The following is a 144,179-nucleotide window of genomic DNA, read 5'->3' as shown; positions in this document are numbered from 1 at the left end:
GGCCCCCCTCACGACTCCAGGGCCCTGATGCGCCTCGGGCAGTCCCCGGGCGGCGAGGCGCCCCTCGGCCCCCCACCCCCCGCCTGAGCCCCCCGGCCCCTCTCACCCGAGCCGGCGTCAGCAGGATCTCAGCGGCCGCGGGGGGCGCCGGGGCCGAGGCCGAGGCCGAAGCCTTGTCGGCCTTGTCGCCCTTGATGCCGGCAACGGCGGGCTGGAAGCTAATCTTCACCATGGCTGCGCCGGGCCGTGCGTCCGCCCTGCAGCCTCTGCCTGTGCAGCCTCTCTCTGTGCAACCGCCGCTCCGCGCTCTGCAGGCACCGGAAGTTTGGATCCCGTTCGCTTCTCTTTCTCTAACCCCACCCTCAGCCCTCCCCGCCCCCGCCCCCTACAGGACAGCCTTGGCGTCGGCCGCGCCTGCGCCCCCTTGCCGCCCGCGAGGCGCAGTGACCCCTGCCGGGCGCGCTGCTCCGACCTGGGGATGTCTGAGGTTTCCTCAACCGTTCACTCCCTCCCTCCCTGCCTCCCTCTCTCCATCCATTCATCCATCCATCCATCCATCCATCCAGGCATAGACTCAGCCCCCTTCGCAGCCTTATCCCTTCCAGCTCTCTGTCCAAGACCAGCATCTCTAGAACACAGTCTTTATTAAAACAGTGTTTGCCAGGCCAATGCAGCTTTGAGACAAGTTCCCCACCCCCCTACCCCACTTCATACTCTCAAACGCGGGAGCCTCCACCGTACCTGCTCCCACAGCTCCCTCCACTGACCTGCCCTGGGCCCTGGGGGGAGGCTTCAGGGCCAGGCGCCTAACTGCTTGCCTTCATTCTGCATCCTGCATCCATCCACACCTCCTTCATTCTTTATCATCCATTTTCCTCCATCCTTCGTTCCTGCAGAACCTTCCTGATGACCCCTGGGGGTTCGTGCTGAGGATGCTGGGAGCAGAGAAATGAAGGTAGCCCCTGCTCTTTGACTCCTTGTGTTAGCTGTGGCCTCAGTTACTGAGTAATGGGCCCCTGTTGCCCGTTTCTCACCTATCTAGGAAGATTTTGGCCAAAGTCATGGGAAGATCCAGAGGGCAAGTGTCTGGAGGCTTGGGTTCCAGTTAAGACTTTGCTCCCGCAGAACGTGGGTATTAGGGAGGAACAGGGTCTTCTGTTGCTGGGGCATCTCGTGGCACTAAAGCCCTGGATTAAATCCCCTATTCCAGGCTGGACTTCAGAGAACGCCCAACAAACCACACAGCCATGGGCTGAACATCAGCTTTGGTTCTGCAGTGGGGCTGCCTGGGGAAGGCAGGGGAGTCTGAGAGTTTGCTGAGGGCAGTCAGCAGTCCTCCACTGACCCCTCCTACCTGTCAGGTCTTGGTTGGCTGCCTTGAGCCCTGGGTCCCCATCCCAGACCCCACACCCTGGCTCAGATCTTGGATGAACTATCAGCCCTGAGGACAGGAAGGAGAAGGTCTAAATGACGCTAAGGCCACCAGCGTCGGGAGCTAGGAGAGGGAATGGGGAGGTGGAGCACGATGCCTTGGAGGAGGTGAAGAGGCATTTGGTTGGGATGAGAGCCACAGAGGAAGGTGCTGTGGACTGTTGTTAATCAGCTCTGAGACCTCCTGGGTGAATCTTGGTGTTGGGAGAAGATAAGCTCCAAGCCCTTGGTTAGATTCCCACCCAGTGCCCCCCAACACTCATTCTTCCACTCAGAAAGTGTTTTCCAAGCGCCCCTGAATGCCAAGCATTGTGTTAAGCCCTGTGGCAGAAGATAGAAAGGCCCAAGACACAACCCAGCAAGCAAGGACCTGATCACGTTAACCTTCCATCTGCCAAATGCTTTCACAGTGTCTTCAGGTCTCATTGTCATCACAGCCCCTGTGACCTATACATTGCCTTCATGTTAGTGATGGAAATGAGGAAGACTAAACCCGGGGTCACAGAGCCAGTAGAGGGCAGATCTCTGTTGGGCAAGACAGGAGCATGTGGCTGATGCATCCGTGTCCCTGAGGTTGGCCCACATGAACCCCGTCTTCTCTGAACTCTCTGGCCTGGGGTAAGTCCCTCTACCCTGTGCGCCCTCAGTGCTGTGTGCACCCCCCCTTGTACCTCTCCTTATCTTTGACCATGGGCCCCTCGCCAGCCAAGTGCCTGGCAGGCATCCTACTGCAGTGATTCCTAAATTTTTTGGTCCCAGGACCTCAAAGAGCTTTTGTTTATGTGGGTTTCTCTATCAACATTTACTATATTATAAATAAAACTCAGAAAAGTTTAAAACACAAGAATACTCGTATTCAATTATCCATCAAAGGAATGTCATCATATGTTGTGCAGCCTCTGGAAAATTCTGCTGTACACTAATGAATGAATGAGATTGAAAAAGGTAAATAATGTCTTAGTATTATTGCAAAAATAGTTTTGACCTTGCAAACCCTCTGGATGGGTCTTGGGGACAATTGGCATCTTTGGATCGCACTTGCAGAACTGTTGCTCTGGTAGATGCTGAAGAATCCATATTTCAGGGATTCTAAGACACACGGGTTTTCATGTCTTGGATCTCTGAAATCAAGATGTCTTTTATGATGATAATTGGCAGTGATTTTCCTTTCTTAATGTACCTAAAGCAACGGGATGTCTAACTATAGACAGAGTCTTAGAGCTGATGGAGTGCACTAGAACTGGTCCATAACCCAAGGGGCTCCCAGAGGCAGCATGAAGTTAATCGTCACACACTGCGTTTTATGGGTTTAGGTAAGAAGGATGGTAGGCTGAGCTTGTGCAGGGGAAGTGTAGCCAAGACTCCATGGAAGACACTAGACTTAGGAGGGACCTGGAAAGACAGGGTATGGACAGGTGTCAGGGAAGTGAGAGGCATACAGAGTAGGGGAAGAGAGTGAGCCTGGGTTGGGAGACCTCACCCAGCCACTGTAATCCACTTTGTCCTTCTGTCCTTTCATCCCACCTGGCAGAGCTCCTCCTGCCCCCCTCCCTGGTTCCAGGGTCAGCTTAGGGGCCGCTGAGTTCTGTTGGGGAAAGTGACACCATCACGCCCTTTGGAACCACCATGCTACCTTCTCTTCCTGGCACTCGGTGCTGCTGAACAGTCACACCGCACTCCCTATGAACGGTGCCCCGTGAACCTCTGCAAAGGATGGGTGTGGCTTCATTGTCAAGGTGAGGACCCTGACCAGCAGCACCAGCAGCACCTGGGAACTTGTTAAAAAGGCAAATTCTCTTATTCAGAAACTCTGGGAATGGTCTGTGTTTTAACAAGCCCTCAGTCATTCTCAGACTCAAGTTTGAAAACTACCACTCTTGTCAACGCGGTTCACACTCCTTCAGCCTCCTCCTGCCTTCTCCAGACTTCCCCCTCCTCAGCAGCTGAACTGGCCTCTTTCTTCACAGAGAATCTGGAGGCCATCCTGTGAGAACACCCTCATAGCCAGCCCGCAGATGCATCCACCCACCAGCAGCTACCTCCTCTGGCTGCTGTGCCCCATCCGGGCCCTTCAGGTTGAAGGAGGCGTCTGTCTGCCTTTGCCTTTCTCTCAGGCCCATCCCACTTTCTAGGAAAGGATTCCACCCCTCTCATCATCTCAGATACCTTAAGGCATAGGTCATCCGCCACCCCCTAACCCACCACTGCCCTACTCCAGCTTCCCTCTCCCTTCCTTCCTGTCAGCTCTGAAATATGCTTGTATTAACCTTAAAAGAAAACAAAACACCTCTTTTGGCTCATGTCTCCTCTACTTGGCACCCTATTTCTCTCATTTTTTCTTAGCCAAACTTCTTGAAAATTCTGTCTCCATTTCTTCATCACCCTCCACTCTTCTTCTAGCCCAATCTGGTTTCTATCCCCACACCTCTGCCTGCCTGAAATGTCTCAGCGGAGCTCTTCTCAGCCCTCGTGTTACTTGGGATGCCTTTGAGCTGCTCAGCCACGCCCTCCCATGTGACTTCGCGCCGTCCCCAGCAAGCCAAGTAGAGCAGCAGAGATTGGCCCCCGTGGGGAGGGGTCCTGGAATCAACTCCTGCAACAGTTCATTGTAAAACTAAAACCCCAAATGTGAACTTTTACGTGTGTTTACCTCTTTCTCCAAATTGAGTGCTTGAGTGCTGTTCTTAAAAGATATCTAGTTTATTACATTGTAAAGCACTGGTTATTTAAGACATTTATAACTAAGCCCTAGAGGGTCAGTGAGCAGCTTCCTGAAAATGCAATGGCTTTAGACAAGGGTGTACCCACCACCCTTGGAGTTCTTCCTGAAGAGAGGGGCGCTCCAGCAAGCATCCTGAGTAAGAGCTTGGGTGGGTCTGAGATTCTGATCTTCTGACAACCAGAAGCACCTCTCCTTCTGCCCCACTCAATACTCTCTCTTTTCTACTGAGGCGCTAGTTGGGAACTGGGTTGGAAGTGATTTTTTCAAAAATTTAGGTAAAAATTAAAAACAATCTTGACGAAGATATACATCTACGTAAGCAACACCCCAATCAAAGTATAGAACATTTCCCTAATCCCAGAAAGGTTCCTCCAGGTCCTTTCCAGCAAACCCCCACCCTCCTCCTTGTATTGGCAACCATTGTTCTGATTTCCATTACTGTAGATTAAGAAATTAAGTTTTGTCTGTTCTTGAACTTCGTATAAATAAAACTATAATATGTACTCTTTTGTGTCTGGTTATTTCATTCATCATAATGTTTATGAGATTTATCCACAAGATTTTGTTCTTTTTTATTACTGGCTAATATTCCATTTTGTTAATATACTGTAATTTGTCTATCCATTCTCCTGGTTATGGACATCTGGGTTGTTTTCAGTTTGAGGCTAGAATAAATAAAGCTGCTGCGAACATTCCTGTACCCAGCATTTTTTTGTTGATATGTGTTTTGATTTTTCCTGAGTAAATAGCATCATGGACGGCAAGGTGGGAATGGTGCACCACAGCAGATAGGCATATTTTATCACAGGACATTGTTTAGAATGCACCAGCACATGGTGATAATATAAAGTGGACCAATTTTAAGTTGGTTTTTTGTTTTTAAATTCTCCACAGACATTGCACGCCCCTCGCCACCACTCCTCTCACCCTCTCCCCTGACTTGGTACGCCTCTGCCTAGAAGTGGAATAGTACCATTTTACGCTCCCACCAGCAATGTATGAGATTCCAGTTGCTCCACACCCTCACTAACACTGGTGCTGTTAGTCATTCTGATTTTAGCCATTCTAGTTGATATAACACTTATATCTTATTATGGTTTAATTTGCATTTTTCCAATGACTAATGATATTGAGCAACTTTTTATATGATATTAGCCATTTGTGTATCTTCTTTTGTGAAGTGTCTGTTCAATCCTTTTGGTCATTTTAAAATTAAGAATCCTTTTTTGTTTTTAATTTTATCTTTTTCCTTTTTCTCCCATAGCCACCCGGTACATAGTTGTATATCTTAGTTGTGGGTCCTTCTAGTTGTGGCATGTGGGATGCCGCCTCAGCATGGCTTGATGAGCGGTGCCATGTCCGTGCCCAGGATTTGAACTGGTGAAACCCTGGGCCACCGAAGTGGAGTGTGCGAATTTAACCACTCGGCCATGGGGCCGACCCCCAAAGAATCTTCTTGTTATTGATTTGTAGAAGTTCATTGTATGGTCTGAATACACTTTCTTTGTAATATATGTTTATTTAATTGTATAGTCTCAATGCATATTCTTTGTAATATATATTTATTGTGAATATTTCCTTCCAGACTGTGGCTGGTCTTTTCATTTTCTTAACTTTGTCTTTTGATGAGCAGAAGTTTATAATTTTGATGAAGTTCAATGTGCCAAATTTTAATTTTATGGCTAGTGCTTTTAGTGTCCTGTCTAAAGAATCTCTGTCCATCCTGAAATTGTCAAGATATTCCAGCATGTTTTCTTCTAGAAGTTTTGTGGTTTTACACTTTACATATAGGTCTGTGATCCACTGTTAATTGATTTTTGTGTATGGTGTGAGGTAGGAGTTGAGGTTAATTTCATTTCTCTATGGCTATCTAGATGTTCCAGCATCATTTATTTAAGAAACTCCTTTTCCCATTGAATTGCTTTGACATCTTTGTCAAAAAGCAGTTGAATATTTATATTTGGTTTATTTCTGGACCCAGTTCTGTTTCATTCATCTATTTTTTCTATCCTTATGCCAATTCCACACTATCTCAATTGCTATAGATTTCTAGTAAGTCTTGAAATCAGGTAGTGTGAATTGTCTTCCTTCTTTTTCAAGATTATTCTGGCCCTTCCAGATCCTTTGACTATCCATATAACCTTTAAAATTAGCATGTCAATTTCTACAAAACAAAACCTGTTGGATATTCATTGGGTTTGAGCTGAATGTATAGATCAATTTGGGGGAAACTGATGTCAACACAATATGGGATTCAAATCCATGAACATGGTATATCTCTCCATTTATTTAGGTCCTCTTTAATTTGTCTCACCAATGTTTTGTAGATTTCAAGGTAGAGGTCTTGCGTATCTTTTGATAGATTTATGCTAAGTATTTGGTATTTTTTGATGCTATTACACTTATTGTTTATGTCATTTTCCAATTCTTTACTGGTAGTATATCCACATACACTTGATTTTGGAAAATTGACCTTGTATTCTACAACTTTAACATAATCATTCATTAGTCAGAGTATTTTTTTAATAGATTCTTTGGGTTTTCTAATACATATTTATGTGATCTGAGAACAAGGACAGTTTTACATATTGTGCTCAATCTTTATGCCTTTTATTTCTTTTTCTTGGCTTACTGGTTAGGGCTCCCATACAGTGTTGAATAGAAGTGGTGGGATAGACATCCTCACCTTGTTTCTGATCTCAGTGGGAAAGTGTTCCAATATTTCACCATGAATGTAATTTAGTTGTAGGTTTTCTGTAGATGCTCTTCGTATTAGCTTCCCAGGGATCACATAACCAAATACCACAAACTGGGTGGCTTAAAACAAGAAATTTATTATCTCACAGTTGAGGAAGCTAGAAGTGCAAAATCAAGGTTTTAGCAGGATTGTGCTCCCTCTGACACTTGCAGGGGAGAATGCTTCCTTGCCACTTCTGGAGTTTGTTGGCAATCCTTGGCATTCCTTGACTTATAAATGCACCACTCCAGTCTTTGCCTCCGTCATCACATGGCTTTCTTCTGCCTGTGTCTCTGTTTTCACATGTTCCTCTTCTTATAAGGACATCAGTCATATTGGATGAGGGCCCACCCTATTGACCTCATCTTAACTTGATTACACCTGAAAAGACCCTATTTCCAAGTATAGTCACATTCACAGGTACTGGGTATTAGAATTTCAACACATCTTTTCAGAGGGCACAGTTCAACCCACAACACCCTTAATCAGAATGAGAAAGTTCTCTTTTATTCCTAGTTTGCTGAGAGTTTTAATCGTGAGTGGTATTACATTTGGTCAAATACATTTTCTTCGTCTGTTGAAGTGACCATATGGATTTCCTCTTTTATTATGTTAACGTAGTGAATTGCATTAATTGAGTTTTGAATGTTAAAAGAGCCTTGCATTCCTGTGATAAACTTCACTTAGTGGTAATGTATGTTCTTTTTATTGCTGGAGTCAATTCCTTGGTATTTTTTAAAGTTTTTTTTTTTGCATCTGTGTTCATGAGGGCTATCAATCTTTAATTTTATTTTCTTATGAAGCCAATTTTTGCTATTAGGGTTATGGTGACTTCATAAAATGAGTTGGGGAGTCTTCCAGCCCCCCTCCTGTTTTTCTGAGAAGGTTTGAGTGAGATTGGTATTATGTTTTCCTTAAAATACTTGATAGAATTCACTGATGAAGCCATGTAGACCTGGAGTTTTTATTACGGGTAAGCTTTCAATTATGAATTCAATTTCTTTAACAAAAGGAGGGCTACTCAGATTTTGTTATTTCTTCTTATGTCAGTTTTAGTAAGTTGTGTCTTTCAAAGGATTTACCCATGCCATCTAAATTGTCAAGGTGGTGACATTTTAAGCGGAGAGGTCAGTGTGGAAGGTCAGGGCTCTCAGCACACCAGAAGAGAGAACCCTAAACCAAGGTCTTTGCCTGGACCTTTCCAGCTCACTATGGAGAGTATACAGATAAAGCTAGCCTGGGGACCCTTATGCTGTCTGTGAAGGAAGAACAGGTGAAACATCCTTGGGAGTTTATTGACCACCAGAAAATTCTCAAAAGGGAGCAATCATGTGCACATAAGTTCGGTTTAAAGTTGTAAAGGTTTGGACCAAAAATAAATAAATAAATAAATTTCAATCTAGGAAGATCACTGGTTCTTGAAGTACAGTTTGGGGACCCCTGGGCATCCCCAAGACTCCTTCTGAGAGTCTGGAATTCAAAGCTATTTTTATAATAATACTAAGGTATGATTTGCCTTTTCCAATCTCATTCTCTCGTGAGAGTACAGTGGAGTTATTGAGAAGCTACATGACACGTGAAATCATAACAGATCGGAAGCAGAAGCAGATGGGAGAAAACACTTCTATTAAACTAGATATTAAAGATATTTGCAAAAATGGCTCCACTGTGTCTATGAGTTTTTTGTTTGTTTTGGAAAATATAGTTTTTAAAAATAGAAATGTTATATATGTTAATATAATAGGTTTATTATTGTTATTTTTATATGAATTAATAAATAAACATTCCGTATATTTCTTATTTTTAATTTCCAATATGTTAAATACCATTAAATGTATATCCCACATAAAAAGATCTTTAGGCTCTTTGATGTTTTTAAGAATTTAAAGGATTCCTGAGTCCAAAACATTGAGAACTTCTGATTTAGACAGTTTTTTGGGGGGGAAGACATTTTATTGAAATGTAACAAAAATACAGAAATATTCTTAAATTATAAGTGTGTAGCTCAGTGAACATTCACAAAATGAGCACACACATGTAACTAGCACCCAGATCAGGAAATAGAACGTTAATATTCCCCTCCTGTCGCTGCTTCAGACCCAAGAGCAGCCACGATCCTCATTTCCTGCACAGCAAGGAGCTTTCCCCGTATTTAAGATTTTATATACATGAATCTCACAAAATGTGCTCCTTTCTGTCTCTCTTCTGTAACTCAACGTTATGACTGTAAGAGTCGTCCGTGCTGTGAGTACTGGTGGCTGGCTCGCTCTCACGATTGTGTGGTGTTCTACTGTGCCCACCGTTTCTTTATCCATTCCATTGTTGATAGACACTTGGGTTGTTTCCTGTTTAAGGCTGCTACAAACAGTGGTGGTATGAACATTCTTGCACATTCCTCAGTGAATGTGTGTCCCCACCACTGTTGGGTACATCCCTGGGAACTGTCGTTTTTTGATGTGTCTTTTTCACGTCACAGACAGGAAGGTGAGTCTTTCCCAGCAGCAGGAATGTTCCATTCAGGGACCACCCTGGGTAAGGTGTGCCTGACAGGATGAGGAACAAAGGTCTTCCTGATCAGCTCAGAATCTTCTGCCAGCCCTGTCCTTGATCATCTTGCCACACTGGAGAGGGGGAGAAGCTTGTTTGAGGAGGCCCCTGAGCTAGGTAATGGCGGCGATGGAGAGTCAACATTAAGGGGTGTGTCTCCAGACTCCAATTACTATATCGCCTCTCTCCAAAGAAACACTTTCCGCCAAAATGTTTTAACAGCACAAATCCAGCTCTGTGGGTCATACCTAAGACCATGTGGGTACCGGGGCTGCAGGAAGAGCAGACGGGCCTTCTACGACTCCGCTACAAAGGCCACCTGCAGACCATCACGCCCCCCAGTCTCTTAGGCACATACCACCAACAATATAATGAGCAAGACAGTTCCTTCACAAGAGCAACTACAAACGTAACATTCCCAGAAAAAAATTTTATGACCTATGTAAAGGAAGGCACGGCATTTTACTGAGGGCATAAAGCTTAAGTGAATGGAGAGACCCACCATATTCTTGAATGGGAAGATTATGAAAATGTCAATTCTCCTCCAAATTAAAGCAAATCCAATCAAAATCCTAATAGGTTTTTGCAGACAAGTAGATGTAGGGGAGGAGACATTTCCTATCCCCAAATGTGGGTCCCTCTGGCCAGAGAACGAATTAAATTCACATGAGACAGAATAGCAAGAGAAAATTAAACAAAGCTTTATGAGGAACCATGGCCCGGGGCCTTTCTTCCTAAAGGAAGAAAGGGCACCGAAGAAGTGGGGTGCACATAGTGGTTATATACCCCCAAACAGGGTGTTTCACATGTGATTGAAATGTCCCTCCCACAATAGTCACAAGACTGCCCTGTCGGCACAGCGCTTGATGGACACAGCAGGCAGTGGTCTGCTGTCTCAGAGGGCGTAGCAGGAGGTAAGTCTATTGTCTGGAGCTGGGCGGTCACAGGTGAGCGCAGCAATCAGTTCCTTCCCTAAGGAAAGATGCTTAATCCTTAAAGAAATGCCAAAGTTGGGAGGGGGAGGGAAGTCAGTTACAGGAGGTTACCAGAGAAGCACAATAAAATGCAGATTTAAGTCCTTGCCTTTGGTATTGATTAAGAGTTTCTAGAGAGAAGGTCATCGCCTTTCTTCTTCCTGGTACAGAGAGGGAGGCACCTTTACAGAGAGAGATTTACCTTACAAACGTAAATGTGTCCTAACAAAGGGCAAGTTCCATTCCTCAGAGCCTCCTTCCCTGTCCCAGTTTATCAAAAGCAATCAGCCTCAAATAATCCTGATGCCAAGGAGACATATCTTGGGGTGGCCAACCTCAGGTCCCCACATAGAGATACCATTCTAAAATTTGCCTTGAAAAGCCAAGGCATTGCAGTTGCCAAGAAGTTTACAAGAGAAAAGTAATGATGACTAAAGATTTCAACATAACAGAAATAACAGTGCTAGAAGAAAATACTGGTGACTATTAAGTTTGATGTGGAGACTTTCTAAGCACACAAGCAAGAAATCATGATGGAAAATTTGATACATTTACATATGCGAAAATACTGTGAATGAAATAAAGAGGCAGATGTCAAACTGGAAAAATTCTAGTGACTTCTGATGGATGCAAGGAAGGCTAGAAATGCAGTCTTTTTTAAGTAGCTCAGTTAAATGAGTTTCTATCATCAAAGAAGAAAAAGAGAGTGGATATTGGGAATCAGCAATCCTGCCATAAAAACACATAATTTAAAAAATAAGAATTCATAATTTCGAAAAGAGAATGGCTTAAAATTGACACCAAGAACCTAGAGAGGGAAAACAAACTTGAAGAAAACAGAAGAGAGGAAATTAATTAATGAGAAAATGGAAACATGGAAGAATTGATAATTATCTACTTTTTCTCTCTTTTTTTGGAATGTCTTTGTTTTCCCCAGCTTTATTGAGGTGTAATTGACAAATAAAAAATTGTATATATTTAAAGTGTACAACGTGATGATTTGATATATGTATACACCGTGAAATGATTAGCACAATCAAGTTAATTGACACATCCACCACCTCACAAGGTTACCATTTTTTGTGTGTGATGAGAACACTGAAGATCTCTTCTCTTTGCAAATTGCACGTATATCATACAGTATTATTAACTATAGTCACCATGCTGTGCACTGGATCCCCAGAACTTACCCATCTTATAACTGGATCTTTGTACCTTTGACCAACATTTCCCCGTTTCCCCCACCCCCTCACCCCCTGGTAACTGCTGTTCTACTTTCTGTTTCCATGAGTTTGGCTATTTTTGATTCCACGTATAAATGAGATCGTACAGTATTTGTCTTTCTCTGCCTTGTTTATTTCACCGAGCGTGATGTCCTCCAGGCTCATGCATGTTGTCGCAAATGGCAGAATTTTCTTCTTTTTTTCGTAGCTGAATAATATTCCATTGTGTATACATCACATATCATAATCCTCTATAATCAAGGACTGAAAAAGGTTTGCAAGGAATTATCTCAAAAAATGGTTTTGACCACTTACCTGGATAGATCTTCCAAACTAAAGGAACAGCTAATTCTACCGATGCTTCAATCAATTGTGGGCATAGACTATATATTCTGACATGCAAATCTGACAAATAAAAGAGAGAAGCATGATTTTAGTTATGAATAGAGATACAAAAATTCAACAGCACATCAGAAGAGCAGTGAAGTGCCATCAAGCAGAACTTCTCTGAGGAATAAAGACACAGATTCCATGTTTTAAAATCTATTTAGGGAGAAATTGCTTGTAAAATAATGCTTAAAAGTAATAGCTATTCAAACTTGAAAAATGTAGAAAAGCATAAAGAAAATGAAACAACTATTATGACAAAACCCACAATGACCACTGTTAATATTTTGTTATTTTTCCTCCAATATTCTTTACTCTATAAATGAGTATATGTGTGTGTGCTGTGGTTTTATAACAAAACTGGAACATTGTGTGTGTGTTTGTGTGTGCGCGTGTGTGTGTGTATCTTCTCAACTGGGGGCGATTTTGATCTTCAGGGAACGTTTGACAATGTTTGTCACAACCTCGGGGGGAGTAGGTGCTCCTGGCTCTAGTGGGAGAAGCCAGAGATGGGGCTGAATATCCTATAATGCACAGGACAGTCCTCACAGCAAAGAATTACCCAGTCTAAAATGCCAATAGTGTCAAAGTTGAGAAACTGATTAATATCCTATTTTTTTTTCTCTTTAAGATAATTTCAGCATTTTCTCATATGGTAGGCATGCAGAATATCTCCCAAGATATCCATAACCCTCATCTCTGGAACTTGTGAATTTGTCACCTTACATGGTGAAAGGAACTTTACGGAAGTAATTAAAGTTATGAACCTTAAAATAGGGAAATTATTCTGTGTTATCTCCGTGGTCCCAATCTAATCACATGAGCTGGTCAATGCAGAGAACTGTCTCTGGCTAGAGTGAGGGAGATGTGGCAGAAGCAGAACTCAGAGGGATTTGAAGCACGAGAAGACGTTGCTGGTTTGAAGATGGGGGAGGGGACAACGTGACAAGCATTGCAGATGCCCTTGAAGTGCTCCTAGCAAGAAAACGGAGACCTCAGTCCTACAACCACACAGAACTGAACTCCGCCAACAACCCGAATGAGCCTAGAAGCTCGTTCCCCGACGTCTCCAGATAAGGAGTCCAGGCTGGCTGTCACCTTGCTTTTGACCTTGTGAGACCAGGAGCAAAGGAGACAGCAGAGCCCACTTGTACTGCCAGCCTACAGAGCTTGGAGATAAGGAATTTCTGTTGCCACTACATTGATGATAACACATTACAGCAGAAATGTAAAGTGGATACATCTGGCACCATTAAAAATGGTCTCACATTTATGAACATCTTTGTGTGTAAATCTTTGTCTCCATCTCATAGGCTTTTTAATAAATATCACCCAGTTCCTCTCTGGAAATTTTTTTTCAATTTATCACGAGTGGTATTTGAGAGAAATGGCTACAACACGCCCTTACCAGCATTTGATGAAATCGTTGAAAACATGTCCTTTAATTTAATAAGCAAAAATGTATACCTCGATATTATAATATTTGGTCAATTTCTTCATTCAATAATTTTAAAGTGTCAGATATTTGCTAACTATGCATTCTTTTCAAAGAACTGCCTCTTGGATTTATCAATTCCATTTTTTTTCTGTTTTCGAATTGCTTTATTTCTGCCTTTCAAAAATTAGTTTCCTTCTCTTTTCTTCATGTTTGTTCTGTGCTTCCTTTCCCAACTTTTTTTTTTCATTACTAGTGAAGAGGAACTTTTTTTTCTCATAGTCCTGATGCCTCTGTCTACAAATTGGGGAAAATATTATCCATTTCATAGGTAATAATGACTAAATGATAATATTAGGCTTAAATGAGATAATAAACAGCACAGAATCTGGAGGTATCATAACTCCACCTTTTACTTCTGGTTGGTCGGATGCTTCCAGTGTTTGCATTTTTATAAACAACGCTGCAGTGGACATCCTCAGGGCTCTTCACAAAAGGCATTAAGTTCACACCCACCAGCTCCGCTGTTACTGCCGCTTCCTTCCCACAGCCTCCCCAGAAGGGAGGGAGATTTTTCTTTTCCCTTTAAATCTTTTTTAAAAAAGAGTAATACTGTTTTATCTGCATTTTTATGAATACTGTTCAGAAAACGAAAGTAGCATCAACAGGAATACAGATTTCAAATACATTTTGAAGCAAGTTGTTTTTACCCAATCAGCTTACATCAGATTCTTGATTTTTCACAAACATTTTTATTTAAAGTGGAAATACTTTGTTTTTCTGAAGATTGATGAAAATAATAAAAAGAAGAAGTTTTCACGTATTGAGGTATATGGTGAAGCCGTTCCAGTTTAACTCTGATTTGGCCTAAACCTTGTTTTTCCCAGGCCAGCCTGACTTATGGCCTACCCAGCATGCATTGAACATCTGCTTCAAACATTATCCTAAAGCAAAGAATGCACTCTTTAAAGATAGAGGTGAATGTCTCCCTTTCTTTGACGCCAATACCAGTACTTCTTTGAAGAGAAGCTTTTCTTCCCAGAAAACCAGGGTCAAGTAGACCTGCTGTGTACATACTAAACTGCAACAAAATATCCTGTGACTTTGGGGGAAAAAATTGCATTCCTGTCATGCTTGTCGTGTCTGTTCTGGAATGGTATATAGCCATGCTGTAAACCACGCCTCTCCTAGTGCTTTCTTCCCTGGGGGAGATAGCACTTCTGGGCTAGTCCTCAGCTTGGCTCAGACAAATATCACCTTATCTTTCTCATCTATAGATCGATTATTGATTATTTGTGTCAACAGGATGAATTAAATATATGCATAGTGTAGAAATTTCAGACAATATAGAAAGTCACCCATATTAGTTGGGGCTGCCATAAAAATGGACCACACACAATGTTATAAGCCAATATAACCTCAATAAAATTTTTAAAAAAAGAAAAAAGAAAATGTGGTGTGTGTATATATATATATATATATATATATATACACACACACACACATACATACAGTGGAATACTGTTCAGCCCTAAAAAAGGAGGAAAATTTTGCAATATGTGACAATGTGGATGGACCTTGAGGACATTATGCTAAATGAAATCAACCAGATACAGAAAAAAAAATGTACCACAAACTGAGTGGTTCAAACAACAGAAATTTTTTGTCTCCTAGTTTTAGAGGCTAGAAGTCAGAGATCAAGGTGTTGGCAGGGTTGCTTCCTTCCGAGGGTTCTGAGGAAGAATCTGTTCCAGCCTTTCCCCCAGCTTCTCTGGTCTGCTGGCCATCTTTGGTGCTCCTTGGTGTGTAGAAGCATCACTCCATGTCTGGCTTCATCTTCACACGGAGTTCTCCCTGTGTGGGTCTGTGTCCAAATTCCCCCTTCCAGAAGGACACCCACCATCCTGGATTAGGGCCCACCCTAAAGACCTCGTCTTAACCAATTACATCTGCAATGACTCTAGTTCCAAAGAAAGTTCCATTCTGAGGTGCTGGGGGTTAGGACTTCAGCATCGGAATTTGGGGAGGGGGCACAGTTCAACCCAAACATCAGCTTTGTCCATCACCACCCTTTCCTAGGATAAGTGCTGTTATCAATATCAACGTGCAATTGGCATGTATTCCCATGCCTATGTACACTCACAAAGTTTATTTTGCAAAAAAATGGGGTGATACAGTTTTCTAATCTCCTTTTTTCCCTTAACAAAATGTTCTGAACACCCTTCCATGTCATCAAATACAGATTATATTTTAATGAGTGTATAGAATTCTATTCTCTGATGCACCTTATTTTAGTGATTGAAGAATATTTATTGATTGAAGAAAATGACAAATTTTTGCTCTTCCGAGCAAAGCAGCCATGAAAACACTCACATGCAGTGCGCTTCCCAGCTTGCTATTTTTCTAAGATAAATTGCTGCCGGTGGGTCTGCCGGTTCAAATGGTCTGCATCTTGCAAAATATTTTGACACACGTTGACAACCTGCCCTTCAGGAAAGATGTGCCTCTTTACACTGCGGCCCTTAAAGCCTTTTCTCTCCCACACCTGCTCCTCCCCAGCCTTCCACACTTCGGCGAGGACAACTCCATTACAGCAGCGGAGGCCAAATCTTGAAGGCATTCTTGTTGCCAGTTTTTGTCTCACACCCCGCACTGAATCTATCAGCAGGTTCGCTGGGCTCTGCCTCCAAAGTCTGTCCATAGCGGATGGCTTCTCCCACTTTGGTTCACACCATCCTCTCACCTGGACCATCTCAGCGGGACCTTCGCAGGCTCCGCCCCCACCGCCCGCCCCGCCAAGTCTGTTCTCCCTGCAGCCGCCAGAGGGCGCCCTTTAAAACGTAAACCACACCGCGAGCTGCCTGTGCTCTCACTTCCCGGTTCCTTCAGCGTAAACCCCACAGTCCTGGCCAGGGGGCTCCAGACCCCGCTCCATCAGGCCCTTCCTGGGTCCGTCCTTTCCCAGTTTTTCTTTTCGAGTGTTTATCTTCAGGAAAAACAGAGAAGACCCCTTTGTATATTAAGAGTGTTAGCTCTGTCCGTCAGAAGTCACTTGGTTTTTTTTCCTTTCCATTTTGACTCTTGCCTTTTTATTGCATTCATGGACTGTTTTGATATATAAATCCATCAAATTTTCCATTATGTCTTTGTCTTTCCCTGTACACTTAGAAAGACTCTCTCCTCTTTAAATTCATATTTTCTTCTAGCATTGTTATATATATAGAACAACAAAATCCTCAGTCTTTATTTTTTTTTAAACTTCATGACAACTATAATGCATAGACTTTTCAAGACAAATTTTAGAATGATTTTTCTACTTGTTTGCAAGAACCTATTGGGATTTTTATTGGATTTGCTTTCATTTGGGGGAGAGCCGACATGCCTACCCAGGAATTTGGTTTGTCTCTCCATTACCTGAAGCTTTATGGCCCCCGGTAGTTTTTCTTTACATCGCTCATAAAATGGATTCCTAGGAATTCTCTACTTGTGGTTGCTATTGGGAAGGGCATATTTTTGCGACCAGCCTTCTTTCTGGGGAAACCATCGCAGGCCCGGCCCCTCTTCCTGCAGTGGGGGGACCTGGAGGGAGCGAAAGGCATGTTTGCGGCCGGAGAACTTGGAGGCGGCGGGGGTCCTCCTCTGGGAGCCCCGCGGTGGCCACGCTGGGGGTCCGCCCACCCCCGGCCTCAGCCGCGCCTCCCCCGCCGGCTCGGGGCGACTCGATGGCGCCCCCTGGTGGCCACCTCTGGGGTCGCGCACCTGCTAGTTTTCAATTCCACCTTCACACCGCCTCCCTCCAGTTTCCTTTCCTGCTAGACGTTTGAGTCAGCCCCCGTGAAGGAAGGCAAAGGATTCTCAGCACTATAGATTCAGCAAAGTACAGTTTGGAAGATGAATATGAGTTAATCTAACGCCAAATCGACTCTCAGAAATGTAGCAGCTGTTTATTCATTCGCTCGACACCTGCTGATGGAGGGGATCTTAAAGGGCCAGGCTGTGGGGGTTCGCAGGTGAACCAAGACAGCCCAGGGCCCCACTGTTCTCTTGCATCTTATGTTCTGGTGAAAGGAGACAAACAAGAGTCAAGTAAATGAATGTGATTATTTCCATAAGTGTTAAGTGCTTTGAAGAAAATAAAACAGTGATGTGACAGGAATGGAGGGCACGGTGAGGGTGGCCAGCATTGGCTAAGGCCGGGGTGGGCTTCTCTGGGGAGATGCCATTGAAGGGCAGAGCTGGACGAGGAGGATTCGGCGCCCGAGGACAGTGTGCTAGGGGACTCTCCATCAGGAAAACAGTGGAATATGTGCATCCTTGTTGCCTTGTCCGTTCTGTCACATGCATATTTCACGATGCACTTATGTTCCACCCACCAGGCAAGAGTGAAGTTCCCATTTGTCCGCGGCGAGGAGGGGTCTGTAGTCCAGCAATTTGTCCCTGTTTAGGGAATTCGGATGTCGGCAGCTGTGGCCTGGGTGTGGCAGGCATTTCTCTCCAGACCTTGAGCTGTCTTTCGGGCTGTGCTTAAGGACATTTTTTCTGCCGTCATTATTGTTGCCAATACAGAACAGCAAGTCTAGAGATGAATAACCCACACCGCTAGGCGTTAAATCATGCCCCCGCTCGTATGTTGGAGTCCTGACCTCCATCCCTCAGAATAGAACTGGAGGTGGAGAGAGGGCCTTTAAAGATGTAATTAAGTTAAAATGAGGTCGTTAAGGTGGGCCCTAATCCAGTACAATTGGTGTCTCTATCAGGAGAGGAAATTGGGACACAGACATGGACGGAGAGAAGAGCGTGGAAGGACACAGGGAGAAGATGGCTGTGCACAAGCCCAGGAGAGAGGCCGCAGAAGAAACCAGCCCTGCCGACTTGATCTTGGACTTCTAGCCTCCAGAATTACGAGAAAATAGATTTCTGTTGTTTCAGCGAGCCTGTCTGGGATATTTATTATGGCAGCCCTAGCAAACTAGTACACTTAGATTAATGTTATCTTCAGAATGAAGTAAAAAAGAATTGAAATATAACTGTTGACATAAATGACTTCCTGGAAGAAATAATTTGTAAGTATGGGCTGAGAAGGTCTGGGAGCCCCTTACTGCGGTCGGGGCCTTGAGATTGTAATGTGACAAAACCTGGGAAAGCTGAGACCAGACTAATTCCAGGAACAAATGTGTTAACAGGAAGGAGGCGGAACAGGAGCTCAAAGGGCAGGGACTGGTGGCTTTCCGAAACTGGTTCATTCAGCCAAGGATGACTAGACGTCACCTATGTGCTAGGGGATGGAAGAGAATTAAGCCCAAGGAAGGGACTCACGAAGTTAGGAGCAAACTGGACGACAGAGAGAGACTGTGGTGAACCGGGGAGAGGTCTTCAGGTTTTCCTGTAATCTGCTGAGAGAGTCTCTCACGTCATCCCTGCCATGACCCGCCCTCCCGTCCTGTCCGATGCTCACCAAGCAACCTTCCGCTTTCTAATTCAGCTTCCCAAGTCCCCTGACCTGGGAAAGAGGTGTCCAGCACCTGCCCCCAGTTTGATTTCTTGAGCACCTACTTCGTGCCAGGCACTGAGACACATAGTGAGGGTGGATTATATTCTGGGATATGGAGAGAAGTGGGTCGATTCCAGATCTGTTTGGAAGTAGAGTCAGAAGAATTTGGAGAGGGATGGGGTGCGTGGGGAGGTGGGAAGAGAGCTCTCAAGGATGACTCCCAGGTTTAGGGGCTATGGAGCACGATGGATGGTGGTGAAATGAGAAGACTAGAGATTTCTTAGTCGTATTGGGTTTGAGGTGCTCTTTAAGCATCCGGGAGACATCAAACTACTGTTTGATATGTGATTCTGGGAGGAGGTTGGGCTGGAGATGTAAATGTGGGATTCAGCAGCCTCTAGATGGAATTTGAAGTCATGGGACCTGATGTGGTCACCTAGGAATATCCCACAGTTGGAGAAGCCAATGGGCCAGGATAAATTGTGATACGTTAGGCTTTAATTTTCATTTATATAAAAATATTTTCCTATTTCCCTTGTGATTTCTTCGTTGATACATGGATTCTTGTGAAGAGTGTTCTTTAATTTCCAAGTATTTGGAGATTTGAGAAAGACCTTTATGTAATTGATTTCTAATTTATTTCCACTGTACTCAGAGAACATAATAGATATATTTTCAATCCTTTTCCTTTCAGATTTGTTGAAACTTGTGTTTTGGCCCAGCAGGTCGTCGATCTTGACAAACATTCCATCTGAACTTGAAAAAAATGTGTATTTTGCAGTTTGTGGCTTATAGTTCTATAAATGTCAATTATAGCTGGTTGATTGATAATGTTCAAATCTCCTATATCCTGACTTTTAAAAAAATTAACTATTTTTTAGAACAGTTTTAGGTTTACAGAAAGATTACAAATATAGTACAGAGAACTCCCATATGCCCCACACCCAATTTCTCTTTATCATTAACTATGTTATCTTTATTATATATATTTTTATTATGTATATAATTACATATATTCTATATATTACTATTATATATATTCATTACATTATTATTAATGTCATATGTTTGTATGGTATTTTAATGAAGCAATATTGATACATTGTTATTAACTAAAGTTCATACTTACTCAGATTCCCTTGATTTTTACTTAATGTGCTTTTTCTGTTCCCAGATCTCACCCAGGATCCCACACAACATTTAGTTGTCACGTTCCCTGAGGTTCCTCTTGACTGTGACAGTTTCTCAAACTTTCCTTGTTTTGATGATCTTCACAGTTTTGAGATATTTTCTAGAACGTCCCTCTAAGGAGATTTGTCTGATGTTTTCCTCATGATTAGATTGGCATTATAGGTTTTGGGGAGACCACAGAGGTAAAGGGCCATTTCATCACGTCTTATCAAAGGTGCATATATCAATATGACTTATCTGTGTTGGTGTTGACCTGACCACCTGGCTGAGGTAATATTGGTCAGTTTAACTGGGCGTACTGTGTTTTATCTGGCAATCCTCTCTAGTGATCCTCTTGGCCTCTGCCGTAGGTCTCTTTAACATCAGGGACGTAAAGATACTCTTCCAAATATTGAAGAATTCTTCCTCAACAATTTTTGTCTGATGTATGAATGTTCCTTCCTTAAGTTGTCAACGTTTCTTTCAGCCAACAGAGCTCTCAGCCCATTATCATGAGCTTTTCCTCTCATGGGAAGGAAGCTATAAGCTGGCTTCAGTAACAGCCCATGATTCTTTCGATTTTTCTGATGGGATTTTGGCTTGTCAGCCATAGGTTTCCAGCACAGCTGATCTCGCCATCTGCTTCGGAAAGATTCTCCTGTACCGTTACGGAGCAGATTCTCTCTAGACCGGATATTTGATGAACATTCATTTATTTTTCTTGCTGTAATTCAGGAAGAATTGGAAATTTCTGCTGGTGGCACTGCTTGTCTCTCTCTGTGTTTTTCTAACTTCAGCGAAGTTTTCTCCGTTTGAAGACTTTAAATATGAGGAGCTCGATGATTTCATCTTCTTCAGCTAATTTGGTGGACATTCGATTTCTTTTAACGTGTTTTAAAAGAACGCTTTAATTGAGTGGCATTGATTGGTTTCTTCAAAAGTTGTTTTGAGGGGCCAGGCTAGTGGCGGGCATAGTGGTTAAGTTCCCGCACTCTGCTCCGGTAGCATGGGATTCACAGGTTCCGATCCCAGGTGTGGACCTACACAGCGCTTGTCAAGCCATGCTGTGGTGGCATCCCACATACAAAATAGAGGAAGACTTGCACAGATGTTAGCTCCAGGCCAATATTTCTCAAGCAAAAAGAGGAAGATTGGCAACAGATGTTAGCTCAGGGACAATGTTCCTCAGCAAAAAAAATAGAAAGTCATTTTGATTCATCTTCTAGGAAGTCTCTGTTTTCTCGTGTGTTCATACCAAACTTCAAGCTCCCGCCATCCATGTTTTCTTTTTCAGGAACACCATCCAGTTACACTTCTTTAGCCAGTGGCCATCCAGAAGCTTCATCTGGTTTTCCTCGGAGTTCTCTCACATTTCATTTCATTTAATATGTTTACTCTCCCTTTCTCTTCTTTGGCTTCTTGTGAAAGCAGCTTTGTGCATCCCTGACACATCATTTTCATGCAGAGCATCTTTTCGTATTGTCTAAAGCTATTCTTTTGTTCTTCCGATGTATTTTGAAGGCTGTTTTGGTTGTAGGTATTTGATATTGGATACATTTTGATGAATCTTCTTTTTTTCCCCTTCTTCTTCTCCCCAAAGCCCCTTCCAGTACGTAGTTGTATATTCTAGTTGTAGGTCCTTCTACTTCTGCTATGTGGGACGCCGCCGCAGCATGGCTTCATGAGCCACGCTAGGTCTGTGCCCAGGTCTGAACCAGCAAAACCCTGGGCCACAGAAGCGGAGCACAGGAACTTAACCACCGGGCCACAGGGCCAGCCCCGATTACTAGCTTTATACAGTAGTAAGTCTTGAGGTCAAGTAGTGTCAGTCCTCCAACTTCATTCTTCTCCTTCAATGTTGTGTTGGCTATTCTGAGTCTTTTCCCTCTTCATAAAAACTTAAGAATGTTACAATGATTGGGATTGTATTGAATCTACAGATCCAGTTGGGAAGAACTGACATCTTGACATAGAGCAGGAACAGATGTAGCTGCCCGTTTCTTCTTCTTCTTCTTCTTCTCCTTCTCCTTCTCCTTCTTCTCCTTCTTCATCATTCTCTTCCTCTTCCTCTCCTTCTCCTCCTGCTTCTTCTTCCTCATAAATCTGTTGAGGTGTAATTGATATACAAAAGCTGTGCATATTCAATATATACAATTTGATGAGTTTAGACCCATTTCTTCTTTTGTTTTTGTGGCTGACTTTACCTCAACCAGCCACTAAGCAATAGGATACATGTGAAAAAAATCCCCTGTCTGGTGGGACTCCAACTAGTGTGGACACTTCACCCTTGGCAGGACTGAGACCATTTTTCCTGATAGAGCTTGGTTTTGACCATGACAGAGTTTTCATGAAAGAGTAACTCAACGTCCACATCAAAGCTGCACGTATTGACGCACCAAGTCATCCCTCCTACACCTTGTCCAAAGGTTACAAGGTTTAATTCTTGCCCTGGCAGAAGAGCTGCAACAAGAGCTCCAGAATCTCAGCCAACTGGACCCTTGGCTCTCCAACTTCTCTTTTTCCACCTCTGAGTTGCTGGCCCTCCTTGGGAACTTCTCCTGACCCCTCGCCTGGGCTGGGCAGCTGCAGCAAAGTGCAGGAGGTGTACAGAGGACGCTGTCCTTGTGCAGCAAAGCTACTGCCTTTACTGGCTTTTGTCTTTATGTTCTATCGATTAGTGAGAAAAACATGTTTCAATGACCTTTTGCCACCTAACAAACCAGCCCCAAACTTCATGGCTTAAACAAGAACTTATTATTCCCCACGATTCTGTAGGTCTGTGGGGCAGCTCTGTTTGTTGAGGTGTCAGCTGGTACCACTTGTACAGCTGCAAACATCTGGAAGTTCAGCCTGTTCTGGCCTCACTTACGTATCTGGGGCCTTGGCACTGGCTGTCGGCTAGGCTGTGTCAGTTCCCCTCCATGTGGGTTCCTTGTCTCCGTGTGGCCTTTCAATATTCAGTAGTCTAGTCCAAGGTGTTTTACATGGCAGCTGGCTTCCAAGAGAGTGAAAGAGAATCCTCCACGCCTCTTAAGGGCTAAGGGCTGGAACTGGCACAGCATCCGTGCTGCTACGTTCTGTTAGTCAAAGCAAGTCACAAGAGCAGTCTGAATTTAAGGAGAAGAGAAATGACTCCATCACTTGTTGGAAGGTGTGGCATATAGTTGGAGGATGGAGGAAATGGTGGTGGCCATCGTTGGAGGCAATCTACCACCAGAGTGTTGACTATCCAGCCATGATTGTGGATTTCTCTCCATTTAGTTCTGCCAATTTTTTTTTGTGTGTATTTTGCAACTCTGTTATTAGGTACAGACACACATAGGATTGTGATGTTTTCTTGACGAATGGACCTATTTGTCGCTAAGAAATATTCTTTATCTCTGGTAATACTTCTTGCCTGAAAGTCTACTTTATTGGTATTAATATAGTTAGATCAGCTTTCTTGTAATCAGTGTTTGCAGGGGATTTTTTTCTCCATCTTTTTACTTTTAACTTCTCTGTATCTTTATATTTAAAGGTCATCTGTTGTAAAGAGCATATAGTGGAGTTTTGCTTTTCTATGCAGTCTTACAATGTATTTAATGTAAGTATTGATATGATTGAGTTTATGTCCATTATCTTTTTATTTGTTTTCTATTTATCCTATCTGTTCTTTGCTCCTGGTTCCTCTTTTTCTGTCTTCTTTTGAATTAATGAAGTATGTTATATTACAGTCCTGCACCACATAAAGATGTTTCAGTCAACGATGGACCGCATATGCGATGGTGATCCCATAAGATTAGTGCCGTATAGGCTAGGTGTGTAGAAGGCTCTACCATCTATTTTGTGTAAGTGCACTCTATGATGTTCGCACAATGATGAAATCACCTAACAACGCACTTCTCAGAACAGACCCCTGTCGTTAAGTGACACATGGCTATATTCCATTTTATCTCCTCTATTGACTTTACATCTCTACATCTTCATTTTGTTTTAGTTGATCATTTTTTTTAGTGGTTGTTTCAGAGGTTACATAAAGCATGTATTCTTAACTTATCACAGTCTATTTTTAGTTAATATTAGACCACTCTGTATAACACAAGAAACTTACAACCATATAATTACTTCTTTTTTGCCTTTGATCTATCGGTGTCATATATCTTGCTTCTAAATAAGTCATACACCCCACAATAGAATATTACTTTTGCTTTAAAAAGTCAACTGTCTTTTAAAGAAATTAGGAAAGTGATAAAATAGTCTTTTATGTTTACTCACATATTTGGGTTTCTGGCACTCTTCATTCCTTCTCATTAGATCTGAGTTTCCATCTGGTATCATTTTTCTTCAGCCTAACGAGCTCCCTTTAGCATTTCTTGTACGGCGTGTCTGCAGGCTATGAAATCTCTCAGCTATAATTTAACTGGAAATGTCTCTATTTCACCTTCATTAAAATTTTTTTGGTATGATAGAAACGGAAGTGTTCTTTATTTCCATATTACGATGATATTTTACCATTCCTCTGTGCTCGGAAAAGTGCATTATTAATAGTGACTTTATTCCTCAATGGATTATATTTAGACAATAGAAAAAAACAGAGACAATTTTTATGCTAAAGTGTTTCCAAGTTTTCAGGCAAATGAATAGAAGTGAAATATTCTGTCAAATATCTTTTTTTGGGCGTTAAATGTACCACTTTTCTTCAATTCAATGATTTTTGGTAAGTTTGTAGAATTGAGCAACCATCCTCATAATCCAGTGCTAAAACATTTCATCATCTTGAAATGTTCCCTCACGCCCATTTGCAATCAATCCTTGCTCCCAACCTCACCCCTAACCAACTACCGATCTCTTTCTGTCTCATAATCTTGGGGTATTTCATGTAAATGAAATCATATAATAGGTAGTCTTTTGTGTCAGGATCCTTTCAATCAGCGTAACATTTTGCAGGTTCATCCATGTGGTAGCCTGTATCCGTAGTTCTTTCCTTTCACTGCTGAATAGTGTGCCATTGATGGCTCTATCATGTTTTATTTATACATTCATTAGTTGTTGGACATTTGGATTGTTTCAAGGTTTTTATTATTATGAATAACGCTGCTAAGAACATTCAGGTCCATGGCATCGTGTGGGTACATGTTTTCATTTTTCTTGGGAAGATTCCTTCAAGTGGAATTGCTAAGTGATATGCTGAGTTTATGTTAACTGTTTGCCTGGTGTATCTTTCTCCCTCCTTTTACTTCCAACCTATTTGACTCTTTGAATCTAACATTTGTCTCTTGTAGATAGAATCTAGCTGGATCTTGCTTTTTAACCCAGTCAGACAATGGCTGCCTTTTGATTGGGGTGTTTAGACCATTCACATTTAATGTAATTATTAATATGTTTAGATTTATATTTGCCATTTTGCTATTTGTTTTCTACTTGTTTTGTGCTATTATTGTCATAGATAGAAAATCTATCTATCATCTATCTATCTACCTATCTACCTACCTATCTACCTATCAATCGATAATCTAACAAACACAACACTACAGTGTCATACTTATTGCCTTATACAAACATGTCTTTTAGAAATTTAGAGAAGAAATAAGAGAAAAATATATTTATCTGTTATATAAACCTACATATTTTCCATTTCTAATACTCTTTACTTCTTCCTATGGATTTAAGTTAGCTTCTGGTGTCATTTCCTTTCACTCTAAGGGACTTCAGTATTTCTTTTAAGGCAGGTCTGCTAGCAATAGAGTCTCCCAGTCTTCATTTATCTGAAAATGTCTTTATTTCACCTTCCTTTTTGAAGGATCATTTTGCTGGGTACAGACTTCTTGATTGACAGTTCTTTTTTCAGCACTCTAAATGTGTCATTCCATTGCCTCTGGCTTTCGTCCTTGTAGATGAAAGAAGTCAGCCATGAATTGTATTGTGGTTCCCCTTACTGGTGAGTTGTGTTTCTCTTGCTGCTTTAAAAATTTTCTCCTTTTGGTTTCAATATAGTTGAGGCCTTACTATGTGGATCTCTTTGTGTTTATCTTGCTTGGGGTTCATTGAGTTTCTTGGATTTGTGGAACAATGTTGTTGCTATGCAACCATGTTGAGTGTAAGCCCTTTCCTTCATCTGGTGCAGAGGTGATCTTTCCAGTTCCTCCTAGAACAGGATGAGATTTGACTGGGCTGCAGTTTTAATTCAATTGTGTTCTCCATGCCTTTTTGCTCTTATCATTTGAACCAGGAATTGGTTGACTTTGATTTCAGATATTTTTGATTCACATTTGGATTCAACTCTGGAGAAGCCCAAGAATCCAGTCACCACAAAATATTTGGGATTATGCTGTTTCCCTCTACTTACCATCTTCCACCCTACTGCTGTTTTCTTGGCAAGACCCAGAGGAGGAAATTTCTGGGCAAGTGATCTGGTCTTGTGTTTGGGGCTCTTCCAGACTCCAATCTGTCCTGCAAACTCACTCTGTTTCCCAAGATCTGGCTGACTTTCCCATATCCTTGCAAAGTCTCTCCATCTGTGGTACCATTGCTCTTTCCAAGACCAAGCATCACCTCCAGGTTATGGAAGCTGCCTCAGCTTCCTGTTCACCTACAAAAGCCTCAGTTCTCTCAGGAAGTGAGTTCATCAGGGCTTCCCTGTGTCCACCACTTTTTGCTAGCTTCATAGAAACATATTATTTCAATTTTGTTTGGTTGGGTTTTTTTTCTTCTTACCACAGGAATGAAGTCTTTTGTGACCTTCTACATCCTGGTTGGAGCAGAGGTCAAATCTGGATTTTCACTCAGCTGTAGTGAATGTTTGAATGAATGCTCTCAACCATGCTGTTTTCCTGTCTTTTCAGTCCTGACCTCATAGGACTGTTGTGAGGATTACATGAGCAGAAGCACATACACCCTCAGTCAGTGCTCAACAATCAATATCTACAACAGTGATTCCAAAGCCTGGTGGTCTTGGGTAGGACAGGTGCCTGACGTTTCTAGCAGAGCAAATGCCAATGTGGTGCATTTGCTTTTATCCAGCACATAGGGGAGATGAATCAAAGGAAGGCAGTATTCTGAAGGACATTGCAAAAAATAGGACACTTAATGGTCTTTCCAAGCAAGCATCTATTGAGGACCTACTGTGTGTTGGGCACACTCCTAGGTCCTCACAAACATTGGCTTGTTTCATCCTTGTAGAAAGTCTAAGAGGAGGGTCTTACTCTCTCCCTCCTATACAGAGGTGAGGAGACAAAGGAGAGAGGAAATGCACATCCTGCAATTTCACTTCACTTAAACTCCTGTATGAACTTGACATTTTGTGTTATACATTTTCAAAATACAGTAATATTTAAACTGACAGATCCTTTCACAGAGACAGTTATTAAAACTTTGTCCTTCACAACTGCAGGTCTGGTGTTATGGACTGTAGGTTTGTGTGCCCCTAAAAATTCATATCTTGAAGTCCTAACCCTCAAGGTGATGGTGTTAGGAAGTGGGGTTTTTGGGAGGTGATCAGGTCATGAAGGTGGAGCCCTCCTGATGGGATTCATGTCCTTATAGAAGAGACCCCAGAGAGCTCCTTGCCCTCTTTCCACCATGTGGGGACACAGTGAGAAGGTGGTTGTCTGCAACTTGGAAGAGGGCTCTCACCGGAACCTGTCCGTGCTGCCCCTGGATCGCGGACTCTCAGCCGCCAGAACTGTGAGAAATAAATGCCTCTTGTTTATAAGCCCCAAGTCTGTGGTATTTTGTTACAGCTGCCCAAAGGGACTAAGATATCTGGATCAAAGTCCAACACGTTGCATGCGGAGTGAAGGATGTTCAGTTACACCAGCCTCTGTGACCTTCCCATCGATGATGGAGAAGTCACCTGGCGGGTGTCCATGGGGAACAGCCCACTCATCCAGATCCACCCCCCTACCCTACCTATGGTGGCCTGTTGAACTCCCTCCTACAGGGGTCTCAGGGACCCTTTCCTTAGGGGTGGTGTTTGAACGCATGTGACAGGAACCCCGTGCAGTGGCTTGATCAAACAATGGTGTCTTCTCACTTTACAAACATTCCAGGGCAGGGGGACTGTGGGTTCAGGGCCTGGGACACGTTGGGGAGGCACCGAGGCTCTAGGACCCTTTCACCACCGTCGCCATCCTTAGATCCTGGCTGCTGTGCTGTGGGTTAGTCTGTGGGGTGGAAAGAGCAAGGTGAGCCTCAGTAATGGATCCCCCCTGCCATGTTGCTTCTGGGTTGATGCATTCAGGGGATGCAGCCCAGCCTTGTGCCCAGTGTGGATGCTACAGTTTGCACAGTGATGTCCCCACCCCTCCCTAGGATGCCATCCTCACTCAGCAACTTGCTCCTGCAGAAGTGCCTCCCGTGCTTCCCTGGGCTCAGTTAGGGCCCTCAGCCGTGATGTCCCCTCTGCACTGCACCCAAACAGGCTGGTGAGGAAGGAGGCAGAACCAGGCCTGCAGGGGTCATGGCCAAGCCTGGAGGAAGCCATGTTCCTGTCTCAAGTCTCGTCCGCCTGCATTTAATGCAGGACACAGAGATGACTGCTACCCTACCAGGCACGGCAGCTTCCACCAGCCAGCCCCAGAGGCAGCCTGTGACTGTCCTCCTTGCATGCTCAGTCCTTCTGGGCAGGGACAGGCCATGTGCTGCAGGCCTTCTTGGGAGTTCTGATGGCAAAGTGGGTGCTCACCTGTCCTCACCACCAGAGCGTGGGCCATCTTTAAGGCTTGCATTCACAGCCTGCTCCAACACAGCCCTGACTGCTGGAAAACTGTCAAATTAAATAGACAAACCTGGAAATGAGTCCAATGTGAACGGCGCCCCCGGAAGTGTGCAGCTGTGGCCGCCCTGCTGGGATGTAGCACTCAGCCGAGCCTTGAGTAAGGGTTGTCTTACTCAAGGACATGAAAGTGAGTGATACCTGATTCCTGATCTTGAGAAGCTTATGGTCTGGGGGAGAGCGGGGCAGACGCACACAGATAAACAGTGATACCACAGGCGAGGGATGGACAACAAACTGTGGGAGCCCAGCATCACTCTTCAGCCAGGCCCAGACCATGCCCTCTTCTGGGTGGCCATACAGACCCACCTCTGGGTGCTGGGTCCAGGGGTCTAGGAAGGTAGAATATTCCAGTTCTAACATGTGAGGAGGGTACCAGACAAACAGCCTCTCCTCCTGGGCATTTAATGTAAACAGTTGATCAGAGTGGGCAGCATGCTGAGACCCCCTTTGCTACTGTTCACTGGGCCTCGATGATCTGCTCTAGACAACTTCGGAGGAAGGCAGGCAGTTAGAAGAGGGTATAGAGTATCAGATTAAAGAAAAGAGATGGTGCCTGCCGAGTCCACTTCTGACTCTGCTACCTATTACTGTGTGGCATTGGCCGAGTGGCTTAACCTCTCTGTGCCTCTGTTTCCTCATCTGTAAAATCAGGACGATAGAGGACCTATCCATCTGAGTGTCATGAAGATTAAGTGAGTTAGCCCTTGTACAGTGCTTGGTGATCACTCAGTCAATATTAATGAGGATTGCTGGCAATTAACGACGAACCTTGAAAGAATGGGGATCTGTTGACAAGGATGCTTTAGGAAGACTTAGACGGATTTCTTAGATGAACAAGGAGAAGGTTAGCAAATTACCTACCAGTTACTACAAAATTTAAACTAAATCGGTACTTATTCTGTATTGCATCATCACACAGTTGAATTTGTTTGTTTCCTAAGAAGCGAAAAGAGCGTTCTCATAATTTTAGAAGCCTTGTTATAATCGTTCCAAGGACGTCTGGCTTGCAACCTTGAGACTAAAGCGTTTCGAGGCAGAACGAACAGGATGTGCAGTCGATTGGATGGGGAGACGGCGGGAGACAACGTAAGGAGCGGAGGATGACGCTGCATGGTTGGCTTAAGACTCCAGAGCCCTGAGCCCGGGGGGCCCTGGCGGGTGGGCCTGCGTGGGTTCCGGTCCGGACCTCGTGCATCCGGGCTTGCTGTGGGACAGCACGTGCCGTGGTCGCTGCGCAGTCGGAGAGCGGACTCTGCAGCTGTGCGCGCTGCCCGGACCCCCACACCCTGCAAAAGCTCGCGGCCTTTCGCCTTGTATTCAGCAACACGTGCTGGGCGTGTGTCTCCCCCTCCCTCCAGGCAGTTTTTTGATCACTTATTTTGTTTCCACCATTTTATTATGAAACATTTCAAGCGTACAGAAAATGGAAAGACTTTTACAGGGGAGAACGATAGAATGGGAGAGAAGAGACAAATCTATGTAGAAAAATTCCAAATAACAACATAGGTAGGTACTCGCTCTCAAGGAGGCGGAGCCTATCCCACCCCGTGACTCCTTGAGGGTCGGCTGCACAGAGCGACTCCCTCCTGAGAGGACAGAATTGGAAGAGGGAAATGAAACAGCAGCTTTACAGTGGAGGAACCTGCCAAGTCGACCTCAGCCAGGTGCCCAATGTCCACAGCAACAGGGATCAGTTGCCAAGATAGTGTTTGTCCTTGATAGGATGCGGTGACAATGGCATCCTATTATCTGTATGGTCTTCCTCCCTCAGACCCACAATCTCGTTCTAATCATGAGAGAAACACCAACCCCGGCTGCGGGAGCTTCTACAACACGCCTGACCAGAACTCCTCAAAACCGTCCTCCTCAACAGGGGAAGTCTGAGACCCCACAGCCAAGGGGCGCCAAGGAGGCGTGATGACGAAATGTCACGGGGGATCCCAAATGGGATCCTGGAGCAGAAAAAGGGCGTGAGGGGAAAGATGAGGAGATCTGAATAAAGTGTGGACATTAGTTGACAGTAATGCATATTGGCCTATTAACCGTGACAAATGTACAGTACTAATTTACGACGTTAATAACAGAAGAAACTGGCTGGGGGCGTGTATATGGGAACTCTGAAATTCCGTAAATCTAAAACTCTTCTAAAAAATAAAGTTTCTTAAAAAAAAACCAAAATAATCCTATATCCACCACCTAAATTCTACCCTTCACACTTTACTCTTTATCACAAATTTATCTATCCCTCTGTCTCTTGTTTTATAATCTCTCCTGACCACTCCCTCCCTTTGGCTCAGGGAGCCCAGGTAGCCCGCACTCAGCACCCAGGGTGTCCGGGTCCTTCCATTTTTGTCCCGCTGGCTTTGCTCTTGAAACGTCCCAGTCCCGAGGCCCAGCTGCAGCTAAAATCGAGGAGCTCTCCTGCCCCCTAGTGGACCTTTTTTTTTTTTTTTTTTTTTAAATTAAAGAGTTGTCTGCTGTCCAAGCTGGAGGCTGGGAGGTCTCTGAGCTCAGGACGTGACCGGAGCCCCTTCTCCGCTGATCCCCATCCCACTTCTCACGGAGACCTCGACGCTTCCTAACTCTGGCCCCAAATCCCAACTGTGCAATCACTTTGTAGGGTTATACTATACTTCTCAAAAAAGTCTCTTTTGGAAGGGGGCAGAACCTGAGGGCGTTGGGCGTGTTCCAGTGTTGCTAACCTTTTTGGTGACCATCAGGAACAGTTTTGGAGCAGTGGGCGTGGCCTGCTGAGATGCCTGTGAAGGATGCGTCTGGAAGCTCCAGCTGACCTCAGGGGTCTGGGGCCTCAGGCGGCGGCAGCTGTGGTCACCAGCGGCCTTGTTGTGCGGGCCACACGGCACCTAGTGTCAGGCTTTGACACACACGCCGCGGCACCGTCTCTCCTACCCAGCGAGGCGAGAGGGACAGAAGGGTGCTTCCCGGAGGGCGGGCGGCACTGCTCCGCCGTCCCGCGGCCTCCTGCTCTCAGGGAGGCCCCGCGTGTGGCTGAGCCAGGTGTGGCCGGTCACGCGTCTGCGCCAGAAGAAACATGACAGGCGCGTCTTAGTTTGGGTCTCCCCGGAAGCAGAGCCTGGGGCCAGGGTTCGAACGCTGGTCTTTCATTCGGGACTTCATCCCAGGAAGCCCTGGTACAGAGTGGGACGTGAGCGGGGGGAGGGGAGGAATCCGATAAGTGATTGTCATCGAACCATTCGTGGGGTGGCTTCGGAGCTCAGTCGTGCTGGGGAGCGCCTATCCCAGCCGAGGGGCCGGGACGCGGGGGCGAGGATGCTTCTGGGGCATTGACGCGCTTCCGGAGCGGCTTCAGGAGAGCAGAAGGGGGGGCAAGGGGCCGGGTGGGGCACTGCCGGGTCCTCTTAGCGTCGGCACCCACCCCACCCCACCCCACCCCACCCCCGTCCTCCGCAGCGGAGGGGCGCGCGGAGGGGCGCACGGCGGGACAGCCCGACGCTGCAGGGAGCACAGGAGCGGCGGAGACGCAGCGGAGCAGGGGGCGCTGTTTGCCCAAGGCGGCGGGTTAGGGGTGGGGGCCGCCGTGACGGGACCCTCGCTGCGTTCCCCACACGGGTGACTCTGTAAGGGAGAGACACCCAAGGCCTCCAGAGTGTGCAGGGAGGGCGTGGGCAGCGCACCGCGGAGGGCGGAGGGCGCAGGGCACCAGCCGAGGGGCAGCCCTGTCTGGAAGCTTCCACGGCCGACCACCGCGCAGCAGCGCCCGGACCTCCACCCACGGAGGACCCAGCTGCCGGCCACCGCGGCGGGGCCACGTTACTGCCCCGGAACACCAAGTGTTTAGGCGGTAAAAATTTATTAGCAAGGAACGGGCATTCTGATGAGCTAAGCTCATCTTGTGGAGGATGTTGAAAAACATAAATTCCCCGCAAACCTCTGGCGTCTGTCTTCCTGAAGTGCCACCTGGAGAAGCCCATTCCACCAAGCGCGGAGCACGTCAGCCGCTCGGAGACCTGGGTCGCCGCCCTCGGAGGCCTCGACCCCGGGGACGCGCCGGGCACTTGCCCTCCGGTGCGTGTGCTCCGTCGTCCAGCCGCGGCGGGGGTGGGCACGGATGCCCCTGGCTCTCGGCGGACCCCCCGGGTGAGCAAGCGTTAGCAAGGCCTGGGAGGCCCCGTGGGCAGCCTCATCCGGACGCCGCGCACGCTGTGAAGCGCAGGCCGCGTGCACCATCGGCGCTGCCCGGCCAGGGGACCTCCGGGAGGCGGAGTCCCTGCGAGGAGGATCAGGGCTTTGTCCCTGTCAACTGTCTGGGGTGCTCAGTGCCGGGCGGAGGAACCCCGCTTGTGGGGACTGAGATGCTGGCGGCCCCCTCCCGGCACAGGTGAAGGGGGTGCTCAGACTGCCCGAGGGCGTCTTTTGCTGGGGTCGGTTTCGGGGAGCCACCAGAGGCTTTGACGTTGCAGTGTGGGGAGTCCTACCTTGTCCTTCGCACCTTCTGGAAACCAGACGGTCAGCGGGTTGGCAGGCTCTGAAGGATGCGGTGAGGACACGGAAGTGGCCGCGGAGAACAGCCCTGGCAGACCCAGGAGGAGCTGAGGGGCTGGCGCCCCGTTCCTCTGAGGGGCACTCTTGGCGAATTCTCAGGTGGGAGTGCTCACTGCCTCCGAGTGCTCCGCCCTCCAGAACCAGCCGTCGAACGCTGCCGCCCTCCACGGGCTGTCGCAGCCATCACCCCGTCTCAGCCTTCGAGCAGCCCTAGACTCAAAGTTTCGGGAGTTTCTGGCGGAGGGAGGGGACACCCACTGGTGACCGGGAGGAAGCGGAAGTTGTACTAAAGCATGAATCTGGGCCTCAGTGTGGCCGCTGCTTCCTGTCTGATGTGACTACTGTGTTCACCCTCAGAGGGGCAGTCACGAGTTCTGACCTTAGGGGCCCCGTCCTCTCTGGAGAACCACAACACACAAGCGGACTGAACTACCTAGAAGAGATGATAACAAGATGTTTATTCTTCAGACCAACATTCAGATGAAGCGTTTTTTGGCAAGAGCATGTCCCTTGCCATCACCCCAGAGAACGGAGATCCCATTTACCGACAAGGATTAAAATAAAAATCGACGTCAGGGTTTGTACTACGTGTTCCAAGATGGCCTGCAGGACAGACCTTCTCTGGATGCGGTTTAACATGGTGCTTCCAAATTCTTTCACCTTCATCATAATTTCATTCTAGTAACTGACAAATACTCCTGCCAAGTGCTTAGTTTATCTTAGACTGTTGATAATAAAGGGTCAAAGAACCAAAGAGAAAGGACGTACTCCCCAAATGTTACGGCCTAAAAAGTGATGCTGTTAAAAGGCATACTACTACTTAGCTGTGAAACAAGGCAGGGTGAGGGAGCTATGAGTCCCACAAGCTAAGTGAAAATTGCACGGTTTTTTTTTGGTGAGGAAGATTGGCCCTGAGCTAACATCTGTTGCCAATCTGCCTCTTTTTTTCCTCCCCAAAGCCCCAGCAGATAGTTGTACATACTAGTTGTAGGTCATTCTAGTTCTGCTATGTGGGATACCACCACAGCATGGTTTGATGAGCGATGTGTAGGTCCACGCCCAGGATCCAAACCAGCAAACTCTGGGCCGCCAAAGCAGAGGGAAATTGCACTTTTGACACCAAGAAAAAAACTCTGAACAGGAAAAAAGACTTAAGAGAGGCATGTATGTTAACTGTCTCCAGTTACAGTTTGTGACAAAATTTGTGCTGGTGTATCTCCTGATGGCGCTGTTCATAGTGACAGAAATGCAACTAGCCATAAGACGTCATAAAAATGGACCATGCTGTTTCTCCAAAGTTTTATTTTAATTTAAATTACAGGGCCAGCCAGATATTCTGATAAGAAATTTACTTTTCCTCGGGAGAAAGGAAATGCTTTCATGGCATTGTTAACAAGTGTATACATCTCATCTTTTTTTTTTTTTTAAGGGTTAAAAATCACATTGAGTAACTGACTTATGTAAAATTAAACCTTTATAACACAAAAAGAAACCACTTCCAGTATAATAGTTTTGGTAATATGAATATATTAAATGATCATAACTTCAAATGCAACTTTTCAACTTTGAATGTTTTCACATTTTTGTTTAAAAACAAAGTAACCAAAAAAAAGTCTTAACTTTCTCCAGATTCCAATGCGCTAGTAACACACCGATGTTTTCTTTGACACGCTGCACCCCTGAGTGTTCCCCACACAAAGGCCTCTAGTGCTGATGGCACTGCCAGCATGGAAGCTGTTCTGTTGTTTCAAGTTCTAAGACCCAGCTTGGCACGGAAACCTCTCTTCCGCTCGGTGTAACTGATGTGCTCACACCACATCCAGATCACAGCGCTAGACGGCAAGACCCAGAGCGTTTCATCACGGCCACGTCTGCCTTCCTAAACACTGGATGTTTGCATTTCAAAGGAGCTTGGATCACTTTCCCTACTTCCAATAGAAAAACATGAATTATTTTACTCAGATTTTGGTAAAGACAGCCTCAGGAAAACCAATTATAATGTAGACTGTCATCTTAATTAAAGAGAATGAAATACATCTAGATGTTTGGGAGCTATTTTCTAACTGGTGTTCCTAGAAGGAGGTCTTAAAACCTGCTGAAACCTTACTTGGGAGTCTCGTTTTGCTGGCTGATGCATAATTCAGTTAGTAAGAGAGGCTAGCAAAGGATAATTATATAAATTTCTTAATCAGCTACAGCCATGCTGAACTCGAACTGGCAAACTTGGATTTGTAAGTTGTTAGTTGTGATCTTCGCATCACTAAGATGAACAGACACCATTCTAAGAACTTGACACATAGATTCTAGGAGACGTTGTTCTGCTGTGGTCACAGTAACAAAAGAGTGGTGCAAAATCAGTTACTTTATAAATACTGATAATTTGCAGCATTATGGAACAGGACATTAAAAAAAATAAATTTCCCCATAGGACACCTATGACTAGAAACTCTTCTTTTCCTAAGAGAAGCCAAAGTTTTAATTATTCAGTCTCACAACTATTGTACTGGGTTACTTACTCTAAGAAAGAAAAGGTGCTCTACAGAGGTTCCCACACACACAAAGAATCAGCATTAATTTAGCATAATCGGTATCATCCATAGAGCTGGCGAACTCCTGACTCATTTTAAAGGAATAAGGCCAATATTACGCAGGAGAGTGTAGCTGATTGATTTCCAGGTCTGTATCTTAGCCTATTGATGGCACCCCAGCAGATAACTGAATACAAAGGATTGGTTTACTTTTTTTTCTTTTAATGCTGTGATACTTAAACGTTAAATCAGCATTTTCATGTGATCTGAAGTATTTCAATTACATATGAGCATTCATTTTTTGCAAAAACTCAATATTAGGTAATAGTTACATACTAATACAATAACATTCCTCTGCTGTACAAATTAAATCATTTAAAAGAAATGAGCACTCTAAGAATTATATACAAAAGAAACCTGTAAGCATCGTTGAAATGAAATGCGAAGTGTTGCTGCTAGCTCTACTGTTTTAAAATACCTTCAAAAAGTAAAATTAACAAATACCCTTTGACATATCCAGGTTTACAAGTTTCAAGAAAATCAAATGTCAAAAAATTCTAGAAAGCCGTGAAAAGCATATATACATTTTCCTTATGACCTTATGAAGCTTCACACTTTTGAGAAGTTGCTAAGTTTCAGTATCGATTTATTCGCATGTCAACTTTATCCGCCCCAAAAGCTCACATCTTGGATACAGTTCCCCTCGGATTTCAAACAAAGCTCTGCACAATCTTCCTTTAGTGAAGGCAACCATCTTACCAAGGATCTTCGCTCAGACCTTTAACAGAGATAAACGCAAACACGTGGGTGTCATCTGACAACACCAAGGCCCTCCTTCCCTAAACCACTGCCATCCTTGCGTTTGCCTTCATGAACCCAGCCGTGCTCAGAACTCCTACGGCCAACGGAGTCTTTGAATTCTGAAATGACACAAAGATCAAGAGAAAGTCCACGTGTGCTCTAGTGTGCAAGAAAGCAGCAGCTACGTTCTCCAACTTGGACTAAAATAAACAAAAAAGGTAAAATGAAAAACCGTTCACTTAACAGCAGATTAGCAGTAATGTTCCTCATGAATCGATAAGAGTGCCTGATGCTGAATAGCTAACAGCAAATGCTGAATTTGGATTTAATATTTTAGATGTTTATTGGAAATTAGGCTTCTTGCTGAGCTGGTCTCTTCAAATCCCTGATCTGTTTAACTAAATAGGTCTTCTCATCGTTAAACTGTTCGTCCTCGGTCCTGTCATTCTGAAACTTGCTGAGGAACTCTATGAGTTTGGTCTGGTTCTTGAGGAGGATGTCGAGGATGGGCTGCGTCTTGTTGGGATTGGCCACAAACACCTGCGCGGAGAGAAATCAACATCAGTCACAGGGAAGACCGACACCAAGCCACGTGCGCTGCAGCGAGCAGGGCATGCGCAGTGCACAATCCGTGCCCCCGGGCCTGTGGTGAGGCCAGGACAATTACTCCAGAGGTTTTTGCTTTAGAAGACCTTATTTTACAATTTGGAAAAAAAAAAAAAAAGAATTGCATATTTTAGCACAAAGAGGATTGACACATTCATTCATGCTCTGAAACTTAGTAGTCAGTATTATACGTACATATAGACTTTGATTTTAGGATAAAAATGGGCAGAAATTATTTCTGGGCGCAGAAGGTCAGAATGCATTTTAAGAATAAAAACCTCCATGGAAAGCATTAAGAAATGAATTACCCTTTACTTTGTGATTAATAATCTTCCACACCAAAGATAAATAACACTCCTCTATAAACAAACGTTTCTTGTTCCCAAATCCAAGTGGTACACACTGTTTCTGGGTCTATTTTTCTGTTTAAATGTTGTACCACACAAATATGAAAATTAACTGAACTGTATCACTTAGATTACCAAAATGAGGCTAGTAATATTTCAGTAATTTGTAAATGAAATGAGACTAACAACTCCAGAGGGAAATACTGTCTATGATTTTAGTACTATACCTTAAAAACATGAAAGGCCTCAAACTGGATGTTACGACTTTTGTCTCGCAGAAGGTTCATCATTAATTTGAGGTTCTCAGGTTTACTGATGTATTTTGTCATAATTGTGAAGTTGTGTCTGTCTAATAGTAGTTCACCGAGAAGCTGAGAAGACATTTAAACAATTACTCTTAAACTATCATTAAGATTTGAAGTAAAAACCAAGATTTACAAAATAATTCATTTCATAATTATCATTATTAAGCACAGAATACTGGTAGGCACTCAAAAGACAGGTGGACTAAACTGAATTATGACCTAAAGACTACTGAGTGCCCACTCTCTGCCACTTGAACACCCACCTTCCCTTTGGGGTTTAAGCCGATGGTGAGTCGGCACTGCTCTCTGAAGAGGACATTCAAAGCACACCTGGCCCAGAATCTGAGACTGTCAGAGCCTACTTTTGGTGTGTGTGTGAGGAAGATTCACCCTGAGCTAACATCTGAGCCAATCTTCCTCCACTCTGTGTGTGGGATGCCTCCACAGCATGGCTGATGAGTGGACTAGGTCCATGCCCAGGATCTGAACCTGGGCCACCGAAGCTGAGCGTGTGGAACTATAACCACACAGCCACAGGGCCAGCCCCTGTCAGAGCCTACTCTTAACATATGCATTTATGTTATCTCACTAAAAAGAAACTATCCAAGAAAATAGTCAGAAGAGAAGTTATTGATAATTCTTGTTTAACTAACTACAAACTTTAGCTTAAGTAAAAAGTGTTAATATTTTTTTGATTTATCTGAACTTCACAGGACAAAGGGTTTCATGTCCAAAGTTTTCTATACACTTACCCCTGAACATGCCAAACTTATCATTTTATTATATTTGATTCAGAAAGGTTTATAAAAACAAATACTTTTCTGTTCCTTCTTAAGCAAAGTATCCTGAAGATACTCCAAGTTTTTCTTAGTGACTCCTCCTCGTTAATGATGTTAATTAAAAAAAATGTCTGTGCCTTCAGGGCTTACTGAGTTCTACAAGAGCTGATTATGCCATATCAGCCCTTAATTTTTAAACCGCCACTGCTTGTTCTAGATTTCTCTTTTTCTGAAACCAGCAGTCCCCTCTTCCTGTTGCCAGTGTGCCAGCTTCGAGTGGAGGTTGAGCATGTAGGCGGTGTAACATGCAGCGGGGAGGAGCCAGGCTGTGGTCCTTGTGAACGGAGGCAGCAGCACAGCGGGGCAGAGCCTGGCCTGGCACCCCCTGCCGGTCTTTGAATGCTGGCTCTCCACTCCTTGTGAGCTATGTAACCTTGAGCACATTACTGAACTTCTCTGTGCTTCAGGTTCATCGTCCGTACAATGGGAGTGTATAAACAGTACCTACCTCTCATGAGAGTGTAGTGAGAAGTGAAGCGTGAATCATGTGAAGCAGGTTAGACCTGAGTCTAGAGAGAGGCCCGGAGTGGGCTCTAAGGGAAGGGAAATGTGCACACAGAGCTACTTTGCCATCGTTTAATTGCTTCTGCTAATTCCCTTCTGGGTTCCTGGCTATGTTCCAGATCCCTGAACTTTCCAGATAACTCATCTCTAGGTAAGTAACATGTCATCAAACTAAATAAAAAACAACCGGGTGTGCAGGAAAACAAATCTATTCTAGCTAGGGTTTATAAAGAATTTATAGGAAGAACTCAAAAGCAGAGAGGCTTCACAGCAATCAGAATCACAAAATCTGTAACTTTCAAGGTAAGGACCGACCAGCATTTACTCTGTTGAAGCCTCGAAAGTTAGTATTAAGTATGTGAAGTTTTATGGGTTTATTTGTGTTCATTTTCTGTCACAGAAACCAAAGAAATACTGAAAACGGCTCATTTCAATTTGGTTGTCTGGAGGAGGACGACCGATAATTCTTTACATTTCTTTTGACATAAAAATAAAAAATTGGAAGTCTTGCACAGGGAATACAAATTTGTCAGTAAAATAAATATAGGAATAAATAAATGCCCACACAGCTGCGGAAAAGAAAGTACTAACTAAAATCCATTTTAAAGCACCACGGGGCCTCCCAGCCGCTCCGTGTGCTCCCCAGGTGTTAGGAGCTACAGGGAGCGGCGTAAGTGGGCGACGTGCTCATGCCCCCCACCAAGGTCTCACACATGGCCGCCTCAAGGTTCCTTCTCAGGCTGGTGATTCTGAAGTGGCAGAAAGGTCTCGAAAGCCTTTCTCCTTATCTAAACAGCCCAAGCATTCAGAATATGGTCAAAGTCTACTGATTTGCCAATAAAAAAACATTTTCTCCCCTGTGAGGCTGTCCTAGCCCTGGAAGCTACTATTGCAGGCAATCCCGTCTGGCCTCCTTGGCCTTAGAAGACAATGACTCCTCCCAGCTGCTCTGTGTGACTGCTGGGGAGCGCCGGACGTCTTGGCCCTTGGATAAAAGAAGATCCTGGCATATGTCTACTTCACTTTGAGGATCACAGGGGAGCCTACACTATATTACACTGACGTACCGAGAGAAAAAATTCCTTAAACAGCTGCCAGAAGGATTGCATCCACCCCCGAAACTGAAAAGATTGCTCTTATCAGCCATTAGACTCACCAGCGGTCATCTAGCCAGAAGACCTGGAGATGGGGAATAGATTAAGGATCCCCGACACTGGACTGGGGGTGGCTGGGAGGCTAGGCCCAAGCAATAGCAATGAGTGGAAAGCACCCCAACCTCACTGGACTATTTCAGTAATGACGCATTTCCGGTTGTGGCTATTATTAGCCCCGACTGTGGGAGTTACAGCTTTAAGAGGAAAGAAGGAAGTAACTGGCCAGAAGGAAAGGATTCTTTTGGAAATTCAGATGGTAGAGAGTGTTCTTATCAAAGGACACAAGTTAACAGATGCTGCTGATGTCCTTTAGTCAATTTCCATAGAAAGATAAGGTCTTCTAGGGTGATGGCCCCAGGTAGGAGGGAAGTAGGAATGGAGTCTTGATCCAAATGGATTCAGACACCTCTGAGGGGAAGAACTCTGGGCAGAATAGAATTTAAAGTGGACCTGGCAAAAAATATAAATGGAATTATGATTTTTTTTCAAAATCCTTTCTGATTCCATCTATAATTCCCGTCAGGACCACTTACTGACACAATGAGGGGTACGCATTGATTAACTAAGAATTTTCTAGAGGAGGAGTCAGCATACTTTCTGTAAAGGGATAGAGAGTAAATATTTTAGACTTGGCAGGCCATACTGTCTCTAGGGCAACCATTCAAATCTGCTGTTGTGGCCTGAAACTGCCATAGATAATACATAAATAAATGAATATGTCTGTGTTCCAATAACACTTTATATATACAGAAAAAAAAACCAAACCCTTTATGTATAAAAATAGGCAGTGGGCTAGATTTGGCCCATGGGCTGTAGTTTGCCAACCACTATTCTAGAGTCTTAAGTCTTAAATTTAAGTTTCCAATGGAACTGTCCATATCCTCTTGTGATACGAAGCAACCGAACCCGTCTATGGTCCCCAGTTTCATCACCCGCACCCATCTCCCACCCACCTCCCCACGGCAAGCCTGTGCCATTCAGGCAGCATCTGGGGAGTGCACAACTGCACTGCCTTTATCTAGTTGATAGGATTCTAAGTTTAAAAATACACTTCAAAATCTAAAACACTGCACTGCTGAGAGAGAAAGTCCTCTTCAAAATGCTGTGTCCCCCATTTTGGTAACTCTAACTTACAAAGAGGTGGGTAGTGGCCCTGTGGACCACTGCTGAACCCTGTTCCTTTCCAGAGAAATCTTGACCACGGACAAATGTATTCTCCCCCAAAGGTCTAAGAACCATACCAGCATATCTCCCTTTCCCCAAACCCAAAATTCAAACATAGGGTGAAGAGAAATAAACCACATAAAATAAACGATCCATCATACCTTGAGTGACTGCCTTTTTGTCACATAATTTTCCGAATGAAGCAACTTCTCATATTCACTGAAGAACTAAGAGATAAGAAAACATGTTAGGATTATTTTTTTTTAAAGATTGGTAGATCACATCATAAAGGCTGAGTACAAACTTCTAACATTGCAAAGTCCAACCGGTGCCCAAGCTCACCTCCTCCCGTCTGTTTCACGCCTTCCGCCGGTCTGTTTCACGCCTTCCTCCGATGTGCTCAGAGACCCCCAGGGGGATGCACGCTGACTACCTCCATGAAGACGGCTCCTGGGACCAATCCCCTCCCAGGGCTAGCCAGGCCCACAGAGAGCTTAAATCTGCTCCTCTTCCATTACCCAAACTCCATATGCACAAACTATCACTCCCCTCCCCTCACTGTTTTCTCACTGAGTCAGCTCTCATTTCTTGGTGTTAAATGAAAAAATTCGTATTTACAGACAAGAACTAAACTAGTCCAAAACACAACCACAAAGAGAAAAGTTACCTGCTCTTTCAATGCATCAAGCAAGGAGAGAAAGTAATTAAAATAGAACAGAGGCGAAATTCAGCGCTGTGTTAAATAGGTAGATGCCCTAGAGAAGGTACGACTTGGGTTCAAACTTGAGTAATGGGAGGAATACCATTTAGAAATGGGGAGGAGAAAAGAAATTCTTTGGGGATAAAAAGGGAAGAACACACAAATGAAGACCTGGAGAATGCAAAATGCTACCGATGTAAGAACTGACAAGGCGCACTAGATGTATGAAACGGTGCTCACCGCCAAGAACCCTGTCACTGGGATTTAAGGGGTAGAAGAAGCTGGATTACAGCAGTGAAGCAGGAAATGGAAATGAGGACGCACAGAGGCCAAGGTCACACTTTCGAGAAGTTAGGAGAGAAGGCTGGTTAGCTTTAAGATTTACATATATAAATACAGATAGACATATATACGTTTTGTTTTAACTTTGAACAGGTTTTTGGAGTTCCCAAAGTTTGCAGTACTAGTATGATTCTGTTGGCTGTCAGTGCTTTACTGAGGCTTTCCTTGGTCGTGGTTGGTGGTAAGGAAGCCTGCTCTGCAGTCTGACATGCTAAAACTCGTAGTGCCTATGCTTTATGATGGGTCCTTATCAGGCCAGCAATCATCTGTGGTTAGAGGAGGCTATGGCTCACAGGCCAAATTCAGCCTGTTGTGTGTTTTTTATAAATAAAGTTCTACTGGAACACAGTCATGCTCATTCATTTATTGTAAACAAATTCCTTTATGAATTTTATGAAGTTTACGGCTGCTTTCGCAGTACAACAGACAGGAGAACTGACAGAGACCACACGGCCCACAAAGCGTTAAATACTTACTTTCTGGCCCTTTGTGGAAAAGGTTTTCTGACCCTTGGTTTAGAGCTAACCCAGCACTGCCTGTGCATTATTCCTTTTGCTCACCTCTAGGCAGAGGTGGGATGGCCATCTATTTAGTATGCAAGCAAGTTAGACTTCTCTCTTTTCAGAGAAGACTTTTAACCCTACCCTCTCCTCAAATGATCATCAAACTGATGAGCAAAACAATTGGATCTGTCTTTAACCAGTAACAGAATATGTACACCCCAAGTTCTTGACAGAAAATGCAAGTTAACATTTTCTGCTCCATAAGTCTTAGTTGTAAGAAATTCTTCTCACGGAGAACTGCCCAAAGAGTATGTCCATAACATTCCTCCAGATGGGTCAGATCCTGTCCTTGACTTAGGAATAAGGATTAGGACAGAGGATGGGCACTGTTTGGGCTCCTCAAGGATTTGCTCTCAGGGAACTGCAATAGTTGAGCATTTGACTGATGGCAGAGTCACCTTGAGGACTGTGTCCACTATGTGACACCGTGATTTAATTCCCCTCTAAGAGTGCCAGTGGGACAAATTTGTTTCAGGTCCCAGGACTAGAAAAGGTGGTTTCCTTTGAGTAACGGGCATCTATTTGGCTTTACAGATACTGCAATCTTTTAATGTATACATTTCTGTTAGTTGCCTCACACGAATTTTTCTAAAATCCTATTAATCAATGTTATCCATTAATAACATGCAGGAAAATATTTTATGGCAAAATTAAACTGATGTCACTGCAGTAAATTTCTTAGAAATTTAGTTTGTATCTTTGGTAGACTTTAAATTAAGGTACTGGTATGTTAGAAAAATTTGAGACCATGTGTTAATAAAAATAATACAGCTAAGTTTACTAGATGCTTACTGTCCCAGGCCCTGGGTCATGCACTTGACACACACATTCTTATTTAATCCTCAAAACAACCCTGGAGTAAGGTACGATCATGAGCCTTCTTTTAGGGCTGAAGATCCTGAAGGCACAGAGGGTGAATGAGAGCAGCTGCCCAAGGTCTGGCAGCACACGGTGTAGGACGTGAAGCCAGACTCCAGGCAGTCTTGTGCCCAAGCCCATGTGTTTTAACTACTATAGAAAGGCACCAACAAGATGACCGTGCTGTCATTTTAAACCAACAAACACATTCACATCCAAACGCACACGGGCAGAAATAACAATAAATGGCCAGCGAGGTTGAAATTCACTTGAGGCTTTTCTGAGGGACTCACTACGCACTCAGCAGTGCGTTACAGTGCTACCGGGAGGGGAGATGGGAAAAAGGAACGCAAAGGAAGCAGAAAGCAGAGGTTTTCACTTTCATTAAGATGTTTATAAGACTGAATCTTATAATTTAGTTGAAGAGCAAAGCAAACAATGAAGTATTAACATCTAGGATTTCAAAAATTCAAATCACTAGTAGAAGAATGAAAACCTAAGCCAAATCTTGTGGGAGAAATAGAAATTTTAAGTGGATTGTTCTTATCAAATCTTCTCTAACAGCACCTCTGAGATCTTGGAAAACGTGTAAGTTAAACTAGCATGGCATTAGGACTTTGCTCATGGGCATCATGGAGAGCAGAGCCGGCACATGGTGGAAGAGAACATCTGACACTGGCCTGCAGGTTGCTTGAGGGTCCAGGGCAATCAGGTTATCAGAGCACTCAGAATCAGTTACAAACCTCTGGGCCTTCTATTACCAGGAAGTCTGACATCCACTCAAGCTGGAAGGCCCTTACTGCTGGGCTAGTCCAATGTCCTCATTTTACAAATAAGGACAGACTTCTGAGTCCTCCAGCGGTAATGGCCTTGGTTGTGGCCAGAAGGAGTCGGCAGGAGAGCTGGGGCAGAACTGGGTCCTGCCTCCTCTAGGCTAGCGCTCTTCTCATCCTATCGGCTGCTGCCTCCCTTTCTCGCTATTTGTAAGCAGCAGGAATGTGAACAACTGACGGAAAGGAAGGGAGAGTTAGGAAGTCAGATAATAATTTTCCTTTTATCTTAACTGTATATTATCATTCAGCAGCAAAGTGCTTTATTTTCCTCTCCTAAAGCAAGAACAGATGCAAAGGGCAGTGTGTCAATCAAAGAAAAAAGTCTGCTTCTGACCAAGGAACACTCTATATAGCTCATTTCAGTACAGCAATGACTTTAGCACCATCTTAAAACATTACACATGCAAAAAGATATTCTGGCACAAAATCTAATTTAAATCTTTCATTTCTGGTAACAAAAATTACAATTTTCTATTTCAGAATAATATTTCATGTACTTACTCTATCATAATGCTGTTCCAAAAATTCTGCACTGAGCAATTTATGTCTTGTAAGTAAATCCTAAAAAAAGAAAAATATATTTTTATAGTTGTTTTGCATTCAGGTTCTTTTAGAAAAGAGAATCCTAAAACATTCCACGCCATTTTACCTGATAAAAACTGATGTTAAAAATGACTATACTTAAAAACATTTGAACATGAATCATATTAAAAATGTTGATTCTATATCAGAATAAATACAATCAATAACTTAAAATTGTGATTTAATGATTATGATTAGTCCCATGTCTACAGTTCTTAGAAGGAAAAATTTAAAAAAACAACATACAAGGCAAGGGAAATACCAACTCAAACAAAGGGAATAAAGAATTGAAGTGAAATAAAAGTAAACAGCTGTGGTAAAATGTCAAATAGAGTACTGCTCCTGGTGGGGAAAGAGGAAATTTCCTTTATTAGAAAATGTATTGGAGGTTCCATTTTCTTCCTCCTAAATTCAACTACAGTTTCATATCTAATGCAATCTTTTACAGACATAGAATGTTTTTTAAAAGCCCCATCATATTATAAACATTAACTTCTAAGTAAGCAGAATAATGCTGCAAAAATGTAGAATCAAAAATCAGTATGCCCTAGAGTCCAATTCTGCATAACTATGAAACAGAGCTTATGCCTCACCCCATGGATTTTCCTGGAAGAACTCAAGGATCATTCATTCAGAAAATATCTACCATGTGCCAGGTAAAGTTCTAGGTGCTGGGGTTACAAACAAAAAAGATGTGGTCCCTGCCTTTGAGGATCTGGAAGTTAGCAATGGACCAGCCTTGGTCTCACCAGGTGGGAATGAGAACGCGGACATGTGACAGCAGGAATGGCCAGTCAATATCTGGTGAATTAATGAGTAGCACTTTAGAGCTGCCTACTGGACAGGTTGATGCCAATAATCTCCTTCCTCTGAAGCAACTTTTCCTGACTTGTTTTCTTAAGGTTTATATGTGAAAGTTACCCAGGGTATGGTGAACTGGTGTTTCCTGCAGTGTGTCCGAGGGTTATACTGGTCCTGAGAAGTGCTCTAAGAAATGTCCTATGGTCAAACAGACGTAGAGAGCGCTACAGCTCTGGTTCCCTCATGGGGATCCCTGAAGTCTCGAGAGATTCTGCAGGGAGCTCTTCTGTTGCCTACTTTGTTAACATCCTGCCTGGAAAGGCCTTCTCTGCACAGACTTTGCCCTCAGCCCAGTTACCTACTACCTTCAGACCTCGACTCAAGTATCACTTCGTAGGGATCCCTCCTGACAGGTCACTGGCATGAAAGCATGATCACAGTTGTGACTTCACATCTGTGGGATTATCTGATTAATGTGTCTCTCATGCCAGACTGTAAATTCTATAAATACAAGGGTTATGTCTATTTTTACTAATCTTTGAATCTCCAGCACCTATGCAGTGCCCAGCACATAGTAAGAGCATAGTCTTATTAAATAAATGAATGAACCAACACAATCAGGGAACATGTTTGGGAAAACATCACATTAAGCAGTCCTCAAAGCATGCTTTTAAAATGGCTTCTAACTCCACCCCAAAGACTTACAGGTGTTCAAACTGCTGGGCAGGGTATGTCGTATGTCCAGGAAAGACTTGCCCAACTATTTCCCAATCTCCCTTGGGGATTAAACAGGCAAAATCAGAAATCTGGAGTCTATTTTGAGTATCCTCAAGAATGTGGAAAGAAGTGCCATGAAGCTTCTCTATATGGGGAAGGAGGAGATGGCAAGGATAGGAGATTTATATTATCTTAGTATATTGGTCCACAGGGTCAGATGTAAGGGAGAGAGAAACTTGAGAACTTTAAGGGAACATAGTAAACGTGTGTGTTAAGGAGAACTCCCCTCCTTCTAACACGCAGTGCAGTCTGTTTATGGCGGTCTCCCAGCGTAGGAGCCTCAAGGGCAGGGCTTGTCTATGGTCACTGCCGAACCTCAGCACCTAAAGAACAGTGCCCGACACAGGGCAGGCTCCTAGAGACTTGCGGAAAGAACCGAATGAACTAATGAATAAGCAGATTAAGGGATTTGTGTGTTAGGATCCATGTGAGACTAAGTATCTCTTATACTTTTTTTGTGGCTAAATCACTCTTGAGGCCAATATGAGGAAGGACAGCGAAAGGAACCCAGTGCGGCACTCACCACTCTGTCATAATCTGACGGAAGAGAGTGCCAAAGGAGGGTGTCTCAGAGACACTGGCTCTCAACTGGGGTTGGATTCTTAGGAATAGGCAGGTAGAAAGTATTGCTCCAAAAAGCAAAGGTCCTAACCACGTTGTGCAACAGAATTTTACTGAAGGTTTGAGTAAGGTGACTATTTACTCTGAATGATATCTCAAGTAGGAGCAAGAGGCTCCTAGTTTGGCAACACAGGAAAAGGAAAGCCTCCAACATCTCCCCATCTATGGGAGATCCTATTTGTTATCATCTAGTTTAAAGAGACCAGGACACTCAGGAAACCACTGCCAATCTAGGAATCAAATCTTAATGGCCCTGGGGTAGGAGAGATTGAAAAGAGGTGCTCTGACGAGGCTCCAGTGCATGAGAGGATGGAAGTCGTTTGTTAAGAAGGGCCATGCCAGGGCCTGGAGGGAGAATAAAACATTGGTAGGAAACGAACAATTGTGGAGAGCCAGCACCAAGAAAAAGGCTGACACTAAGCTGGGAAAAAGGGAGGTGCGGACTTGGGCAGAGCCTCAATCTACTGAGAGATAAGAAGGAACTTTACTCCAGGGACTAGAGCCAGGAGCTTTGGAGAGCTCAAACCACGGTGTGGGGGACAGAAACCAAAAGAATGGAAGATGAAAGAAAAAGGTCATGCAGTAGCCTCTGGTCAGCCACCTGCAAAGGATACAGGGTGCATGTGGTCCCAGACCAGCAGAGCTGTTAGTCCGCCAGAGGCAGGGAGAAGAACAGGACTCCTGATTTCCCGCCTGTCTAAAGTCCAGTACACCCAGGCCCTGGCATAACTTGGAGAAAGGCCAGGGATCATCTCCCAAGTCCAGCAGATTGAGCAGCCAACTTTTAGGGTGGGCTGAATTAAAAAAGATTCCTAAAAATTACGAGAGTTTGAGCCCAAAACATCACGTGATAAGATAGTCCTGGAATCCCTGAAGAAATGCTGCTAATCCAGAAGGCTTCCTTTCACATAGCCTTGGCAAGCTGATTGGCCTAATTTTCCACTTGATGCTTGACTATGTCCAAGGACAAGAAACTCAATTCTTCTAACCGTGTGGTTCACCTTCGGAGCTCTTAGACTTAGAAAGTCCTTCCTGTGCTAGAGTCAAATCCTATCCCCAGGTTATTTCCAGAAGCTGTCAGAGCTGACAGAAATAGGTTTCATCCATTTTCTACAGGACCCCACTTCAAATCCAAGTAGTGCTCTCATGGCAAGTCCCTACCGAGTCTTCTCTTCTCCAGGCTAAATACGTCCAGTCCCTTTAACCACTCCTCGAATGACAGGTTCTGAGTCCCCCTCACCATCTACTGTCTTCTGAAAGTCATCTATTTGTCTATGTGCCTCTTAAAGGGTAGCGCCTAGAATGGAACACATTTATGTGTTGTTACCTGATAAGCTTATAGTGGGGTGAGACCATCAACAGCTCCTTAGGTCACACACTATGTGGTCACATGTAGCCTTGTGGCAGCATCATCATACTGTTTAATTTTACTGGATGTATTCAGAATTTTGTTTACTCAGAGTGGGCTCTGTAGTCAGACTGTCTGGGTTCAAACTCTGGATTCCCCATCTACTGTCTGACTTCACTCAACATTTCTAGGCTTCAGTGTCCTTATCTGTAAAGGAGATAATATCAGTACCTCCTTCATAGGGTTGTTTGAGTATCATAAGAAGTTACCTACATTTCAGTAATTATTACATTTAGTGTTAACTGTTATTATTGTGCTTTATTCCTCCCCCACATTTATACAGTTGGGTCCTCTCAAGTGGAAGACCTCAGTTATCTGCAATTTCATCCTGTTATATTCTGGCCTCTCTGGATCTTTATGAAGCCTTATTGTAGGACCACTGCTATCTGCTATCTTTCCCTTCGTGGCTATCACCTACCCATTTGATAAGTATGCCTTGTCACCCTTCATCTAAGTCATTAATAAAAATGTTCAACTGGACTGAGTGGAGGCAAAGCCCAGTGGATATCCACTGGAAATTTCTCTCAGGGTGATGGCAATCTATTTTGAAGCACTTTATGCATTCAATTAGTTGTGAATCACTATGCTGAAAATTCATCTAGCTCCTCATCGTTTCATTGTTTCCATGAAATAGATCTGTACAATTATCCAACATCTGGCATACCCTCATTGTCACAAACAAATCATTCTAACAGCTACCATTTACTGCACACATACTGTGAGTGGCACAATAACCCTAACATACTAGTATTATTACCCACATTTCAGCTGGTGAAGAGTCAAGTCAAATCAGCAGCAGAGCTGGGCAGCGAACCCCGGCGGCCACGCCGCTGAGCCTCTGACCCACTGGCAGCTAAGAGATGAATGTGACTGAACTTACTCGTAGTGAATCCATGCTGGCTGTGGGTACACGGTTTCCTTTCCAAAGTGCTCAGAAATCATCTCTTTAGAAATACTTTCTAGAACCTTACTCAGGGATAACATCAAGCTCCAAGCTCCACCAGCCTCTCTGGGGAATCTACCTTCTTTTACTCTGGAAAATTGGAAATATATTTGTTGGCCTTCTGATGCCCCTGCCATCTCTGTAATTCCTCAAAAAAAACCCAAAAAAACAAACCCAAAAAACCACACACACAAAAAACCTCACTAACAAAAGTTTCGCTACTGACGTAACTGTCTCAGTACCCATTCATTTGAGCTATGAATCTTGACACATTTAGAGCAAGTAGTTTTCATTTCCTTTTAAGACTCAGCACCTGTTCCAGGGGCTTTAAACTCAGGGTTAGGGATGAGCTGCATCTGTTTCAGGTTTTGTGCACAGGGTGCATTTGCTGGTCACGTTCTCAGAGGAAAGCACGAACCGTGGATCTGGTCTCCTTTCCCATTATGAAATATTCTCTGCAAAGAGGACACCAGCAAACCAGGAGGGGCAGCTGTCTGCGCCTCCTGGTCAGCGCCTTCAGCGCGAGGCTGTGAGACGGCTCCTGGCCATCTGTCCCCTGCGCAGTGGAGCTTCCTCTAGGGAGGGTGAGGAGGTGGCTCCGGTCTGTTTGCAAGGTCTGGGCCTCTCCATACATTATCTTCGTTTGGGCCTCTCTCTTATTTCTTGGAGAGCTCTCTGTTCAGGGGCCTCTTTAGCTCCCCTCTTTCTATGTGATCAGAAGCGGCTGAGATACAGAAGCTAAGCCAGCTTCTCAATGCTCTCTCTTCTAGAGCTCATCCTTAGAATCCTATGTTGCTTTTTAAAGTTTCCTTGCTTTAGGTGGAGACAACTTGCCTGGCTCTGCCCAGCCTTTCCCTATCTGGCTACCATGACCCGACAGGGCTGCTTAACCCAGTGACGCCATCATTATCGTTTTCTCCTGGGTGAGAAATTAATTCAGACAAGTAACCCTACTGAGAGAAATTATCAGCAAGGCCAGTGAAGACTGTCAGATTCTGCAAGTCACATTTCTGGCATGTAGTTAGCACATCTCTCTCACCTCTTTGTCCTGCCATCTGTGCCAGGAGCACGCCATCCATGTCCTCCACTGGCTGGGCGGTCGGTGCACTGTCCCACACACTGCTGCTCCTCTCCTCGTCCCTTACCCTCCTGCTCCCAGAGTGCTGCCACTCTCAGGCCCACAGCTTTCTTCCACATGGTGCACTACACTTCCCTTCATTACAGGTCTGCTACTTCTGAGTGGGGCACACCCGTCCCCTAGGTCCTGTCCCACCAAGTGCAGTGATACCCAAGACTTCATATTTACCACTACGTTATAATCTCAAACTCATTTCATTGTGCTTTGTACATGAATACAAGTATCTGAGTTCTCACCTAAGGCTTCGGACATCTTCTTTAATGGTTTCAGGAAAATAAATCCCTGGGCACCTCTCCCACCATTACTACTTTATTCTCACTTAATGTGAAACCCTAATGGCTAGGTCCCCCAGGCTTTCATCCTATTTTAAGGGTGTTCATTTGCTCGGAGGGACACATTTTACCCAGAGACAATGGCATGTACTCATTATCTCAGGAGCTCTTTATAATCATAAAACTGAACCCTCACCAGAAAATTTGCCACTTCTCACTGTAATGGTGTTTACCGTTTCTGAACACAGTAGTCTGCAGGTTAGCATACTAACTCTGATTATTTTAAAATAGCAGTTCTAAATATTCACTTAGAAGGTCAGACATTTTATAAGGGAATGCAACATATAAAGGCTTACTCTCATTGTGAAAAACACTAATAGAGATTATTGCTTTATTTGTATACCTTAAGCAGCACAGAACCTTGCAATTCAAAACACAAATGTGCATGTTGTACAGTGGTAACACAACATACGTGTATTTAATTTATACAAATACACAACAGGGAGATAAAGTGGACAGAGATGGGAGGACACATAATGCTTTGACTAGTGCAGATGATTCTGCCCCGACCTCTCACCCTGCCCCACCTATGAGATGGGAGAGGTAAGTCCATTGTTCCCCAGGGATGTCCACAATGTGGAAACCTCTGTCCTAAATGTGGTCCGAGTACTTAAAGATATATGTATTCCAAATTATTGTGGTCCTAACAAGAAGCCAACTACTTCATCTGGTGCTTAACCAAAGAAACTGCAGTATGTTCCAACATAGGAGAAAAACCCGGTTGTCAGATTTACTGTATATCTATATATTGTACTTGATGGGTAACCAAAGAGAAAAGTGTATTTTTGACCACACAGGACTTTCGTTTTTTAGACAAATGTTAGAATCTAACTTCTCCACCCTGTTTAAGCTGTGACTCTTCCACACATACCTAAATCACTCACACACATATAAAATATATCTTCTCTTCCCGCTAGAGGGCAGCCGTGTATAGTCAAGGAGGGTAGAGGTGGTTTAGGAAAAACAACACACCTGTTAGTTTGACTTACAAGTATATTCACAAGTCTGTAGTTTTTATGTTACCTTGAATGTGGCAAATGCATCTGAAGCTATGTCAAATGTTGACATTTCCACATATCTGAAGAAATCATAAAACTGTTCTGACCACAAAATGATTTTTGCAAGTGGTTCATGTCTGATGCATTCTCTTAACATTATTCCACAATTTAGAGCTATTTCTGGAGATTCATATCTGCAAAAAGAAAAAACAAATACAACTGCTCTTTTAAAACTCCAACACTGAACAGTTCAAATGTTTAGAACAGGAAGTTTCAGGCATGTCCTAAGTGACCAGGGCAGGTTACAAAAGGTGTCTCTCTCACAGTAGAATCTGTGCTCAGGGGGACCACTCTAGAGGACACACACACACACACAGACACACACACACACAGACACACACACAGACACACACACAGACACACACACAGACACACACACACACACACACACGTTGATGACTGCTTGAACCCAAAGAAAGATAACAGCCACGAGGATGAGCGTGTGAACATTAGTTCATTATTTAAGCTAAAAGATTTCAAGAGAAGTATTTAGGGTCACACCTCCAAATAGGGGTTAGTTTTACATGTGGTGCTTTCAACACTTCAGAAAAACCAGAAGCTGAATCAAAAAACAAGACGAAACAAAATAGTTTCTCAAATTCGTAGTATCTAAATAAGTCTATCAAAAACACAGCGTTTATATTTTTTTGTTTCAATTCAATACTCCAAATTAGTACTTTCAAGACTCTTGGCAACACATAAACCCTATCAAGTTGAAAGGCTGGCCTTGGGGGCTTCCCAAGTGTCTTGTCAAGGAAAGCCCTAGGGGTTCTCCCGGGAGCACCGGGGACTCCTGAGCATCAGCTCTCCACACAGCCTTCCTCTGCACTCATCTCGGCATCTCTCACCTCTCCCTTCCCTGTGAGCAAAAAGAAAACCTCGTTTCTCCTCAGCCATATTCCCTTCTGATATGCACCAACCTCTCAGGGTGGACTCTGCCATTCTGCTCAAACACATCACTCTTTTCCTCCACTGCCTTTCAAGCTGCATGCACTGCTTTAATGTCTTTGCCACTCTCAGTCTCCTGCAATCAAATTCCATTTCCCAACATTCTACTAGCAAAGACCTTCTCTTGGCTAAAAGGTCTCTTCTCCTAACACAAATTCTACTACTTAGTGTCCCGAGAGTGCTGATCTTTGCATCTCTCTTTAAAAGAAGAAAAAATTCTCCCAGTTCTCCTTTCTACCCCTCAGACTGTGCCTAGTTCTTTCAGGGCTGAGGTCTTTCCTCCGTTGCCTCCGGCCTGCAAGTGACTGCCCACAGCATCTCCTGGTTCCCACCATGAGTCCTAAATTTCCCTCACTCATGTCTACTCCTGAACTATGTTAGACATCTTCTGTGGCCTCCGGACAACTTCAGGTAAAGATCTACCATAAACTCTCTGTGTCTAAAATCAAATCTCATCTCCCCCTGCAAACTAGACCCACCCCCCCACCTTCTGCTTCCTTGTTTCTATGATTTGGCATCACTATTTTGTTAAAGATACACAACTCTAAAACAGGTCTAAGAGAACTTTCTTTGATAACGGAAATGTTCTATGTCTGTGCTGGCCATTACGGTAGCTACTAGCCACATGTGGCTACTGAGTACTTGAAATTTGGGAAGTATGACTGAGAGACTGAATTTTAAATGTTATTTAATTTGAAATTAAATAATTACATGTGGTTAGTAGGTACTGTATTGGACAGCGCAGTTCTAAACCTCCCACCTCTTTATCTACTTCCAATCTTCCCATCTTCAGTCTCGCTAGTCCTTGGTAATAGTTCTTTGAAACACCTTAATTTCCTTTCCTTTTATCCATTCCCACTGCTGGATGAACTCACACCTAGAGAACTGCAAGTGTCCCCTAACCTGCATCTTTGTTCAGGCTCTGTCTTAACAAATCTACCCAACACACAAGTGTATCAACAGCATTTCTAGTTTAGGAGCTTAAAACGATTTCTTCTTGCTAATCGAATAAAGACAAACTGCTGGGCTTCGTGTCCAGGCCCTCATCAGCTCTGCCCCTCTGCACAGCACCATCTCCCACTCTGCCATACAACACTCCCATATCTCCTTATTGTTGCCAATCACTGTGCTCATTCCTGTCCTGTACCTACTCTCTTTTTTCTGCCTATGCAAACTCTAAACCATCTGGAACTTCCATCCTAAGTCCATCTCTGTTAGCAAGCCTTGCCTTACGAAGCCCATATGTACCCCCTGAAATCCTGCAGTACTAACTGCTACCTAGTGGAATTACCCTTTTGTGGTACCTACGCTCATCACAGATCCTCAACAAGATCAAAACGGCATTCCTTTGTATCACCTATGGTCTGGCAGCTAGAATGCTGACTGGCTGTTAGATGACCAAAACCTCTGTTCACAAAACGCCTCATGATACAATTCATTTTTGCTGATCTTTAATAGGCAGAGACTAGGAAGACAAGGATAAGACAGTTTGGTACAACAAGTTGGGCAGGTTTTGATGGCAGTTTGTCAAGTTTGTCTTAAATGATTAAACCATAAACCAATAAGTACAGGGCAAACAGTTACGCTGTACAACCTGTTAGCACTAGAGTGGAGAGCACATTAACATTTAAATTGCCAGTGAAAAAATGTCTGCTTCCTGATGCAGTCTAACACTAGCAACAAGATTATTTCCAAATGCATACTAATATTGGCAGCATAACTCCCCCAAATGTCTAACATCAAAGTACTTATAGCCTGAGCAGATAGGCACATAGTATGAAAGGAGTCTAAACTAATTAATCAACAAAATACAAAAATTTTAAAAGGTAGTTCACGGGGCTCCTTGAAGAATGGCTGTTGCCAGTTTTGAGGCAGGAACCCATACAAAATGAGGAAGGGACATCTTGTACCAGAGAGGAAGGAAGCTGTCAAAGATGGATGGGGTCTTGCCAACTGGTCATAGGAGCCATCCTGAAGGAGCTCCCAATGGCCCAAATGGGGCAGGCAATTTGGAAATAAAAATTTGGACAAAACGACCGCAATGGATTGAGACACATCAAATATTTTTTAAAACCCCAAAACTTGAGTTCATAATGATGCTTACACAATAACACTCACTGCTCTTCTAAGGAATTGACTAGGGCACCACCTAATTATACTAAAAAATGATAAAGTGAAAGAATCAAGCATTTATTCTGTCTTTCCCAGACAGACTGTATTTTGGGATAACGAAGTCTTTGATAAGGAAAGAAACATACTGAATATACTGAGATGGAATAACAGAACTAGGAACTCTCCATTTGAATCCAAGGGATGATCCTCAATGGATACTAAACCATGAGGTGAAGGGTCGATGGAGAACTTCATGATGGACAGATTAGACCGACAACACCTGTGTCCACTGATCAATCCAAACGTTATCAGAAGAAAGACAACCAGTGTTGCCCAATAGGAAGTACACAGTACCATCCATGAAGAATTCCTGCCACCCAAACGGAATCTGAATCTAATCAAACCTCTAGACTTCATCACTAATTTAAAAGAACAGAGGATAGAGGCACACATCACGTGTAAAACAAGAGGGATACAAATCCAAAGTATGTGATTCTTTCTACAAAACAAATGACCTAGTTGCTTCAACAAATAAATGGAATTGTATTAAAAAAAAAAAGATACGGCAGGAACTATTACAGATTGAAAGAGAGTTAAGAGTCCTATTAACCAAATTCAGTTTGTGGATCTTGCTTGGAACTGATTTAAACAAACTAACTGAAAAACGGCATTTTTGGTGAAAATCAAGGAAATCTGAACATATGTGAATTATCTATAGATAACGTTAGGTTTGTAAATGGTATTGTGATTACATTAAAAATCCTTTATGTATTATGTATTGAAGCGATGTTATATGTGAGGAGGGAAAAAAGGAGGCAAGGAATGGATGAAACGACGACAGAATGCTCACCTCTGCTAACTCTAGGGAGGGGTAGGAAAGGGTTTGTGTATTATTCCCTCCAGTTTTACATACATTTTCCACAATAAAGGCTAAAAAGAGTGGGAGAGAGCGGTTCTGTTGGATCCCAACATCAAATGTGTTCTCCATGCTTCTCCTCCTAGCTGAGGTTCTGCTCTGGCCAGATCAGAATAGAGCTTTAAATTGCTTCTTTCAATTGTATCTCAAAAGTCTTACTTTACATGACATTTAACAACGTTCTTATCATACCCCTGGCTACTCTAAAGTGAAAACACAGAGTTAACTAATTTATGAATATTAATAACCACTGCTTTCTATGGAAAAGGGAAATACTGGCTTTAAAAATACACAAAGGCATCTGGAAGCTGCTCTAAGAACGCCAAAATTTCAGACTACTCACTACATGTTTACATACACACTCTGGATTGATACAACAAAAAATCAGATGCCAAAAATTCTGTATGGCAACATCTGAAGAAGCAACATAGATAGTTAGAAATAGAAAGAAGGAAATAGAATGCTGGCATCCAACACACGCACTGACTCACGCTTTGTCTAAACAAGTCTGAACTTGGGGGAAGTGTTAAACCACAGAGATATGAATCAGAGTGAGGCAAGCTATAAAGCCAGGGGCAGGAGAGCGAGCTGATTCACGCCAACAGTCATGCCAGTAAAATGCTCGCCCGCCAATTTAAAAGAACCCCACCAATGCTGGGACAAACAGATGCTCACCATACCCAGAGGCGGCAAAGACTCTGGTGTGAAACGAGAGGAGGTCACCTTGCCAGTCAGGGAGGCTCAGTGATAAGGGAGGAGAAGATTTGTTTTTTCACTTTTTAGACTTATTTGGTTTTTTTCCCCAAACTGACAGACTACCCAAACATAAGTGCCTGCTTAGTCCAACAGTAATTCCAGGAAGATGCACTGTGAATTACTAAATTAAGTGGGTTAGTGAGTAGACACACACAGGTAAAAAGCAAAGTGTTGTACTTCATAAACGTGGACTTTGTTAACTGAAGCTACAGAGCATCCAGGCTCCGTTTACTAGGCAGCTTTCACTGCCTTACAGTGTGCATCTTGTCCAAAGAAGACAGTTTTAAATACATGATTTAACTGCTAATCCATACAGTTAAACCTTCTAAACCCTAGAAAACAGAAATAAGACCACAAAGCACTTACTTTTTTCTTTAGTCATCTGTGATTTGAGAATTTAAAGGCTCACAATTCACCTACCTTTGAACTCCCATGGGCATTTTCAAATTCAATTTAGCTCACAGGTTGAATTTTAAGGAGGGAAATGTGTTCAAGATCTACGGAAATATTAGCTGACTAAACTAGAGAAAATGCTTTCCCACAGTCACCATCCTGTTTTTGCTCAAGACCATTTTTCCTTTTTATTTTTTTAACTGAAAATATAAAGTTTAGTACATCGTACATACCCTTTCAATAACATGAACAAAATATTCTGTTGGGTGCAGATGTATTCAACAGTAGGAGTTCTTGTACCAATTTGTCTTCTGAGAATATTGTTGAAAATTTGAGCCACGTCTTTTTTGCCCTATTAGGAATACAATCATTAAAATATTTACCTGACTAAATATCAAAATTCCCATCCACCCTCCCAAATAAACTTAAATCAAGGCATTGCATATTTCTAATTATGAATGAATATTTGACTTTAAAATGTTCAGACATCACATTTTCTTACTTTATTTATTCATTTATAATTGCAAATTCTAAGTTTTAATAGTATACTATTTTTAACATGAATAATGCATTGATGAAGTGAAATCCTACTACATATAATTTCCACTATTTCTAACTCTGAAAATCATGCTGACTCAGACATGAACAACAAATCCTTGCTATATGCTTATGATATTCAGGGATTTCATTCCCACCCAAATGAAACAAGCAGCTTCAAACAGGATGCTGTATTGTAAACAACATGTATACTTTCCTTCTACAGTGTTGGAAGGAAAAGAAACTGTACTCTTCTAGGAATATAAAAATGAAGGAATTCTGTAAGAAGCTGAGCTTTAACGGCACTACAGTAGACATACCCTCCTATTAACTAGGTCTATTCAGGAAAGACTTTGTATAGATTAATACTGAAGATACCAAATATCACATGATGCAGCGGCTTAGAGATCAGAACTTAATTATACCACTGCACTCCACTAAACAAAACAGCTGGACATCACTGTCAGACAGTGAACCTTACAATCAGAAAGTTGCACAAGAAATTAACAAATGGAGAACTGCACCCCAAGGGATGTTTCAGAATGGCTACTTGTTACAAGGCTGACAAGCCTGCAGCAGAATGAGTAAAACACTCGCTTTCCAGCAACAGAGATCATCCTGGGGACCAGGTTAGGTCAGGAGCAGTATGGCAACCTCCAAGAACAAGTCTCAAGGGCATACACTTCTTTTAATTTATGTCTTTAAAGTCCCAAGTGAATATTCAATTCAGTGTCCAGGCTGGGGAGTGGGATGGGTGGACAAAGGAGAAAGAACTAGATGTTTCAGTACATTCCCAACTTTGCAGAGGAAATAAAAATTGCTATTGTTGGAATTTGATACACTATTAAAAATACATGAAATCAGCTATATAAATGGAAATACCAGTTCTGTCTGGATCTATCTAGGATAGAAATAAATTTTAGTTCTCTTTTATTATCAATATTATATTCAAGTAACATATGAACCACACCCTCCCATCCCTCTCCAAAATTGAACCTGGCTATAAGTCTGTTATTTTGTCCTGTGGTTTCTCAAGCACCTGCACAGACATCCACTCACTCAGGATGATAAACACTGGGGCTTAAAAGAAAGCACACCCATGACAAAGAGTCAAAGAGGAGACCGCTCATGACCATGCCAGAGCCCTTCATTATTAGACACACTTCTCAGACTAGTTTATTCAGTCTGGTATCAATAACCATTACTTTCACTGTTCAATTCACTAAATCTCCAACATGGCATGATCTGACTGTATAAGCTTGGCCAATAATCTCAAATACCTACCAAGGTCAGGCAGGAGATGCAAATGGGTAATGCAGGCCCTGAGACAGAAAAGCAAGCTGTGCCATCTGCAGCACACCCTTGTGGGACGCCCTGCATCATGGGGTAGCTGCTACTCTGCTCCAGCTCAGGGGCCACAGAGGACTACAGGCCCAATGTTGCCAGAGTCGAATTTTTCAAGAGAAGCCAGAAATTCAAAATTTTGTATAAAATCTCCCACTACTTAAATGTTATCCTAATTTAAACATTTAAAAGCAGTGCCAAGCAAACAAAATACATATGACCTCTGCTATAATGAGTTCTCAACGGGTAAAAAAAAAAAACAAGACATAACTGGACGTTCTCTAAGATCTCATCTACCTTGAAAATTCTAACATTCTATGGTCTTTTTTAGATTGTTTATTCCTTGAGAGCCAAGGAGGAGTGAATTCTGTAAAACAGTAACTATTCATTAAATACAACCTAAATGAAAGGGCACAATGAATACCTAAGAAACTTCATACACAATGCAGTGAAACAGGGGGAAGAAAACCTGGCCTGAGCCTGAGACACCTCTGAGTCTCTGCCCTGGCTCCACCAACTAGGCATGCAGCCTGGACAGGCTTACAGGTCAGTAACCCCTGAGCCAAGCCGGGCAGGAATCTTAAGATGTTTCAAAGAAGAGAACACACGGAAAAAGACTATGAATAAGGCACTGTTTTCGAAAAACAAGAAATTCATTTCTTACCTCAAAGTCAATGAGCTGTAAGTCAGCTACCAGGGTGCTAAGGAGCCCACTGTTATAGAGTTCTTGAGCGAGTTGTGCCACTGCTTCTGTCTGTGGTTCTTTTTCATTTGTGCCATACAGAATTTCCTTCATGGCAACCAGATTTTTGGAAACTTCTTCTGTAGCCTGATTTTGGGGGAGAGGAGAAAAACAACTCATTTTAACAAACAAATATAACATACCTATATTTGTTAAACACTTTATCTAGCAGGGGTGTGTTCTCATGGGGATGGACATAACGTGCTCAACATGGAAGGCCAGCAAGTGTACAACATGTACACTTGAACACTGAAAACAATGTTATTATGGTAGAAACAGAACAGGGAGCAAAGGTTCAATTCCTCCTCAGGTGGGAGGGAAACAACATGGCAGAGGTACCTGAGTTGACCTTAAGAATGGAGAGACACTGATAAGCAAGTAGCAGGGAAAAGGAGATTCAGGGAAAAGGAATGGCTTGAGCGGGATATACAGGAGAGGAAGAAGCATAGGGTCTGTGAGAGAAAAGGTATGGAGGGAATGAGGAAGTGATAGCAGAAAATGAAGCTGAAAGAGGCTTTGAATGTAAAGCTAAAATGTTAGCAACAAATAAAAAGTCACTCAAGAGCTTCTGCTTCCGGCCAAGATGGAGGAACAGGGGCCAGATTTACCTTCCCCCATGAAAAAGACTAAAAATCAGGAGGAAATACATGAAACAATGAATTTTAAACTTTGAAATTCAGGCAGCACAGAAGAGTGATCTCTGAGAGAAGGGAAACGAATGACGTGAACCCCACAATTGCCCTAGCTTCCTGCCCGGAGAGAATTTCCAGGCCACATCACAGGGAGAGGAAAGCCAGGCAGAAGAGGTGGTCTCCATGAGTTGAGGAGACAGAGCTAGAGCTGGGAAGCTGCAGAGGCCAAGGAGACTAAATTCACAGGGCAGAGTACCAGAGAGGAGACAGCTGCACTAAAGAGAGTGTTAGGGATCTGCAAAGACTCACTTCACTTCTTTAGCTGAGAACCGATAAGTACATGCATGTGAGTGTGAGAAAAGAACCCAAGGCCAGGAACAGAACCACAGAGCTCACACAAGGCTGGAAATACTTCTTGTTCCCATCTACCTTATGGAAGACCTCCTAGTCACAGGGCATCAACAGAGCACTCAAAGGTTTTTGTCTCAGTTGTTATACAAAATTAGCCTTAGACTAAACTCTGCTTTGGTCTTGCCTAACAAAGTTTAAAAGCAAGCCTGGAAAGGATCAAAACTGGAAATCACGATCAATAACAAGGAAAAAAACCAATCAACAGAAAAAGCCCTGCAAATGACACAGATAAAAAAATTATTAAACAAGGGCATTAAAAGTTATTATCACTATAGTCAGTACGTTCAGGAAAAAAATGAGCATGTTAAGTAAAGGTATGGAAGATATAAAAAAAGACTCATAAATCAAAAACTCAGAAACAAAAACTACGTCTAAAACAATAATTACATCTGATGGGATTAACAGCAGATTAGACACCGCAGAAAAAATGGTCAGTAAACATGAAGACAGAGCATTAAAAAGTATCCAAAATAAAACACAGAGAGAGGGGAAAAAGACAGCATAGCAGTGAGTGACAGGATGGCTGCACTCAGACTAGTGTGTGTGACTGCAGGACCCGCAGGAGGAGAAAGGCAGACAAAGCACTGAAGACACAGTGGCTGCAAATTTGACAAAAAGTATAATCCTATGGATCCAAGAAGTTCAAAAAGTCCTAACCACAAGAAACAAGAAGAAAACTACACCAAGGCATGAAAGAATCAAATTGCTTAAATTCAATGAAGAGAAAATTTTAAAAGCAACCAGAGGGAAAAAACATTACAGACAAAGAATCTGTACATACACTATGAGGATAAATATAAAATATTTTTCCCGCTATTATTTTAAAAAATGTTTTTAAAAGATAATTGGCTGCTTAAAGCATAAACAAAAGTATATTCTGGGGTTATGACACATGTAGAACAAAAATATGTGGTAACAATAGCTCAAAGAGAGGTAATGGAGTACAACGTTGTAAGGTTCTTATCTGTGAAGCAGTACAATATCTCTTGAAGACAGACTGCGGTACATTAAAGGTATATACTCTGAGTCCTAAAGGAACCACTAAAATTCAAAACAAAGAGTTATAGCTAATTAACCAACAAAGGAGAATATTAAGTAGAATATTAAGGCTATGTGAAAAATATCAAGGCTATAAAAAGCTATACAAACACAAGTATTTATGATCAGAAATATACTTCAAGGAGATTACTTAGCAGATTCATAGGACATCAGCATTTAATGGTACCTAAAGAATCATCTAATCCACAGTTCTCCCTTTCACAAGCTTCTAACCTTCTCACCAAATGATCACATTGCTTCGCCTTAAATATTTCCAGTGTCCAGTCATGCAGTACTAGCAGATCTCAGAATCAGACAGCGGTTAGAAAATTTCATAACGAGACAAACAGTGCTTCACCATAGTGTCTGCTGGTCCTGGGTCTGCACTGCAGATCAGGCAGTATCCTAACTTCTCTTCCACATAAAGCTCCTCTTTCAAGGCAGCTTGCTTGTCTTCCCTAAATAGCCTTTTCCAGAAAACCTCCACTCAGCTTCTTGAACTATCCTCCTAAAAAGATAGGGCTAATGTTCCAACACTATGCAGAATGGAACAGCGCAGAAGACACTAGACCACCACTTTCCTACAAATGTTGCAAATTTTAATGTAGTCCAAGGCCACCTTTAAGGATTTTTGCAATTATAGCACATCATTCATTCAAAGCCAGATCTTTGAATGACACTGCAAGGAGAGCTTTACCTCGTCTCACTATTTAATTTAACCTCATTAGCAGCCTATCATTCAACACTGTGGAGGTACTTCTGGATTCTGAAGGACATCCAATACACCAGCTACTGCCCTCATATTTGTATTATTTGAAAATCTGATAGGTACGCCTCCCAAGGCCTGAATCATTAACCAAAATGCTGAAAGGAAATAACTATGAATGGAGCCTATCATGCTTTACTCGTCATGCTCTTTCAGTAATGATCTGCTAATCATCTTTGGGCATGGCTGCTCAGCCACTTACGTATGCACCTATTTCCAAATCATATGCAAAAGACTTCTGGTTAAATAATTTGATAAAATAAGAATATACTACTTCTTTCGCATTACCTGAAGATAAGAAAATGAAATAAAGTTAATTTGGTCTGACCTTTTTACTAAGCCTATGCTGATTTCTACTGACTACTACTTTCTTTTCTAAATGCTTATAGATCATCTTCCTAATAATCCCATTAGGAAACCTTAATCACTATCAATGTTAAGCAGAATCTCTTTTCCTTTTCCAGTCTGCTCTTACTCCCCTATTCTGTGAATGCCTCAGATTTCTGATGGCAGTTTGTCATCCCACAAAGAAATTCTAAGTATCTCAGAACGTACTTAATTTTTATTCTTAATTAATTATTATTCTTAAGATGATTCTGACAGGGAAGAATCTGACATTTGGGAAGTTTTCTGTGTGTGTCACCCGTTGCTTTATACCAGCAACCCTAAGTCGTCAGCCTCAGCCCCTTTTGCTTCTCTGGCTCGATCAAAGTTTTGAGGCCCTTAGCAACCCTTCAGATGCCACCGTTCCTACTCTTCTTTGAAATCACGACATGATTTTAAATCCGAATTCAGACCATAATCCATGCTCTCTTCTGACAGCAAAAGATGAATAAGAAGGAGGCGGTGATAGCTAAAGGTATGGGGTCTCTTTTTGAGGTGATGAAAGGTTCTAAAATCGACTGTGGCTATGGTTGCACATCATCTGTGAATAAACTAAAACTCAGCAAATTGTACACTTTAAAAGGGTGGACTGTATGATATGTGAGTTATAGCTCAATAAAACTGTTTAAAGGGGCTGGCCCTGTGGCCGAATGGTTGAGTTCGTGTGCTCCACTGCAAGCGGCCCAGTGTTTCGTCAGTTCGAATCCTGGGCTCAGACATGGCACTGCTCATCAAGCCACGCTGAGGCGGCGTCCCACATGCCACAACTAGAAGGACCCACAACTAAGAATATACAACCATGTACCGGGGCGCTTTGGGGAGAAAAAGGAAAAAATAAAATCTTTAAAAAAAAAAAATGTTTAAAAAAAAACAAGGAGGAGACAAGCAAGGAAATGGACAGTGTGGTACTTCTGAGATGAAAGGGAACCTGGATTCACAGGTAAAGCCTTCCTCTTTCAGAAGATGATGCTGTCACCTACATTACAGGCGGGGAGGAGACACTGATGGAATTCTTTCATCTGTTAACCATACTCTCCTGCGTTCTCAGGAACTTACCATCTGTTAGCTCATCTCCTTCCCATATAGTCAACTCCCCTCACACTTGTTTCCCCCTTCAATCAGTTTTAATATGATCAAGACTCCCATTCACAAAATCAAATCAGCTCTCCCTGGACTCTACAACCCCCTCCTAGCTACTGCCCACCCATAATTAAACCTCTCAAAAGATCCACTTCTGTTTGCTCTTCATTCTTCAGCACAATCCCATGTACTTTACAGCTCTTAGCCAGTCACCAATGAGCTGCCTGCCAGTGAATACAATTTTCAGTCTTCATCACACGTGAGCTTTTGGCAGCATCTGATTACACCCCCTTTAACCGCTCTTCCCTTGTCCTCTGTGACTCGCTGCCAGCCTCATGTTTTCCTTCCTGTCTCCCTGGTTGCTCCCTCTGTCTCCTTTTCGGCTCATCCTCCTTGCTTAGGCCATTTAAATATTGAGAATTCCTCAAGGCAGGGTACAAGGTCCCCTTCTTCTCTATCATCTCTCCCTAAGTGATCTCATCAACACCCACAGCTTTAATTAACACCTAAATGCAGATGCCTCACAGATTCCTATCTCTAATCCAGTTCTCTTACTAGTACACTCAGCAGCCTACTGGAAATGTCTCCACTTAGATGTCTCAAGGCACCTGAAACCTAATGCATCTAAGACAGAACTTGGGATCCTGCCCCATGTCTGCTATTCTGCCCTTGTTCCCTATTTCAGGGGATGATTCTACTACTGATGCTCTTACACGTGTCAGAAACTTAGGAGTCATCCTCACCTCTTCCCTCCATCTCACCCCACCCCAATATCTAATTCATCACCCAGTCTCTCAAATCTATCCACGTATCCCTCCCCACGCTCTAAATCACCACCCAAGACAGAATCCCCAGAACTCTTGCTTGGACTACTACATAGCCCACTGACTGGTTTCCTTGAATCTCCTACAGTCCATTCTTCACCTCACAGGGTCCTTGCACAAGTGGTTTCCTACGCCTGGAATGCTCTTTGTGCCCACACTCTGCCCCACCTCCTGGCCAACTCCCACTCTTCTTTCATTGCTGTGCTCAGTGATCACTTCCTCAGAGAAGTCTTTCTGGGTAAATTCTATCATACCTTCTCCTACTACCATGTACTTCTTCTGAGTGTTTCTCACAGTTGTATATAATTCTGCTTTTCCTTGTAATTTGTAACTCATGTCTGTTTCCTTCTGCTCCATTAGAAGCCCAGTGCCTGCAGGTACTCCACACATGGTTGATGAATGGTTGAACATCAGCGCACTTGATCACTGGGATACAAAAGCCAGACCAAAACTGGATGTAGGGAAATGCGTGAAACCATAAAGTCAAGGAATCCCTAAAACTGTAGTGCAGGGACCTGAAGGAAGAACGCCCTGCAACACTTCACAAGAAACAAGAAAGTGAAGGGGATCTACCTGACAGTTACAATAGTGAGCAAGGAATCTAACTCCCTGCGGCCTCACAGAGAAGAGTCTGGAAGAGCACCCCGCAAATGAGCACAGGCTGCCATGGGGAGGGGCACTGGCTCTAGTTCAGATTTGCATGAATTTTTATGACTCACATTTTACTTATTTTTTTTAAAAGAGCAAAATAATAAACAGAATGAGATAAATAGATCCAAGTGTTCACTATGTTGGTACTAATTGATTTATCTTCTTATTTCTGATTCCGTTTTACCTTTCTACTCCTCCCCACAAGACACTCCCCCTAAATTTTTAAGATTTATTTCTAATAAATAATTAACTATATAGGTTTACATATGTAAGTAGGTCTACCAACCGTATCTTGAAAAACAGTGCCACAAACAAAGCCAGATAAAAGGCTAACGCCTGGATTGGGGCTTAACAGATAAAAGGTTGTCTTCAGCTATTCAGATGTAGAGAACGGCACTGGGGATAAGAGACTTCAAACCTGGGCATTCCCATGGTTAGTTACCATTTACATAGGATAATCAGCAGCATGATATAAAGAAAAGCTAAAATTCATCAACTTTATTATTTATTAGCAATCCTGATGAGAGGTTAAGTTCGTATTTCAATTGATGACTTTTAATTTCATGCATATTTCAACTATTTGTTTGATTTCTGTTCCCCATTACATGGACAATTACAAGTCAATTAAACAAAAGCTTTTATTTTATTTTATTTTATTTTTTTGAGGAAGATTAGCCCCGAACTAACTACTGCCAGTCTTCCTCTTTTTTGCTGAGGAAACCTGGCCCTGAGCTAACATCTGTGCCCATCTTCCTCTACCTTTTTCTTTTTTTTTTTTAACATGTGGGACGCCTACCACAGCATGGCATGCCAAGTGATGCCATGTCTACACCTGGGATTCGAACCAGCAAAACCCGGGCCGCCGAGAAGCAGAACGTGTGAACTTAACCACTGCGCCACCGGGCCGGCCCCTAAACAAAAGCTTTTAAAGAAAAAAAAAAGAAATATGTTCAAATATTACTAAAAGATGATCAGAAGAGCTTACGAAGTCAAGTATTTCACCAGAAAAGGCAATGCAAGTATTTATTGAATGAAGATGTCACACAGAAAAATAAACTCGGCCATTCTTGTTTAGATTTGACTTGGTTCCATTTATCAGCCTTCACATTAGTGACCATGCCCAGTTCCTCATTTCTGGCCTGCCTGCATATGTCAGTATGTTCTCTGCCTCTCTGACCACATCCTCCTTATCTGCCACCTCCCTGTCTGTCCCCTCACACCTCCTGAGTAAGGTATTCACACATATAGCTCCTCCTAACGCTGTACCCTTTTCAAGTTGCTGAGATCATCATGTCACCTAATCCACTGGGCTCCCTAATGACCATGTCACCTATCCTGCGAAAGACTGCATGTGTGAGTGCTGCCCATGCTTGAAGCTCCAGGTCTCCTGCTCCCCTAACAATGTTGGATGTCCTTTACTGAAAACTTCCTCTACTTCAGCTCCCAGGGTTCTGAGCACTATAGAAAAAGTGAGGGAACCTGTGCACTGGTGCACGCTTGGTGCACGCAAAACTCATGCTGTTCAACTGCCTTCAATCCAGTCAGAAACATTCCTTCAAACTGGGTTGATCTCCAACCAGTAACTACTAGCAGCAAATATTTCAAAACTGCTCTACTTCCCTCAAAAGCCTTTAGTCTCTCTCTTTCTCTGCTCCACATCTGAGCACCTGGCTTCACTCCTTTCATACTGAGATAAGACTTTCTAATGAAAATATCCTCAACTTCTCAATCCACCTTGATGCATTTCTGCCATCCTCCTCTGTGTCAACCCTGGAGGCACACCAGAATCACTTGGGGGACTTAAAAGGAAGATGCCCACTCTCCCAAGAGATTTGCAAATGAAAAAAGGAAAAATAGTAGTTTCACATGCAGACACCACCCTAACCATGTGATCAAAGTGAACAGTAATGACACTATTGACCCCATGTGCCTCCTGACAGGACACACTGCAAAGGTCACAACATTACTTCAGTGGTTTTCTCACCAAAAAGGAATGCAAAAAAACCCTGCATTGAATCACGAGGAAATATCAGCCAAACACAAATTAAGGGACAGTCTACAAAATAAATGGCCAGTACTTTTCAAAAGTGTCAAGGTCATGAAAGTCAAAAACAGGCTGAGAAATTATTCTAGATTAAAGCGGACTAAGGAAATGTTACGACTAAATGCAATGTGTGATCCTGAATTGGATCCTGGTCCAGAAAAAGGACATTAATGGGACAACTGATGAGATCTGAAAAAGGTCTGTGGATTAGTTAACAGTATTATCATCAATGTTAGTTTCCTGATTTTGATCACTGTACTGTGGTTATGTGAAATGTCAACATTTGGAAAAGCTGGGTGAAGGGTACTCTCTTTGAACCATTTTATGAGTCTAAAAAGTTCATCATTTCTCCTTACGTTGCTTTTGCCTCACAGGTAAGAGGCATTCCTCCTTAGTTCCAAGATTGATGGCTCTACGTATGTGTGCTGGAGAAAGGGCCCCAAGCAAGAAGAAGGCTGGCCCGCCTCAAGTCCCCTGTGCAATTTTGCCAGGCATGTGGCCTCATGGAAGCTTGCTAGGCCAGATACTGCTGAGATCCATTCCATTTCTTAGGATCTCAGACTCCAAATAGAGGTCTCCCAATTCTTTCTTGTCCCGTCATCTACTCTCACTCTCTCACCCTGGACATCTTTGTCTCTGCTCAGGCGACCCTGAAAGCCTGGATACTTACACTCTTCCTCTCTGCTCTGGAGCCCGCGCATCCGTGAACCCTTCCCTCAGTCCCGCGCTCTCCTCCTCTATGCCACAGATGTTGTTACCTTGTCTCAGCCCCTGGCCTGGTAGTGTGTTATCTTCTCATCTGTCTCTCTCATTTCCCTCAGTGTACTCAAGGGCTTTGGAAAGGGCTCACTTACCTTCTTCATACTCCCCCCACCCCTTACCTACGACAGTGATTTACACAGTCTGACTTCATGATTTTGTTAACTGACTGAATTGTCTAGGACGCTTCGTCAGTTGAACACGGTGTTCTGAGACACACATGCTATACTCGTGTGGCCAGTGCGCCTCATATTACGTTTCATGGGCACAGACTGCTTTACTAACAGTAGCCAACTGTGTTATAAATACATGGTCCTGAAGAGAGGCATGTGAGCGAACAGCCCCCTCACAACAGCCCACTCACTTGACTGGAAAGTGATGTGGGTCGTACCTCACTCACTCACTCTCCGCTGACTTGTCTAGCTGAGAGGCACAGAATTTTAAGTTCTTAGTTGTCGTCTTGCGGCTTCTGAGAGTGTTTTATTCTGTGTGATTCTACTAAACAGCCATACACAGTGGGAGTTAGGGGCCACCTGGCAGAGCAGAGTCACAGAAGAAAGAGTCTGGGGCTTGGCAGAGCTTCTCAGAGTCAAGGCTCTGAGTTGAGAAGTGCTGTCCCTAACTGCCAGGGGGGCGAGGCATATTAATCCTGCGCCATGTGTGCCTGAAGTGCTCACAGCCCTTGTCACCCACTCCACCTCTGGACCCAACAAAGCTCAACTACTCAGTAGATCCCAAAGCAGCCTCATGGCAGGAAGTGAAAGGTGACAAGGTGGCTACTCCAAGATGGAGGTACAAGGTTCTATCTGGTGGGGTACAAGTCTGGGTCGGCCCTCTCCCTCACCCCCCAATTTTTAATAGACAGTTTACTAGTTAAGCCCAACCTTAATATATAAAGCACACATAAAGATAAACAGAGCAGGAGCAAAATGGCTAACGTATTGAAATGGCTAATTCACAAATTAAAAGGTAAATAACCTTAAAAAAGGTATTCTACTTCATAATAATAATAATAAATTTAAAACAATAAAATATTTTTTCCCTCCTATCACAGGCAAAGACTTCTAGAAGACACACTGGTGGTAGAAAAACAAACTGGTACAATTTTATTGTAGGGCAATTTGGCAAGATGTATCAAAAAGCTTTAAAAGGTGCAATTCCTCTGAATCACCCATTACACTTCTAGGTCTTGAGCCAGGGATATAAAGGCAACATTTCTTAACCCAGTCAATCTAGAAGAGACAGACCAATTCTGGGGAAGAGAAAATGAATTTTGAGTTGAAATGTTAAGTCTGAAGTGATGCCGCAGATGGAATCCCAGCATCTTAGTGTTGAAGGAGATGTCAGAGGTCATCTAAATCAGTGGTTTTTAAATGCTTTTGGAGCCAGTGATATCCTTAGTCCTGCCTGCCACCACTTATCAAAATAAAAACTTACGTAGAACCCCAAAATACAAATTAGGATAAAGTAAAACTAAAAAAGTGGATGAATGGAGAAAGAGCACCTGAAACCAGGGCCTACCTGCTTCTCCAGAGCACGCTTTGCACATATGCGGAACACTGAGTTCACAAGTAAACAAACACACACATAAAACACACACTTGCCCTGCTCCTCTCCCCATTTCTAAACAAAATAAGAATCCCTGCTATAATCCATCTCATCACAGGTATCTATCGACTTCCTCTAGATAAGTAGGTAGCAAACTTTTTGTGGGTCACATGGCCTTTGTCACAACTACTCAACTCTGCCACTGCAGCAGGAAAGCAGCCAGAGATCATATGTCAACGAATGAGCATGGCTGCATTCCAATAAAACTTTATTTATAAAACAGGTAATGGGTCAACCCAGGCCGCAGTTTATTGACTCATGCTCTAGAAAATACTTGGTGGGTAAAAGACAGGCCAGGGGGTATGTGAACCTGGAGTTAACTGTAGGTTAACATACTCTTAAGTCTCCCTCAGAAATTTAGCCTGGGGCCAGCCCGGTGGCGCAAGGGTTAAGTTCACTCGTTTGGCTTCTCGGTGGCCGGGGGTTTGCTGGTTCGGATCCTGGGTGCGGACATGGCACCGCTTGGCAAAAGCCATGCTGTGGTAGGCGTCCCATGTATAAAGCAGAGGAAGATGGGCATGGATGTTAGCTCAGGGCCAGGCTTCCTCAGCAAAAATAGGAGGATTGGCAGTAGTTAGCTCAGGGCTAATCTTCCTCAAAAAAAAAAAAAAAATGTAGCCTTATATCTTGCTTCTCCTCCTTACCCTTAAGCTTTTCTTATCACCAGAGTTCTCTTACCAAGTTCATCTTCTGCTATTATGTCCGTATTCCCAAACACACTTCCAATCTCACCCAATCTCTGACTATGAAACATTGCTAGCAAGAATGTAAAATGATACAGTGATTGTGGAAGAGAGCTTGATGATTTCTTATAAAACTAAACATGCACTTAGCATATGACCCAAGAACTGTACTCTTGGACATTCATCCCAGAGGAAGGAAAACTTACGTTTACAGAAAACCTGTACACAACTGTACGTAGTAGCCTTAACTGTAACAACCAAAAATGGAAACGGACTAGATGTCCTTCAATGTGTGAATGGTTAAACACACTGTGGTACGTTCATAGAATGGAATACTACTCAGCAACCAAAAGGAATTATTGATACTCACTACTACTTGCATGGATCTCATGGGAATTAAGCTGAGTGAAAAAAAGCCAATCTCAAAAGGTTACATACTGTATGATTCTATTTATAAAACATTCTTGAAATAAAATTATAGATTTGGAGAGCAGATTAGTGGTTGCCAGCAAGGGTTAAGGATGGGGGAGAGGAGATGGATGTGGCAATAAAGAGATAGCAAGAGGAGGCCTTGTGGTGATGGAACAGTTCTGTATCTTGATTGTGGTGGTGGTTACTAAGAAACCACATGGCTACACAAGTGATAAAACTGCATAGAGCCGCACACACATACACACACAGTTGTAAAACTGGTGAATTGTGGATAAGGCCTGTGGACTGCACCAGTGTCAATTTCCTGATCCTGATATTGCATATAGTTCTGTGAGATGTTAACACTGGGGGACACTGGATGAAAGGTACAGGGGATCTCCCTGTATACTTTTTTGCAACTTCCTATGAATTAATAATTATTTAAAAATGAAGATTTAAACCAAAACAACAACAACAACAACAACAACAAAAGATGTCTTTGGCTCCCTCAATGTATTTTTAGGTTGTATACAAGGCCCTTTTCAATCTACCACAACCTACATCTCTAGCCTCACTTCTCACAATTCCCTTCTATCTCCATCCTTATAAAGTCACCCTGAACTTGTCACAGTTTTCTGAACATGCCATACTTTAGGTCATTTCACATTCCATTCCCTCTCACTCTTTGCCTGCCAAACACCTTAAAAACCAGTTCAAATGTCACTTCAAACCTAATGCTATCTCTGTACCTGTCTCTGACAGAGATAGTAACTGCTTTATCCTCTTGGTTCCTAAGGAATTTCATTAATATCCCCAAGTATCTCTATAGTACATTATTTACATACCTATTTCCTCTACCAGACTATAAACTCCTTAAGAACAGGGACAAATCTGATCCATATGTGTGTCTATCTGTCTACACATATGAAGGCACTAACATGTCTGTGGATTCAATCAAGTTGGGAAACTTTTGCAAAATATGACAACAGAAATAATGCCAGTAATTACTTCTGCTGTCATCTTTTGCAAAAGATTGTCCTGCCAACTATTGTGCACATGAAATACAGAATAAAAAAAATGTAATTCAGATGGGAATCATTGTTTATAAAGTCATTTTTTCTAGAAACAATTTTTTTTATTTTTATTTTTATTTTTTAAAGATCGGCACCTGAGCTAACAACCGTTGCCAATCTTCTTTTTTTTTTCTACTTTATCTCCCCAAACCCCTCCGTACATAGTTGTATATCCTAGCTGCAGGTCCTTCTAGTTGTGGGATGTGGGACGCCACCTCAACTTGGCCTGACGAGTGGTGCCATGTCTGCGCCCAGGATCCGAACCCTGGGCCGCTGCAGTGGAGCATGCAAACTTAACCACTCGGCCACGGAGCCGGCCCCTAGAAAAATTTTAAAATGATCTATTAAGCAGAATTTTCCATGCTTCTTTCTGTTCACCATTAAGTTACATAATTGAGTTTATTGTAACTTATACATAAGTAACTAGTTATCAGTATTAAGAAATGCCTCAAAAAGCCCAGGGTTTCTTTGGTGGGCGGGGGGGGGGGGGGGGGCAGGATTGTATCATTTATTACTTTGTCTTACATTTTTCTTTTTTGAGTTTCTTTAGACCCACTCTTCAGCAAACAAATAATTTCAAACAAGAGTCCTCTAAATATATAGCAACCTATATTTACTGCCTTAAATATCAATTCATTCTCAAAAAGGGATTAAATGACCTCACTGAAAAAAGTAAACATAAATCAAAGTAAACTAGGATAAAGGATGTGAGATGGAATCTAAAAGTAAACTGACAAATACTGTTGGTGCCAAATATTTGATAATAACCTATTATCACATTAATTTCTGTATTAAATTAAAAAAAAAAATCCTACACACACACACACACCCCTCTCCTCTAAAGAAAATGCCTGAGTCTTCTAAACTGAAAGATCACAGACTAAGAAAAACCTATTAATAACCTCCTCGTGTCAAAGATTACTCTAAACAAGTTTAGTAACCATGAGTCACTGTTAAATGGCTATGCTATGAAAAGGCTATCCATTCCCCCCTCTTAAATATGCCAGCAAACTTATTCCTCTCATGAAATGAGTGAATATAGCTATTCAACACTGTGAACACATGCATTCACAGCAATGAAGGGAACCAAGTATAAGTGGAGCGAGGCAGCCATGCCTTCTTTATATAGCTTGCAGCGGGCACAGAGTGTGTAAACAGTCATTAGGTACACCAGATCTGTGTGGCTGTTAGCAACGAAAGAACAAATTCCACCCCACCCCACTCCACCCCCATGCCCCAGTTACTTAAAAATAAGGATGGGAAGAGAAACCACTTTTTTCTAAAGATATAAGGAAGTAGTTTTCAAATTCTTTCTAAGAGGTGTTGCATAGCTCCTAACAGACTCATCTATTTGTATTATACACAATTCTTAATATGGCAACTGTGTACCAGATAAAACAAGTAAAACCACCAACACATTACAAATAAAGGAATAAACATTTAAATGTTGTTTTTATGATTTTGTCTATAAGATCACAAGAAACAAGTGAGAAAATGCCCATGGATATAAGGAATAAGGCAGAAACAGGCATAATTTTACCATGGGTTTGGCAGTGCTAGGAGTGAATTTCATCTCTGACTCTACATAATAGATTACTTAGGAAACAATAGCTTTTTCATGTGGATCATGAGAATAACAGCAGGAAACTATTCTACCTAAAAATAAGATGGAGGCCTATTCCAAGGCACCATGCAAAATATGGTGTGTCAATGTAAGAATGTATCAACTATACAAAGCTTGAGTTCCTTCTACAATACCTAAGTGGTCATCTAGCCTATGCCAATATGTATCCAGTGACGGGAACCTTGCTATCTCCTAAAAAACCCAACTTTTGCTTTTTTTTTTTTATTTTTTGCTGAGGAAGACTGGCCCTGAGTTAACATCTGTTGCCAATCTTCTGCTTTTTGCTTGAGGAAGATCTGCCCTGAGCTAACATCTGTGCCAATCTTCCTCTATTTCGTATGTGAGTCACCACCACAGCATGGCTGCTGACAAGCGGTGTAGGTCTGTGCCCAGGAAGTGAACCTGGGCCGCCGAAGTGGAATGCACCAAACTTAACCACTAGAATACAGGGCTGGCTCCCAACTTCCACTTATTATTTTTCCTAACATCAAGACGAAACTGGACTCCCTGTTGTACTTCCACTCATAGGTCTTAACTTTATCTCCTGCCACTGTCTGAAACTTTTCCTTTCCTCGTATTAGATGATCCCCTAAAAACATTCTACTCAGAGCTCTAGGGCTTCCCTTCATCCTACAAAGTTACACTGCTCAAATTTTATTCTTTCTATATCTTCAGTCCATTCGATTATTCCTCATGGCAGAGTTTTCAATTTCTGTGCCAGCCTAGTCACTTCTCTCTCAACACACTCTAGTTCTTCTACAACCTCAAGTATGGACTTGTCTACACAGAGCAGAAGATGGTCACTTAGAATTTAATTAGCGTATTTCTATCACTTCAACTTCGGCTTTCAATAGTCTTTTTGGGTGTTTTATTAAATAGCTATTCTCAGGGCATACACATGTGGTTTCTAAGCTGCTTCTATCTCAGTTGTACATAGTCTTTTCTGACTCTCTTTATTGAGTTAAAATTGACACACAACAAACCACATATATTTAAAGTGCACAATTTGATTGAATTTGTACTTCTGTATACACCCAAGAAGCCATCCAGATAGTGAACATGTCCACTACCATCAGAATTCCTCAGGCCCCTCTGCAGTTCCTTTACTTCACCAGCCCCACTCTAACCCTCTACATCCCCACCAATCCCAAAGCAACCACTGATTTGTTTTCTGTCATTACGGATTAGTTTCATTTTCTAGAGCTTTGTATAAATAGAATCATACACTATGTACTCTTTATAGTCTGGCTTCTTTCACTCAACATAATTATTTTGAGATTCATTCATTGTTGTGTATAACAATAGTTCATCCTTTTTATTGCTGAGTAGTATTCCATTCTACGGATGTACCACAACTGGTTTATCCATGTACCTGGGCTACTTCCTGTTTTGGACTATTACAAATAAAGCTGCTACGAACATTTAGGAACAAGTCTTTGTATGGACATATATTTCTTGTTCTCTTGGGTAAATACCTAGCCCCAATTTGTAGTTATTTATTCTTCCAGAACTTCAGAATCATTTTTTGTCAAGTTACAAGAAGATCCTGCAGTGATTTAAATGGAATTGCATTAAGCTTAAAAATTAATTTGAGAAGAAATGACATCTTAACTATATTCTATCCAATAACATGGGCCAAGTATTCTTTTGTGCCTCTGAGTAAGGTATTATGGCTTTCTTCATATAGGTTCTGCATACATCCTGATGAGGGTATTTCCGGACATCTTATATGTTTTTTTGTTGCTACTGTAAATGAAATATTTTTTAAAAGTTACAATGTCTAGATAGTTCTGATTGGTATTTAGGGAAGCTATGAATTTTCTATTTATTTAGCTGCCCTAGTGAACTCTCATTTTCGCATTGATGCTCTTGAGTTTTGTAAAGATTTATGACCATCTCAACACTGTAATTTTCCCTCTTGATTTGCAATAGCTACATTTTTAATTTCTAAACCATTTCTTTATGCATTGGCCAGAATTTCCAGGACAATGCCAAATAATGTCACAGCAAGCACTCTGGTTTTAATGGGATGACCTTCAAGTTTTAAGTCTCAAGTATGTCAGAATTGTTTTCCATGGTTTTTAATTTAGTGATTAGATTTTCATCTTTCCATTGTTTTCAGGTCTCAGTTCCCTCTTCTTTACCATGTGTATTAGTTGCTACTTCCTTTTAAATCTTGATAAGAAAGTGAATCAGAAATTTCAAGGTTTTTCTCCCTATTCTTCATCTATTTCAGAATAAGTAGTTTGCATGGATTGCTCTTTAGAGTTGTTCCCTTCCTTTGAAATGAAAGTTATTTTTCATAAACTCAACTATCTTTCTTTGCTTTGTTTATCCTAATAGCAGGAGGTCGATTCTTGCTAAGTGTAAAGTGGGAGTTCTCAACCTCAGTGTTCTGGATATTTTGGGTCAGACAATTCTTTGCTGTAGGGGGCTGTCTCTTGTTTAGCAGCATGTATGGCTTCTACTAACTAGATGCCTGCAGTAGCCCTCCCCCCAGTGTTAGAACCAACAAAGTCTGCAGACATTGCTAAATGTCTCCTTGGAGGGCAAAACTGTCCTTGGTTGAAAACTACTGATTTAATCAAGCGGATGATATGGATTCCATCAGAGACTAAACTAGTGTTCTATCATAGGATTCCAATGCCACCTCTTCAATAAGACTTCCCCATATAACCCATCTAAATTAGGATACTCCTCCTACCTGACACCACCCACACATACATCTTCCATTAGCTATCACAGTAGAGATCAAAATGCGGACCCCTGGGGGTCTCTTGAGACCCTTTCAGGGGATCCCTGAGGTCAAAGCTGTTTTCATATTAATACTAACACATTAACTGCCTTTTTCCACTGTATTGCCATTTGCACTGATGGTGCTGACCCCTTGGCATGAGTCAACAAAGTGACACCAAATGTACTAGCCATTGTTGTAATCTTCATTATCATAAACTCAGTTAAAAAAAAAAAGCAAGCAAGCCAGTTTCACTTAAGAATGTCATGAGGAAGCATAAAAAAATATTCATTTTATTAAATCTTGACCTTTAAAATGCTAAAAAGATGACACACATCTTTTTAACATTTGGTGTGATAAACAGGAAGTATGCATAAAACACCTTCTGCCCCTTACTGAAATACGACTGACTGTCTTAAGGAAAAGTACTTGTATGATTGGGCTATGAGCTCAACAAGTTGGTTTTTTATGGAACGTCATTTTTACTGGAAAGAAAAACTGACATATTATTCAGGCTTGTATAGTTGGCAGATATCTTCTCAAAAATGAAGGAAGTGAACCTGTCACTTTAAGGGAAACAACTAACAGTATTTGCTGCCAAATTTGAATTTTGAAATTTAAATACAAAATGAAAAGTTTGACCACTTGCCAATACTTAAGATTTTTCTGATGAGATCAGTGGTAATATTTAAAGATGTGAATTTTCAATACTGTATAATGTGTCAACACTTGGAAGATGTGTACAAATTAGTGATGCAATACTTTCTAAATGACCAATGCACACTGCAAAATCATACACGGAGAAAAGATCCTTTTAAAGGGCAGAGTATGAACAGTTCATTCATATAGTTTCAAACCCTATTACAACCAAGAAACTATCAACTGTCACATTTTTGTGTGGTATCAAAAAATATTCAAATTATCTGAAAGGCTATTAAAATACTCCTCTCTCTTCCAACTAGATAGCTGTATGAGGTCAGATTTTCTTTACATACTTTACCCAAAATAACATACGACTGCAGATTAAATACAAACACAGATATGAAAATCCAGCTGTCTTCTCTTAAGCTAGACATTTTTAAAAGAAGTTTCATCATAGTAACATTTATCCACATCTCTTACTACAGGTATGCAAGACACCGTCTAAAGTTTCCATGGAAGATCTAAAGTAAAGTTGACTTACAGAAAATTTTACTAACTGTAGACTGCTTCCAATGACAGAAAGATATAAGAACTCAATAGCCTCTAATTACGAATCTTAATCCCACTGAGGGTGAACTTTTCCTTGTAAGAACACAGGTAAACCACAGTCTTAGACTTAAAAACACGGTAGCAGTTAAGCAGTCTAACCTTCAACCCAAAATAGAAAAGAACCTTCTAAAAGAAAAGATAAGGTGGAAAATGTCATTCTAATCAAACACTCATTCAATAAATAGCCGGCATCCAGCCTACAGGAGTCAGGTACTGTGGAGGACATAGGTGAGCCAGAAATGATACATGCGCCAAAGAGCTCATAGTCTAGTAAGGGAGACAAAAATACAACATGAATAAAATCAGGTTGAAGATGGGGGCAGTCCTGGCATTTCCAAGAGAGGTGACCAAATGGCAGAGAACTGCTTTAAGGGACAAGGGAGGGGCAGGAGAGAGAATATTCTGGGAAGCCATCTAGGAAAAATAAAGGTATAGGGTGTTTCTGAAAGATAAATGGGGACTGAAGTGGAATTGGAGTGGGGAAGAATGATACAAAGGCATTAAGAACAGTACATATAGCTGATTCGTTGCTTTAGTTGCTTTCAATGAATAGAGGCAGGTTGAGATTACTAGAGCATATAGAATAAGGGAGAGAGGGGTTGAAATTCACCTACAGAAGCAGAGACCAGATCACAAAGGGTCTTCTGTGCCACGTGAGGAGTCTGCACTGAAGGTTGAAAGCAGGGGCAGTGTTTTAGAAAGAGCACTAAGGAGGCTGCTGCCTAAGAAAGGTCATGAGGATCTTTGTCAAGTAGGAATGGAAGTCAGGGTCAATTCACAAACCCCTTAGGAAGCAGAGGTTCATACTATTTAGTGAAAGATAGTGTTACAGAGAAGAGGGAGGAGACAGACTGGGATGAAAGACAGGCTTTGGACGGTGGTGACTGGGTAGAGAGATGCTCATCATGGATACACGGAACACAGAAAGAAAACCAGGAGAGGTATATATCCTCAGGAAGACTATCGGTGGAAATACTGTTTCCAGGAATCAGACAAACCACTTCAACAATGGAAAAAACCCAAAATTTAAATAAACTTGAAAACCTCAAATGAAAAACTGAGAAAAAAGTTAGAAACATATTTGTTAGACAGTTGTACAGAAGACAACGCTATTTAGGTAGCAGCAAATGCCACTAAGATTGGCAACAGATGTTAGCGCCAAATACATACCTTTTCTACTTTCTTGTCAGAAATGTCTTGCTTTTCCAGAAGGGCCATGCTCTCCTTCAGGTTCTTCACAATGTCTGCTGGAGATTTGTGAGACTTCCCGAACGGGAACGGCATGGCGGCAGCGACAGACGCCTCACTGCGCTCCGCCTGCTTCACCTGGGGACACAGCACAAGGCATGAGTGAGAAAAAGTGGGGTCAACAGAAGACATACTTTCTAACTCTTAATTTGGGAAGAAAACTAGTGTTTGAGAAAGTCATTTTACATGACTTTCAAAATCAGGAGGAACAGGGAAACCCACAAATACATGAGAAATGATAATACAGAGATATATCTTAGAATTACAGAACACTTTATCCTTTTCAAAACGTCTTTTTTATCACCTGCTCTCCTAACCACCCATTTGAGGAGGAACATGCTGGTGCTGAAGAGGCAGGTGGCAGCAGCTACTACTCACAGGCAACCAATAGTGCCAGGCCCCATGCTAAGCATCACCTCATGGGATCTTTTCAAACAATTCCCTGAGGGACATTATTACTCTCATTTACAGGAGAAGTTTAACAAGGTTAAGAAACTGGCTCAAGGTACTAAGTGGTAAAATCAGCTTAGGTCTGTCTCGATCCAAACTGTCCTTCATCACCACACTGCACCTCCAATTAAGAGATATCTCTATTTCACAGTCAAGGAAACTGACGCAAAAAGTAGGCCAGGAGCTTAGCTAAACAGCACTAGCAATAAGCCCACTATCTAGGCCTCTCCAGATGCTCCTTTTCAAAACAGTGTTCATGCTGTGTACTCCTAAGCACCCTGGTGGGCACACACTTCCTTAGCACACCCATGCTTCTCTTCAGTCAGTCAGAGGGTCTTGGAGCAGGAGAGAACCCTGGGCGGAGTCTTGGACAAATCTCCCATCAGATCCTTCAATCCCTCTAGCGACAGTTTCACTGTGCGCTCTTTCTGCCTGGATGTGACTATCTCCTATGAAGGAGCTCACTGGATAAAACCCTGGCGATAACGAACTTCTGGAAGTTCTTAATTTTTTGTGGGTAGCAGAAGACATTTCAACCACAGAAACCACAATCTTACACCATGCAAAAAAGGAGGACATCAACTATTCCAAGAAGTCACCATGAAAAAACAAAGTTAACAAGACAAACAACAGAAGTAACTTGGGAACATGTCGGAAGTTACAATTTCCTTCACTAAATAAACTAAAAGAAGTTATACTTGTAGGCACTAAACAACTTCATATGATACCAAAAGATACCACTTTTGAGAAGAACCTTACGATCACTTACATCAGTGGTTGTGACTTCCAAACTCTTCTATTTAACTGCCCCTGCGTCTACTCCCCACCTCTGCCAAAGCAGGGAGAGAAGTCTCAGATAACTCAACCCTACTTTGTCATCTTCCCCACTCAACATAAAATATCTCCACTGCAGAGCATCGTTAACACTTCTCTTGAACTTTACCTAAGACTTCATTTGAAAAATTCGAACGTTTTCTCCTCTAAAGTTTGAGATACAGTGATCTGCGTACCTCTTCACAAATAAACAATGAGGGGAAAAGAGCGTGCAAATGAAGGCTAATGCTAAGCCTACAACTAAATCATGAACAGATATATTATTTCTTGACATGTTTTAATATGGTCAGTTCTGACCAATCTCTGTACCCAAGTATCACCTACATAGCTCACCTCCTGTCAGCCTGAAATCCTTTTTTGATCAAATTAAAACCAGATCTTCATCAACCAAAGGAAAATTCCTCAAACACAGGTTGGAAAAATTCAAAAATGCATATATTTACTTCTAAATATCTTTTCTATGACGAGAAGTTTGGATCAACTATAGGCGAGTGACTCCCAAGTAGCTGTTACATCATCTCTCTGACTACCTAGCTAGATGGAACACAAATAGTGGACCATTCTTTTCCATTACTTTTTTCTTTTTAACCTATTCTTTTGAGGGACGTGGAGAGCAATGCAGGTTGCTTCTCCATAAACAGAGTGGACTCACACTCACAATAAATCCTCTGAAATATAATCCTTCCTATTCGTACTCTGCAAATAACGGCAGTGATGCTCCAAGTCACTGCTGGGTGGAGGGTGGGAATGTTTAATGGTATTTTGCAGGAAGTGTTACAGTACTATGCAACGGAGATATTTTCAGCTCTGGCTCTACGGTGGAAGAAGTGACTCTTCAGGGCAAAGGGGGTTTAAAAAAGTCCTACCACACACCAAATACTGGTCATAGCAGAAAGAGCACAGCTGTTCAAGAGGACACATACACAAAATGCTTCTGCGAAGGAAAGGGGAAGCATGACACCATCCTTCCTCTTCATTAGTACACTAGGCAGCCAAGATTTTGCAGAACATATAAACTAATAAGACTGTACTTTGAGGAAATACAGTTAGTAACAAGTACCCCCAAACAAGAAGTGGACACTCCTCAGCAGGATCCGATCACAGTGGCGAAGCAATTCACGACATGCTCATACTTTCTCCCGCCCTCTCTCTCTCACACACACACTTTATGCATTCTTCCATGATGTATTGTTTTTAATATGCAGAGTATAATCATTAAATAAAAGAATAAAAAAGTATATAACTTTATTATAAAACATAGACAAGAACTGTATGGATATTTTAACATATGAGTGCAGCAATTAAACAAATCCTTCTATTTCTTTCATGTACATCCTCAAATTCACCAATTCTTATGCGACACAACTGTCTAACATTTTGAGGGGCAAAAATAAAGAAATAACACCCCTTGAAACTTCTGCATTAGAATTTCTGTTTCCATGTCTTATGTCTTTGCTATGTATTAAGCTTAAATATCATATACCAATGTTGTATGCCACTCAGTGATCCACTTTTTAAGTAATTAATTGAAAATATAGGAAAAAAAGAAATAAAGTTCTTAATAAACATGTTAAATTAATATGCATAGAGCTACTAAGTATTTATTGTGTTACTGAATTTACAATGAGCACAATAAAGAAAAAAGCAGCTACTGAGGCAAATGTTACAAGTAGCGTGGTGAAATCATGGATGTGTCATACAAGTATGTTCATTAAAGATGTGGAGAAAGATTTTAAAACAATGGGCCAAAAGAATTGAAAGGTGTTACCTCTGGAGAGCAGAAAAAGGGTAAAGGGCTAGTATTTTTTCTTACAAGCCCTTTTTGTAACTATTTGCTTCCTTCAATTATATACATGTATAATCTGTTGTTGTTGAGGAAGATTTGCCTTGAGCTAACATCTGTGTCAGTCTTCCTCTATCTTGTATGTGGGTTGCCACCACAGCATGGCTGCTGACAAGTGGTGTAGGTCTCCACCAGGGAACCAAATCCAGGCTGCCAAAGTAGAGTGGGCCAAACTTAACCACTAGGCCACAGGGCCAGCTCCCACACACGTATAACTTTGATAAACACAAAAACTGAGTTTAAAGAAATCAATGGATGATATAAAACAATCTATGCTTAATACACAAAAAGTACTATCCATAAAACATCTGAATGGAAGGCTGAACGACAGAGAAAAGTAAGACTGCCAATTTATTAATTTTACTTTGAAAATTAGAGCCCATAGAACCAGCAGTGTTTTCAAACTTTGATCAAGATCTATAAGCAACAACTTAATGTTACATACACGTGCATACACACAAAGGTAAAAATTTCTATTTTATTCCTTTTTTTTAAACAAACAGCCTTTTTCCAAGAATGCTAGAGTTGCTTACTATCAAGAAACTTAAACATTTTATACCTTAAATCTATAGGAAACTAGGAAAAATATGGTCATCTCAACAGAACTGATGATTGTGTTCAAGATCTATTTTTTAAAAAATACAGTGACTAAACAGATTTTATGAATCATTAATAGATTTTAGTGATAACAAAGAGGAACAAGAAGATTTGGAACCAAATACAAACTACATTTTAAAGAGTTGAGTTTCATGCTTCAACTCTTGCTTTAGTCCCCTTACGTTAATCCTTACTCACAAAAAACAAGTTAAGGGACAGCACCGGTGGCCTAGTGATTAAACACGGTGCACTCTGCTTCAGCAGCCAGGTTTGGTTCCTGGGCATGGACCTACACTACTCATCTGTCAGTGGCCATGCTATGGTGGCAGCTCACATACAAAAAGAGGACGATTGGCAGCAGATGCTAGCTCAGAGCAAATTTTCAGCAAAACAAAAACCAAAAAACCCACAGAAGTTAATCCCTTCACAGAGCAACATATGACCTTCCAACAAGGCTCAAATGCTGACAGCAAAGGAACCACTAAGAGTGGACTTTTCAGCCCCCACTGCTTTCTCCCAGGCATGGAGACAGTGCTTTCAAAAGGGCCTGGTCCGCTCTGCGATCCTGAAGGATGTGAAACACGTAGGCATATATCTGAGTTTTGGAAATGACAATCCCAAGAATATGGAGATGTCCAAGCTGGAGGAAGCAATGGTTAAGCACAGATTAAGATGGTTAAAAGACACCTTTCACCATAACAATCTGCTTGCCTTTCTCTTTTTCCCCTTTCCTCCTTTACTACCAGCAGTATTTAGTTAGAAGTATTTGGGGGAATTTTCGGGAACAAGAAGAATTCACTGACTAAAGCCCTTTGGTAACTTCTCATTGCCCTTATAATAAAATCCAAACTCCTTACCATGGTGCTCTAGGCTTTACTCACTTCCAACTTACAGCCCAGGGCTCTGGCCTTTATCACAGAGGTCCAGTCACACCAATGTCCTTTCCGTTTCCTGAATATGCCAACGACTTCTAAGGCAGAGTACCACATTTGCAAATATGGTAAAAATCTTACTGTGTAAATCTAGATGGTGTGTATATGGGTTTTCATTGTTACTCAACTTCTCTGTATTTTCAAAATTTTTCTTAATCGTGTTTCAAAACTGCCTAATCTATGTTTTGGACGTAACTGGAGTTCATGAAGGAAATGGACAAAGATACATATTACAATTGAAAAAATTCACTTAGCATTCAAATACAACTAATTTCCCCCTGTCCCTTCAAAAAAAAAAAAGAAATTTGGTTCATAATAAACCTCAGCAGGATTCCTTGGGCTGAGCCAAAATTATTAATGCAATTGGGATAAAGCCAGCCATGGTCAAGATTCTAAAGAGGGCTGTGGAAACCCATACCTCATCTCTCAAACTAGGGGTAAACTTGCTCCTGATGGTAATCAGTGATGTATGCTTAAATCCAAAAGATAAAGAAGCCTTGGAGGGGAAACTTAACTTGAAAATTTGGGGGGTTGGGAAAGGATAATGCAGGGAATAATTTAACATCCTACTTTTTATTAAAATTAACATTTATGGAATTGCATGCTAAATTTGCACGAACATTTAGCACTCTACACCCACTTAGCTTTCACGCATTGCTCTCCCCTAATTATTTTCTTCTCTCTCCAAATGCCCTTCTTTCTGCATTTAATTCAATGACTCATCTTTACTCCAATGTTGAGTCCTTTAAGGTTCCATCCTTGGCTGTGTTCTTACCCTATATTCTGTCTGAGTGATCTCATCTACCTGCAATTTCAACAACCTGAAATCTATCTCCTGCCCCAACCATTTGGCCTACATGTCAACTGCTGCTCCCTACAGATATCCTCCAGGCAACTGAGACCTCATCCCCAAGTCCTGCTTCTTTTTCTAAGTTCCCCTTCACGATGAATGGATCCATTGTTCACCCAATCACAAAACCTGGTCATCATACCAGACTCTTTCTACTCCTTAACTCTTCCATATATCATCAGTTGACAGTTTCAGTCAATTCTACGTTCTGAATCTCTCTATCCCTGCAGACATCAAGTGAAGACCTTCACTATTCTCCACACAGGGCAGTTGGTGTCAATGGGGCCAATATCACCCCTAGGGGATATTCTAGAAAATTTAGTTGTTGCAATGAGTGGGACATTTATTAACTGTTGAAATCATTTTAAAAAAAAAGCATTGCTTTTTGTGCTCTTGTTTACTTAAGTATAGCCTTCTGCTAGCTTCTATATCCTTGTGGCTGGGAGGGACTGAAGTGTCAGAATAATGAAAGTCTATCTACTATTGCATCTAAGTCTGTCACTGAGAATTAAACTTCTGGCTCTTAAAAAATGATTACGTTGTTCATTGTGCAAAATCCAAACTTGAATGGACTACATAAGGTAGAAAGTGAAAATCACCTGTAAAGCTTGTAGAGACAGCTGGTATTAACAGTTTGGTATATATTCTCCTTTTTATTACATGCTCTATATTTGTGGTCTTTCGCACAGGGAGCCTACTCTCTTCTCTGAAACAGATGGAGACCAAGCGATACTAGAAATGATCACATCCATCTTACAAAGCACAAAAACTTCAAATCACTGCTCTGTTATGTCATTAGAGTCAGGACTGTTGGTACTACCCTTCTTAGACAATCCAAGTGCTTTTGGCTTGTGCAACACACTCCTAATGGTAACTAACTATTCATTTATGTATTGACAAATACTGAAAAGTAGTCAAATGGTCCATAAGCCAGTCATTAGGACTTTTAGTCACTCAAATACCAACGGTGGGCTCACTATATGCCACAAACTTAAGGCATCAAGAGCGCCTGCTCTCAAGAAGACAACATTCTGGTGTGTATGGATGTGGGTGTATGTGTTTAAAGACAATAATGAAAAGCTGCTGAATGACAACACATTCCTAGACAGTTGAGTTCATGAGACTCTACACCAACATACCTGTTAGAGTTGACTCATAAACTTGGTGGTCAAGTGCGCAAACTGCAAACAAACAAAAAACCCCACATACAATAATAAGACTTGCACACAAGGACTATTAAGGTACTTAATTAAGCAATTGTGGCAAGGGTGAAATGCAGTACACACTTGAACACATTTTTTAGATACTCCGGCTCTGAGACCTAATCTCCTGCTTCTAGGGTTAATGTTACTTAATTAAAATAAATACTGAATATCTACAATATGCCAGATACTGCATTAAGTGCTAGACTATCGATTTAACAGTGCAGGGCAATTATATAAAGCACAGCAGTTAATTACATGGGTTTAAAAATAGCCTGGGTTCAAATCCTGGCTTCACCATGCCTTAGCTCTAAAATGGGAAAAATGATAGCTACCTCACAACATAGTCTAAGAATTAAATTACATGTGTTTAAAGTGCTTAGCACAGTATCTGCATAGGGTAAAATCCCAAGAAATAGTAGTAAAGGGTAGTTTTGTGGGGGTTTTTTTGCTTCTAAAATCTGATGCATGACTACTATTTCCACAACCAAGATGGGAAAAACAGTATCTAAACAGACTGGACAGCAATATAAAATGAGTGATCTTATTCTTTTAAACCTCTATCTAAAAGTCTTGATTCAGCTTTTGGATGGACAGGATACATGCCCTTCTTAGCCACAAATAAGATGCAATGACTCAGCTCCAGTAAAGTAAACCACGAGGAGTTTGAAGCAGCAGCTGAGTATCTGGTCAATTACCAAAGCTACCAAATACACAGCTCCTCACCAACCACGGCAAAACCAAAAGCTAAGGTTTAAGTGCATACCAGACTTTGCAGTGTGTTTTGCAATTAATATATCTTGACTAGACTTTCAGGGGCCAGTGATATTCCACACTGGATATTATGCAGGAGTCATACTAAAATTCTTTTATAGCCTAGATGGTGAACCAGATGGTTGGAGTGGTGTAGTACTAGTAGCAGTGTTTAAAAAAACGTAAGGTCTCTCAAGTAGAACTACCCTTTACAGTTTACAAAGCACTGTCACTTCTCTGTTCATTTCCTCCCCCAGTGACTTCCTAGTTCACTGAGAATAAAATCCAAACTCCTGACTGTGGCCTACAAGGCTCCTTGGGACCTACTCCTCTCTGGTGTCATCTCTTCTACTCTAGGCTTCAGCCACACTTCCTGGACTCAACAGTCCAGGGCCAGGCCTAAGTACCTTCCCCACACTGTTCACAGACAGCTCGCAGCTCAAAGCACCATGGCTCCTTCCTCATTTTACTCACACTTCTACTCAAGTGACACCTTGTCAAGAGGGCCTTCCCAGACCACTGTTTCCAAAACAGCACCTCCCCCTACTCTCTTCTCCTTATCCTGCTGCACTGCTCCTCCAGTACTTATCGCCACACCCTGACATACGTTTATCTGCTCCCTTCTCTACTGATACAAGTTCCATGAAGACAAGGACTTCGTTGGTTTCACTCATTCAGTGCTGTATACCCAGAATCTGGAACAGCGCGTGCCACATCTAGAATATTTCTAGAATGAGTGAACTATTTCTTTTGATCTTCAAAGAAACAGAAGTCTTCTGATCCTTCATTCCTAGAGAAGTTTCAGTTTTTTCTTTTCTATAGATGAGTAAACTAAGGCTCAAAAGTATTGGACAATTTGTTCAAATACCATGAAGCTAGTTAGTAAAGTGGAAGAGCTGGGACTCCAAGCAAGGTTTTGACTCCAAATCTACTATCTATTAGGTTACCTAGTATCTTCCATGTTACAATGAATATGTTCCTTATGTATCAGCCGGTTTAAACTTGCTTCTCTACCATTTATGTATCAAGATGGCAAGTGAACAGTTACTCAAAACAGTGGAAAAAAGGGAAAACAGCAAAATCCTCAGACAATATACCTGAACATTGTGAAGTCATTTAAAATCAATGCTTCTGAAGATTTCTGACATGAAAAAATGCCCACAATTCCTAAGTGAAAACACGTTAGATACAAAGGTGCATAAATATATATTATAATCTCATGTGTGATCTATATATGCAGATACATATGCTGATCAAGAAAAAAAATATCAAAGGTTAGGGGCCAGCCCAGTGGTGTAGTGGTTAAGTTCGCACGCTCTACTTCGGTGGCCTGTCATTCGTGGGTTCAGATCCTGGGTGCAGACCTACACACTGCTCGTCAAGCCATGCTGTGGTGGCATCCCACATACAAAACAGAGGAAGAGCGGCACAGATGTTGACTCAGGGACACTCTTCCTTACCAAAAAGAAAAAATATATATCAAAAGTTAATAATGGATAGTGAGAATGTGAAATGTATATTAAATTTTTCTTAAGGTTAAGTATTTACAATGTGTGTGTAATACTGTTTTTTCCTGCTTATGAAAGTGCTATTTAAAAAATTACCACAAGATCATTCCCACTATAAAGAACCAGGGCTCCATGAAGGAGCAGGAAATATACAAGATGAGCCTGGGACATCTTACCTCACAGCAAAGATAAATGTGGTCATGCCAAGAAAGACAAAAGGAGACAATCTGAAAGGCTCCCACAGGCCTAAGATGGTACAATTTGGACACAATAAGGAAAATGATCACAAGAAACTGACATGCAAATTAAATATGTGCATATATATGATATACAAATTATTATGTATAGTTACTAACAATAAGTATATATCATATAGTTAATATAAGTAAAACATTAAAATCCATGAAAAAATTATAATACTAAAATAAATTTCATTGGTCATCTTGGACTATACAGGAACAGCTCAATATCCTAAAAACTGGTAAATAAACGGAAAGGAAGGCACATTTATCCTGTTTTTTCTGTATAGCCTGTATTTGAGGGTAATCAAACAGATAAGGGAAAGTTCTTTATAGAAGATTCACATAGCTAGTAAATGTAGAAAGAAAAATAGAAAATTACCATTTTGTAATCCTTCGTGAAACAATCACCAACAGCCACTAAAACCAGTAGGTGAAATGTTGATGGAGAACTTCATAGTGGATACACTGGAGCTGACAACTTGGAACACACTGATCTATCACTAAAAATAGGACAACCAGACATCAATGTGTCTCATGACATGATCCAATAGGAAGTACAAAGCTCCATCCATAAAAATATTTGACCTCCTTTCCCTCATTAAAAAAGAAAAAAAAAAATTCTGAATCTAATCAAGCTTCTAGATCTATCGATCTACAGGAAACACAGGGGATGGAGAAACAAGTTAAACAACATCACAAGGAAGCAGTGAGTCAAACCTAGAACAAGGGACACTTGACTAGACAAACAGTGCATTTCTCCAACAAGTCAAATAGCCCAAGAAGAGGGAAAAAGGCAGCAAAGAACGTTCCATGGTAAGAGATTCACTAGACAGTCAAATATATGGGCCTCTCAGGACCTGATTCAAATAAACCACAATAAAAAAGATACGTTGGAAATTGTACACTAGGTATGATAATTAAGGAATTACTGTTAATTTTGTTGGGTATTATAACAGAAGTAGTAGATATGTAAAAACGTCCTGATCAGTTAGACACACATACTAAAGTAGAGTGATGTGGAATTTGCTATAAAATATTCTAGTATGACCCCTCCCTAAGAGTAAGGTCGGGGGGGATAGATGAAACAAGGCTAGCAAAATATGAATAAACGTTAAAGCTGGAAATTCACTATATTAGAGTCTATCTGTACATGCTTGAGTATTTTCATAATTTTTAAAAATTAGTAATAAAGTTTCAATTCTGAAGAATTGGTATGTTTCTTTTAATCGGTATGTCCACTGTGTTTCTGCTTTGCTTTTTTTCCTCATTTGCCCAAACGTTCAAAGTTAAATGTATCTGTAACTGCAAAATGACCACCTTAATCCAGGTTTCTGACTTAAAACCCTTCCTCTGCTACAGTGTGTCGCTCTTTTTCTTAACTGTTCCAATCTACACATATTTTCATTTTGTCTAGTACAATTCAATAAACAAACTTATCTGTTGATGGCAAAGAAGATAAAGAATATCTATAGAGGAAATAGGTATATGGGCAATGCCTCCTACAGCTGACTTGTCATGCCCTCTCTGAAATAATTCTTGGAAAACTTTGGCAATGCCAACATGGGTAGCCCCTGCTCTACCTGTCCAAAGTCTTGCCCATCTCTAGCTCTGCTTTTAAATACCAGCTCTGCCACGAAGACCCCCACAGTAAAAGAAATCCCCCTCCTCATACTCCTAAGCTTTTAAAATCTTGTTTATTGTGTGCTATTATTATTTACATATGTTATCACCCCCAACTAGTCAGGAAGCCCCTTGGTAGTGGCTTCCTGAATATTCGCCATCATGTTAGATGCTCTTAACATTTGGCATGCTGCTTTGCATAAGACTCCAGACACATCTATTGACTGGAACTAAAAAAGACTTCTCAAAACAAAAACAAACAAACAAGGCCACAGAAATGACTGATACATAAATAACCAGGAGTTAACTAGAAAGTTTTCACCTGAAACCAGGTAGAAATCAGGGGCCCCTACCTAGATGGTCTGGGAGGGTAGGTGAACAGGAAATCTAGAAAGCACCTACATAGCCAGACCCATACTTGTTGAGCAACTCTAATTTGTCCACCAGTAGGCTGTTTGTGCCATGAATATAAACATAGCAAAATTCTGGCTACAGTGTGATGGATTCGTGTAATTAACCAAGATGGAATACTGAAAGGGTTGATCTGGGTTCCCAAGACTGTGGCACAATGTGAAGAATCATCCTGTTTTGGATTTTTTTTTTCAAATTGACTGTTTTTATTAATGTTAAGTTAGAATGCACTTAATAGCACCAATGATGTGGGCATTATATTGTGATGTGTATTCTCTAATTCAATGTCTATGAACACTTTCTATCCATGAAACTACCCCTGCTCACTTTCTCCAACTCCTATGGTAAATACTTCCTGTATGGATTCACATAAAAGGCTGGCCTTGAGATCTCATGTTGAATATATGCATCAGGATTCAAGGCAAATCTCTTGACTCCAAATTCTACTCTCTGTATTTATTTGTCCTGTCACCTTATATACAGATCAAGCATTACAAAAATGCACAAACATAAAAGTATGATTCAATTAGCAAACATAGTAACCAGAAATAAATGTTCAGACTTTTTCTTTTTTTTTTTTGCTGAGGAAAATTTGCCTTGAACTAACATCCGTGCCAATCTTCCTCTATTTTTTTAGTATGTGGGCCACCAACACAGCATGGCAGCTAACAGAGTGGTGTAGGTCCATGCCTGGGAACTGAACCCAGGGCTGCCGAAACAGAGCGCCCTTAATTTAACCACTAGGCCACCAGGGCTGGCCCCTGAGTGACTTCCTAAGAACACTGATTTTTAAATTCTCATCAAATAGGCAAAAGGCAATTTCTAAGATTATGAGTTAAATAAATAGGAAAAAGACACCCTTGAATGCTCCTTTACCCCCTCAAAAAAACCCCCCAAACTGGCCTACACCTCTGTTTCATAGCTTTTAAGAGGATTCTTACTTTATTGCTCATGGTTGACAACTCAAGTTCCTTCTCTATTAAATCTCAGAAATGCACTGCATGGAGAGCTGGGCTATGAATAGTGTCTACTACTTTCCAGTTCCAACCAAGTGTCCCAAACACAGGCACAGGCCCGAGGGACGATCAGCTTCTCCATCCACTCATCCTTTGGGAAAACGTGGTCTCATCTAAAACAAAACTCTTTTAGGCATATTCCTACATTTTTTCAGAACATTTTTTAAAAAGAGATTTTCAGAGACTTCAAATCTTCTTAACATTTTCAGAATTTAAAGATGTAGGTCAGGGTAGACTATTGTTAGCGGAACATTCTCCACTAGATCCTAATGCCAAAGGTAACTGTTATATACGTCATACGGACCGTAAATTCCATTTTTGTCATCTGAAGTATTAAATAATGCTTATGTGAATCTATCTTTAATAGTATTCTCACAAGTTTAAATTTTTAGAACAAAAAATCCTATCTTAATAGCTTTTATTCTGAATGAATTACAGAAGAAGTACTTAATGAAATGAGCTTAGTAAACATGTTTAGAAATAACTTCACTTGGTGGTGTTCTAAAGCAGGCCTTCTGTTAGTCCTTCAAAGTTTCTTTTACTCACACTAAACATGAGAGTATCAAATTATGAATGCTTACGAAATATGCTCTAATGGTACAGTTCATTCTTTATTCAAGCAACAAAGCAAGAGACACCTGCTTATAGGACAGGGCTCTGCTTTAGCAGCTGATTTTTAGACAAAAGTAACTTTACCAGGATTTTTTAAAGCACCAGCTCTGGTAAAAACAAAGCTGTGTGTTAATTTTACAAAGAGGAAGCTCATGTTAAACCACAACACTAATTGAAAGAATCATACTACTAGTGTCAAGTTTTACTGTGGTAATTTCAGCATACCAAGCAGTCATTATGGATTTTTAAGACTAAAGTTATGATAACTAAGTACATCAGAATATTTCAAGCTGCCTTAAATCCTCTCTGGAACAAGGTGGGGCATGTATACACAACCACTTAAACAGTTCTAGAATTCACTTAAAGATATGATCGGAAGTATTTTAACCACACTGAACACAGCTAAGAAACTCTCAGGAGTTAAGAATGTATCATGTATTAGAGCTCTATTACTTCATTCTTTTAAGTTTAAATAACCTTGACAAACATATATATACACACACATACTAACTTGATTTCTGACTTCTGCATAAAAAAGTTTGCTCTTTATATATTTGTTATTTGTTCCAGTTGAGTAGTGGCCCCAGTAGAAGTTTTCAAATGTCTTTTCTTGTTTCAAAGGTAGTTTGCTCAGGACTGAAGTAAGTTGCCATGAATGGGAGTATTCTTCTAAATGTTTTTCTTCTAGTTGTGACTAAATAAATATCAAGTTCTAAATCAGGTTAATAATACTACAAATAAAGTGTTAAAAATTAAGGTCCACGTCCTTAGGTTTCAATTTTCTGTATGAACATAGCTTGGCAAAACTTTTAATTTTGTATCCATAATTCCACATGAAATATGCCTTTAACAATGTTTTTCAAATTCATTATAAAAGTAAATTAAAGACACACTTTCTTCATAGCTGAAATTGTTGGACCAACACAGCTCTTTTCTGAGTCAGCAGGGGGTCACTGCAGCATTTCTCCAAAGGACAGGCTGTTGTGTAACTATATCAGCAAAAATACTCAGGTCATAGGCTTTGGGTCTTATTTCTAATGTGTTACTACACGTCCCTTTCCTTCTGTGCAGGACCTGCCCTGCTTTATTTTGCCTTAAGGATCAGCCCAGCTGTCCCTTATCTTTCTCTCTACTAGCCAGACCTATCTGACTCAGGACAGTCACTGAACATAAGTGTCAGCTCTTTATCTTTATAAAAACTGAAGAAATGATCCCTGACCTGCCCATCAAATAAAGCAAGTTTTCATCATAAAGGGCTGCGCTGGCCACAAAAAGAGCAGACAATGTTCTGTATACCAGATACCAGAGCAAAAAAAAGCCAAGGAAATTCTGAGTGACTCAGGTAAGGTAGCAATCTGGGAGTCAAAACCTGAAGATTCTTAACTTGTACCAAAGCTTATGCCAATTTACACCACCACCAACAGCACATGAAGGCAGCCATTTCCTCATTAGCTAAGCAACACTAAACCCGATTAATCCTTTTGATTTTTACCAATCTGTCGAATTAAAAATGCTATTTTCTTGGCCTCTTCCTCTTCCCATCCCTCATCAACTTAATTCTTTTGATTTGAATTGTTGATCATTAATGACAAGAATATATCTTCATGTCTATTATCCATTTATATTTCCTTAGTAAAACTGTTGGTACATCTCTACTGCCCATTAGTCTACTGGGCTCAGAGTCTACCTTTTTCTTATTGATTTGAAGGACATTATAGAATTACGAATATTTATCCCTTTGGCTCATATTTTTTGCAAATATGTTCTTCTAGTTTGCCATTTGACTTTCAACTTTGTCACTTAATGTACAAAGTTTTCATTTTCTCATAGCTTTGCCTATCATCTTTTTCTTTGTGAATTCTGGATTTCCTATCAGGCTTGTAACTGGATGTTGAATACGAATGTAAGATTTCTTATTTATAGATATCAGACATTATTTACAATTAAACAAAGGTATCCTTTTCTGAAATAAGTTTGAGTAAAATCGATTTTAACAAACCTCACTACATTATCCAATTTGACAAAGTGTAGCAACTTTCACACCAGCACTGCTTAGTTGTGGAAAAAAGTTAATCAAAAAACCCACTGTAACATGAATTCATGACCTTTCTTCAGTTAATCAACTAATTAAATTATTTTGGGGGGGCAGAATATACTCTTTATATATGATAACTATATTTAAATACATATTAAATAAGTATGACATTAAATAAATTTATGTAAATTTGGTATTTTCCAAAGTTATAGGTCTATGATTTGAGGATATTTTAAAAAATTAATTTATAGACACACCTTTTAGAAATGGATTCAACCGATACCATGACAGACTTCTCATTCCTAGACTTCATCTCAGTCTAAGCCATGCCAGAGGCAAATACTAGGATTTAGAAGTAAATTGACAGAACATACCATACAACCTAGGCAGCAATTTCAGTGGGCATCAGATAGGAAAATTTTGTGATAGACCTGTATCCTCACGTCCTAAGCAGTGAGGCCTCCACGACTGGAGTACAGCCATGCGTTGCTTAACAACAGGGACACGTTCTGAGAAGTGTGTCATTAGGCGACTTCTTTCTGGTGTGAACATCACAGAGTGCACTTACACGAACCTAGATGGTATAGCCTACTACACACCCAGGCTACACGTTAATAATCTTCCGGGACCACCATCGTATATGTGGACCGTTGTTGACTGAAACATTGTTATGCGGCACAGGATCATAAATTGAAGTGAGAGACGTCATGCAGAGAGAGCTCAAAGCATTTTGAACAGTCCAATCAGATACATTAACATATAAATTACCATCACTACAGTAGCCTGTGATCTGTCTGGGAGCAAGAGCCATAAATTCACATTCAATCTGCACTACATTTAGCCTTGTTAGCAACCAAATTCCTATAAAATGTATCCAGTTGTGGTTTTGTTATAGGTAAAGCTGAATCTTGGGGGAGCTGACTCAGTAAGAGAACCCCCTCAATTATTCTCCAGGCATTCAGCTTGTCACCATCCCTTTCAAGAGTGTGGGGTTTCAGGGCCAGCCCTGGTGGCCTACTGGTTAAGTTCAGAGCGCTGCGCTTCACTTCGGCAGCCCAGGTTTGGATCCCAGGCATGGACCTACACCACTTGTCTGTTAGTGGCCACACTGTGGAAGCAGCTTACATAAAAGGGGAAAATGAGGAATACTGGTAACAGATGTTAGCTCTGGGCAAATCTTCCTCAACACCAAAAAGAAAAAAAAGGTATGGTGTTTCAAACTGGACTCCATACCATATGTAATCTGATCAGCCAAGACTACCTATCCATATATTTCATAAACGTAGTCTTAAACTCCATTAGTAGTTTTGATAGTGTCATTACATGGCTGCTTTCTAGTGAGCAATTTAATTGATCTACATCTTCTCTACATATATGAGCCACATTTTCACCCATCGTTTACCATTGCATTTTGGGACAGACCTGCAGAACTGAACAATTATTCCTATTAAATTCCTTCTGATTTAGATTCAGCATAGAGTATGACATTTAAAATTTTTTTTTGGATCTTGATTCTCTCATTCAGTGAATCATTAGCTTTCCCTACCAGATTCCTGTAACTACAAAGCTGATCAAGTCACAGAGGTCTTCCTTTACTCCCTGTTAAAAGTACAAATACTGGAGCTTCCCAGTTAAAGCCTGTCATAAATATGCACTGTGGGTACAGTCATTTAAACAACCATAAGGCCACCAGGCCACCTAAGTGCACTACCACTAGCAGCGATGGTGTACAGATTTCTCTGACTTCATGACACACATATATTTATATATAAGAAATGAGTATCACACACACAAAAAGTATCACCAAACAGCACTTAACTTTACTATGTAAAATTACACCAATATTCTCTATTCTATTTCCTTCTATCCAAGTCCACTGATCCCTTCCTTCCCTCCTGTTTAAAATGCTATTCACAGCCCACTAAGCTGATTTCACAGCCAAGTGATAGCATGGGACCTGTAGTTTGTAAAACACATTTATAATCAATCTGAGTAACTCTTTTACTTATGATAGTATCTTATTCACAATGCTAAACTTCTCAAATTATCACAAGGCAAAAAGATTTCACCACTTGGTCTAAGATTTGTAATCAGTTACATATTACAAATCATTATTTAGAAACATCTTTAATACACGACTTACTAGCTGATTTCCACGAAAATGTGAAAGGTCTTATATCAATATGGTTCTGCCATCTCTAATTTTATCCACCCTTATTCTAAGGAATTAAGAGTTACATTATCATAATCTTAGAATCAGTTTCAGAAAATGTGAATTTCAACCATTTCTTTACAAATTAGAACTGTATTTTAATAATACGAAAGGTTAATCAGTGTCCACATCTGAAAATGTGAAACCATCAAAGGATGAAATTATAAATCCATTTTTCTTCTGCATAAACTTGCTCCTCACTTTACCACAAGGTTGTGTAAACACAGTCCATATGATCATGGACAAAGATCACAGCCTTACCCACGTTTTGGTAAATAAGGAAAGCAAATAGTCAATCTCACTCTTTTAAAAAGATAATTCCTTCAAATCAATGTGTGATTCAAAACTTGAACTGTAAACAAGCGGGAAAATTTTTAAAAAGTTCAACTTTAAAGAAACCCTTTTCGGAAAATTATTTTCGTGTGAAAGAATTAAGATAGATTGAAAAAGTAAGAAAATGCTGTGGTTCTAAAAAGTTACACCTATGAACAGTGAAATGATCTTCATCTTTTCTTTTTAGTCATTCCAAAGAAGAACTATTATTTTGAAGCAACAATTTCCTTTTTTAAATTTACAACATTAAAACTTATTTCTAGAGGATCAGATGTAAACCTGGAAAATCACTCTCCTTCAAGGTCCAAGTATTGCTATTTCTGTTCTGGCCAAACGCCCACAAAAGCACAAACATGCCACAAAACCAGCCTGAGCCGAAGCACCATAGTTGGAGATTTGAAGGTTTGTTTTCTTTTTAAACTGCTCAAAGACCATTGTATGGTGGTATTTAGTGTAAATAGACTTTTTCCAGCAGAAGTATTTAGAGTCACAGAACGCACAATTACATGGCCCTTTAGAGGATCTCGTAGAACTTTTAACCCAAGGATGACTGAGAATTCTAACCAGTCAACATATCCTTTCCACCCTTCCATACGAGTACCCTAACTGGCACATGGAGGCCTGATGCTGGGTTGAGAGAAAAATTCTAGATGAAATAATGAAGGTAAAAAACATTTCATCTCAGAGGAAGTAGTCACTGAAGTTTATTTGTCAAGTGATTGGCATGATCCAATGTAAAAGCTCTTGCTTGCGCTTTTGGAGGAAAAAAGTTCCCCATCATACATCCAAAACTCAGCTCGTGGACAAAAGATGTGGTCTCATCTTGCAGTAGAATACACTGGGAGTTGTTCCAGGACTTAGAACACAGCTGGGAGACAAGGCACACACACAGCAAGACTGAAATCAATGGGAGACTAACATCTGCCACCAGATCCTGTATGAAAAACCCAAATGAGTGATATGAGTGGCAAGTTCAGAGGGTCAGCACTGTGTGCTGAAGGCCTCAAACTTCAACCGAGGAGATGCTTCTTGAGCTGCGTGGTGTCGACAGGAAAAATTTGGCTAAGAGTCAGAAAATGTATTACAATTGACTGGAGAGCTTTATGCAACAATCTGAACTATGATAAAGAAACAAAAATTATTTTGTAATTCCACCAAGCTCTGGTGGGTAATAAAGTATCGAGTGAAAAGGAAGGCAGAAGGTGAAAAACTCACTGTAAACCCACGTGCTGTTTACAGAATAATCACATGCCTTCTTTTACTGCTCAAAGAACATTCCATGCCTCATGGAGTGTTGCCTTCCAGGTGAGTGCTGACATCACAATATAGTCACCATGGAAAACTTGCCTTTTAATCTGAAAGCTGTGTGTAAAATGTACAGCAAAAGCAGCTTATAACCAAGGGAACATACAAAGCTTTAGGTAGAGGCCCCAAAACATTCAGAGGAGCTACAATGGATACACTTACTTACATTAAAAACTTCTTTCCTTCTATACAAATTCTAAACATAGGATTTCATTTTTCCTTTATTTCAGCAGAAGAATGCTACTAACACAAGTGAATGTGACAGCTAAACAAAATATATGTGAAAGTGTTCTGTAATCTGCAAAATGGCATACAAACAGAGACTATCATTTCTGTCCAGGTCTCAAAAATCTACCTTCCTGGTTTTTAACTTGATCTCCCAAATGTTGGAGTTACTGCTAATCAACTGCCAAACTGTCAGAATCTTAGTGGTTCAAAAAGGAAGTTAATGTTAATTAAAGTTAGGTTTTCTCCACGTGTTCTTGGGAGTAGCGGGTGCAGAGGTGGAGCTCATTCCATAAAAGTGATGCAGGCTTTGAAGTTTTTCCAGACCAGGATGACTGATTCTCACAGTGGCTTTAAAATCATGCTCTGAAGTCTAGAGCAGGTGGGGGTCCACCTCCTCTCCAGCCCAAACACCTCCCTCCTATCAGGTTTTTATATTGGGCTTCTGTGTCAGCAATTTAACAAATTTTTTAAAACGACTACTTTATGGCATAATACAAGGTCCATTAAACATGTCTGCATGTTGAACACAGAATTATTTTCTGAGGAAAACACTAACCTGGGCTCCAAGTCAATTTATACAACTAGATTTAAAATCAAGCCCTACAGAGCAAACTAGTTTTGTTTGCTGTTTTTGGTCCTAACCACTATTAAATAGCTTTGCCCTAATTATTAAATTAAAAAAATCAAGGGGCTGGTCTGGTGGCATAGTGGTTGGGTTCGGGAGCTCCGCTTTAGCAGCACAGGGTTCACGGGTTCAGATCCCAGGTGCAGACTTACACATCATCATCAAGCTCACGGAGCCATGCTGAGGCAGCATTCCACATGCAAAATAGAGGAAGATTGGCAGAGATGTTCACTCAGGGCCAATCTTCCTCACCAAAAATAATAATAATAAAAATAAAAATAAAAAATAAATGAAATAAAATCAAGTCCCAGTTAAGCTTTTCACTTTTCAAAGGCAGGTATTAGTGCTGCCCACCAGCCCAGCTAACTGTTAAAGCAGAGGGGTTACGAGAAACTCTAACCTTGGACTTCTCTGGTACCCAATTTTAATAGAAAGTTCAGTGGTACGAATAATTACAGAGGGCGGCTTCCAAAGCTCCAGAGCACCAGGAAAGCACTGACTTAATTCAACTGCACTCCAGCCTAACATCACGCCTTATGTCTTGTACTAAGACGTCTTAAACTTGAACTCAAGTACTTCACCATTACAGACACTACAGAGAATTCAGAGAATTGTACTAAGGACCCCCGAGTCCACACTAATAAAGAATCCACCGGGTCTCACTTGCTGGAAAAATTATGCTTCTCCTAAGTAGCTCGTTTGTTTTCCACCTCATGAACACAGTCTTGGAATTCATCTTGTTTTCTTCTTTGTTCTGGCTACTCCAAACCAAATGTGTGGTCCCCATCGAGCTAGTATAAAAGACGTGCATTGGGCCAGTTCCGTGGCGGCAGCAGTTAAGTGCACGTTCCGCTTCAGTGGCCTGGGGTTCGCCGGTTTGGATCCCTGGTGCGGACATGGCACTGCTTGGCATGCCATGCTGTGGTAGGCGTCCCATATATAAAGTAGAGGAGGATATGCATGGATGTTAGCTCAGGGCCAGGCTTCCTCAGCAAAAAAAGGAGGATTGGCAGTAGATGTTAGCTCAGGGCTAATCTTCCTCAAAAAAAAAAAAAAAAAAAAAAGCATGCATTTATTTGTGTACTAAACCTGCCCCCAAAATCACTTCTCTTTATTTTTCCTTTGCTCCTTATCTAATTCTTTGGAGTGAGGGGAAGGATGCGACAGAAAAGGGAAGAACAGAGAAGGAAACATACCCCCAATTTTTTCCATTTCTCTAAAATAGAAGGCAAGGAACACAAAAAAATAATTAGCTAATTTTAGCATGAGAGTATGGCTTTTAACCTTACCACCCTGATACATCTGTTAAACACTGTAAGATCTAGTGTGTCGATCTTCTTGCTTGGGTGGAAGTAGGTAACACTGCTAAGGAGACATCCTGTCTGGAGAGAGAATACTAAATAAAGGCAAACGGGGAAAGTGTATCAACACAATCAACATGTATGGTGTATGGCAAAATACGCTATTTCCACGGCAAAATACGCTATTACCATCTTCTTTTTTCAGAGTCAAATGATTTCTGTCTATGAATACCAATGGCCCAACCTCCTCTGTAATGTGAGAGATGGTCACCACGGCCCTCCATCTCTCAAAGAGGGCCTACCCCAGCGGGCAGTGCCTGTTTAATCCCTGTTATTCTCCTTTCTGCTAAGAAAGGATAAACAAAAATATTTCAAGTTTATAGAACATATTTTTCAAGTCCCTATTATGTGGGAGGCATTACAGACATTAAGGTCTAAATGGCTGCTCTTATAGAAAAATATTTTTAACCAGTTAAAGAAAACGTATTCTATTCGACTAGTGTAAAAAATATCATTCATAAATTAATAGCTGAGCTGTACTTCCAAACCTCTATTCTATACTCTACTCCAGTTTCTTCTGGGAAATTAGGGAAAACAACTGAAGATGTCTGGGGGTGAGGGGGGTGGGGGAGGCAATGGGGGAAGGGCACCTCATTAATGTAAATGAGAACGAGGAGATAAACCAAAATGCTAGCCAATCAACAAATGCTGGCAGTTTAGACTAAAGGCATGCTGACAAAGCAGAACAATGTTCCACCTGAGGGTAGCAAACACTCAGTCCCTCCTTCTGTATTTCCAGGATTGTTGAGTGAATTTAAGTGCAGTGACTTTTTAGACAAGGATGGAATTCCGTGGGGATCTTCTGGGCTAGTCCTTTACACACTCCTCTGGGCCTTGAGGATATCTATGGCCAAAGGAGCTAAAACGGAGCCTCCTTTTAAGGCTAAAATGAGAGACAAAGGACACAATAAGAAGGAATATATGGCCTCAGGGCAGGAAAAAAACCAAGAAGATCGTTAGAACTTATATCTTGGACAACTAAACAAATCAGACAAGAGGATAAGAACCCCAACAATCCTCATAGTCGGGAAGATCATAGGTCACTCTCTATCCCAGAACCATCTCCTTCCCCCAACATACACCATTACCACAGCTCCAATGGGAGGCACTATAGTCCTACAAGAACCACACCTCTGCTGGCCCCAGCAAAGTAACCTACAGGGACAGGGAGACCTCTTGAGGGGCTGAAGTGTGAAAGAACACTCACGAAATGCAAGTGGCCAGGCTCTCTCTCAGGTGGAGAAACCGGTCTGCAGAGAGGACTGGGGGAGGAAGCAGAGAATCAGAGCAGCAAATAGACAGTCATAATGGAGTCTGGTTCCTGGTTCTGGCTGTTGGTGAGGCCCAGGTGCATCTCTGCCTTTTCCCACACCTTGAGTGACTGACTCTTCCCTGGGATAAACTCTCACTAAAGCCCTGCCTTGTTGGAAGAAACAGGAGAGTTCCAGGTAAACCAGGGGCTACTTTCTGGCCGTCACTGTTCCCGTGCTCTGCCCCAGAAAGGCAGCTCTGCAGGGAAGGGCTCAGACATTTCCCCTCTTAATCTTGCAGAGGGCCCACTCTGGCCTCGTGGAGACTGAGTGGCACCACCTTTTATTCTTCCACGTACTCTGAAAACCTAATTTTGGGGCTGGAGATCTGAAATATGTCATTAAATGACAGAGGAAGAAACATAAAAAAAAAAAATGAAAATGTGAAAACAGGTAACTCGGCTTATTCTCACAAATTGAGAATAAAGTTCAAGATTATATAAACAAGGGCAAGTTAAATAGTTTTTTCCTGGCCATCGTAAACTGAACTCCCAAGACAATCTTGTGAAAGTCCTGATCTTTCCCTTGGATACAGTTGCTCTAAAACTTGGAAGAAATATGCAAAAGTAAGTATTAAGAATTAAAGACTACATAAATATACTGTGTAAGTGTATGAATATTGGTATATCATCTCCCTAGACAGTCCTAAGAGTTATACGGCATCCAACAACAACCATTTAAAAACTACAATTCCCCAACTTCTCTTTCTTGAGTAGTTCCTCAGAAGCTCAAATCAAAGAGGGAATTCAGGTGAAAACAAGGTGTTTACATTTAGAATCTCTCCTTTCAAGAGTGTGAGTTGAGACAAAGCAGAACATTTTAAAGTTAGAGCATCACAGTTCCCATTCAGAGAGAAAAGTCATGGCAACCTACTGAAAACTCTTTCGGTTCCAAATGACCAGTAGCTGCCAGAATTAGCACCTCAAAATCAAGTTACCTTAGGGGAAGACGCCCAAGGATCTCACAGACAGCCTTGCACCCTAAGCATCAAAAAAAATGAGAGGAAGCGGTAAAGAAACAGCTGCCTCTGCAATTACTAAATGTTACATGATATAACTCATCATCCAAACAAGGACAATTTGAGGAGTGAAGGCAGACACACTAACAATGGGCATAAACCCAGACTTTCCCTGGCAAACCAGGACACCTGGTCACCTCTCCTAAACTGTGGCTTATCTCGCCTCCCCGATGAACAACCAACTTTTCTGTGCATGTAAACTCTTTCATTTCGCCCGACCTGGCAAGGGCAAAGCCCCTCCACTTACAGCAGGGCCTAGCAGGGTCACCTGCACATAAGTATTTGTTAGTGGTGATGAAAATAAGTCTCTCTTGGCAATATCTGGTATTTCAAATCAATAAACATCTACAATTTACTAGGTTTATGCAGGAACATGCCCACATCATGGAATAACTGTAACTCTCCAACCCCCTACCAACTACTCTTTCCTCCAGGCCAGGTGGTCAATGAGCTGCCAGCTCCCCTAGAGGCATACCCTTAAATGTTATCCTGACTCATCTCACCCTGCTCATTGCTGTCAGGATCAGAACGGGCTGAGCTAACTGATGTAATTTCCCCAACAGACCAATATCTTAGTGTGAGCTTTTTTCCTCCTACTGAACCTCTGAACTATTTTACGTTGGCTTATGCACTCTTGTTTCTGAAAATGATAAAAAATACATTTCACGCATGGCCCTGGAGAGCAAGAGTCATCTTCATACACTCCTCACAAGGTGGGACACTAAAGGAAAACCAGCAGGGAGATTGTGTTTGTGTGCATATCTGAGTTCTAAAAGAAGGTGAGGTATAAGGTGTCTCCTCAAATCCAAGTATGGGGTTTTAAGACTGACTGTGATAAACCTTGAAACTCTAACACTTCCGAGCTCTCTGCTAAGAGATGACCTCACTGGGCTACCAACTCTCTCCTTTGACCACTAGGATATTCTCAGCACTAACTCCACCTTCTTTAGGCTTACGATGCTGCATCAAGTAGGCTGTACCAATAAAATCAGTGTGACGTCAATTGGAAGAATCTAATGTGTCTGAATATCTTTAACAACTCAAATATTCAGAGAAGCAAACTCTACCCTCTTCTATCCAATAGCTGAAACAGCTCGATATTTTAAAATAGCTTTATTCACATTTAATTCATATACCATACAATTCACCTATTTAAAGCACACAATTCAATAGTTTTTAGTATATTCACCAAGTTGCACAGCCATCACCACAATCAATAAAGTAGCTAGGTTTTTTTTTCTTTTGAAGACACTGGCGATGTCTTATAGTAAGGACAAAAAAAATAAATACATATTATTTTTCCCTGGCTTATATGAAATGAACATTTTAGACTCTGGATATATATATTGGACGAAACTATTTCCCAGAAAGGCCCAATGGGCAGTATATGAAATGCCTTTTCTTGTGTCTTAACGCATCCCTTTGAGCACAAGCACTACCACTTTTAAAAATCTCTATTTAACAGTCCTCCCTCATTGTTTATTTGCATTTCTTTTATTTAGCCACTATCTGAACTGACTATTCACTTACCCAGTGTTTAAGCCTTTAACCTGTTTGAAAAATAGCATGCTTTAAGGGTTGAGAGCACCAGCTCTTTTCAGACTCAGGTCTGAATCTGCCCAGTTTATTTAGTAGAGGTGTGGACCGACACCCTTGGGCAAAACATTTACCTTCTGAGTCTCAATTACTGATAAAATGATGGATGATTGTTAAAATTTTAACATGAATAAAATGCCCAGAGTAGCATTTAAAGCCTAGGAGGAACTTACTAATAAATGGCAGTTACCAGTTTGTCTGAGTTTTTACTATATGGAGGTAAATATTAACCCTTTGTCCACCACCATGGAAAATTTTTTCACACATTTATCTTAAGGTTTTTTTCTTTCCATCACTTGACAGGGATGGAAATAAGCCTGCTTCCTCATGCAAAGGTCTGATAAATATTCATATAAATGTTCTTCTAAGTGATGCTTTTAATTCATTCTTCCATCAGATTTACTTTCATAAAGGGTAGCTTAATTATCAAAATTGTCTTCCCAAAAAATAGATGATGAATTGTCTAAAAATCTCTTGGTAAATAATCGTTCCTCCTTTCCCACTGATGTGATGTCACTCACATAGCAGGTGCATGTAAGGCTTTTACTGAGCTCCCTAAGTTGACTTTTTACAATTCTGACATATTCTCTGGCCAACACTATGGTAATTTAACTTGGGGAATTATCTTGCTTCATAACCATCAGTCTTCACATTGAAGAACATGGTAACTCTCCATTCTTAACTATTTTTTCACACAATTAAGTTCATAGTTTTCTTCATAGATATCCCAAAAATTTCATATAGATCCCCCTTCACTTTAGGCATTTCATTTTTTGTTGTGATAATGAGATTTTTCTCCTAATATTTTTTTTAAAAGATTTTATTTTATTTTATTTTCCTTTTTCTCCCCAAAGCTCCCCAGTACATAGTTGTATATTCTTCGTTGTGGGTCCTTCTAGTTGTGGCATGTGGGACGCTGCCTCAGCGTGGTTTGATGAGCAGTACCATGTCCGCGCCCAGGATTCGAACCAACGAAACACTGGGCTGCCTGCAGTGGAGTGCGCGAATTTAACCACTCAGCCACGGGGCCAGCCCCTCTCCTAATATATACATATTTTTTTAAAGATCTTATTTTTTCCTTTTTCTCCCCAAAGCCTCCCAGTACATAGTTGTATATTCTTAGTTTTGGATCCTTCTAGTTGTGGCATGTGGGATGCCGCCTCAGCGTGGCTTGATGAGTGGTGCCATGTCCACGCCCAGGATACGAACCAACGAAACACTGGGCTGCCAGCAGTGGAGTGCGCGAACTTAACCACTCAGCCACGGGGCCGGCACCCCCCTCCTAATATTTTTATAATTAGATATTGCTGGCAAGAAAAACACTACCAATTTTTAAATATCTTTATGTGGTATATAGCTATCTTATTGGACTCTTATTTTTAGTTTTTCAATTGATTCTGTTGGTTTTCCTAGGCTTAAGATTGTCACACCTGCAAATATTGCTATTTCTACCATTTTTTCCTAACAGGGCTATCTTTTACAGGATGTATTCTTGCAATGGCCAGGATAGCATCAAACATTGGAAGTGTTACTGGGCGTGTTGTTCCATTTTCCGATTTCAAGGGGAATTCCACCCGTGTTTTCCCATTAGTCGACTGTTCGCTGTTGATTTAAGACAGATATTCTTGTATCTCCCACCAGCTTTTAAAGAGTTCATAATCAGGAAGAATTGGTGAATTAACGTTGTTATCTTGGCACATACTGGGAAGATACAGCATGAGGTTCAATATATGCTGGTGCCAGACACCATGGGTTCAAAACCAGCCTCAGCGACTGACTAGCAATTTGTCCTTGGGCAGGCTATTTAACTTCTTGGCCTAAATTTCTCAATCCATAAAGTGAGGGTAATAATAATAATAATAAAATCTCTTTCTTAGGGTTGTTGTGAGGATTAACTGAGATAATGTATTACAACAATGCCTGGCACAGAATAAATACCAAGTATTACTTGTTATTTGCCCTCTTTAATTAAGAGAATTTCTTATTTAAATTTGTCGGTGTTTTACTTAGGATTTTCATGGCTACTTCCATAAGTGAAATTTGAAGTTTTCTCCCTTTGCACTGCCTTACCAGGTTGCCTCATATTTTGTTAGGGTTCTAAGAGTTTATGGTAGTTTCAGAACACGTATTTGTTCTCTTTTGGTGTTTTTACAGGATCTAGGATAAGTAAGATAGTTTATTGATAAGTTTTTTCCAATTTTTAAAAAGAACATACAGGGGCTGGCCTTGCAGCCTAGTAGTCAAGCTCGGCATGCTCTGCTTCAGCAGCACAGGTTCAGTTCCCGAGCGCAGATCTACACCACTCATTGGTGGCCATGCTGTGGCAGCGACCTACATACAAAATAGAGGAAGACTGGCACAGACGTTAGCTCAGAGTGAATCTTCCTCAAACAAAAAGAGGAAGACTGGCCATAGACGTTAGCTAAGGGCAAATCTTCCTCAGCAAAAAAAAAAAAAAAAGAACATCTAATTTCTATGCTATGTAGGTCTGCAGCTCTTCTCCCTTTTTTGGTTGGGAGGCCATGGCTTTTAATATACATTTAATGTATTCCACGATTAACAATTTATTCAAGTGCTCTACTTCTTAAGACTATTCTGAAAAGCAATCAGTTCCACTTTCATCATTAGATCTTTCAAAGTTGTACATGACATATAAATTTAGACCCAGTGTCTCTCTCGTCACTTCCTTCTGGATGTACTCCTGTCTTGTTCCTCCTGCCTATTTCTTATTCTTTCCTCCTCTCAACAACAACAAAATCCTCTGTAAAAGATAGTTTTGCCCTTTCCAAACACCTATGGGGTACCTGTATCCAATCCTATGCTAAACATAGTCATCCCTCTGTCTTCCTTTTACTACATTTAATTTTAAAGGTGGGAGAGCTTTCATAAGATAAAAAAGAAAAAGCTAACATTCTCCACCCTCGTCACCCTCCTCAAGTCTGTAGCTTCTATGAGGAAGGAGTGCCCTCTCCTACTCTCTGGCCTTCTTCCCAAGAACTCAGCTTCTACTCACCCACTGCGGAGTCTTCAAGAACAAGAGCAAGATCAGCTCTGGAGTAAACAAATGGGTTACGACGAATCTTAAAGGACAGGGATGAAGGATTTTAACAATCTAAAAGTAGGAAGTATTTGCTTTGCTGTGTGCAATACAGGAAGATGTTACCAGTTCTAGTTCCTTCTTGCCTACTTGAGAAGGCAGGGCACAGGGATGCGGGCCACTGTACCTGCGACTAGTTTGTCATATACAGCTTAGGAAAAGCACATTATCTAGCTATGTTCTAATACAACGAACATAAGTGAAATGATCTTGTAAAAACATCAAAATGACTTTTAAGTCCTAGAAAATATTCCAACTTAAATTATGATTTAACATTTTCATATAATCTCAAATATGAAAGAGACTGAAACCTTCCAGATATCCGTATCCTGCCTACCTCTTATCCAATACACTTAAGAGAATCCTAATAGGAAAGGAAATAGTTAATAAATGGATGGTAGCTTCTAGAAATCAATACTTTGCAAAAGGACTCACTCCCTTTTGGAATTTGTCCAGCAATCAATGTCAAGTTCAGTCTCTATGATTTGTGGATTCTACCTTTTCCTTTTTTGGAAAAACAGTACATTAGCTTCTCTAATTCTTCCTGCAAGGCTCCCTCTCTTCACAGCTCCTCAGACCACTGCCAGTAACTCAGCAACACGAAAGTTCTCTCAGCGTCCTAGGATACCACACGTCCTGACCAGGAGACTTGAACTCATCTGTCTCTGTAAGAGAAATCTCCTCTGTTCCAGGATGAGTCCACACCCATCCAGTATCTTGCGGTGGAGGCAACAGAGTATGGTGGGTTACAAGAGCACGCTCTGGGACGAGGGTGTCAAATCTCAGGAATCTTTCTAGGTGTATGACTTCAAACCAATTACTTAGCTTCTTTTTCTCCGTTTACTCACGTGAAAATATGGGGATGAAGACAGGGTTATTATAGGATTAAATGAGGTAAATACATATAGAAGCCTTAAACTTTATACCAGCAGGTAACATATAGGTGCCATATTAGCAATTATTTATTCTTTTTACCTCATTCTTTTTTGCTCACACAAGAAGGGAATCTTTATGCTACTTTCATACTGAACAGGTAAGTCCCAGTGATGCTGACCAGAACCTCTCATTTCAGCAACTTCAGGCCACACCGAGGACAAATGGACAATAGTAAAAGAAACAAACAGAGAAAAATTTAATCAGAGCAAGACAGCGAAGCCGCCTCCATAGGTAGCATAAACACATGGGGTAGCCAGCTACGTTCAGGATAACAGGACGCAGACTGCATTTGGACCCCACCATTGTTAATCTCCTCTAAATGTCCCTTTTCTTAGGTCAGGACACAAAATCAAACTCCTAATAACAATATAAAATACTGAGGATGGGGAATTTTAAAAAACTGCAGAAACAGGGATAAAATAGAAAAGAGTAACTTTTACCTTGTTCTTCTTTTAGTGAATTAAAACTAAAGAAAGCCAAATTAATCACTGATGTAGGTACATATCTGCATTTAATTACATGCTATAATGAAAGATTATTCTAAATTTAAGATATTGTTAGAAATAGTTTCAAAAATAGACAATAATATAGCACAAAGCTCAGCAACCATGAGTCCATTTGCAACTATGAGGCAAATCAACTTTAAGTGGGTCTTTTTGGCTATTTTAAAACTTAGTATTCCAGAGGGCTGATATCACAACAAATGACACATTCAGCCACAGATCAAGAGTCCAGCTTCACTTGAAGGCTGCTTCAATACTTTCAAAGTCTTAAAATATTTTTGAAAGTGTGTACAGCGCAGCAGGAAGAGTCTCAGAGCTTCAGTTATCATGAAAGCTAAAATGCATGGGGCACTTAGAGTGTGTCAGGCACACTGGGCAAAGCACTTCTCAGCGCACCCTCACAACTACTCTTGCCCTTTCAGAGAAGAGAAAGCTGAGGCAGAAGTGGCAGTAAACACCCCGCCCAGGAAAACACAACCAGAAGCTAAACGCAGGAATTCCAAGGCCAGAGCCCTTCCTCTTCTCTACGCTGAGCTGTGGTTTTCTCACTTGTAGCGACGCCTAAGTATTGTTTCATGAAGCTTCTTTTTCAGTTTTGACAGTGTATTTATGCATGTACTGGGTCACTGATCAAAAATGTAATTTCTCACTGTAGGCTGGGGTTAAAAAAAGGCGGAGGGAGGGTTGGGGGTGCTTAAAAAGCCACTTACTTAAAGTGTTCATTCTTTTACTTAAAAAATCTGAAAATAAATGATTCCAACCTTAGTTGAATTTCAAACCTGATATAAGGAATTATCCCAATCAAAAAGTCAATGCTTTGACTTCTACACTAATCCATACTAATTCCAGACTAATAAGCATGTAAAAAAGAGGGTTTCCCAAATACTGTTCCAGTAGAGCCCTCCTTCAAGATGTCTGTGGGTGGGGCCGGCCCAGTGGCGCAGCGGTTAAGTTCGTACATTCCGCTTCTTGGCGGCCCGGGGTTCACCAGTTCGGATCCTGGGTGCGGACATGGCACCACTTGGCAAAAGTTATGCTGTGGTAGGCGTCCCACGTATAAAGTAGAGGAAGATGGGCACCGGTGTTAGCTCACGGCCAGTCTTCCTCAGCAAAAAGAGGAGGATTGGCAGTAGTTAGCTCAGGGCTAATCTTCCTCAAAAAAAAAAAGACGTCTGTGGGTATTTCCTGGAGGAAGGGGTGTTCTTGTGACCAAATAAGCTTGGCAAAATGGGAAATACTGCACATTAGATTTCCTTCCTGGACACATGACACAATGCACAGTATTAAAAACATTGACAAGCTCTGCAGAAAAGCAGTAATATAACCACCATCAAAAATTAAAATCTGGGGGCCAGCCCTCCAGCCAAGTGGTTAAGTTCATGTGCTCTGCCTTCGGCGGCCCAGGGTTTCACCGGTTTGGATCCTGGGCGTGGACATGGCAGCGCTCATCAGGCCAAGTTGAGACGGCATCCCACATGCCACAACTAGAAAGACCTACAACTAAAAATATACAACTATGTACTGGGGGGATTGGGGAAGAAAATATGGGGGATGGGGGCGGGGAGAAGAAGATTGGTAACAGTTGTTAGCTCAGGTGCCAATCTTTAAAAAGATTTTTTTAAAAAATCTGATTAACTGTTTTTAACCCAGTGTGTTCCCAAACTTAAAGTTCATTCTGGAACCTCTCCCACCAACAACTATTAATCTCTCATAAGACTAGTATTCTGCAAAACACAATTTGGGAAACACTGCTTTTTGCAAACTTATCCAGAAAAGGGAGATCCTAATAAGCACCAGCTGTTATAGTATATAAACCTCATTCAAATAAGCACAAACATAGCAAAGATAAATAAAATACACCAAAAATTCTATTCTGGTTAAGTATTTCATCTCTGCTGAGCGGTTTTATCCAAATATTAAATAGCTGTATCATTTAATAAACACTTAGCAGAAACAATGTATTATATTGTGATAACAAGAGGTGGGGAAGAGGGGAGAGAAGAGATAGGAAAAAAGGAAAAAAATTTTAAAAATCTGCAATTCAAATAAATTACAACCTACTGTACAATGCTTACATACATAGGAAATCTACTGAGACAAAAACTTACGTACACAGGAAAAACTTACAACTCACAAACAATCAAAGGCTGAAGAGAGAATGAAACCACACTGTAAAGAGAGAGCCACAAGATCTCCAAGAATCACGTTAGTGGCCTGAGTTTGTGTCCCCCTGCTGAAGAATCCAGAAGTAAGTGAAGTGGCTGATAACATGCCATCAAAGAGGGCAAGAGTTGTTTACTGAGACCAGGAACCCTTTGAGACCAGCATAAAGAACAGTACCCAGTGTAATGGGCAATAAAACTGCGGAACAAATTAATTCATAACAGATGGCTGAGGAACAGGGATGCTCAGGGGTGGTGAATCGCACCGTCATCTCTCATCGGTGACAGAATCCTTGGCTTTTTGGTAGCAATTCCTACAATCAAGGCCAGCATACCACCTTTATGTAGGTAGAGAATTAGTACCAAATATAGCCAAAGAATACTATCTTAAGCATATTCTTCACATCCTCAAATTTGATTCTACAGTTTTGGTTCTTTCTTGTCCACTCCCATTGCCTTTGGTTAATGTTTTTCCTTCCCCCAAAACAAAGAGCTCATAGACTTCACAACATTCAGTACTTAGAAGCTGACAATGAACTTGGTGTGAGGCTTGAGGATTTGTTAATCAACAACTTGACTTACTAAGCTTGTACTTTACAACACATAACATTTACTTCTTAACCATTTATTCATAAGTACAAAAGCAAAAATTTGAAAATACACATTTTGATGTTACTCACATTATGTGAAGCAGAGAACTACTGTATTGTGAAATTACACCAGGCACCTAACCAACCAGGAGAAAAAATGGGAAAAAACGGTTACATGCCATAAAGCTCTCATAAATAAACTGACTTCAAGACCACAGGCAAAAGGAGAGGTACCAGTACAGGACAAAAAGGCAAGTCAGAAAGCCTACACCTAGGATCACGGAAAGTAAGAGCAGAAGAGACTGAAGAGTTTTTCAATCTGGTCCCCTTGGTATAATCCTGGGACGACTGAAGCCCAGAGAGGAGTGACTTAACCAGCATGACACGATTAGTCATCGAGTCAGGACCCAGCCCAGACCTTCCAATACCCAGGCTTCTGCACTTCCCACTGCAACACAAGGTCTCCTATCTTCTCTACAAGACTAACATGGAAAAGAAACACTCTGGCCTAACTAAAACTATAAACCACTAATCAAATTATGACTCTGTACAACTAGAGCATTTAGGATAAACCACCTCGTTTTGTATTATAACATGTGGTCACTGTCTGGAAACCTGTTAAAATCCTCATTAGGCTATATTTATAAATCTTCACTCTAAAGTACTAAGTAAAAAGTGGTTAGCAAAAAAACCAAGACCCTATAGAGGAAAATAAAACTATTTCATATGAGAAAGTCACACACTATTCCAGGGTGCACACATTTCGAAGTGAGATCTGGGTTCAAATCCTAGCTCAACCGTACAATTTCTGCATGACCTTGGACACGCTCCTCACTTTGATTTCCCATCTGTAACGATGCTGGGGGGCAGAACTACCTACCTCAGAGGTTTGCCCAACATTTAATGGTACTCAAAGAGTAATTCTCTCCCCTAGTCTATTTTTGTCCATCTCCCTTGATTCTCTCTTTCAACTTTTAGCTTCATACAACCAGCCCCCAAAAATCTTGCCAGCTACATCACAATTATAAATATTAGTACATTAAACACCTTAAAAAAAAAGGAAAAAGGGATTATATGCCAAAGAACACTTAATATGTGAATACAATCTTTGTAAATGTTAGCGAAAAGGTTCAAAAAGACATTACTGCATAAAGTATAAAAATTTCTTTCAAACAAACTGGACAAAGAATGAAGATAACTAGGCTCTAGACCAGTCCTGTGGCGGATAAGGCACAGGACCCTAAGCAAGCAACTCTACTTCACAGGAACTTCCACCAGTCACGGCTCAAAGTCAGCCACTCACTGCTCTGGTTACCGTGAGCCTCAGTGTTTCCATCTTCAGAGAACCACTCCGACCAGAAGGTTTCTAAAGTTCTCACATTTCTTCCACCCGAAACAGTCTATCATCAGCATCAGCAGCATCATAAAACTTATTATGTCCGGCACTTGTTATGTGCCAGGCCCTGTTCTAAGCACTTTACACAGAGTGACTCATTTCATCCCCCTACATTATTCTCGGAAATGGTCTATATCACTCCCATCCAAGGAATCTAAGCTAGGGAGAAGAGAAGGAACTTGCCTAAAGCTGCAGAGCCCACAGGAGGGGTGAGGATTCAACAATCCAGGGGGTCTGGCTGCACCTGTGCTTTTAATCACAAGCAATACCGCCTCTCAGAATTCCCTAAAGCCCAGAGTGGGCCTTATCTATAGACACGTAAACAGAAATCTGTTCATGCTATTTTATTCCTGTGCCTAAATATGGCTGATCCATAATCTACTGTGGAGGGAAAGAATGGTGACTAACATGTTAACAGTACCTGTAAAAGAGCAAGACAGTTTACAACACAAAGTTATAAAGTAGCAAGTTAATTAAGACCAAGCTAGAAAATGTATATTTTGTTTCTCGGACAAACATTTTATCACAATAATCAAGGTGCTGTGATGTTTTAACATTATCATACTTCCTTCATCATCAAATTTATCTGCTAGATAATGCTCCCAAGGAATAATTATCATGTAAAATCAGACTGCCACAAATATCGGTTAAGTAGATTTTCTCAGTCTTTGTAACCATGCATATGAAAATGCATACATACATATAAATAAGCAAACACAGATCTACAACTTAAACACTGTACTGTGAAGTTAGTGTGTCAAGTTAGACACAATGAATTAAGGGTTGTGCAAATAGGTATGTGCTGGACACTGCCAACAGAAACAGCCGGGGCAGGCTCTACCTCGCTCCTTTGAGGCCACTTCACACCTGACTGACCTCTTGCAATTCTCTGAATGCCATTCTTCCTTCCTCTGCCAGTTTAACATCGAAGTAGCTAATAAAACACAATTCTGCCATCCTCTCACCCCTTCTATCTCAAGTGAAAAGTTATAAGCACAATGGGGGTAGGAAGCTCAGTGAGGTAGAAATGGCATGTCAGAGGACAACACACACACATGCGCACACCCACTGCAAGACAAAATTCTGACGGCAACCAGCTGTTAACCTTAATTTCATCACCATCAGTCTATCATCCGCCACCCAGTCCTGCATTAACTCTTCTCACATCCTTGGAAGGCCTGAGAAACAGAAGAACAAACATTTAGTGTTTACTCCCAGACTGGTAGAAATATTTGCCTCACTCTGTTCTGCCCCTATCCTCCAGACTACTCAAGGTAGTGGCTAGGGTCCAGGTGGACAGTCCTCAGAGTGGTGAGACACCCAAAGTAAGAACTCTCATATAGCTCAATTCCTTCTTTAATTAAGGATGGCTCCAGTACTAGTCTTCTCTCCAATAAAAACCAAAATATAGACTAATCACTAAATTGTTAGGTTACTTGGCTTGATCTGCATTCAAATACAAGATCTTTACACCTCAATAACTAAACAACAAAACAAGTCACACGCAATGTAACCCAGAGGTTCAGAGATTTGATCTTCTTTCACACAATTTCATCACACGACCAAGTTTTACCAACCTTTTGCCAATATCCATACTAATGCACCCATCACATTTCTATTTCTATAACACCACACAACATACATAACATCAAATACCTAATTACAAGGAGCTATGGAAAAAAGGAAAATGGATTTTTAAAATAAAAACACCCCCAGAAAGGTAACCAGAAGACAGTACCTGAAGCGAAATTTTGCCCTACTGGATTTTATTTTTGCATGCTGGTGGGGCGGGGAGGGGGGCAAGATCTGGATTTGTGTCTGTATTTTTATGGCAGGTGGCAAAACTGAGAATGCTCAGTGGTCAACCCCTCCTGGAAAAAAGGCAGTAATGACAGAAATCTATAACCTACAAAAGTTGATCAAAACGAAAAACTTAAGTAAATATTCAAAATTAATAAAGGATGCTTTGTGGTATACACGTGCAAATACAAATAAAGATTCAAATAAAATCAAATTATAAAACCAAACCCCGTTCTTAAACTGGACTTTCTTAGCTATTCTTTTATATTAACTTTATGAAAATTTATAAGTCTATCTCAGGTTCTCACTTTATACGCCATTAGAAACAGAAACAGAGACCTCATTAATACATTTTAGAATGTAAAGCACAGGGGAAAAAACTAAGTGGTTTAAACAAGAACCTGCAATCTGAAGTGCCAAAGAACTAAAGTAAACTGCCTTGAAATCAAAAACCAGAAAGTCCCTTTTGTTATAGCAGCAAATTATTTCATGACAAATATCTATATTTCACTAAAGAAAGACCAAGAGAAAAACTAAATACATCTAGCCTGAATCTCTGTGATGTCATGATCAAAAAGTAATTCACCTATACAGATGGCCCTAGTATAAAGACTATTTTTTAGGGGAGGAGTTGGGGTGAAATGCGAAGGGGAAGTGCACCACAGTGTATGGGAGATATTACACCAGCTATGAAAGTAATCTTTTTATAGTGTTTTTAAAAGTACATCCACACATACAGTAGAGATGTGAGATGCTTCCATATCTGATGACAACACGCATCCCAAGTAATAAAACCTTTCTTTATTCAACAAACAAGAGGATCCAAATCTTACAGGGAAATTAATAAATACACTTCAAACAAGAAGCCTTTATCAAAAGTTCAGTCCACATAAGTTATTAAGCATGACTATTGCATTTTATCTGATGTAAATAATGCAACCTTGTGCAAAAAATAATACATTTAAGACTTGCTTTACTTGGGTAAAAATATTTTTATATGATTATATTTAATGACCAAAAAAGAAAAGCTTAATAAAAATTATATATATATGCATGCAGCTTATTTCATTATGTAAAGAAAAAAAAAGACTTAAAAGGAAACCAGCAAAGATTCTAAGCTGCTCCCATAGATCATATACTCTAGACTGCAAACACAGCTAATTACTTGCTACTAGTTTGAAAAAATGTACGAAACAAAGCTAAAGACTTTCACTTCTGGTTCTCCTATAAAGATTTTCATAACTAAAAATTCATAAGAAATTTTTACCTTTCTACAAAAACGTTCTATATCCAACTTCCTATCCCAGAATATAAGTAACAACCTGATTTCTTAAAATCATCAATTTAGATTGCTTTACACAAATGCCATCTGAAAAAAGTCATGTTCAGCTCAGTAATTCCCAAGTGTAGACACCTAATACCCGGCACAAGAACTTTTGCTGCATTTTAGTGAACTGCACCAACAGAAACGCCTTCTGCGCAGACGACCTTATTTTATACAAATCTTTCCATTAACTCTTAAGAGCCTAACATCTAAGGAAGCTTTTTGCAAAACGTACTTTGCTTAAGCTGGACATAGATTTACTTGAATATCCGGGAAGCTGTCAAAATCGATCTCAAACTGCATCATATTCAAGGCACAGAATGGCAACTCTTTACTGGGCCTCCTCTCCTTTCTTTCACAAGAGCGCCTTTAACATCCCCTAGCTTACATTTCCGGGCTCATGAGTCACTGAGCAATGAGCTCTAAGTTTCCCTTAGAACGCCACTCAAACAGCTCCTCTACAGCATTCAAGGATCTGGCCCCCAAATATCTCCTTAGCCCACCCCCACGACCCACCACGGCCCCAGGGAACAAACTGAATTATCCACTATTGCTAGACTACGTCTTTTTACCTTTGTCCTCTAGCTTTGCTGCCCCTCCACACACCGTCTCTTCTGCAACCCTCCTCTCCCAAATCCCATTGGGCCTTCAAGGCCCTGCTTGGCACCGCCTCGCCCAGGGAGCCTTCCAGATTTCTGCCGGGCGGAAGTGATCGATGGGTCGGGTCTTCCCTGGGTGCCTTGCTAGCACCTTGCAGTTCTTTCCCAGGACTTATCACCTCCTTCCTGGTATGGTATTATTTGTGTAGTACTCGTCTTATCTCCCACACCAGAGCGTTAGCTCCTTGGGGGAGGGGACCGCGGGCCCCGCTTCACCTCTGAATCCCTCGGGCGCGGACCGCTCGGTAGGGGAGGGGGCGCCCAACCGAACTCGGGGAGGCTCCAGCCGCGCCGCTCCCGACCGGAAATCGGTTGGGCATTTTTCCGAAATGAAGATCTCAGAGATGCGACCGTGCCTCCCGCGAACAGGAAGTTCACCCGCGGCCGGGAGCGGGGCGGCGGGAGTGACAGCTGGCCCGGCCCGCACCTCCCCGCCCTCCCGACGCCGGCCGGGGACGCCCCCGCGCCGCCGAGCCCCGGCCGCAGGCCCCCGGCGCCGCGCCGGCGACGGGAGGGGAGGCTCCGGAGGGGCCCGGGCCGGGGGTCGGCCAGGCCCCGCCGCCACCGCCCGAGAAAATGGAGGCAGCCCCGGGGCCCGCGGACCGGCCGGGCCGGGCAGGCGGAAGCCGGGCAGCGTCCGCGCCGCGAGCAGGGCCGGGCCGGGGTCACTCACGGGGCTGGGCCGGGCGGCTCCCTCTCCGCCTCAGCGTCGTCGCCGTCCCCGTCCTCGGCCGCCGCCGCCGCCTCGGGCTGCTCGCTCGGTCCCCGCGGCGCGGCTCGGGCGCTCGGCCCCTCCGTTGTCTTCCGCCCGCTCCTGCTCCCGGCGACGGGCTCCCGCGGCGGCGGCGGCGGCTGCGCGGGCGGACGGCGGCCCAGGGGCTCCCGCGGCGGCCGCCGCACTGCTGCGCTCGCTCGCGCGCTCGGGCTGCGGCTGCGGCTGTGCTGCGGGGCCCGACGCCGCCTTCGCCCTCGCCCTCGCCGTCCCCGGCTCCTGGAGGCTCGCTCTCTCCCAGGCCGCGCCGCTCCCCGCTCCCGGCCCGAGCCCGGCTTTGACGTGCGCACTGCGCAGCCGCCGAGGGCGCGACGTCGGGCGGCGCCGCAACGCCCCCCTCGGCCTCGGGCGCCCCCGGGCGGCCGGGCGGACTCAGCGCTGGAATCCGCGCCCAGGCCGAGGAGAGAGCGGACGCGGGGAAAAGCAGAAGTCAGTACCGGAGTTCCTCTTCTGTCGTCTGCCGCTTAAATGTCAGTGCTCAGCCCCTTCTCGTCTGTCTAAGCACTCTTCCTGGAGGAGTCTCACGCCCACTTTCTACGACCACTTCCTCGACTCTTAGCAAAGCTTTGTTTCTGCTAAAGGCCAGCAGCTGACTTTGTGTAGACCGATCGTGTCGTACTTTCGAGGGAACTAACTCTCATTTTAGCATCCTCTGTGAGAGAGCGTGGAAAGTGATGGAATGATCCAGATTAATAGGACTCAACAGCCTGGATTTAAATCCTAGCTCCATCATTTCGTATCCACGGGCTGTTTCGTGTCCCTGTGCCTGGGTTTCTTCACACGCACGCAAGTATAATAATCATAGAGCACCATAGGCTTATCAGGATGAAGGAGATAATGCGTTGCAAGGCTCTGACAACAGAGTCTGGTGCAGAAAAATGCCATACATGTATATTTTTGTTTCTTGGTTTTGCTTTGTTTTTAATTTGTAAGTGAACAGGTATTCTGAGCATCTGCTGTGTGTCAGGCACTTTTCTAGGTGGTAGGGCAGCGAAGGAAACAGTCTCTGCTCCTGAGATAAACCATAAACAAATAAACCAACGCATATTAGATGGTCTTAAGTGCTATGGAGAAAAAACCAACACAGGCTAAAGAGGGGAGAGAGTGCAGGGTACTGCTATTTATAGCACTCCTACAGGGAGCACCTACAAGAAGAAAGAGCATGTTGTGAGCTCTGTGCGTGGAAAGGCAGAGGGAACAGCAAGGACCAAGGCCTTGAGGTGGGAATGTGCTCTGGAAGCTTGAGTGACGCAGTGGAGCCCAGCAAGAGAGCCCTGAGGGAGGGGAAAGGGTAGAGATGAGGTGAGAATGGGGGCCCTGAAGACCCAAGTGAGGACTTTGGTTTTCACTCTGAACAGGTATGGGAAGCTCTTTGGAGGGTTTTGAGCAGAGAAAGGATGTGATCTGACATTTCAAAAGGATCACTCTGGTTCGGTCGTGAAGACCAGCCTGGAGGGCCTGAGGGCTTCAGCCCAGAGACCAATTAGAAGGCTTTTGAAATAATCCTGTCGAGAGAAGACAGGCTTGGTCCAGGGTGGTCATGGTGGAGGAGTAAAGAAGGAGTTGAGTTCTAGACACGTTTAATAGGTCGAGCTGACAGGATTTTGCTGATTTCTAAGTTTTTGTGTTTTGGGGGTTTTTTTCGCCAAGCAACTTGGAAGATACAATTTGGTGAAGTGGGGAAGACAAAAAGAAACAGATGTGAAGGGAGGATCGGGGGAGTTCATTTGGGGGCATATGAAGTTTGAGCTGCCTGTTAGATACCCAAGTAAGAAGCCAGATATAGAAGGCTGGGGTTTAGGGAGAGGTCCAGGCTGGAGAGAGAACTTGGGGAGTCCTCAGAGAAGGGAAAATCGCAGAACTCAATGAGGTCATTTAAGGGAGTGAGTGTTAATACAGGGCAAGGCCAAGGACGAGCCCGAAGCCCCCGTCTCTGAGAGGCCAGGGAGATGACAAGGAACCAGCAAAGGATTCTGAGGAACAGGTGGCAGGAGGAGACCCAGGAGAGCCTCGTGTGCTGGACAACCAGGAGGATGGATCCATGCCACCCATTTCGGCTGTAGTTCAAGGAAGGGTGGTGTTGGTGTTAGCACCGTAGAGGTTACTCGTGGCCTTCAGAAGAACTGCTTCAGCAGAGGGAAAGCCTGGTGGAAGTGATCTAGAAAGATCTCTAGAAAGAATGGGGCTCTAGAAAGAGAGATCGCTAATGTAGACAACTTTTTCATGAAGTTTTGCACAGAAATGAGATGGTAGCTGGAGGGAAATGTGGGGTCAAAGCTGATTTTTTGGTTTTGTTTCATTTTGTTTTGCGTTTAGGATGGGAGCTGTTACAGCCGGCTTAACTGCTGATGGGAACGATTCAGTAGTGAGGGAAAATTTGATGATGCGTGTGGCACAGGGGGATGACTTTCTGGAGAGCTGTCCTTGAGTGAGCAAGAAGAGAAGGTTGCAGTGCACAGCGGAGGGTCTGGCCTTGGGTTCCAGCAGGGCGCCATCCTTGCACAGTAACAGAGGGCAGGCAGAGTATGGACAGAGAGGCAGGGGGCCTGCTGGACAAGGTGCCAGGGCATGTGGATGTTCCCTTCTGAGGGCTTCTGTCTCCTTGGGGAAACAGAGAGCAAGATCATCAGCTCAGGGTGTGGAGGGGGAGGAGGTGTTGGAAGTTTGAGGGGAGGGGAGAAGGCGTAAAGAAGGACCAGTCAGCAGGGTTATTCTCTGTATTTTGTCAGCCACGTTTTGCTGGGAAAGTGCAGGCACAGAAAGGTGAGGAGTTGGATGCAACCAGGGTTATTTCTGCTAGACAGCTCAATGGAGAGAGAAAGGGGAAAGGAAGGCGAGGGTATATATAAGGAAGCAATAACAATAATAATGGCTGACTGTTGAGTCCAAGCCAGACAAGGAGGCAATGAGAAAATGCAGGTGGGTATGGAGGCAGTAGACCCTGTAAAAGAGGTAGGATCAAGGGGATGAACATGAAAGGATTGTTGCACTCAGCACTGTAGGGGGAATGAGCTCAAAAGAAGAAGGTGCTAGTTGGAGAGCCACGTTGCTTACACTGAGATTACGGAAGGAGCCGTTTTCAGTAATGACAAGACCGGGGGCATCTTCTCAAACTGTAATGTCCATGTGCATTACCAGGCAATCTTGTTGAGATGCAGATATCCATTCCATTGGTCTAGGGTCCAGGCCCACGATTCTGCATTTCTAACAAGTTGAGGGTGGATGGGATGCTGATAATTCTTATTCTTGTTATTGCCATGATACCAAAACCTCAGTAAATACAACGCACACACAAAAGAAAGCTAGACTAATCTTGCTAGAGAATATATATGAAAAACCTAAATAAAACATATGAAATAGAAGTAAAATAAAATTGTGTTAAAAGTAAAGTCCATGGGGCCGGCCCTGTGGCCGAGTGGTTAAGTTCCCACGCTCCGCTTTGGCTGCCCAGGATTTTGCCAGTTTGGATCCTGGGCGCCGACATAGCACTGCTCATCAGGCCACGCTGAGGTGGCATCCCACATACCACGACTAGAGGGACCCACAACTAAAATATACAACTATGTACTGGGGTGGGGGGCTTGGGGAGAAAAGCAGAAAATAAAATTGAAAAAATAAAGTCCATTCCAATTGAGGACAATTTATCTCAAGCAGAAGCTGTTAGAAAAACCATAGCTGTCCAGGGACTGTTTAGGCTTACAGAGAAATGGGTCAAAAAATCCCGAGCAGTCTGGTTGGTGGAATTTTTTGCTCCTCTCTAGCAACCATGGAAGGGAGGTGTCTGGCCCTCTCCAGTGAGCCGACTGCAAGTTTTATCTAATTTTGACACTTTGTTCAATAAGAGTTTTTACTCCCACAGCTTTTTCTTGTTGTTGAAAAGACCAACGGTCTTTTTAATTATAGTCCCAAAGGGAGGCCTTTATTGTCCTGACATTCCACAAAAACAAGTCAGGGCCCAATTTCTCACGGAATAAAAGAATGCACGGGGGTGGATTATCCCATATGCAGGGGTTTGCTTAAAGGGTCAGAGCAGGATTCCAGGTTAATCTCTTAACTGGGATAAGCCCACTACAGCTGAGAATTGTAGCAGCCAATTTCTGGAGCAGGGGTTTGTAACAAGTTCTGAAGCCAAAGTAGAAGGAGCCACATCATTAGCCTACTTGAATTTACACTGGGGAGACCCCTTCTCCATCCTCCCACTGGGCTTTCTGGAAAGCAGTTTCTATTAATATATTTCTTTGTAGGAACAACCTCTTCCTGGGAAATCCCTCCCCCTCTTCATCTTGAAACCCTCTCCACAGAAGCCCCTCGCTCTCCTGTGCAGCCTCTGCAGATCTCAGGTTCATAAAGCAGGGTCGTTAGAGTCCTGGAGTCAGTGTTGGTCCTGTAAATCCCGTAAATCTTACACCACTTTCATTTCCTCTCCTCTCCTCCGATGAAGCTGGGACATCAGTGAAGGCACCTCCCTGCCTTAATCACACCATCTATGAAAGGACTTCGGAGCCTGACTCATGGCTTCCTTCTGCACCCCACCCCATATCTGACTTCTCCCAGGCAATATAGGTGCCACTCATCCAATATGTTGGGTCATAGTTCCCTCGTATTCTCTGCCCCAGTGACCTTCACTTCCACTCCACTTCAACCGCCACTTGGTGAGCCCTTTGAAGCCTGAACTTTGCGACTCTTCTGTTCCACTGCTCCTCCCATCCACCCACCCTTCCCACACACTCACACCCACCAAACCTGCTCTAAATCCCATTGAAACTTTGTTTATTCAGCAAATACTTCTTGAGAGCACATAATGACTGGGCACAAGCAGTGGAAAGGAGACATTCAACAATGCATGGACCCTGCTCTCAATGAGCTTGTAGTTCAGGAGAGACGCACCAGTCAACAGGCAGTTACGGAAGAGTGAGACGTGAAGCCTGAATAAGATTTAGCCAGTTGAAGATGGGGGTAAATGTTCAAGAAAAATCATGTGAACAGCACCAAAAGCAGAAAGCACAGTGAATTGGGAGAAGTGCATATGAGTGGCTCAGTATATAGAGCTTAGAGTTTGGGGAGGGGAATTATTTTTTATTGCTATTTTTTCCAGCTTTATTGAGATCTTATTGACATATAACATAAGGAAGTTTAAAGTGTGCAATGTGATGCTCAGATCCGTGTACATATTGCAAAATGACTACCACAATAAGGTTAGTTAACACTTTCATCCCCTGACATAAATTAATGATTTGTATGTGTGTGTGGTGATGACGTTTAAGACCTACTCTCTTAATAATTTTCAAATATACACTACAGTATTGTTAATTATAGTCACCATGCTGTGCATAAGATCCCCAGGTCTTATTTATCTTATAGCTGAGAGTTGGTACCCTTTGACCGACATCTTCCCATTTCTCCTACCCGAAGCCCCTGGCAACCACCATTCTACTCTCTATTTCTATGTGTTCAGCTTTTTCTGCATATAAATGAGAACATACAGTATTTGTCTTTCTCTTTCTGACTTATTTTACTTAGCAGAATGCCCTCAAGTTTCATCCATGTTGTCACCAATGGCAAGATTTGAGGAAGGGAGTTGGCACCAGATAACGCCGGAGAGATACGCAAAGGTCCAATCATGAAGAGCCATGTCATGCAGGTTAAGAAGACAGGGTTTCAATATGAAGTCAGTGGTGATAGATTGTGTGGAGTGGGCATTGAAACTTTAGACCATGAAGTGACAAGCTTAGATGTGTACTTTAGATCTAGAAACAGCACTCTGATCCTGTGTGCACTGCGGATGGGAAGCAGGTCAGATTAGGGGAAGTGAGACCAGCTGGAGGTTGTTCTCAGTCCGGCAAGAGATAATGGGGCCTGAGCTAGGACTGTGGCAGCGGGCATGGAGAAAAGGGAATCAGTTAGAAAAAAAAATATTTAGAAGGTAGTACTTGGTGACTTGATGGATATAGACGGTAGTGGAGAATGAGGAATAGAGGTTGAAAACTGGGCTTTTGACGTGGGTAACTGGCTGGATAGTAGGGCTATTTGCTTAGATGGACACCATTTAGGAGCAATCAGAAGATAGGAGGAAAACCAGGAGAGCATTATGTCCCACGGGCACATTTCAAGAGAAAGAATAGTCAACAGTCTAGTGCTGCAGTAGGATCAAATAATACAGGGTTGGAAGTTATCAGCTGGATGTGGCAGTAGGAGGATTTTGGTGACCTTGGAGAGAGCTGTACCAGTGGAGTGATGGGAGAAGTAGCACCTGGGGGGCAGTGGGTTTAAGGTGTGAATGGAAGATATTGAAGTGGAAATAGTGATGCTAGGTGGCACTTTCTAGACAGGAAGGTGGAGAGGAAGGTCTGGAAGATAGAGACTTGAGCATGCTTACAGGCTGCTGGAAAGGAACAATTAAAGAGGAAGTTGAAGATACAGGAAAGAGAAGGGGTCACAGGTGCCTAGAGGTCTGTAAGGTGGTAGGAGCCTTCGTGGGATCACAGGAGAAGGGGAGGGCTCCCTCTTTGTGATAGAGAAAGAAGAGGATAGAGGTCCAGGGAGGGGGTGACCAGTGAAATAGTGGGGAAGTTCCTGGGAGTCGAGGTGTAAGCAGGATGTGTTTTGTTAAAAAAGAGAGTAGTTTTATCCCAAAGTAAAATGGCTGGTTGTTCCAGAGTGAGAAAGAGGAAAGTGTAAGACACAACATAAATGGATATAGAAAATTATAGAAGGTTCTAGAAAAGAGAATTATATTTGTTATGGTCAATGCTGGCTAAGGTTTGATAGATTTACTTACAAGATTTTCAAAAAGAGCTTTAGTATCAAATATACTGATGCAAAACTAGAAACTGGTTTTCTCTCTGTTAAAATGACAAAATTATTGGTCGGTCCTTCATAAAAGGTTTGTGGTAGACTGAATAATGGCCCTCTAAAGAGGGCCATAGCCCAATCCTTGGAATCATGTTACCTTACATGGTAAAAGGAATTTTGCAGATTGAGTTAAGGACCTTGAGATGGGAGAGATTATCCTGGATTATCTGGTGGGCTCAATGTCATCACAAGGGTCCTTATAAGAGGGAGGTAAGAGGGTCAAAATGAGAAAAAGGTGATATGACAACAGAAGTAGAAAGAGTTTGGAAGCTAGTTCACTGGAGGCTTTGAAGATGGAGGAAGGGGCCATGAGCCAGGAATGAAAAGGGCTGGAAAAGGCAAAGAAATGGATTCTCTCCTGAAACCTCCAGAAGGAACCAGTTTTGCTGACCCCTTAACTTTGGCTGAATGAGACTGAATTTGGACTTAAGCTGTCCAGTACCAAATGGTAATAGATTTGTGTTATTTTAAGATCTCGCATTTGTGGTAATTTGTTAGAACAGCAATAGGAAATGAATACAATGTTGTAAAATGTTGTTCTTTACCTTCTGTGTGCTTTGCCTAGATAACAAAGACGCTGTATTTTACCAGAAGAACCTTCTATGATTTATGCTGACTTTCTTGTGTCTTGGTTATTTAAGAGAACAAAATTTTATCACTTAGGAAAGAGCTAAGATTCTTTACAATCATGTTACCTCCTATGTTTATTTTTGTAAAAATCCTTTATTATCACTTGAAGTAAGTAGCTGAGTATTGTTTCTCAGGAACTCATGATCCGATCTTAATCAGCTATTCAAATCTCTTGACGACTTTTGATTTTCTGCCTTCCCCAAACTGATCCTAAATGATACCTTTGGCACCTAAAACTGTCTTTGAGATTTCCCCGAGGAAAAATCACGAAGGATTTGTTCTTTCATCTTGTTAAAAGAGGAATGCTAGGAAATAATTAGGTTTATTTTAGGGTTACTATTGATGAGTTTCATGGGGAGAATTGTTAAATGAGAAGAGACGTTGCTTAGTCTTCCCTGGGTTCAATCAGCTGGCATGGTAAAATGTAATTAAATTCAGATTTCTGGGACTGTATGCTTTGTGGGAAATTTCTAGAGCTTTGTCAATGCTCTCACTGGCCCTGATGTTTTTTGGTGCTGCTGTACCTGACAGTAGACAACCACAGTAGGTGTTGTCAGTCATAATTTCAGCTATTTCTTTTCTTTTCTTTTCTTTTGGTGAGGAACATTGGCCCTGAGCTAATATCATGTGTGCCAATCTTCCTGCATTTTTTTTTTTGTATATGGGATACCACCACATAATGGCTTGATGAGCGGTTTGTAGATCCATGCCCGGGATCCAAACCCGTGAACCCCGGGCCACCGAAGCAGAACACGTGAATTTAACCGCTATGCTACTGGGCCAGCCCTTCAGCTATTTCTTAAAATGGTAACTCAGTCACAACTTCTTTAATTTGAATCTAGCATCTACTAGGGTGGCAGTTTTCAGCTGGAAACTCACATCCCTTAACCATGGAGTTATATGAATATGCAAATATTTAGGACCTATTCCAGATTTCCAGTCTCTTTACTTAATATTCTTTATATATTCTTAGTGTATCCTAAGATATATTCAATAAATTCATGGAATATTATATCAGGATTACTATATGTTATATCTGAAGATTTTTTCTCTGTAAAGATTGTATTCCTCCACTTTTATAAATTAGATATAATGTCCAGTCTTCTCTGAAAATACAGTTACTCTGTTAGATATTTTGTCTAAAACATTTTCTGGATTGACTGTATTATTTTGGTTTGGATGCCACAGAAACAACCAAATTTCCGTGTCAAATGTACTATTCTTGTTAGGAACTCCCAGCAGATCTTTCACTGTTGAAAATTGACAGTAACAGGCTTACCACAGCCATTTTATTTTGTCATCTGCAGATAGTTTTTGTTTTTCTCTGATGCTTCCCTGAGAGCACTCGCAATTGGCTACAGACTAGAGTGAGTGCCTTTGACAAAGAAGACCAGTCTCAGAGCCCTTTGGAAGAGGACTGCATTAGGTATTTTTGGGTGCAGGCTTCCGATGGCCTCATTTGAACAACTCTGAGACCATACCAATGGACTGAATCAGGATTTCTAGAATTCTAATCAAGACACAGATGAGTTCATGAGAGTGCCAACCCCAAATCCAGTGGACCAAGAATTAATTACCTAGGACTGAATGAATGGATCAGGGATGACGGTGGCTTTTATTTGGAGTATTATTGATGTTGTTTCAGTGCTCTGTTTTCTGGATATATAAGGAACCTCATTCTCTTTTCTCTTAAGCTATCTGTACCTCATAACAATTTGGTTGACACTGCTTTGCTAACCATAAATGAACCATTTATGACTATTTCATTCTCCCTCCTTGACTCCTCCAAAATTCAGAAACTCTTATGAGTATTCTTAATTTCATAGCAATATAATTATTTGCATAGGTTCAGTAAGAATTTGTCTTCCTTATTAACAGAACAGAATTGGAAACATTGGTTATGCACTCAAGGCTTTGCCTGGGTTATCACATTTGAAAATGACTCTCATTTAATCGGAAATGATCTGACACTTTTAAGGAACTAAGGTTGATTTTATGGAGCCAATGGTTACCAAGCCCTATTGGGAAAACTGTCCTGGTACCTGTCTTACAAAGTTCCCAGTCTTACAGGTGAGTAGAAAACAGGCCCCTAAACCTTGTGATATTTGGAGGACCTCGAGAAGAGAGGAATTTGCTCAAATTTATAAGAGAGGAATTTGCAGGTGAATTTGACAGTAAGTTCTTAGCTCGGCTTCCTAGCCTCAAGAGGCTTTCAAAAATCCAATCTGAGATTCCTTATTAAAGCTTCCAGCAAAGCGAACTTAAGAAGGCCTCCATGGTAAATTGCCTTTCTTGCTGCACCTAGGTAAAGAGTCAGGCCAAATCCGAATAGTCAGGTCAAAATCAGACCAGCCTTATTTTGTGATCAACAAAAATCTTTCTTCGAGATTATCTTTGTCAAAAGAGGGGTGACTAAAAAGGAATTTTGTGTTTTCAGATATAATGCACCCTTCTAGCTTCTTAGACTCCCACCCTATACATTGCCTTGGAGCTTCTTGCACCTCCTTGTAAACTGCAGGTACCTGGTGACTGAGCAGACTGTCTTGTCTGATGAGATTTCATTGACTTTCTTCCCTCTCCCCTCATGGAAAAAACAGTTTTGGTACCTACCTTTAAACTGGACTGGATCCTGTTGCCTTGTTTGATTGTCAATCCTTACCGGATTTTCAATTCTTGCAGTTCTGACTGCAATCCTCCGAACTGACTTTCAAATTTTCTTCCTCCTGCCTGCCCCAGCATCACCAAGAACTGAAACTTGACTGCTCAGATCCCTGTCAGCACTCCTGCTTACCTTGCAGCTGGCCTTTCCCCCCCCGAGAATCTGAAGAAGCTCTGGAGGCTGAAGCCCGGTGACTTGGCGTTAACCTCGAAGGAGCCAGCACTGCAGCAGACCGTGCACGGGCTGGAATTCTCCCCGGACAAGCCACTGCCGGACCACTGAGGAAGTCCAGCAAAATGTTCAGGTCATGCATGCCCTTGTATGAGAGAGAGCCAAGACTGTGGACAACGCCACCAAGAGCAGGGACATCTTAGCTTCAGGAAACTCCAAGAGTGGTGCTGCAAGACTTTCTTCAGCTGACCTCTGGAACCCACTGGACCAGTTAATTCTCCACATTCAACTCCTAGCTCTTTACTTCAATACAACTTTTGTAGTATTATTTCTCTGTTTTAGGCATCCCTCTTTTAAGATGTCTGATCTCCAGGACCCTAAAACAACTGACCTTAGCCACCACCTCTCAACAGATGGTTCAACTGGTTTTATAGAAACAACCAGCAAGAATCCTAGGGAAATTATTTCTTAGGCCCTGCTTCATCCCGCTTGAGAGGTTTGTGATTGCCTCTGAGTTGTTCAACAATGAACGATATTCATCTTGAACAAAAGGGGTGCAACCTCAGCACTGATGATTAAGAAATCTACCCTCCTTTTGTGTTTCAGAAATGACAAACCAGCTAACCACGAAGGACCGCACTGCCCTCAGAGTTTCTAAGAGAAGTCTGATCTACATCTTTCCCCTCATGACTCCCAGAAGATGACTCCCTTGTTTACCTGCCTCTATAAACCCCCAGGTCCCCTTCTTTTTTTTTGAGACGTTCCTCATTAATGAATGTCCTCCCTATTGCAATAGTCTGAATAAAATTATCTCCTTAATTGTATGGTGAGTTTTGTCTGTCACAGCTTCAGTGAGGACCTCTCTTTGATGGCAGCTGACACATCACTCCTGACTGTCCTGCTAGAGTGACAGTCATCTGTGCCCTGAGGCTCTGTGATGCCCTCCTGTGACTTAACCTTGTGGACAGCCACCCTTTCCACAGCTCAAGACGTAAGTCAACTGAGACAAGGATGGCACGGCCCTAGGTACCTCAGGCAGTGGTGGAGTTGGGGAAGGGAAACTCCCACATCCTATCTTGACTGGGACAGAAAGGAATCAGTCTGAGACGCTTCTGAGCTGAGCTGGAGGTAAACACACCCAGTTATGCCTTTAAAGGAAAGAGGAGATGATATCAAGGCAGGCAGCTGATGTCCCAGCTTGGGCAAGTGCTGGGCAGAGGGCAGGCTGAGGCAGAGCTGGACCAGAGCTGGTACCGCTCAGGTCAGGGAGCTGACAGAGTGACCAGTATGAAGGCCAAGGGTGAACCTAGAAGTCAGAAATGCCAGAGGATAGCCTAAAAGCTGGGGGAAGGGGAGGCCCCAAAGAGGGAAAGTTCAGGGGATAAAATGCCAAAAAATAAAAGGTGTGTAAGCCTTTAACCAGCCCTGGCCTGTCTCCTTCCCCTTCTTGGCAGGGCGGCAGGGGCAGGCAGGGAGGGCACCACTGGGTAGAGTGTGCACAGTCAAGGGTGTTTGAAGGCAGCATATGACAGGATTAACCACCCCTGCATCTTTACAGGAATCAGAAAATGGCCTTCCCAATTTCAGCAAGGGCATGTTGCCGAGAAGGATGAGGAGTCCAGATGATGTCTCCATTCTGGAATTGTCTCTCTGTAGCCTAAGGGCTCTAGCCATCCATCGTAGGTTTTTCTCTGATGTGTCAGATATGTGATCCCACTTGGTAAAGCAAGCATATCTGGGGCCAGGTCCTAGAGGCCAATGGTAATCAAGGAGCCCCTGAGAATTCTTAGGGCCCTTAGATAGTCCCTGTGTGTCCCCAGGCCTAGCACAGTGCCAGGGACTGAGGAGGCATTTCCTGCTGTTGGAGAATCTATACTTACTGTGCAGAGTGTGTGCTGGGTCATATAAAGATTGACAAAGCCAGAAAACTCATCAGACGCAGGGTAAAGGAATGAGTCATGCTGACTGTATGACACGTAGCCAGGGGTGATATTAAAAATATTTAATAGTCAGAACTACACAGGCACATACTAAGCAGAATGGATTCTGGCTGAAAATCAGCTCTGTGTATAGCAGTGATAGGACCTCTCTGGGGTCTGGCTTACTCATTCTTTTAACAAAAAAGAGGGATAGAGAGATGGATTGGCACACATTTGGCTTTGAATTGTGTCTCCAGAATTGGGGTGCAAACTGAGGCCACTGGGTAGTCAATGGATTAGAACCCAACCTTGGGGAGTAGGACTATGATGACTGGAAATGGGGTTCTGGTCCAGGAGGTCATGTGCATTATCTTGATAACATCATCCATAACACCTACAATTCAAGAGGCCAAGACTTCATCAATGGGGATAAAGACCACATAGTCCAGTTTTTCAGGGGCCTCTGGCAACAGAGATGAATAAAGGAGTTTTTGGAGTCTTCCTTGGCTTTATCTTGACCTGAGCATGTCCTGCCAGAAGACCTGATAGCTGGATCTGTGATTCTGGTCACCAATTCCAATGTATGGGTTTTTTCCCCACACCACCAAGAAATTCTCTGACACCAGTTGGATGTCCTGATTCAACTTGATTCTGACACTATCTACCTAGAAATAGTGTCAGATCCCACGGGTTAAGGAGTCAGTCCTACAAGACTGCCCCACTGTACCGACTTCAGATGCCAGTCGAAAACCCAGGTTGTCACCTGTGCTTCTGACTGACTGGCTGTGGATTGGAGGTTTCCATGACCCACTCCTTGGGTTCTCAAGTTGCCAGAGCGACTCACAAAACTCAGAAATGTTTTACTTACTGGATTACCGGTTTATTACGAAAAGATAGAACCCAGAAACAGCTGAGTGGAAGAGACCACAGGGCAAGGTATGGGGAAGGGGTGCAGAGCTTCCCTGCCCTTTCCACGTGTGCCATTCTCCCAAATCTCCATGTGTTCACCAACCCTGGAAGCTCTCCAAACCCCATCCTTTGGCGTCTTTATGGAAGCTTCATCACACAGGCACAATTGTTTAAATCATTAGCCATTGGTGATTGATTCAACTTCCAGCCACTCTCCTCTTCCCAAAGGTCAGGGGGTGGGACTGAAACTTCCAATCCTCCAATCATGTGGTTGGTTCCCCTGGCATTAAGACTCCATCCTTTGGTGCTTTCCAGAAGTCATCTCGTTAATAGAAACTTGGCTGTGAAGGAAAGGGGTTTATTGTGAATATTAAGATATATCATTGCTCTTGTCACTTAGGAGATTCCAAGGGTTTTATGAGCTCTGTGCAAGAAATGGGGATGAAGACCACATATATATTTAATTACAGTATCACAAGGTTCTGGATTAGGTGCCCTGGCAGCAATACACACCTGTGTTCTGACTTTTCCCCAAGGAACACGCTCGAAGGATCATATGGCAGAGCAAGCCTTCCTTGTCCTCTGCACCCTGGAAGTCCCTGCAGAATGGTGCAGGACCTTGTCCAGGGTCTGCTGAATGCAGCTCCCTCGTCTGTTGCTGGTGTCCTATCATGCTTGTGGTTCTAAGAGTGCTTGGCTACAATATTTTTCAGAATGGAGCATCTTCCTCAAGTTAGCACGGCCTTGGCTGGCTCTTGTTATTTGGGCTTGTATGACAAAGGGTTAGCCAAGTGGTTGCCTAGGCTAGTTGTTAGAAAACTCTCATCATTCAAAGTCAAGTGCACACTCTGAGTGAGCAGGGCTAAGTTCTCCTATCTCTTAGAGTTGTTTCAAGCCACAGCAGTCAGCCTTCAAGGCCTACTGCTGCCGGTTTCCATTGAGTTCGTCTCTCCAAGCCTTAAAGCCTCTTTTAATGTCACTTGTGTCCTGGCAGTTGGCTTCGGACAGAACTAGATTCTTCAAAATACAGGCACAAGAGCAGAAGTCCCTCTAGCAACATGGTGGCCCCATATATGTGATTGGAAGCTGCCAAGCCAAGAGGACATAGGTGGGCTGAGTTAGGATAGGCTTGGATGAGAGCAAGACTGTGGTTTCCTAGGAAATTTTTGCTCACTTTGGGGTGCAAAGAGTATTCCTTTTATTTTGAGGAAGTCCACTGATAAGGTGGTGATGGAAAAGTGACTTTTTGAATACCTAGGATAACCAGAGAATTTTAATTATGCTTGAAGAATTATTATTCTGCTTGACTGCAGAAACCTGGTCAAGTCAACCTCAAGTATTTTGAATATATATTTGGGGGAGGGGGCACTGGCCCACACGTGTCACAGAGACAGTGTCCAGGAAATAACTGTGGGTCAGGACACCATCAAGCAGGGCTTCACCCATGGCCAGGAGGCTTTAGAAGACCACCCCTTCAGTCCTCAGAATCCTTGTGGGTGGCTCAGGACTCAGAGTATCACCAAGTACCTGGACTGGTCCAAGCATGTCCAAAGGTCTTCTCTGCTAGCCCACAGGCCCACACCTAAACTGTTCATCCTCGGAAGGTCCAGCTTTACGAATGGACTGGCTCCTCTGAGTCGGCTTCATGAGTTGAAAATGATCAGAAGAGAGTAATGTTCTGTTATTATGGTGATCCTGATTAGGGCCACCAAGACTGGATCTGGGCCCTGGTAAGAAAACATAGAGGTGAAGATCTGATGGCTAAAGGTATTTACATGGGATGTTTATGAATATGCAATGTAGTTAGATCCTAGTTTCCCTTCCAGACTGACTTCTCCTGTCTTGGTGGCCCCAGCCCTGATTCTGGACAGTCCTGTTTCAGCTGGAGCTCCCAGTTTTCCTTCTTTACAGACATCAGTCCTTGCTGGGTGTGGGCAAGGATTTGCTAACTCCCTGTAGTAAGTTTCTTCTCGATTGTCCTGGATGGAAGACCTGAGCTTCAAAAAATGAACATACACATTTAGCTATGCTTCTGGTGTGATCTGGATGGAGGACGCCTGCCTAGGAGAGTGCTGGTTGCAGGAACTAGATAAGACTCCATGCCCAAGTATCCAGGTGAGGCTGAGACCACAGGTTTCCAGGTAGGTGGGGCCAGAAGCAGTGGGGCTTCCACCAGAGGCTACAGATAGCAGTTGAGGAGCTTGTGGGCATGCTTTTGGCATCAGTGGGGCACCCCAGTAGCAGGGACTTATCTGTGCTGCCTGTAAGTCTGTCCATATTGGTGTAAGTCAGAATATATATAATTCTGTAATCTGCCATGACAAAGATCATAGTTACCTGCAATTCCACAGGTGTAGCCAGATCCTTTCTGCCCGGGGTTTTAGGGTGGAGGATTGAGTCTTGATTCCTGGTGAATGATATCATTCTTGGGAGCTGGGAGGGGATAGCTGGAAAGAAGCATCTATTAAGCTGAGGAATGTGCCATGGTTCCCTTGCGTGGTTTGCCCGTTTGGCTGGAGGGAGTGTGTCTGTATGTGTGAGGTGCATACAGGTGAGTGAGTGTGTGTGAGAGTGAGCATGAATGTGTATAAATGTGAGGGAGGTACAGAAGGAGGTGGCCTGTAACACTTATATAGGAGGCCCACTGACTCACACCAGGCGGTGCATGCTGGGCTGGTCAGGAAATCAAGAAGCTGAAAAGCTCTATTAACCTGGCATCTCCACCCAGTCCATTCTGTACCAAAAAAAGAGAGTTGAGTCTGCCGAGTGGGACAAACCCCAGTACAGGCATTCCTGACCTCCCACTGAAGGGCAACCAGTGACCTCTGCCAGCACGAGCAATTGCTTACCTTCTGGAAGAAGAAGATGGATCCAGGGGTCGGGGCCATCCAGGAAACAGGACAGAGGCACCAGGCCCACACTCAAGCAGCAGCCTTGGCTAGAATCCAGCCTTCTCGAGATTCTGCTACAGTGGAAGAGAGCCCGGGGATGCTGCCAGCCGCTGTGGCTTAGTCCTGCTGCTTCCAGAAAGGATTGTTCAGACCTAGAATGGTGGAGAAGATGGGCTCTCTCCAGCCCAAGCAGGTCTGGGTGACAGCACACCATGGTATATGCCTGGATTAGTGCAGCTAGGATGCAGCTAATGGACTTGGCACCTGGCCTGCACTTGCCAGCAGGGCCCCCTAGAAGGAGCTGCAATATCTCCAGCTATTTTAGGATCAACGCAGAAGATTTTTTTTTTTTGAGGAAGTTTAGCCCTGAGCTAACATCTGCTGCCAATCCTCCTCTTTTTTGCTGAGGAAGACTGGCCCTGAGCTAACATCCGTGCCCATCTTCCTCTACTTTATATGTAGGACACCTGCCACAGCATGGCTTGACAAGTGGTGCATAGGTCGGCACCCGGGATCCAAACCTGCAAACCCTGGGCTGCCGAAGCGGAACGTGCAAACTTAACCACTGCACCACTGGGCTGGCCCCCAGAAGGTGTTATTTGTATTGCCATATTTCTTGAGGAACAGTACGTAACAGTACATAAGGTACATAAAGTGTGCTGGAGATGGCCCAGATTAACTCCATCAAACTTATACTTGATTTCTTCCAGGCTGAGGATCCACGTGTATAGTAACAATCTCAGTGCAGCTTCTGCAAACCCCCAGTGCGTCCAGCCATCCCAATTCCACATTCACTGCACACTCTACTAGCCACTCCCAGGAGTGCAAATAAATTTCCAGCCCTGTCTGGAACCAGCCCAGGGACAGGACTGACTATGTAGTAAACAAATTTTAAATTAAAAGAGATAAAAATTATTTTCAAAATATATAAAGTATCAACACTGTAACATCTTCATTAAAAGTGTCTGTAGGGACTGGCCCGGTGGCGCAGCAGTTAAGTGCGCAGGTTCCGCTTCAGCGGCCCGGGGTTTGCCAGTTTGGATCCCGGGTACGGACATGGCACCGCTTTTTATGGCACGACTTTATACACGTCCCACGTATAAAGCAGGGGAAAATGGGCATGGATGTTAGCTCAGGGCCAGTCTTCCTCAGTGAAAAGAGGAGGATTGGCAGCAGTTAGCTCAGGGCTAATCTTCCTCAAAAAAAAAAAAGTGTCTGTAGTCTGTTTGTAGGTCTGAGTTGATCTCTAGTGTTCAGAGCGCCAGGCCAATTTTATGGTGATTACACCACAAATCACCCAAGAGCACAGGCCAGGTTATGGGTGGATGAGATATCTCTCGAAACATAAAGTCCTACTGAGTTCACCAATAACCACTGCATGCCCTCATTAAAATTACCAAGCAAATTAACCCTAACACTGTGAAATGTTTTTAATTAAAATTGCATTAAAACAACCCAATTTTTATCTCAGCATTTCAAATGTAAGTTCCACCACTGACTGTCTTAACCAAAATTATCTCTAAAGAAAAGTCATCTTGATTAAATTAAAGGACAGAACGTCATAGAAAATATTTGTAAACATGTTGCTATTTGCCAAGCTATCTTATGATCGAAAACTCAGTTCTGCATTTTTGTGTGATCTGTATTTTCTAAATATAAATCTGATAACAAGTTTATACTTTCATTGGCAGAATTGGCCACTTACATAATCGTATGCTGAATTATATACAAAACTGAGCATCTTCACATTTGCTTTATTTGGCTGAAAAGTTAACATAATAATTGGCGATTCTACCCCCAAAGTAATTCATTAATAATTCCCTTCCCCTACAATAATGAATGTCCTGAGTCACTACTTACACAAATTTTTTCGCAAGTTCGTTTATCTTGATGTTTTCATGTCCTTCCCTGATTCTTATAATTGGGACCGGCAAAACCATAAACCTTTGACATCCTGCAGAACTTCGCCAGATCAATATGGATCAAACCATGATATTTCCTTAAATACCACCCCACTCCATTAAATAATGAAATCCTTTTATAAAAAGCATTTCAAAAATCAATCTAAACTTTTAAATATTAAACTTAAGTACAAATACCCGGATAGTCACACACTAACAGAATTCTAACAAAATTCGTACAGTTAATATGGAATAAATCACTTGTGATGGGGGAGGGGACCACAAACAGGGGGAAGGAGCTGGATTCTAAGCCAGAGGTGAACTTAGGCATTCTTTCCAGATCTTCTCAGGTACCTAACAGTGTGCCTTCATTTCTTTAAAAGTCCGTAGGAAGCTTGGCACCAAACAATGGTCACTATCTTTCCAATTAAAAAGGAAAAAGAAAAGAAACATTTATATTCATCTTTGCAGCTTCCAGCTTTATAATAACCAAAGTTCATGGCTTCTCAATTCCCTCAGGCCTCTGGTTCTGAGGCTAAGGATTATTTGTTCTTCTGGATGTTCCTTGCTCATTGCTGAATCATTCATGAGGCTCCATCACTTCCTCCTGGCTCAGTTGCCTTTCCCAGGCTTGGAATGGCATCTCTTTCATTTCAATTGCCATTGTAAAGTTCCAGTGAGGTGATCAACTATTATTTCACCTTTAATTTTTCCCGCTGAAAATCCTTCTGTGTTTTTTTTTTCTCTCTCTCTCCCTTCCATCTTCTAGCCTTTATTCCACTAGTCCAGTCCCACCTGCAAAGTCAGAGCACTTCACCCAACATGTCTTGCAAGGGCACCTCCTAAGGCCCATAATAACAGTTGTACAGAGTCTGAGGGTAAAAATCCAACTATTCACAAAGACTTTGAAGACCGTTTTTTAATATCTTAAAATAACAGTTAAAATAGCGATCTTTTTTGAGACTCTACTATGCACAAGCCCTGTACTAGAGTCTTTGCCTAGAGGCTCGCTGATCCTGAAGCAACAGGGAAATACTGTATTTCACCGAATCTAAGACACCTTGGTTGTAAGACTCACCAGTCACTTTGTGTAATGTCAAGGGGAAAAGAACACCCTATCAATGATATTGTAACCTGCCATTGATTGCAAATTGCATCCTAACTTCAGAGACATTAAAATGTGAAAAAAAAGAGATGCATCTTAGAATTGATGAGAGGAATTTTGCAGAGAAGGAAGCTGAAGCTCAGAAAAGCTGGGTCCTGTGGCCAGAACCACAGAGCTGATAAGAGGCACAGCTAGGTTTAGATGGGTCCAGAGTCCACTGCCTCTCAAGAGGTTTGAAGCCTTTTCTTTCCAGAGTAGTTTCTTTTTCCTCACCTGCTGTTCTCAGAAACCAGTTTCTAAGCCACTTGTCCCGGAAAACCGGTCCTCCCCTTTAAGTTACCAGGACTGCTAACAGAGCAAAAACAACTGCCTTTTTGAGACTGTTTCCCCTCTTCATGGCGCCTAATTATAGGCGCTCATTCTGCTGTTGCTACATTATTTTTGGCGGCGGTGGGTCGGAGGGGAAGGAGTGGGTGTTGGCGATGGCTCTGCATCCTTCCTCTCCTCCACCACAGCGCCTGTCTTCTCTCCTTCTTGCCCCGGGGCAGCCCGGGTGGACCACAGCCCTTGCAAGTGGCTTAATAAAAGCTGATTTAGGGAGCTAGAAGCTACTGGGGAAATCCACCCCGCGTCTCCTGTCAGATCTTCGGGCTCTTCTCTGTCCAAATGAGCTGCACTTCTTTTTCTTTTCTTTTTTTTCTCCCCAAAGCCCCGGTACAGAGCTGCATGCTCTAGCTGTAGGTCTTTCTGTGTCTCCTGGGATGAACTCTCGATTGCTGAGCCCACCGGTTACTCAATTTATTCATTTGGTGATTTAGTGAGCACCCACTGCATACAAGTACTCTGAAGATCAATGATAAGCCAACACACACACAGCTTCTGGCCTCCTGGGCTTCACAGCCTATCAAGAGAGACAGACGTCATCAAAGAAGCCTGTAAATTGTTGTTAAATGGCCACTGTAATAGAAAAAAGATCTCAGGAGAAGCTGCTGCAGAGAGAGGTAACGCTCCCCAAATATTCTGTGGGCTCCCTCACATTTCCCACCCCCTCCTTGCGGTTTAGGTTGGGGCCATATGATTAATTCTGGACGTGATTGTGTCACCTCTGGGGAAAGGCTTCAAGGGCTGGCGTGTCTCTTTCAGTCCTCTTTGCTCTGCTTTGATGACCTTGGGCACCATGCGTTCCTGGTGGTGTAGCTACAAGACGAGGAAGGGCTCCCCAGCCCAGACTGAACTTTACGTGGAGGGGAAATAAACTATTGTGCTTGCTCACTAAGACCTCAAGTTTGTCTTGGTAGCTGGTGGTAATTACCTTAAGGAATACAGAATCATATCCTCCTATGAGGGAAAAGAGAGAACTAGTCAGGCAAAGGGCAAGGAAAGGCATCCTTAGGGAAGTGATATTTAGGCCAGGGTCCAAAGGAAGAGTAGGAGTTAACTCGGAGAACAATGTGGGGAGGAGCATTCTGGGCAGCCTGACAGCTTGTGCAAAGGCCCTGTGGTTAGAGGTGCAGGACACGTTTGACAAAATGGACAAAGGGCAGAGGGATAGGAGGAGCTCAGTCTGAGGGGCTCATCCACTCACTTTCTGGATGATCTGAGACAAAGTCTGACATCAGGCCACACACTGGGATGCCACTGTTGCCCAAGTCCCCTGGACTGCCATGGGCAGTAGGATGGATCACCCAGGCTTGAAATGAGGATTCGACATTGCCCTCCCACCCTCCTCAGGCCATCACAGTCAGTTAGTAGCCACCTGGGCAGTGTCTGGCCCACGGCCTGCCCCTCTGTGTTGCCCTGTCTAGTTCTGCTTATCTGACCAGAGGGCCCTGGGGAAGGGGTAGAGGCAGGAGTCCTGGGAAGCTCTTGCTCAGCTTTGCTGGGGGATGGAACCAGAATACTGCGGGAGGAGACTGAGGGTACCTGGTCAAGAGGACCAGCATCAGGTGAGAGGACCATGGTGAGGACCACAGGGCATGGGAAAGAGGCTTGGGGGTGGGAGCTCTGAGGCTGTGGAAGCCATTCTGACCTGAGCTCGCCTCTCATGGGGTGCCACGGGGCCACGCCTTCCTCTCCTGATGATGTAGCAGGCTGGGTTGCCCAGTTCACGTTTCTGGGGTTCCCAGAAGCCTAGAGGGGGGCCTGAGGCTGGGCAGCCGCTGCTCCCACCCAAACTGGTGCCATCGTCCTCTCCTGGCCCAGCTTCATCTGACCAGCACTGTGTCTTCCACTGCCCTGCATGCAGCTTTGCCTGTCGCAGCTGCTCAAAACCTGCTAAGAGCTCCCCTTTGAGCACAAAGTAAACTGGGGCCTGGAGTCCCAGGACCCCTAAACTCTGGCCTCTGTCCACCTTCCCAATCTTTCTCTCATCTGGACCTAACAACTATCCTGTCCTTCACTGGCTCAAGTCCCCACCCTCTGGGGCTGGACAAGATTGCTTTCATCACGCAGAGGACCTACTGCGGGAAATCTCATCTTTGCCCAACCAATATCCAGTTCCCTTTCTTTCTTGAAGTTAGTTTCATGCAGCAGTGTGCCCAGCTTCGGGACTTAAATCTGTCATGGCAGTCTCATTGCCAGTCCTCGCAGTTCTGTTGCAGTCAGGGAAGGCCATATGACTTAGTTCTTTCAAGGAGACCAAAGCAAGAATCTGCTGGGAGTAAGGAAGTGGTTTCTGGAAAAGATTTTGCTTTCCTGATAACAGGGGATTTATACAGCTGGTACCACCTTTCCTCCTTCTTCCTTCCTAGACTGCAGATGTGATGGCTGGAGCAGGGACAGCCATCTTTGAACCCTGAGGAAATGGATGACAGGAGACCACCCTGTCATCTAAAGGCTATTGAACCATAAGCAACAGTTGTCTATTTCTGGACTTCTTCTTATGTATACATCTTACTCATTAAAGCTTCTGTAGTCATGTTTCTGTTCCTTGCAGCTGAATGTCATTCCTGCCTGATACACCTATCCAGGATCCTAGCCTCAGATTTCTGTGATTTCCTCAATTCCAGTGACTCTCACCTCCATTCCACTTCAGGACCTTGTTATCACCTAGGACTATTCTATGCCTGAAATATCTGATACCAACTGCTCGTTTTCTGATCCAAACTCTGATCCTCCCTTATTCCTGGGGTGACTGTAAAAGAGTGCTATTCCTTTGGAATTGGAAAGTTATTCTGGGCTCCCTTTCGGAAGGGTCAGGATCTGCAGGTAAGCTCTCATCGGCATTCCTTTCCAAGGTTCACTCTAGACTGAGCGCTGCCTACGCTTGTGTTTCACACAGACCAGCCCCTTGTCTCTAAGGATTAGGCATCTCTCCTCATGATCACATCAGCCCTTCCGCAAGGGCTCTTGACTCTGTTCTCCAGGTGCCTCCAGGACTCGCTCCATCTACTCCTATCTCCCTCTGACCTCTTCAACCTCTGCCTGCTTACCCTCCACCGGGAAACATGCTCAAGCTTCCCCACTCTCAAAACCTTCCTTTGACCCTGAACTCCTTCTTTCCTTTCCCTTTGCCCTAAGCTTAGTACAAGAACCGTCTTCATTGAGTGATTCCATCCCTCCTCACTCAATCTCTCTCCAGCCCTTGGCACTCTGGTTCTGTCCCTACCACTCCCTGTAACTATTTACCAAAGTTTCCAGTGACTTCCAGATTATCAAGCCCACTGCATACATTTCGGTCCCTATCTTTTTGGACCGTTTTGTTGATCTGACATGATGGCCACACTCTCATTCTTGAGACTTTCCACCTCCTTGGCTTCCAAGACACCCTCTCACCTGGTGTTCCTTCTACTCCCCAACCAATTCTTCTGAGACTCCTTGCTGGGAACTTGGGGTCTTGAGACCCGAGTCTTGCTCCTTAGGGTTCTGTGCCCAGCGCAGAGCTCTTTTCTTTTACCCTCTGCCTCCTTTCTCATCCACCTTAGCGTTCCCACCATCTCTATGCTGCCAATGCTCTGATACACATCTGCAGCCCTGATACTGCTTCCAAGGTTTAAACAATTATTCTGTCGCCTATGGATTGAGTCTCTAGCTGCGCCATGGACATCGCCACATGGTTGGCCAGCAAGTCCAAGTTCCTCACGATGACATGTGTCATATGTGCCCTCGGGTCTCAGCTCCTGCTTTTTCTTCAGTCTTTCTCCCTGTCCAGTCATTCCAGACTCACAGGACTTCCCAGTACACGCTATCATGCCTCAGACCTCTGTGTTTTGATACATGCAGCCTGAAATTCCTTTCCCGCTCCTTTCTTCTCTGCCTCATTCTTACTCATCCTTAGTGCTCATCTTGGGCATCACCTCTCTCTGCCAGGAAGCTTTACCTGCCTGGTGCCCTCAGGCAGAGCCACATGCCCCTCTGCTACCATGGCACGTATGGCAGCGCGGTAACTCAAATGGCCAGACCCAGTCTCTGTCTGTCTCTCTGTCTCTCCATCTCTCTGTTTCTGTCTCTCTCACACAGCTCCCACCCCTCTGCATGCTTGCCCCACTCTCCCGTTGACAGCTGGGGGAGCTCTGCCTTGCATGTGGCACAGACACCAACTCTATGTCACCTCCCAGCTGCAGTGCCCACGAGCCAGCTTCCAAGCAGCAGCAGCACCTCTGGGATTCTGGACTCACTTCTGCATCCCTGAGAGAAAGTGACTGGGCCAGTTTGCGTCAGGGATGATCCATGGGCAAACTGGAGGTAGGGGTAAGAGAGAGATCTCCTGGTACACAGAACCGACTATCCGAGCTGTGACCAAGAAGGAAACGATGCTCATCTCTAGTAAAACTGATTTTAACAAAACATGAAAAGAAACTTCTAGAAAGCAGCACTAAAGCTGGTCCCTCTTACATGCCCAGAGCCAGCCACTCTGAGTAGAGTGGAGTATGGTTCCTATGAAGCTATCCGAGCAGGGTTGTCTTCTAGGACATCTGGCTGTTGAGGATGCATCGTGAATCACGTTTGTTGAAAATCAGCATGTCCATTGATTCTTTGCCCGAGGTCCTCTTCTTTAAGGCTCACAGAAGCAATATTGGCTCCATCCCCAGGTTGGTTTCCAGAGGCCCTGAGCTGGGGAGGGTTGCTTGGGCGGGGCTGGAATCCTGTTGAAACCTGCCTTGCTTTCTGGGGCCCTCACTCCTTGGGGACTGGCTGAGCTCCAAGGTGATTGGGTGATCTGGGGAGAGGGAAGCAGGGGTTCAGACACCCAAAGGATCTCTGGGCCCCCAAGGGGCAAGTGGCCTTGCATGTGCCAGCCCTAGTGGAGAGGACCACTCTGTAGGGAGCCTGGCTAGGCTGGGGGCCTGAAGAGAAACAACCGAATGCATGGCCTCTGGAGCATGCAGTGTGAGAGACACACACATCGATGGTCTCCCCACCACCCGACTCGCCTCATCCCCTTGGCTTTTTTGTTTATCTTCACAGAACTTTGAATTTGACATGCCATGCAGTTTACTTATTATTTTATTTCTTTCTTTCTCCCTCCAATACACTCTAGAATATAGATTCCATACAGGCAGCAATTTTCTGGTCTCTTTTGTTCATGCTGCACCCCTAGGACCTAGGACAGGTGCGTAGTAGGTACTTAAGTATTTGTTGAAGGAATGAATGAATGAATGAATGAAATACTAGGAGCAAGGACTGTGCAGGGTGCTGAAGAAGTTTAGGGCAAACTAGGGATTCAGAGATGGCTTTCTGCAGCCAGCGTGCCTAAGCAGCATCCCTGAGTGTTAGCCAGGAAGAGGAAAGAGGACATCACCAGCAGAGCCTCAGAAGGAGGGAACAGCCTGGCGTGTGCTCAGCCTGGCTGCCCTCAGGGCAGAAAGACTTCTGGATGTGGGCACAGCTGCAGGGGCAGCGGGGCAGGGGCCCAGGCAGATACTGACTATCAGGATGAAAGTAGAGAGGAAGTGACAGGTGTCCCTCTTTAGGGTGGGTAAGGCTGGGTGACACACAGGCCCTCACCCTGGTGTTGGGACTCAGTGTAGGAGCAGGAGGGGGGCCATGGCGTGTGGTGGGCCCTTCCCATAAGGAGGGGACAGCCAAACCCCTCTGCGGTCAACCACACTGGACCACAGAGTCCTGGGGGCACTTCGGGACTCAGCCTGTAATAGGAGAGAGGCTTAGGATCTGGATCAGCAGAGGGACAGAAAGGGCTAGGACCTGGAGATAAGCACCCCAAATGACACAGGATTCCACTGTCAGGGGGACAGTGAATGGATGGGGACTGCAATTTGGCTGTCATTGCTCCTGCCCCCGCCACGTAGAGCTGCTGCCGGGACAGGGTCCGGTGCAGAAGAAGGCTTCCTTGTTTCTGCTTGGGATGGTGCCCTTGTTCCGCTTTTAGCCCAGATGGCAGAGGAGCCCCACCCTTGGCTTCCCGAGGTATGAATGTTCAGTTGACAGTCTCACGCTCTGCTGCGGTCTCTGGAGGAAGCCAGGTCAGTTCGCAGGCTGAGCCCCACATTCCAAGCCTTCCTGTTGAACCTGGACCCCAAGTTACCATCCATCCTCATGATGAGCTTCCCTCTGAGGTCCTTCCTGCCACCAGTCCTCGTTTGGGACAGTCTCAGTTCATCAGAGATGCTATTACGATGCTGAAGTTCAGAGGCCTGGGGTCAGGGCCTGGGTAGCTTTTGTTCTGGGAAGCTCCTTGGCCTCTATGCAAATGTGCCCACCTGGTCCCAGGCCAGCTCTGCAGAGCAAGCGGACAGGGTGGTGGCCCTGAACAGTGTGACCACCGCATCCTCGGAGACCGTTCTGTGGCACTGCAATGCTCCCAGCGTTGCTGCACCACTGACTTGCCCCGCCCTGGCTCCCACGGCCTGGGAGTGTAGGAGGCCTGCCTGCAGCTTGTACTTGGTTCTGCTGTCAGCAGTCCACTTACACCCTAATTCTTCTGCTGTGATAGCTCCCTCTGGGATGCTCCCCATCTAGACTTGCAGCTCCTTCCAAGTCCAGCCCCTGGCCCAGGTTCCAAGGGTGGCTCGGCAGAGCTCAAATGTGGGGTGGGCCTCAGCTAACCAAATGCCTCCTCAGGTTGGCACGATGTGGCCGCAGCCCAGGCAGGTACAGGCAGCCTCTCCCTAGAGGCCTGAGTAGGGAGTAGGGATCGGCGGGGGGGAGGGGAGGAGACGAACAGTCCCCTCTACACTCCACCTCGTCTCCTGTCCTCCCACTGCCGGGGACATGCATTTCTCCTCCTCTCTCTGCCTTGGCTGCTCACTATTTGCTGGGCTGCAGGGGCCAGCTCCTCCCTTGCTTCCACACAGGATGGGGAGAACACGTTTTGTTAAAAGCTAATTTGGAGGCTGGTTGTTGTAGGGGAGGGCTGGGAGATGAAATAGTTTAGAATATCTTTCTCAAGGCTATAGTGACTTGCAAAGCTTTTTTTTTTCCCTTATAGAAGTTGAATAGCACCTAGATTTTTTTCTTTTTCTTTTCTTTTTTTTTGAGGAAG

The 144,179-nt window shown here is 42.8% G+C and overlaps 2 protein-coding genes and 1 long non-coding RNA gene across 7 annotated transcripts in view; 1 reads left to right on the top strand and 2 right to left on the bottom strand.

Annotated features, from left to right (window-relative positions):
* Positions 1–490, bottom strand: part of ITM2C (integral membrane protein 2C) — a 14,041-nt gene extending 13,551 nt beyond the window's left edge. Inside the window, exon 1 of the mRNA XM_001494993.6 lies at positions 107–490. Within this exon, the coding sequence (XP_001495043.2) occupies positions 107–232 (126 nt within the window). The 5' untranslated portion in view covers positions 233–490. The remainder of the gene's footprint in view (positions 1–106) is intronic.
* A 34,191-nt stretch (positions 491–34,681) lies between these two features.
* CAB39 (calcium binding protein 39) lies at positions 34,682–118,000 on the bottom strand. 5 transcript variants are annotated; one of them, XM_070270645.1, is made up of 10 exons: positions 117,919–118,000; positions 117,603–117,673; positions 79,492–79,647; positions 60,271–60,435; positions 57,959–58,077; positions 52,566–52,734; positions 45,442–45,501; positions 41,806–41,871; positions 37,906–38,049; positions 34,682–37,265 (listed from the first exon to the last, which is right to left on the bottom strand). In XM_070270645.1, the coding sequence occupies exons 3-10, from the start codon at positions 79,603–79,605 to the stop codon at positions 37,077–37,079; spliced, it is 1,026 nt and encodes a 341-aa protein (XP_070126746.1). In that variant the 5' UTR covers positions 79,606–79,647; positions 117,603–117,673; positions 117,919–118,000; the 3' UTR covers positions 34,682–37,076. The 5 variants fall into 5 exon arrangements, with proteins under 5 accessions (XP_070126746.1, XP_070126747.1, XP_023498301.1 ...); XM_070270646.1 differs by lacking the exon at positions 117,919–118,000 and adding an exon at positions 114,252–114,324 and having other exon boundaries at positions 117,603–117,666; XM_023642533.2 differs by having other exon boundaries at positions 117,603–117,980.
* Positions 118,001–125,524: 7,524 nt separating this feature from the next.
* Positions 125,525–128,832, top strand: LOC138924744 (uncharacterized). Its single transcript, XR_011439860.1, has 2 exons — positions 125,525–128,509; positions 128,620–128,832. It is a non-coding gene; the product is annotated as an uncharacterized lncRNA (long non-coding RNA).
* The last annotated feature ends 15,347 nt before the right edge of the window (positions 128,833–144,179 follow it).

The sequence above is a fragment of the Equus caballus genome, chromosome 6 (assembly GCF_041296265.1).
Source record: "Equus caballus isolate H_3958 breed thoroughbred chromosome 6, TB-T2T, whole genome shotgun sequence".
NCBI classification, from domain to species: Eukaryota; Metazoa; Chordata; class Mammalia; order Perissodactyla; family Equidae; genus Equus; species Equus caballus.
The sequence above is the reverse complement of the archived record's forward strand: the minus strand, read 5'-3'. Positions and strand labels throughout refer to the sequence as shown.

Excerpts from the sequence above, each read along its gene's own strand:
- CAB39 (XM_070270644.1), bottom strand. Across the intron at positions 60,436-79,491 it reads CTGACAAGAAAGTAGAAAAG|GCTACAGAAGAAGTTTCCAA; the intron begins GTATGTATTTGG and ends CCCCAAAATCAG. Across the intron at positions 38,050-41,805 it reads CAAAAAGGCAGTCACTCAAG|CTTCTCGGTGAACTACTATT; the intron begins GTATGATGGATC and ends ATGTCTTCTCAG.